This window comes from Anoplopoma fimbria, chromosome 11 (genome assembly GCF_027596085.1).
Source record: "Anoplopoma fimbria isolate UVic2021 breed Golden Eagle Sablefish chromosome 11, Afim_UVic_2022, whole genome shotgun sequence".
In the NCBI taxonomy this organism is placed as follows: Eukaryota; Metazoa; Chordata; class Actinopteri; order Perciformes; family Anoplopomatidae; genus Anoplopoma; species Anoplopoma fimbria.
In genome coordinates, this window is record NC_072459.1 from 2,768,118 (window position 1) to 2,912,296 (window position 144,179).

The 144,179-nt window shown below is 40.7% G+C and overlaps 8 protein-coding genes across 16 annotated transcripts; 3 read left to right on the forward strand and 5 right to left on the reverse strand.

The window, feature by feature from the left end:
* The first annotated feature begins 1,481 nt into the window (after positions 1–1,481).
* On the forward strand, positions 1,482–7,603 carry si:ch211-120g10.1 (butyrophilin subfamily 3 member A3). The gene is made up of 10 exons (XM_054608053.1): positions 1,482–1,626; positions 3,483–3,566; positions 3,942–4,040; positions 4,773–4,874; positions 4,986–5,120; positions 5,388–5,525; positions 5,619–5,670; positions 5,761–5,787; positions 6,587–6,613; positions 6,692–7,603. The coding sequence occupies exons 2-10, from the start codon at positions 3,504–3,506 to the stop codon at positions 7,249–7,251; spliced, it is 1,203 nt and encodes a 400-aa protein (XP_054464028.1). The 5' UTR covers positions 1,482–1,626; positions 3,483–3,503; the 3' UTR covers positions 7,252–7,603.
* A 1,639-nt stretch (positions 7,604–9,242) lies between these two features.
* recql5 (RecQ helicase-like 5) lies at positions 9,243–21,478 on the forward strand. Its single transcript, XM_054607027.1, has 19 exons — positions 9,243–9,396; positions 9,584–9,705; positions 9,782–10,303; positions 11,070–11,166; positions 11,256–11,367; positions 11,455–11,617; positions 11,697–11,779; positions 16,070–16,288; positions 16,374–16,470; positions 17,674–17,710; positions 17,793–17,851; positions 18,188–18,258; positions 18,359–18,449; positions 18,534–18,698; positions 18,779–19,407; positions 19,488–19,533; positions 19,611–19,826; positions 19,919–19,991; positions 20,076–21,478. Exons 1-19 carry the CDS (start codon positions 9,300–9,302, stop codon positions 20,198–20,200), a joined length of 3,024 nt encoding a protein of 1,007 aa, XP_054463002.1. The 5' UTR covers positions 9,243–9,299; the 3' UTR covers positions 20,201–21,478.
* Positions 21,479–25,247: 3,769 nt separating this feature from the next.
* Positions 25,248–32,861, forward strand: cdr2l (cerebellar degeneration-related protein 2-like). Of its 2 annotated transcripts, XM_054607028.1 has the most exons (6): positions 25,253–25,334; positions 28,512–28,624; positions 29,779–29,927; positions 30,952–31,116; positions 31,845–32,583; positions 32,635–32,861. In XM_054607028.1, exons 1-6 carry the CDS (start codon positions 25,256–25,258, stop codon positions 32,779–32,781), a joined length of 1,392 nt encoding a protein of 463 aa, XP_054463003.1. In that variant the 5' UTR covers positions 25,253–25,255; the 3' UTR covers positions 32,782–32,861. The 2 variants fall into 2 exon arrangements, with proteins under 2 accessions (XP_054463004.1, XP_054463003.1); XM_054607029.1 differs by having other exon boundaries at positions 25,248–25,334; positions 31,845–32,861.
* Positions 32,862–33,899: 1,038 nt separating this feature from the next.
* On the reverse strand, positions 33,900–44,951 carry arhgdia (Rho GDP dissociation inhibitor (GDI) alpha). 2 transcript variants are annotated; one of them, XM_054607095.1, is made up of 6 exons: positions 44,858–44,951; positions 38,241–38,436; positions 36,751–36,834; positions 36,202–36,275; positions 35,983–36,046; positions 33,900–35,473 (listed from the first exon to the last, which is right to left on the reverse strand). In XM_054607095.1, exons 2-6 carry the CDS (start codon positions 38,428–38,430, stop codon positions 35,271–35,273), a joined length of 615 nt encoding a protein of 204 aa, XP_054463070.1. In that variant the 5' UTR covers positions 38,431–38,436; positions 44,858–44,951; the 3' UTR covers positions 33,900–35,270. The 2 variants fall into 2 exon arrangements, with proteins under 2 accessions (XP_054463070.1, XP_054463071.1); XM_054607096.1 differs by lacking the exon at positions 44,858–44,951 and adding an exon at positions 44,117–44,141.
* A 2,414-nt stretch (positions 44,952–47,365) lies between these two features.
* Positions 47,366–50,602, reverse strand: alyref (Aly/REF export factor). The gene is given in 7 exon segments (XM_054607565.1): positions 47,366–47,680; positions 47,762–47,951; positions 48,034–48,097; positions 48,252–48,399; positions 48,506–48,664; positions 50,218–50,394; positions 50,397–50,602. Coding segments are annotated over 7 exon segments (834 nt in total). The 5' UTR covers positions 50,478–50,602; the 3' UTR covers positions 47,366–47,665.
* Positions 50,603–54,137: 3,535 nt separating this feature from the next.
* On the reverse strand, positions 54,138–58,812 carry mcrip1 (MAPK regulated corepressor interacting protein 1). The gene is made up of 5 exons (XM_054607701.1): positions 58,713–58,812; positions 58,124–58,217; positions 56,221–56,339; positions 55,003–55,107; positions 54,138–54,891 (listed from the first exon to the last, which is right to left on the reverse strand). The coding sequence occupies exons 2-5, from the start codon at positions 58,129–58,131 to the stop codon at positions 54,827–54,829; spliced, it is 297 nt and encodes a 98-aa protein (XP_054463676.1). The 5' UTR covers positions 58,132–58,217; positions 58,713–58,812; the 3' UTR covers positions 54,138–54,826.
* A 1,462-nt stretch (positions 58,813–60,274) lies between these two features.
* Positions 60,275–61,654, reverse strand: ppp1r27a (protein phosphatase 1, regulatory subunit 27a). The gene is made up of 3 exons (XM_054607223.1): positions 61,213–61,654; positions 60,927–61,077; positions 60,275–60,395 (listed from the first exon to the last, which is right to left on the reverse strand). Exons 1-3 carry the CDS (start codon positions 61,652–61,654, stop codon positions 60,275–60,277), a joined length of 714 nt encoding a protein of 237 aa, XP_054463198.1.
* Positions 61,655–71,309: 9,655 nt separating this feature from the next.
* pecam1a (platelet and endothelial cell adhesion molecule 1a) lies at positions 71,310–80,078 on the reverse strand. Of its 7 annotated transcripts, none has more exons than XM_054607267.1 (15): positions 79,993–80,078; positions 79,863–79,886; positions 77,693–77,986; positions 76,731–77,027; positions 76,378–76,638; positions 75,980–76,261; positions 75,497–75,823; positions 75,132–75,413; positions 74,530–74,665; positions 74,331–74,398; positions 74,113–74,166; positions 73,210–73,257; positions 73,032–73,079; positions 72,440–72,462; positions 71,310–71,668 (listed from the first exon to the last, which is right to left on the reverse strand). In XM_054607267.1, the coding sequence occupies exons 1-15, from the start codon at positions 80,048–80,050 to the stop codon at positions 71,522–71,524; spliced, it is 2,349 nt and encodes a 782-aa protein (XP_054463242.1). In that variant the 5' UTR covers positions 80,051–80,078; the 3' UTR covers positions 71,310–71,521. The 7 variants fall into 7 exon arrangements, with proteins under 7 accessions (XP_054463242.1, XP_054463241.1, XP_054463240.1 ...); XM_054607266.1 differs by having other exon boundaries at positions 71,310–71,671; XM_054607265.1 differs by having other exon boundaries at positions 73,165–73,257.
* Between the last annotated feature and the right edge of the window lie 64,101 nt (positions 80,079–144,179).

Below are 144,179 nucleotides of genomic sequence, written 5' to 3' on the forward strand. Positions count from 1 at the left end.
TGCTATAAAGATTAAAAAACAAACTGCAGTCATGTAAAAATGAGACTGCACATTATATGTCTTACATGATCAGAAAAAGATAAAATGCATATATATGTATGAGAAACGGTTGAGAATATTTAATACTGTTAAAATCAAGAATGTGTATTTTGTTCTCAGTAGATGAAGAAAAGCCGGTTGTGGGCTTTTTGTTTTGATGTCAATAATTGGATCACATGACCGTGTTTAATGTACAGAGTAGTCATTTCAGTGAAGAGCCCGGTCGAGGTCAACAGGTCGAGCAGCCTGCAGGCAGAATAGTGTCACCAGTCGATTCCTTTTGACTGAAAAAGACAAAGATATCTCTGTTTGTGAAACTCAAGTCACGCAAATTAAATAGGAGTCTCAAATTAGCCCATCAATTATTTTGTCTTTTTCATCTCTGGTCAAATGTTTCAAAATCTTAATACTTTTGATTGTTTCGATCACATTCAGTCACATAAGCAGCCCACATTTCAAATAAGAAAAAAGCAGCAAACCAACACTATTACCCGTGATATTGATATTTCTCATATAAAGTGATGATTAAATCAGAGGGGGGAAGCATCTAAGTTTATTTTACTGTGAGAATCATCAGGTCTAAATTTAAAATACCATCAATTCAAGTTTAGTATTCTGATCCCTTACGTTATTATAATAATAATAATAATAATAATAATAATAATAATAACTTTATTTATATAGCACCTTTTAAAAACAAGGTTTACAAAGTGCTTCGACAGACAAGCCAGCAAAACAGTCCAATAGAAAGAAACCAAATGAAATAACAAGTGACAATCAAATAAACAAACAAACTAACCAAATAAATAAAATAAAATAAAATAATTAAAAATAATTAAAATAATAAATAAAATAAATAAAATAAATAAAAAAATAAAATAAATAAAATAAATAAAATAAATAAAATAAATAAAATAAATAAAATAAAATAAAATAAAATAAATAAATAAATAAAATAAATAAAATAATGAAATAAAATAATGAAATAAATAAAATCAAGTGATATTGGTTAAATATAGTAAACAAATATAAGATAAAATACCAAGACCAAATGAAAATAAAACAATAAAACGACGACATCACATAAAAGCCAATCTGTAAAAATGTGTTTTAAGAAGTGATTTAAAAGAGATTACTGATTCTGCAAGCCTGTGAAATAATTCTACAAGCAAAAATCCTGCATTGAAATGACAATTTTGGAGTATTATCCACAAAAAGTACTCAAGGTATCAAAAGTATTTAGTATGTGTGCTGCAGAATGTTATATTATTATATATATGTAGTGGAGAAAATTACCATATATACTGAAATGTAGTGGACATTAAAAGAAGAAGGCACTAATAGAGTTATTATTTTATTTTATTATGTAAATGTAAACCTGCGTCACTAGCAGCGTCACTCGTCACCGACGGAGAAAACCGAACCTGCCCGAGCAGCCGACCGTCAGTCTGGCATGTAAACAAGGTCAGACACTGCAGCACAGACTCCACACACTCCCTCCAGACACGGACGGTGCAGCAGAAAGAAGGAAGGAGCAACAACAAGAAGAAGAAGAGAGCTTACCCACCACACCTTTGGAGAGGACAGGTAAGCTTGTGCGTCATTTGCGTTCCCAACCTTTTGTGCCATTTGGTGTTGTTGCGCCTCCGCACTGCAGGTATATGACATTACCAGCATCAATGTATTCATGATGTCATTCTGTTGCATGCACAGCTTCAGTAAATCATTTTTCAGCATGCACTTAGGTTGTTACTGCAGCTTTGGTATAGATTTTGCCGCAAAGTCATGCGGCAGGTGTGTGTTTACCTCATGCGCAGTCATCAGCTGGCCTCTAACTGGGTCGCTCTCTGCAGAAACTGCTTGGTCATGTTTTCCCACGATACTGAACACCTTATTAATGGATTATTTGCTTTTCTTTCGCCCTTTTGCTCGATTTCAGTCCCTGCAATTCCAATATTTCTCACCTATTTATGCAAAAATGTCATTAAGTAAAATAATTTCACCTTCATTTTACTACTTATTATTATTACTGCATAATTACTAAGCTGGACCCAGCTGATGTGCTGCAAAACAATCAATGTTTTATTAATTAACATGCATAACTTCATTCATAAACAAACCAGCCTCTCTGTGGATGAACACTAGTTCCAACATAAATGACTGACTGTAATGTAATAATTAAATGGGTGAAATGACATTCAAGTACAACTTTATTGATGCCAGTGCATTCACCCACATCATCCTCAGTCTGGGCATGAAATCCAGTTTAAACTGGTCATCCCAGCAGCTCCACAGACCGAGCTGGTGCATTTTCCTGCAGATGACGATGGAGAGAAAGTGAGTGAGGAGGAAAGAGAAGAGAGGGACTAACCAAGGACACTCAGAGTGGCAGCTGGGGAAGTGTCCATTCTGCTCCAGTCAATCATTCATTTATGTGTTCTGGCCTCCGACACGACCTCCAGACAGACGGACTGGACCTAATAGACCCAGCTTATTAAAAGTGAGGGATGTTGGACCTAATATGTGACTTTATTAACTGTACATGTTTAATAAAAGAGGGAAACAACAGCTGCTGTGATCACACTGGGTGTTCTGAATGGCCATGAGAACTTTCCATCACGTGTTTAATGGTTTACTTGACATACTGGTGTTTTTGAAGTAAACATGAAATCTCACAGACAAAAACTAAATAGTGCGTTTGGGCTTCAAAGTCAAGATTTGACCCTGAAATGTTTGGCTAATTATTAAATAGCAGTGAGACAATTTTACAGAACAAGTTGTGATGTTTCATTTCACCATCACCATGACATGAATGTTTTAGAGAAATCTTCAGTGGTGGAAGAAGTACTCGGATCCTTTACTTCAAGAAAAAGGAGAAAAAAAACACAGTTATACCATCACAAATAAAAGTCCAGAAATAAAATGTTACTTAAGTAAAGAAGTATTATCAGCAAAGTGGAAATTAAGTATCAAAAGTACTCATCATGCAGAAAATGGCTTTTACAAACTGTTAATTAAAATAGAACTTTATATTATTTTGTTTTTCTTAACAACTTATTCATGTAAGAGCATCTTAATGCTGTACTTCATCAATGTGGAGACAGTTTTACCGGGTAGATTAGTAGTATACAGTATACAGTACTGCATCGTATGTAATGTAAAAAGGAACATGTAACTACATGTTTCAAATAGATGTAGTGGAGTAGAAGAACATTAAGTATCATAAAGATACATTAAGTATCATAAAGTGGAAACACTCAAGTACAAGTATGTCATATTGCTGAAGAAGTACATATTCATTCCACCACTGTTAATCTTAGATATAACCATGTGACCTGTAATGTCCAGTGTCAAAGCCTTCAGGCTGCCAACAAGAACAAATGGAGTTTTTGGTGACGCATAACTTTGTATAATAACATGTATTTTGTGTTTTTTCACTGTAGGACTCTTATTTTAGAGCAGCCATGATGATGCAATGTTTCCACTTCATGGTGGAGCCGGCCAAAAACTTCACGGCCAAGATAAAGGTAAAAAATAACAAAAACATTTTGTGTTGAATGTGCAAACCTGTTGTTTTTGGGTGACCTTGATTCTAACACAGACGGTTGACATGACAACTGATTTTAATACAACGTGACTGCACGGTTCAATTCAACAAGAACGCGTCGGTGAGAGTCTGGAAGGGAGGGGTGTCTTTATTTTCTGCTGACAGGATCAGAGCCGCCGTGTGCATCCTGATGAGTGAGCCCCTCCTTTGCTCTGACTCCATTACTCTCTAAGGCTCCCATAAAGCAGCACTAATGTCCTCCAAATGTCCTCATTCTTTTTGCAGAGAACTCCTCCCTTTCCAAACACTTTAACGTCAAAAAAGAAATCCTTTCAATTTTTGATTCTTCTTGCAGGAATCGCACAAGAGAGCCAAGAATGAGAAGAGGGAGCCTCTGAATGAGGACCAGCTGTTTGTTGTGGATCTGGCTAGAGATCTAAGCCGAGTATGCCAGGTAACAAATCAATCATTAAACAATGAATGATTTCTTCAGACTTCTTCAAAATGTGTAACATGAGGGTCTGTCTTTACCTCTCTTGTCATTTTAATTCGATGTGGCTTTATTGGAATGAAAGTAAAACAAAAAAACAAAGCAAATACCAAATTCAGAAATACACACACATACACATAATATTAATATCAATATTAACACAATAAAACAATTGTTATACAATAACATATATACAGGTTGTGTCATGTTGATATATACAGTACCAGTCAAAAGTTTGGACACACCTTCTCATTCAGCTACTTTGAAGAATCTAAAATATAAAACATATTCTGGTTTGTTGAGCATTTGTTTGTTTACCACATAATTCCATATGTGTTCCTTCATAGTTTGGATGTCTTCAATATTAATCTACAATGTAGAAAAAAAAAAAAATAAAAATAAAGAAAAACCATTGAATGAGAAGGTGTGCCCAAACTTTTGACTGGTACTGTACTTGGCAGCAAGTTATGTCTTGTCTCCTTCTTTTGGGAGTATTTTTAATTTTGAGAGGTCATTAAACTCTTTGAAATCTGGGATTACAAAATTGAATTTGTCAAAATAAATGTTCCTTATTTCATTAAATGTATTACATTTTAATGAGAGAGTGAATCTAAGTCTCAGCCTCACAAGGAGAACAGTGACCACTACTTATATTTCTGTCTTCATATTTCTCATCTCTCCGTTTTGCCTCTGCAGAGGTCAGCCGTCCTGGAGCACATCTGGAACCTTGATGACACCTGGCCTTCCTCTCTCTGCAGGGTCTTCATCCTGCAGTGGGCCTCCATGTTGGAGAGCAAGGTGCTTATCTGAGAAAACAATCTATCTGAGTCCAGGGACAGACGCTGACTCTACTTACTGAAGGTGTTTGGAGGTTTTACCGCTAAAGGTTTTGTGTGTTTCTGTGTGCAGAAGAGGCCGATGCAGACAGACGGCTGGCCAGAGGTGGAAGAGGTCAAGCAGCCTGATATGATTAATGAGCAGGACCTGCTGGAGGCCAAAACTGTGATCCTCAACTGGATCAAGGACCTGAGAGCTCAGCCTGAGGTCGGATGTTCAATCAGTACATTCATATTTTTATGTTTTTTTTACATCTTTAAATTGTTTTTACCACTATCAGCTTGTTTTATCACTGGTATTATCCTATTTTGTTTCTCTATTTTTTGGATTTTATTATTTAATTGATTTCGCTTCTCGTGTCCACTGTCGTAAATGCCCGTGTTATTGATTTTCTGCTCTTGTAAAGCACTTTGAGCTGTTTGTATGAAAGGTGCAATATAAATCATTCATATTATTATCGTTGTTATCTTGCAGCAAAGTGTGTGGCCCGGGGAACCTGTGGCGAAGGTTCTGGAAGACCTGCAGTCGGCCTGGCGTTGGGGCCGCGCCCCTAATCTGCTGAGCGCTATGGAGCTGGTTTTTTGGACTTTAATTGTGCAGCGCCCAGATAAGGTAGAAGTCCATGTAACTATTCACAGATTCTGCTAAACTCCTTGTGTTTACTGTGCAAATGTAACACAAACCTCTTTTGGTGTGTTCCTGCAGGATACCATACCTCAGCAGTGGCTCATGTGGAAGCAGAAGACTCAGAGTATTGGTTTGTAAATTTAAAACTGAATCAAGTTTAATTGTGTTATAAATCTGGAGACCTTTACATCCTGACGATCCTCTTATTGTCTCCATACAGGTGCTATATCCTACATTCCTCAACCAGGTGAGTGATATACTTTATACCAGCATGCACTTAAAACCATTACATACAACGGCTTCACTGCTTTCAAGTTACATGCTGACTGCTTGGTTTTGTTGTGTATATTGCTTTAATAGAAATATATTTGATTGTAGTTTTGCACCAAAAAAATATTTAGGATTATCCACAATCACATTCGCTGCACAGGTATATAAAGGAAAAGGAGAGGTTGAAGTTTTTAATCTTCCAAATTAAATATTTTTTTCTACATCTAACAGAGCAAAATACAGATAGACGAAGAAAATGTCACCTCCACCTGCATAAAGAGATCATATGATACAAAACAACACTCTTATATATATATATATTTACGAACAGAAAAATGACATATTATGAAAGAGAAGGCTTTAGCTTATTAAAGACATATGTGATATGTATTTATAAATATATTTTTGGCAATTTAACATTTAAAAAAAGAGAAAAATACAAACAATTTAGAGATTATACATTTCCTGTATAGGCATATTAGCTGCTGTTTGGGCTGCAGTGCTTTTTTAGGACTTTTTTTAAAACTGTGCAAACAGTAATAAATAGTCTGGATATTTTTTTGTCTGTAGTTACACATTTTATTTGTCCATATAGATATAGGTCAAAATGTTGCGTCATTGAAATTTTTAGGAGTTTGGAAATCATCACAATATCCAGTGTTTGGTCCTTAAATACTGCTTTGACAGCCTATCTACTGAAAAAATCATGATGTTGTTGCATTTACACTGTGAGATAAACATCTCCTACAACTAAAGCCATCTGTTGTTTTTTACAGTGTGGGACTGGATCTCAGATGCAGCAGGTACAGCATTCATTTTATCAAAATATATGTTGAGTATAATCTCTGGAGACCCTTTCTGGTAATTACATTTCTCTGCAGTGGAGGTGAATCTGGATCTGGACACAGCCAACCCCGATCTGCTCATCTCCAACGACGAGAAGAGGATGCGCTGTGGCTTTGAGAGGAAGGAAGTTCCCAACTACCACCAACGCTTCGACGGCTGGTGGTGCGCCGTCGGGATGGAGGGCTTCGGCTCCGGCCGCCACTACTGGGAGGTGGAGGTGGGTGAGCGGGACTGGAGGCTGGGCGTGGCCAAAGAGTCGGCCCTGAGGAAAGGCTTCAGGTCCCTGAACACGGATACGGGCTACCTGAGTCTGAGGCTGGAGAGGGGCACCGAGCTGAAGGCGCTGACGGTGCCGTTCACCGCCCTGCCGCCCGGCCTCATCCCCCGCAAGGTGGGCATCTACCTCGACTACGACCGCCGCCAGCTGTCCTTCTATGACGTAGACAAACACTTCCATATTTACACCTACAACGAGAGCTTCGACGAGAAGCTGTTCCCCTTGTTCGGTACCGTGGAGATCATCAAGGATCTGGTGATCAAGTCTCCAGCAGCCAGGAGCCAGTGTCTCTGCCCTTCACCCTGCCTCTGGGGTTGAGTCCGCTCCTCTCACCTCTCCCTTTAACCTCCAGTAGATATCTTAATAAAGTACTATATATGGTTATGTAATAGTCACTGGGAGAAATCAGAGATCCTGATGTAAAAGAACCATCATTGTGCTTTTGAATAGCTCCACTACGTGACCACCTCTCTATGCTGCTGCTGCTGCTGCTGCTGCTTTAATGTGATTGTTGCAAACCACTTCCTCACTGTAGAGTTACAGCGCTCGTCTTTGCTCTCACATGTTGTATGTATTTTTGAAAAGGAACCTATATAGTAATAATGTAATCTATTGTGCAATATTAACCTAGCAGTAAGAATGCATTTCTGTGAATGATAAATAAACCAAATCAAAGTCTTACTTTCTGGTCTGTTTATTAGTATATTAGACATTGCATTATATATATATATATATATATATATATATATACATAGTCCAACCCCGTCCCTGAGGTGTGTTGGGTAAATAAACTTGTGGTGTCAGATATCAGCCTCAAAATCTTCTCTTGTTTCACTCTCTTCACCATTTATCTTCTTTTTCAGGTGTGGTTAATTTAATCCTTACTACTATATATTGCGAGCACACTGAAAGAGGACACTTACTTGCAGAGCGTGACTTTGGATTTAAACAGCACCTGAGCCCAGTTGACCCAGTAACTGACATTAGCGATGGAAATCATCTAAGTACATTGACTTAAGCGTTGTACTTAAATACAATTATTAGATGCTTCTACTTTGCTTGAGTATTCCAAAAATCTTCTCTTTTACATTTCAGAAGGAAATATTGTATTTGTCTGGCCACTACATTTATATGTTTATGTTACTTTGCAGATTAAAATTAATAATATAACATATAATCAAGAGTGTGATGTATTATTATAGGTATATCTGAGCACATAGTACCAGTATGTGCGTCTATAATGTTCACCCACGTACCAGCTCGACCAATCAGAGAGCTCTAACAAAACATAGCAAAATAAAACAACACTTTCCACAAAAATAATACATTTACAGTACCAGTCAAAGGTTTGGACACACCTTCTCATTCAGCTACTTTGAAGAATGTAAAATATAAAACATATTCTGGTTTGTTGAGCATTTGTTTGTTTAACACATAATTCCATATGTGTTCCTTCATAGTTTGGATGTCTTCAATATTAATCTACAATGTAGAAAAAAAATAATATATAAATAAAGAAAAAACATTGAATGAGAAGGTGTGTCCAAACTTTTGACTGGTACATACTTGGCAGTATGTCTTGTCTCCTTCTTTTGGGAATTTTTAATTTTGAGAGGTCATTAAACTCTTTGAAATCTGGGATTACAAAATTGAATTTGTTGTACTGTATAAAATATATATATATTTAATAATATATATTTATATATTATATATTAATATATATTTAATATATATATATAATAATATATATATAAATCATTATATAAAATATAATATAAAAAAAACAAAAAATAAATAAAATATAAATCATTATATGAATAAATAACACCTAATAACTGAATACAGAATTTCAAAACAACTAACTTAATTTTCAGGATAATATATATATATATATATTTGTTTTTGCGACTCGTCTGACGTCATCGGTGTGCGACGTCACCAGACACCACAATAACACATATATATAAAAAAACTAGTTTTTTAAAATATAAATGATTATATGAATAAATAACACCTAATAACTGAATACAGAATTTCAAAACAACAAACTTAATTTTCAGTATAATATATATATATTATTTTTTTATTTTTTTTTTGCGACTCGTCTGACGTCATCGCTGTGCGACGTCACCAGACACCACAATAACATATAAAAAAACATTATTTTTTTAAAAATATAAATGATTATATGAATAAATAACACCTAATAACTGAATACAGAATTTCAAAACAACAAACTTAATTTTCAGTATAATATATATATATTTTTATTTTTTTTTTTTTTTTTTTGCGACTCGTCTGACGTCATCGGTGCGCGACGTCACCGGAGGAAGGTTTTCCATGAGTTCTTTAAAGAGCGATAAACGATGACAACAACTTTAAAACAAGCTCTGAAAACCCACTTTGGGTTCGACAACTTCCGGTCCAAAATACAGGAGGAAGTTGTGGAAGTGATAGTTAAAGGTGAGGCAGTAAACACAAGGGTTTTTATATCTGATAATTAGCATACTTTAGCTGCTTAGTAGCACCAGCAACATAACTGGTGTTTCTGTTGTTGTTTACATTTGAGTTTGAGTTACACCTCACATGAAGGGCTGTCAGAGAGAGGCTCAGGTGTGGCATGCTGGTGACTGGTGTTGTCTCTCTGCAGGTGACAGGGATGTGTTTGTGTGCATGCCCACTGGGGCAGGGAAGTCCCTCTGCTACCAGCTGCCTGCTGTCCTGGCTGAGGGTATTACTCTGGTTATATCCCCGCTGATCGCTCTCATTCAGGTCAGTCTCAGTCTGTGGTTGGGCTAGTCCAATGCAGTCTCAATGATGTGTTAATCCTGTGTGTTTCCCCCCCCAGGACCAAGTGGACCACCTGAGGAGCCTGAACATCGCCGCCTGCTCCATCAACTCCAAACTCCCAGCCGGCGAGCGTCGGCTCATCCTGGCTGATTTAGGGAGCAGCAGCCCCAAGCTGAAGCTGCTCTATATAACACCTGAGATGGTGGCCTCTCCCTCGTTCCAGCCCTGCCTGACCGGCCTGTGCTCCCGCGGCCTGCTGTCCTACCTGGCTGTGGACGAGGCTCACTGCGTCTCCCAGTGGGGACACGACTTCAGGCCGGACTACCTCAAACTGGGAGAGCTGCGAGGTCGGTTGCCGGGGGTTCCCTGTTTGGCCCTGACGGCGACGGCGCCCAAGAATGTACAAGAGGACGTAGTTCAGTCCCTGAGGATGCGCTCGCCGCTCTCTTTTGTTACACCTGTGTTCCGCAGTAACTTGCACTATGATGTGATCTTCAGGGAGCTGCTGCCAAACCCTTACCTCCACCTCTACGCCTTCATTCAGAAGTCCCTGGCTCTGGACAGCGGCTCTAAAGGACAGGTGGGGATTGTTTATGTTGAGCTGCTCCTTTTTCTCTGAATGAAAGATCAGCAGCCACAAGCCCTCATTCATCACTTTATATAGATGTTTTATTTTATTCACGGTTTTAGTTTGGATTCTGCTGCCACAAAAGCTTGATTGGGTACAGTTAGGTAGTCGAGATGACTCCTCTAAAATCAAATCAGACAAAGAGGAGTTCATTTGAAAGAATAGAAACGTAAATATCTGAATAGAAGAGTGTTGGTTAGCCTTAAGTTTTCACAATATTTTTTCTTTCAGGGTACTTCTAAGCAAGAAAAGGTACTTTTCAAATTTGAACAAAATAACTTAATTCTTGAAGCCATAATATGCAGCAATTTTACTAAAAATCAATGTATAGACTGATAAAAGAATGAAAAACAATCCCAAGTATGACCCACTAGAAGTGTATGGTGATGTAAGTATCTGTTCTTATTATTTTGCTCAGGAAAGAGCATTTGAACCCCACATGGGGTTGTTACCGCGGCCACAAAGCCCGTTCTCATTCCCAGGTCAAACTCAGCTGCTATGTCACGACCTCTCAACGTACCGAGGCTCAGAGAAAAACAAGCTTAAAGGATCCTCGTAGAATGTTTGTTTATGTTATGTGTGCTAAACTCTCAAATATCAATGTGAGTCCTTGTCATGTAGGCTGTGATGACTCCAGTATAAGCTGTTAATTTCCACTTGAACATGAGAATAAGCATCCCGGTTACTTTAACCTACTGTGTGTAATATGTGTGAACAGGGTTGTGGGATTGTGTACTGTCGGACCAGGGAGGGCTGTGAAACGGTGGCTCACCAGCTGACCAAGCTCGGAGTCTTGTCCAAACCGTATCATGCAGGTTAGACTGTTTTTCCCTCATGTGGTTGTAGAATTAGAAAACAGAAATATTTGCTCTCAAAAGGCTCAGCTTCTGCTTTTGTGGTTCAGGTCTGAGTGCAGGAGATCGCACAGACTCCCAGAACGAGTGGATGCAGGGGAAGGTGCTGGTGATTGTAGCCACCATCAGCTTTGGTATGGGAGTCGACAAGGCCAATGTCAGGTGAGGCTACGAGATTCTGATGTTACGTTTTTGTATTTGCGACAGAATTAAAGTTTGCATGCGCTGATGTTTTCGTTAATCCCGCAGGTTTGTGGCTCACTGGAACCTCGCCAAGTCTCTGGCCAGTTACTACCAAGAGTCCGGGCGAGCTGGGAGAGACGGGCTGCCCTCCTCCTGTCGCACGTACTACTCCCCAAAAGATAAGGAGCAAATGAACTTCCTCATCCGCAAAGAAGTCGCCCGCAAACAGGTCAGCACGATAACAGAGAGCTCAAAATGGAACAGGCGCATGTGAAACGCCGGGTTTGTGAACAAAAACTTGTCTACAGGAAAAACGAGGCTCTGCAAAGGAGGCGGACAAAGCGTCCATCACAGACTTTGATGCCATGGTGTCCTTCTGCGCTCAAGAAGCGTGAGTAAAGCACTCAGTGCACACATGCATGCAAGTCACTTTTTATTTAATGCATACAAAAGTGCAGTCAAAGCATCACATGATTACATCATGTCTCCACCCTTTACTCATAATATAACATGCAGTTTTATACATTAAAGCTTAGATGTGGTTGCATGCATGCGTGTCTTTTTCAGTTTGTGTGCAGCAGAGGGCAGAACAGTCCGTGTTTAAGCTTTGTAGTGACGTATGTCAAGGAACACAGCTTCTCCCTTAGAAGAAGCAAAGAAAAAAAACTATACATTTTTGTATTTCACTTCTGTTTTGGACTTCTTTAACAAGCAAACCAAGAGGAGTAAACATGAAATTATTCAGACTGAAAGGTAGCTCATTGATTGGACTGCTTTGGTTAATCAGGACCCACTTGGGGAAATCAAATTCCAGCGACAAACGTTTATCAGCACTTTAATGCCTCTGATGTGTAGAGTCGTCATATAAAGTAATTATTTAGGGCTTATTACTGATGGATTGCTGTCAGACACTTTAATGGACTTTAAAAGTGACAAAGTACACAGAGTCGATACTATTAATAAGTGACGTGCATACGTTATACTGTTTTAACAAATTATTTTATAACAGGTTGTTATACATGGCCCTAGACTGATCAATAAAAAGATCACCTCCTTAAACATATTTCACCATCAGCAGATGGATTTATTAGCAGTTTAGCTTTTGAAATCATGCTAGAATCATGTTTCTGTGGTGAGTTCTTCTGCTTTCACACCACAAACAAACCGCACCAGAGTCCACTTTGAAGCGGTCCAGGGGTTTGATTGACAGCTTTAACATCGGCCCAAATATACTGCACCCACTGGGCAAACACACCTGAATTTGTTTGAACAGAACCAAACAGGTTAGGTGTGATTCTGACTGCCAGCTCACGTCCTTAAGTATGACACTTTAACAAACCAATATGTCTCCCCCTGTTCATATATCACTGCACAACTCATCCTACACATTTCTAAAGCTCATATTCCATTTATTAATCTGCATTACTGAAGACACTTTGGGTTTCCTCAAAGTGTTTTTGTTGCTGTGTAGAGCGCAGGGATGCTCCAAAGAATGTAGATTCATGTGTGTAGACGTCAGCTTCAGCAGGTATGTTTGGCAGCCGGTCAGGACAGCCTTCATTGTGTTTGCCAGGTGTTTTATTGTCCGAGGGTTGGGCTCCTCTAGTGCCTCTGAACGCTCTCTGAAATGTCTCGAATGTCTGTTCAGTTTTGCACCACGCCCTGTTTTTTATCTTTTGTGTGGCGAACATTTGCTCAGATGTTCGACCCCTTCGTCTTTGTCCGGCGGCAGCAGGAGCAGCAGCAGAAGCTCACACAGGTCAGCACGGTCATGAGCAGGACCACCACTGCAGGAGAGCAAATAGAAACAGCATCATGAGCAGATCGCCCTCTATAGGAAATACAGGAGGAGTGATAGAGGAGACTCACAGATGAAGGTTAGGACCACAAAGAAAGCCCCCAGCTCTACAGGGCTGGCGTCCGGCAGACCCTGCAGTTTGACCCATATGCTCCTCAGGATGCTCAGCGTCTCTTCTCTGGCATCCATCCTAATGAGGTGGAGGCATTTAGGGTAATAGAGGTCATGTTTGAATTCAGTTAGTTTACACAGTGTGCCTCATGTGATTGTCTGCGTTCAGTCTTCAGGATGTGGCTCCTGCTTGTTACAGATTGCTGGTTTGTTGACACAAGCACATAAACTTAAACACACTTTTTGTGTGCGATGATGGTGAAACGCTGTTTAACGCTTTCTCAATCTGTAGGTTCCCTTTTTAAGAGAAAGTGGGAGGATTACAGTGGCAGAGTTTAACCGCCGAGTAGTTCACTGAACTATGCATGTTGTTTTTCCAGCAAAGTGAGTCAGTTTACCGGTACAGTCACTCACAGAGGGGTGGTGCTGGAGGTTCAGGGTGTTCACCATAACTCACAGGTTAACCCCTGTTGGGCTATCTGTGAAGTGACATAACAAAGGAAGGATTCATCTGTTGAACACAAAGCTCTCCAGGCCTGTTTCATTGTGTTAAATGTGTACAGGCTTTAATGTGTTTTTAATGTGTGGCGTTTCAAAGCGTCAAGTGATTTGTGATTTACTCGACTGTGTTATTGTGCTCTAAAGTTAATTAAAGGCCACTGGGTGTGACAGTCTGTGGGCTCAGCTCGGGATTACATTACGAAACATAAAACCAACAATGACTAAATAACACAAACACTGTATGGAGGACACTGAGGAGCTTCATTAGTTGTTGTGGAGAATTAGATGAGATGATTGATATCACTGTGCATTATGTAGCTATCTACTTGCAGTAGGCTATCGTAGCTTAGCACAAAGACTGTAAACAAGTGCTAAACTAAGCTAAGCTAACAGCTAAAAAGGATTTCCAAGGTCTTATTTGGTCCCAAAAATACAACAGCTTCTGTACGCGTTGCATGACTCTAATTCAGTTTGATTTATTGTCTCCATTCTAAAAACACCCGTCAGTTAAATATTTTGCCTCATAAACAACACGACCATGAAGCTGAATCAGCACCTCAGTCAAACACCAACACACAAACTGAATATTATAACCGACATGACGGGAAGATTTATTTGCAGGACTGTTACGCTGAATACCAAATACTGTGGCAGCTGAGAGCTACTGAATGTTTTCATGCTATTTTGTGCCGTGCAGAATCCACTTGGTGCTAATTTTAGAGCAGCAGAATTTGCATGAAAGATGATTCTGAAGTGCAGTTTGAGAATTGAATAACATGCAGATATCAAACCAGAGGCTGTTATCACTTTAGGAAGTCATGTAGTTAGTTTGCCTGTGTTTTCAGACTGCACAGTCAACGCTTTGTGAGAGATCATTTTAGATCCCGTTTGCATCCATTTTTGAATATTAAATTCATTCTTGAAATCATTTAAGTCTGCAGACAAAAACGTATAAAACTTTGCCGTTCAATCCGTCATTCTCGTATCATTATCAAACACAGACTTTTCCCAGATATCTCTTTGAGTTTTCTCTTCTGCTGTTAAAATGCCTTTTCTATTGGAGTAAATTTTAAAGCGGGCTCCCTTAACATCCCAATGTTTGCACCCAACATGTCTGTAGCTCCGAAAACATTCTTCACATTCTTCTCATCATGGAGTTTTCCTCAGGTGCTTTGCTCAAACACACACAATGAAAACACTGACCTGTAAACAGTCTCTGCGGTTGTCTTCACACGCTCAGCCCGGTTTAGACCGACTTACAGAAGTAAGCAGACCAGTTGACGAGGAGGAGACAGTGATGAGCGTGACATGTCTCCTCTGAAGGAGTTACCTGACTGTTTTATTTGACAGCTTGTTTGTTGTTGAACAGACCGTACGTCAGACGGAGATAAGCAGTCAGGTTGAGATTAAGGTGTGGAGGAGTAATTCCTCAGGAACTGATGATACTCAGAGAAGTGAGATGACACACAAAGAAAATCCCTTTGCTGCTCCTCCTCTCTGGTCCTTAAGGTTTCCTGCTCTCTCTTCTTCTTCTTCTTCTTGGTTTTTGGTTGCTGTACTGTTTGACTGCACACCTCACTTTACTTTCTCTGCCTGCAAGGCTGTTTTTTCTTTGTCACTCCTCTGGGAGTGACTGTTGCCTCACAGAGTCTTTGTTTCCCCACCTCCTTTGGTGAAGCTGCTCCGCTCTCTTTCATGGCTGTGGAAGCAGAGTTCCCATTTCCAGCAATTTCAATTTGTTTTAATGTGTTTTTGTTATCAGAACATGAATACGTACTGAAGTCAACACTAGAGATAATAACTGTGTCTGTAATCCTCGTTATGTCAGACACTGGTATTTATACGGAGCCTTGTTTGACTTATAAAAGAACAGAAATATTGATCACAGTAATGTGTGACGGTTACATAAAAGCTAATAGATCAATTATGCACTAGATGCTCTGTGAATATTGGAGAGATGTTCGCTGTGAGCTCCACAAACATCATCAGGCCTGACCTTGTAAACGCAGGCTCTGATATGTGGAGTTTTATGAAGTCTTGGGAGGAGAAGTATCCCGGCATCTCTGAGCTGGACGGAAAATTAAATTACTAAAGAATGTTGTTCAGTTAATATAATAAAGCTTTTATTCTTTTATGTCACATTTTTATTATTAAGCTGACTCACATAAACCGTTCATGTGGAGCCCTGGTGTTCCTACAGGATCTCTATCATAAGCCCATCTTCACACACATCCAGATTGAACGAGCCTCGTCTCCCATCTTTTCCTACAGTTGTCGCCATGCCACCATCTCCAAGTTCTTTGGGAACACACCGCCAAACTGTGCAGGCGCCTGCGACTTCTGTCAGAACCCCAAAGCTGTTCGCGCCCAGCTGGAGCGGGCGGCCGTCCTCAGCACCAAGACCGGGGCTCAGAGCCAAGAGGCCACCGGGCCGTTCGGCTTCCAACGGGGCCTCTATGAAGGAGGGAGGAAGGGCTACGGCTTTGAGAGGCAGGACAGCTTCCACATGGATTTTTCTTTTGTAGCGTAAAGTAGAGGTGAAGCTTTAGACTGACAATGACATCACACGTTGCAGGTTTGACGAAGGTGACGCCAGTAGCGATGAAGAGGATGGCTCAAAGAGGAAGAAGGTGTTTTCAGACCTCTTCAAGAAGCAGATGAAAATGCGGAAGGTGGTGAATCATCACAAAACACTTTTTAGAAACCTACATTTGATATAACTAGACAAACAACTCCACTCTGTTTGTTTTGTGTCTTTGTGCGTCTGTTTGCCAGCTGTTGGCAGCAGGAAGCCACGGGCCGATTGAGGCGTCTGTATGTCAGGATTGTGTTAAATCGCTGCCACATGTTTAGTGGAATTTGGCGCAAACAATCAAAGTAAAACTACTTGCAAGAAGGTCTAAGTGGAGCTCGTCCAGTTTACAACACCACATCAATAAAAGCCGGAACGCCACGATCGTAGAATAAAAGAAAGAAACTGAATTAAACAACAAATAAAAGACTAGAAGTTGTTTTTACGGGACAGAGGCTTCGTCACCCCGATGCCACATCATTCAAACTTTATTTAAATCTCTTTATGTAATCGAGCTACAAGGTTTGAGAACTATTTCATCCACAAAACTTTATTTGACAATTAAATACTTATCCCATGTAAACGTAACAGATGGCTGAAGCCAAAGTTTATTATTTTGTTAAGTTATTCTATGGAAGGTCCTTTACTTTCCTTATTAAATGTTTTATTTATTTATATAATACAGGCCAAATAATACATAACAAACACAACATTATGATGACACGACAAAATAACTTAACAGAGAAAGAGAAAAAATAAAATAGGACAAAAAGAACAATGAATAAATACAATAACACAATAACTTGACAGCATTGATACATAGAATACAGGTACATAGAAACTGAAATATACATGCACCAGGTCGAGATTACATAGTGCTTTTAAAGTCCAACTTTTCACTACAGAACATTTTTCCCATTTAATTTGGGCTGCTTGTTTTTCCAAAAGAAATTAGCTTTGCAGGAAACTAAGATTCATATTAGTTCTTGATTGAGCTTTAAATATAAATATTTTACCCAACAGCCTATTTATTTTCCCTGCTGTGAAATTCACTATTGGAATCAGCTGCTGTAGTCTTTTGACATTTATTATTCATTTATTTACTTATTTGACTATTTTTGGGACATTTTTATTGGATAGTACCCATAGAAAGATGACAGGAAATAGACAAAAATAGGTATTGAATGGAATGGCAGGAGGAGAGTGGATATGAAGTGTACCAGTGAGCCACTTCTCTGAATAATATGCATTGTTTTATTGAATATCAGATAATTAACGTCTGTCTGTTCTCGTGTTTCTTTAGGCAACTGACAATCGGAGGGGAGACTTTGTTACTCCGGGTAAATATATATATTAAATAATACTGAATGTATATTGAGGCTGGTCTGTGCTGTCATGTAACCAGTGTCTGTGACTGCGTAGACGCTGACTGTCCGCTCAGAGAGGCCAGCAGCCAGAGGATCCCCAGACTCACTGTGAAGGTACTTGAACGCTGCAAACACATTCCTCATAACTGCTGCACTCATTAACACGTCGGCATGAATTCAGTGACTCATGTGTCACGAGGTGTGAAGACAGACAATGTTTCAACTGAGCAATAATACCATTACTGATGTGCAGAGAGATAACACTTAAAGAGAAGAGAATGAAGGTGAAGAAGTATATTGCAGAAAGTTGCTGTCCTGTAGAAACATATTCTGTCAAATGTGAAGATTAAAAAAAAATATATATGGCTCTGTTATTAATAATATCTGTGGATTTGATCTTTATTGACAATTCTAGTTTGAATTTTATGAATCTTATATATTCTTTTTCAGGCCAGAGAGCACTGCCTGTGCCTTCTGCAGGAGGCGCTATATGGCCACCAGGGGGCAGACGATGCATTCAGGTAACACATGCCTCAAACATCATTCATGAACATGGTGAACTTTCTAACTTTCAGTCGCTCTACATTGACTTTCATGTCTCTTTCCTCTCTCTCTCTGCAGTGACACCCTGTCCTTAGCGGCCGATATCGAACACGAGGTCTTCAAGAGCAGCAAGTCCTCCAACTTGTACAAAGCCGCTGTTCTGAAGAAGGTGTCTTCAAACTGCTCCGCCTGTCAACGCGTCGATGGTAGCGTATAATGAGATATGCTCTTAACTCGTGTCTTCGTGTTTTAGGTTTCTGAGATGAAGAAAACAGCACCTGGAGAAAAGAGAGAAGGTGTCAAAGCTGACAGCAGCAGTGAAAATGAGTCAAAACTCAAAGAGGAACCACCCTCGTCTTCTTCCACCTCCTTCTCTGAGGAGCTGCAGGGGTTCACATCTGCATCTGAGATCTACTCAGTAAGTTTTCACCTTCAACACATGTTTCACTGTGGCTGCAGAGAAGTCAAATATTAACTTTTTTTGCATGACTCCTCCAGATGAAGCGTAAGAGAGTAGGAGCAGGCCTGAGAGGATCATCCAACCCCTTCCAGACCGCTAAAGATCTGCTGAAGACCTCCACGTCGGACTCTTTGTCCAACAAGAGGACGGAGAGCGGCGGGTTTTACGACGACAGCTCAGGAGGCTCTGAGGGGACGAAGACAGATGTTTCTACAGCTGTAACCTCGTCGGTCAGAGACAGAGCGAAGGCCGTCGCCGCCCAATCCCTGAGCAGCCCGACGAAGGCCGGCAGAGCCATGAGCAAGAAGCAGCAGAAGCTAGCGGAAGCAGCAAAGAGCTCCCGAAACATTTCCCAGTTTTTTGCGAAGAAGGAAACGACAGAGAAAAGCCACGAGGAGGCGGAGACGCTGCCGGGACTTGATGCAACGATGGAGGTCGATCAAGAAAGCAACGAGGAACACTCGCCTGTCCCTGTGGAAGACGAAGAGATCAGTCCTGTGGAGACTCAGGACCTGATCCAAGAGGAAAGTAAAAGAGACGTAATAGTTATACATGATGATGATGATGATGATGGTGGCGATGAAGAGGAGGAGACACATCAAACAGAGACGTTGGAGCTGGAGCGGCTAAAAGACACATCAGAAGAGAATATGGAGTCCGTTACAGAGTAAGAAACCTTGAATGCAGCATTTTAAGAAACAGTTGATGGAAAAAGTGTCTGACTTTATTTTTTTATTGCTCACACAGACAAAACAAACCAGAAGAAGAAGCTAAACCAGCTCCAACAGAAGGAGTAAGTGTCTGTTTCCTGTCCAATCTTAACATTCATCCCCCCTCAGTGACTCATGGTACTCTTGTCTGTGTCTCCAGTTGACAGATGACATGAAAATAGAGATCAGAGGGTCGTCTCCTCCGGCGAAGCGCAGCCGCCCCGCAGAAAGACGAGTAACCTTCAACCCCAACGTTCAGGAGAGAGCCCTGCTGCCCGTCAACGAGCCCCCCAAGCCTGTGACGCTGAAGGAAGCAGCCGATATCGTGGTGCGCTACCTGGACCCCTTCTACACTCAGGGGAAGTTCGCCACCAAGGTGAGAGAGACGAACATCGATTCATGTTTGAGGAAAAAGTCGTGTGAGTTGAAATCTCAGCTCTTGTTTGTTTTTGTTTTTTTGCACTACAGGAGTTGTTTAAATCCTTCGCCCGCTATTTATCTCACCTTCTGGCGGAGGGGAGGAGTCTGGGGAAAGGCCAAGGTAAGCACGGGGGTAAATAATCTACAGTTTGTGCTCTGCTGCTTTAGATGCACTCCTCTCTAATGCTGCTCTCTGTGTCCACAGTCAAAGCAGAAGCCAAAGCTCTCATCAAGAAGTTCTTCAGCGGCGTGAAGCGCTGCGAGAGCGAGGCCGACTGGAAGCACCTGAAGAGGCCGCACAGCTGTAAAACCACAGAGAACAAGGAATGATGGGAAGCGGGAACTTTGTCGTTTTAACAGTGGAACCCTTCCCCCTGGTGTCAGTGCCTAAGCCTTTCTCTGGTCCCAGTGAACTCAGGCGCCTGCCGACCAGCCTCATGCTGGATTTACTGCTCGAGCTCAGCTGGATCACTGCTGCTGCAGAAGCTTATGTCAATAACTAAGCAATAACATGTGGGCTGTGACAGAGGTGAATCTGTGTGCATACTAATGAGACGAGTGTTGTCTGTATGTTTCAGCTATTAACTGAAAATTGTGACTTTTTTTATTTGTTTATTCGTTTCATGACAGTACGGCACTCTTGTTATACTGCACTCTCCTTCCTTTAAGTCAATGTGCACTTACATCTTTAGTGAAACATGTTTTCAAGTCTCTGCAAGGTGATTTTTTTTAATACTGAGTTGAAATGAATGGAAACCAAAGGCCTCTTGTTATAAACAGGTCTACAGCCATGCTAGCAGCTCTGTTTCTCTTTACACAGCAGTGCTTTAAAGAACACAGAGTACAGCTGAGGCTGACGGGAATGTCAGTTTTGAAGATATTTGAACATAAATAGAATTAACCCGACGCGGCTTGATGAAAAGTCAGGGGATCATCCACAGGGTTCATCCTCTGGGGACCCTCTAATATGAACTAAACTACATTCTAGTCTCTCAAATATTTGTGGAGATATTTCTGTCTGGGCCAAAGACGGACAGACAAACTGACATGTTCCTCCAGAGTTACCAGCATGGCTAGAAACACATGGTGGAAATGGTTGACAGTAATGTGAAGAACGCATCATTTGAAGTGAACGGGGGTGAGAGATGTATAAGAACACTGATTTGACATTAATCAGTCGTTTGATAGATTTGTACTTCTGCTACGTATTTTGTCTTTGGCTGCTGGACTGCTGAACAAAGAACAAAGTAAATGTACAACAATGATAGATACTGTATGCTGTATGATGTCTAACTGTCCGGTTTGAGGTTTTTCTTTTCTTAAAGATGAGTTAGATTCGTTTTTTTTTGTTTTCAGGTATTTTTCTCGGCAAAGGGATAATTTTGCAAAATGGTTCTTTTTCTTTCCAATAAGGGAAACGTTCCTCAGTCCCAGTGCCTGTCTGAGCTGTGAGGGGCCTCAGCCTCGGTCTCCACAGTCCGGAGGTATCACTAAGAGGACTGGGAGCACTGGTGGACCCAGAGGCCTGTGTGTGTGTGTGTGTGTGTGTGTGTGGTCTGAACAGTCTAGTCTATGTAATGTTTGCTCCTAAATGTTTACAATAAATACTCTACGCTGAACAGGACTCCTGCAGACTGAGAGCCTGACTGACTGACTGACTGACTGACTGACTGACTGACTGACTGTTCATTCATCAGCACAAATGGCTTCAACTGGAGCTTTGGGGGGGTGCAGGGGGAGGATGGAGACATCCGTGCCGGGGACGCTGTCAAATAGACGGTGACGTCACCTCCAGTGGTGTTGCCTTCACATGCACCTTGTAATTTAGGACTTTAACTTCCCCACATCTTGACTATGTAAAGGAAGGATTGCAAATAGTAAAAATATGATTACATTTATGAAAAAAAACATGGAAGTAGTGTCCCATTTAAAGAGACACAAATCACAAATACATATATATATATATTTCCTTCTAATGTAATTCTATTTATCAGTCCAGAGTGTTTTGCTGTAATCGGCCGTGGAGATGTCTGACCTCTCTCTGATGTAATGGGACAATGTGTCACCCTGCTTGTGGTGCTCAAAGCGCCAGAAAAGTACATTTGGAAAAACTCAACATCAATGTTTAATTCCAGAGTTAGTCAAGATAATCCACGGACCTTTTTGTGTAATAAAGCACTATAGCTAAGAGGAAAAATAATAATAATAATAATAAAAATCCCTGTAAGAGAGACATTTGAAGACTGAATAAATGTGTTGATTGTAGAAGGCTGGACCATGTTAAGCTGTGATACAGACATGCCCCTTTTAAAGCCTTAATAATGAAGATATTAATAGAATAGAACGCTCTGGTTCAGTTGGATTTTGCTGATTAAATTGCAATATGCACCACTAACAAATATTAAAAGACATGATAGGCTATACGGGCATTTAAATGGAATGGATCTGCTATTATTATTTACTGTGGGAACGTATTGTATCCCGTCTTTCTATCTTCTAATTTTTCCACACATTCGACCCACAGTGGAGACGATGGAGCATCTAGTGTTGGGAATAGTTTCAAACAGTTAAGATTAGATAAGATAATCCTTTATTAGTCTCGCAGCGGGGAAATTTACAGGATTACAGCAGCATAGACTAAAGTGCAAACAAGAGACATGGTAAAAGAAAAAAACAAGATCAAAATAAGTATTATAAATAAGCAATAAAAAAACAGTAAAGAATTCACAGTAACTGAAAAATGAAAAATATTATATATACAGAAAGAAAACTATTATAACTATTGTATTGAATGTGTTGAATGTTATATTAATATAACTTTAAATAAACATGCCAGATTTAAACTTCAAATCATTAAACCTCACCAATTACAGAGTCAAACCAGTATTCAAACGCAGTAATAAAACAACCTGTACAATGTCGTTAGTAGCATATCATAGTATCATTTGCAATAAAAATGACAAACTCACAGTATAGTCAAAGTAGAGCATGTTCAATCACATCACAGTATGTCGAATTAATAAAAAGAAGATATAGTATGCTGAAAAAAGTAAGAAATAAAGGTTTTTATGTCAAAAAAGAAATCATAATCAAAGCATGTTGAGAGAATTAAAAAAATTCATAGTATAGCATGTTGGAACAAGTAATAATATAGTCTAGAAAATTGATAAAAAAGTCATAGTATAGCATGTTGAAAAAAGTAATAATATAGTCTAGAAAATTGATAAAAAAAGTCATAGTATAGCATGTTGAAAAAAGTAATAATATAGTCTAGAAAATTGATAAAAAAGTCATAATATAGTCTAGAAAATTGATTAAAAAAAGTCATAGTATAGCATAGAAAATTGAAAAAAGTAATAATATAGTCTAGAAAAATAAAAAAAGTCATAATATAGTCTAGAAAATTGATAAAAAAGTCATAAAAAAAAAGTCATAGTATAGCATGTTGAAAAAAGTAATAATATAGTCATGTTAAAAAATAATATATATAAAAAAGTCATAATATAGTCTAGAAAATTGATAAAAAAAGTAATAATATAGTCTAGAAAATTGATAAAAAAGTCATAGTATAGCATGTTGAAAAAAGTAATAATATAGTCTAGAAAATTGATAAAAAAGTAATAATATAGTCTAGAAAATTGATAAAAAAAGTCATAATATAGTCTAGAAAATTGATTAAAAAAAGTAATAATATAGTATAGAAAATGTTGATAAAAAAGTAATAATATAGTCTAGAAAATTGATAAAAAAAGTCATAATATAGTCTAGAAAATTGATAAAAAAAGTAATAATATAGTCTAGAAAATTGATAAAAAAGTCATAATATAGTCTAGAAAATTGATAAAAAAGTCATAATATAGTCTAGAAAATTGATAAAAAAGTCATAATATAGTCTGAAAATTGAAAAAGTAATAATATAGTTGAAAATTAAAAAAGTCATAGTATAGCATGTTGAAAAAAGTAATAATATAGTCTAGAAAATTGATTAAAAAGTCATAGTATAGCATGTTGAAAAAAGTAATAATATAGTTGATTGAAAAAGTAATAATATAGTCTAGAAAATTGATAAAAAAGTAATAATATAGTCTAGAAAATTGATTAAAAAAAAGTCATAGTATAGCATGTTGAAAAAAGTAATAATATAGTCTAGAAAATTGATAAAAAAGTCATAATATAGTCTAGAAAATTGATAAAAAAGTCATAATATAGTCTAGAAAATTGATAAAAAAAAGTAATAATATAGTCTAGAAAATTGATAAAAAAGTCATAATATAGTCTAGAAAATTGATTAAAAAAAGTCATAGTATAGCATGTTGAAAAAAGTAATAATATAGTCTAGAAAATTGATAAAAAAAATAATAAGTCATAATATAGTCTAGAAAATTGATAAAAAAAGTCAAAAGCATGTTGAAAAAAGTAATAATATAGTCTAGAAAAAAAAAAGTCATAGTATAGCATGTTGAAAAAAGTAATAATATAGTCTAGAAAATTGATAAAAAAGTAATAATATAGTCTAGAAAATTGATAAAAAAAGTCATAATATAGTCTAGAAAATTGATTAAAAAAAGTCATAGTATAGCATGTTGAAAAAAGTAATAATATAGTCTAGAAAATTGATAAAAAAGTAATAATATAGTCTAGAAAATTGATTAAAAAAAGTCATAGTAATATAGTCTAGAAAATTGAAAAAAGTAATAATATAGTCTAGAAAATTGATAAAAAAGTCATAATATAGTCTAGAAAATTGATTAAAAAAAAGTCATAGTATAGCATGTTGAAAAAAGTAATAATATAGTCTAGAAAATTGATAAAAAAGTAATAATATAGTCTAGAAAATTTGTCATAGTATAGCATGTTGAAAAAAGTAATAATATAGTCTAGAAAATTGATAAAAAAGTCATAGTATAGCATGTTGAAAAAAGTAATAATATAGTCTAGAAAATTGATAAAAAAAGTAATAATATAGTCTAGAAAATTGATAAAAAAGTCATAGTATAGCATGTAGAAAAGGCAGCAGCAGGGTGCCCACATTCAATCCAGCATTTCCGACAGCACTTGAATGCATCATCAGCAGCCCTCAGCCTCTGATCTGCGTCTGCACACCCAACACTGATGAGACAACCAGAAGAACCAGGAGAACCAGAAGCAGCCTCACAGCATCTGTGCTGACTGTTTCTTCTCAGGTCTGCAGGTGTGAACAGCTGGATCACCTGGTCTGGGTCACATCTGCAGGCGGTTCAAGGAGCAGGTGTGATGATGGTCTCTGGAGTCATCCGGCTCAAAGGGTTACATTGTTGCGGAGGCTGAGCTTCTGTTGTTTGTTGTCACTTCCGCTGGAGCTGTCGGTGAATTAGCAGATCACATCCAAGCAGCAGAGCAGCCTCCATGCTGCGAGCAGGGAGGATGGAGGAGTTTGTCACAGAGGAAGAGGAGCCGTGGTACGACCAGAGGGACCTGGAGCAAGGTGAGAACCTGGTCTGAGGTCTGGGTGGATGGATGGATGGATGGATGGGTGTAACAATGTAACAATGTAACAATGGCCCACAGACAATCAGTGCTGTTCTGCCTGGGCTTTAGGATGCATGATGGATGATGTATGATGTATGATGTATGATGTATGATGTATGATGTATGATGGATGTATGATGGATGGATGGATGGGAAGCAGGGAGGAGGTTGCATTCACTGCAAAACACATTTCATGCAAGTGTGCACGCACTATAACAACTGTAAACCCATGTCTCTATATGTCTATGTATGTCTCTATATGTCTCTATATGTCTCTGTATGTCTCTATATGTCTCTATATGTCTCTGTATGTCTCTATATGTCTCTATATGTCTCTATATGTCTCTGTATGTCTCTATATGTCTCTGTATGTCTCTATATGTCTCTATATGTCTCTGTATGTCTCTGTATGTCTCTGTGTGTCTCTATATGTCTCTATATGTCTCTGTATGTCTCTGTATGTCTCTATATGTCTCTGTATGTCTCTGTATGTCTCTGTGTGTCTCTGTGTGTCTCTATATGTCTCTGTATGTCTCTGAATGTCTCTGTATGTCTCTATATGTCTCTGTATGTCTCTGTATGTCTCTGTATGTCTCTGTATGTCTCTGTATGTCTCTGTATGTCTCTATATGTCTCTGTATGTCTCTGTATGTCTCTATATGTCTCTGTATGTCTCTGTATGTCTCTATATGTCTCTGTATGTCTCTATATGTCTCTATATGTCTCTATATGTCTCTATATGTCTCTGTATGTCTCTGAATGTATCTATATGTCTCTGAATGTCTCTGTATGTCTCTATATGTCTCTATATGTCTCTGTATGTCTCTGTATGTCTCTATATGTCTCTGTATGTCTCTATATGTCTCTGTATGTCTCTGTATGTCTCTATATGTCTCTATATGTCTCTGTATGTCTCTATATGTCTCTGTATGTCTCTATATGTCTCTATATGTCTCTTTGTATCTCTGCATCTCTGCTCTCCTCCTCTGCCAATTATTTTGATCTTGTCAGTGATGTTTCCCAGAATAGTCCTGCTGTCTGCCTGTCTGTCTGTCTCTGTCTGTCTGCCTGTCTGTCTGTCTCAGTGAATGTTTCTCTTTCATCTTCCTTCTTGCAGAGTCACATCTCACATCACAGCACTCCTGTCCTCCTGGTTTAGTCTTTTTTTAATCCATCTATCTGTTTTTAATCTGTGGGGAGGTGACGTTAGTGGCATTATTAATGGTGTGTGAGGGGAAAAATGCAGAAAAAAACGACCTAAATATTGGAGTAGTTGAAGCAGTGATTGATTTTGCTTCTATTTTTCACCACAAAACCGACCAGCAGTGATGCTTGTGACCTTAAATGAACAAGGCAAAGGCAGGAAATCCATCTGAAGTGCCTTTGACTGATGCATAAAGTGATGCAGTGTGTTGTCAGCTCTCTCGCTAACGACCTAAATGGATGCACTTTCATCAACAGTGCGTTTTCAGAGGAGAGATGTGTGTCTCTCTGCAGCGCTGGTCTCATCCCACCCCGCCCCCTGATTACCTGCTGACCCACAGAACTAAAGCAGCTTTGTGTCTCATCATCTCATTGTACATAGTCAGAGAGCAGACGGCCAGGTGCTCTCTGCAGTGTGTGTGTGTGTGTGTGTGTGTGTGTGTGTGTGTGTGTGTGTCGCCATACTGCCTGTAACTCATCTCCGCATTATTCAGCAAGTCAACTCATGATCTGATTAGGGAGCCCCAGACTAGACCTCCTTAGCCGGGATCAGAGATTCCCGGCTTCGGGGTCAGTTAGAGCTCACATCATCCTGCATGGGCTCAAAGTCAGGCCTGATTTTGCCCCAGAAATGCTGCTGTTATGCAAGTTCTCGGCTGCCAGCTCTGAGATTTGGTGACCCCTGTGCTCATTATGATCTGGCAAACATATGAAGTGTGTCTGGGCAGATGGAGGTGTGGTGATGTCATCGGTGGAGCCTGCGATTGAACGTGAGGCCAGTCGTGGATGCTCTTTGTGATGTCAGTAGGCCTTTGGTGGTATTTTCTCAGCACAGCCTGCTTCTTGCTCGTCTCATCCGCGCTTACAGTTCTGAAATTACATAACTAAGACTCTGCACGTGTCGGCCCTCAGGAACAGAAACAGCGCTGTGGCTGAGCTGGACCTGGAGGGGGTCGAAGGCTCACTGTGCTCTCTCCTCACACACTCTCTCACTCATTATCACCCCCATGTTTCAGAACAGTGTTCTGCTATCAGTTCTGCATTGTTGAAACAGGAAATGATGACAGCCTGTCCTTATCTCCCTCAGCGAGCGTTGGAGGCAAATGTAACAGCGCAGGCGTGTGATGATGCTCGTTAAGCATATCAGATAGATCAGAGGGATTCCTGTTATGTACAGTACCAGTAAATCACACCCATGTTGGTGTGTGTGTGTGTGTGTGTGTTCCTGTCGTTGCTCACGCCCAACACTGTGGTGGTAAAACACTGCTTTCATGTCCAGTAATCAAGCGTCAATGGCTCTCTGTTCCTTCCCGTCTTTCCACTCCTCCAGTGCTGCGTTGTTATGAGCTCAAAGTATGCAGAACCAGCAGGATTCTCCTCCTCCAACCAGCTGGGCTTCGTTTCAGCAGAGAAGATAAATAATATAGGCTTCAAGCTGTGTTGTAAAATAACAGAAACTGTGGAGGGTGGCTTCTGTTGTGTTCTCACTGCTCAGACACCACGGTGTGCAGACGGCTGCAGGTTTATATCAATATGATCTCTGCTCAAGCGGTGGAGACAAGTATTGTAGTTACATCGGCCATGTCCATCATTCTCCTTCAGTATGTTGTGTTCTCTGCTCTGTTTCAAGGCTTGTTATGTCTTTTGTTCTCCTGATTTATTGTCAGTTCCTGCAGAAAAGCTTCTTATCTTACTTTTCCTGAATGCAACTTAATTGAGAAACAGGCCAAAAACATCAATATTTTAAGAACGGATGTTATGTTTCACCATTTAAATACATTTTTTAAATAAGGTAGCCCGATCTGGAAGGGATCAAATGTTTAATGTCTACTTCAGCTGCAGTGAGTGCTTCTCCTTAATGCGGTTGTGCAAATTGATCCTCCCCACTGTCATCTGTTTACGTCTGTTCTTTTTTCTCGGCTCCTGTCAGACCTGCACTTGGCAGCCGAGCTCGGCAAGACCCTTCTGGAACGCAACAAGGAGCTGGAGGACTCGCTACAACAGATGTACATCAACAATGAGGAGCAAGTGCAAGAGATAGAGGTATGCTCGTCCCACATATTGTAACTCTGCGAAAGCTTGAAGGCCTTGGAAGAAGAATAAAAGATTACAAGAAGGACAAAAAGTGTTTATTTTGTCAACATGAAAGGATATTTGAAATTCCTGAATCCGTCTCCTCTTCGCAGCTCAAAGACCGGACTTTTTGTTTGTCACAAGCCATCTGAGGCGTACTAAGCTGCTGTCATTAATTAATATTTCAATTATTTTACTTTCAATAACTTACATTTAATATATTACTCGGCTACTGCGTCAAACTGCTCCCTTTAACAAACGTCTGTCAGTTTATGAATACATAATACGACATTATAGCATGCCATAAAAAATGTCATGAAAGAATGTCTCAAAGTCATGATCATCAAAACATAGAATTGTCATAGTATAGCATGTCATAATTAAAATATAGTATTGTATATTATAAAAATGTAAAATAAAAAAGTAATATTATAGTACGCCATGAAATGTTGTTTGCATATCATAGTATAATTTGCAATAACAATGACAAACTCGCAGTATAGTCAAAGTAAAGCATGTCCAAAAGATTGAAATAAAATCATCACAGTATGTCAAAATAATAAAAAAGAGTCAAAGGATATTATGTCCCAAAAAAATCATAATCAAAGTATGTTGAGAGAATTTTAAAAAGTCATACTTTAGCATATAAAAAAAGTAATAGTATAGCATGTCGAAAAAAGTGATAAAAAAGGTGATAGTAGAATATGTTGAAAAAAGTCATAGTATAGTATGTTGAAAAAGTTATAAAAGGAATAGTTTAGTAAGTCAAAAGAATTATACAAAAAAGGCATGGTATAGTATGTCGAAAATTGTCACAAAAAGTTATCGTATAGCATGTTGAAAAAATTATTTAAAAAAGTCACAGTATTGCATGTAAAAACATTTTTAAAAAGAAGTGATAGTACAATATGTCGAAAAAAGTGATAAAAAAAGTCATAGTACAGTATGTCGAAAAAAGTCCCAAAACTTCATAGTATAGCGTGTCAAAATATGTCACAAAAAGTTTAGTTTGTCAAAAAAGTCATAAGAAAGTCATAATTTGTCACATTATAATTTGTTAAAACAAGTAAAAAAAAAAAAATCCTGATGTATTTCATTTTAATCTTAAATATTTTTCCTTGCAGTACCTGTCCAAGCAGTTGGAGATGTTGAGGGAGATGAACGAGCAGCATGCTAAGGTGTATGAACAGCTGGATGTCACTGCCAGAGAGCTGGAGATCACCAACGAGAAACTGGTGCTGGAGAGCAAGACCTCGCTGCAGAAAATAGACAGGTGAGGAAAATACGTCATCGCCATCACATAACGTACGTCTTTAAAGGGATGTTTAGAAACCAAACAAGCAGAAACCGATCCCCTACTCCAGAGAAACTAGAAGTATTAAACAGGCCCTATTATGCTATTTTCCGGATGCATATTTTTATCTCCAGTCACAGTTACAACATGTTTACATGCGTTAATGCCCATAATCCTCCTTGTTTTTCTCATCCTGGCTGTCCTGCAGCACCTCTTCTCACCCTCTCTTTGAAATGATCCGTTGTAGCGCTTGCTCCTCCCTCCAGAGAGCAAAGTCTGCTCTGATTGGTCAGCTAGCCCGCTCTGTTGTGACTGGTCAACGTTTCACATTTCAAACTTCAGCACCGTCGCTCTCTTTTGTTGTTGGAGGGCCGAACTTGCCGGAAGGAGTTTTACGTGACTTCCGTAACATTGTGACCTCATAAAGTTACATTATGACCTCATAAAGTTACATTATGACCTCATGAAGTTACAGTATGACCTCATAACGTTACATTAGGACCTCATAAAGTTACATTATGGCCTCATAAAGTTACATTATGGCCTCATAAAGTTACATTATGACCTCATACAGTTACATCATGACCTCATGAAGTTACATTATGACCTCATAAAGTTACGGAAGTGAAGGAGAGAATTCAATGGAGCCGCTTCAGGAGCTCAGGAGCTTCTGAGGGGTAGGGTAACTCCTTTTAGGTGTGGACTTCAGGTTTTACACTCTACGGACCTTTTACATGCACAAAAATATATTTAACACACTAAAGGAGAGGGAAAAAGTAGAAAAGCATTATATCTTTAGCGTTGCCATAATTATAATCAGGGGTTAAAGTTGTGTACAAATCCCATTAGTGGTCCTAATGCTAAAGATGTCAATGGCTGCCTCTGTTCTTTCTTAATATGCTCCTTCACATTCTTTATGTTGCGCAACAGTGGCTTTAGCTGAACGGTATGCTCAGCAATGACGTCACAAGCACTGAACAAACACTTGTGTGCGTGTGCCCAGGTTGACGGGCACCATGGAGACCTTGCAGGGTCAGGTGGACAGCCTGACAGCTCGGGTGGAGGAGCTGAAGACGCTGGAGGAGCTGAGGGTCCGCAGAGAGAAGACGGAACGGCGCAAGACTGTTCACTCCTTCCCCTGCCTCCTGGAGCTCTGCACCGCACCGAGGTCACTACCGATCAGGGGTTTCTGTTCTAGGGATCAGTACGTGTGTGTGAAAAGGAACTGGACTTTGTTCACACAGATTCAAATCTCTAATACTAGCTGAATACAACACAGATGAACTGATTATTCTGCAGGAAACCAGCTGGGTTGATTAAAGTAATTCTCCCAACGATTATCAGACTTCACTGCCGTGGAAAGCCAAAAATCAGTTTATCATATATGGTCAAAATCCAGTTACATTTGAGTAACTTTTTGACATCGTACATTACTATAGAAATTGTTAGATTAAATGTATATTGGAAATTCATAAGAGTGAGAAAACCAAGGTTAAAAACAATCCAAACTAACTAGCATAGCATAGCAGCAGTCTCTGTAGTCTCAAAGTCCAGTGGAGTTTTAACGTGCTAAATTCACCTTAACATAACACATTTAAATGTATTTATTTAGAGCTATTTCAGTTAAACTTGGCCATAAGATGAAATGAACTGAAGAAAACTGAAGATTGTGCAAACATAGAGTATTACACAAGTATCTACTCTGACCTGTAATGTTATATATCTGCTGTTACAGTTTAGTAGGAGCCTTCAAACTTCAAAACCAGGCTGCAGTCATTCATATATTCAGATTTATTTATTTTAAGCCTTTATTTGTTGGTGCTCTGATTACATGGTTGTCCAGTTGAAAAGAAGTGTTGCGTCATTAAGTACTACTTGTTGAATACTTTCCATCAGGTATGAAGATGGCTTCCTGTTGGCCAATCCGGGCAGCGTGGACCTGGCAGAGACGCGACCATTGGACGAGGAGAACGAGCGGCTGAGAGACATCGTGTCCACGCTGCGGTCGGCGGTGTCCTCGGAGCGGTCCGAGCGGGAGGGCGCGGAGCAGGAGTGTGCCGCTGTGCTGCAGGAGTTCGAGCGCCTGGAACAGCGCCTCCTAGGGGCCGAGGGCTGCCAGCTGCGGGTTCAAGAGCTGGAGGCGGAGCTCCAGGAGATGCAGCAGCTGAGGAAGTCCAGGCTGTGTCTGATTGGAGGCATGGAAGACGGCCTGGAGACGCTGCTCAGCAACGGCCCCGAGACAGACACCCCAGAGGAGGGCCTGGAGGAGGGAGGTGAAGGAGCCTCTGGAGAGCAGGGTGCCACAGGGCAGCAGGGAGGCCCGGTGAGGAAGAGCTGCAGCGACACGGCTCTGAACGCCATCTCGGCCCGCGACGCCTCCGGCAGGCGCCAGGGCAGCTACGCCATCCACGCAAACGGCGTGCGTAAACGTGGCATGTCCATCCTGCGGGAGGTGGACGAGCAGTACCACGCCCTGCTGGAGAAGTACGAGGGGCTGCTGGGGAAGTGTCGGCGGCACGAGGAGAGCTTGTGCCACGCCGGGGTGCAGACCTCGAGGCCGGTCTCCAGAGACCCCTCCATGAAGGAGTACAGCTTGGTCTGCGAGGGGCCTTCCACGTCGGGGGCCGCCGCCATCGCCGGCCCTCCCACACCCCCTCAAACTCCCTCCACCCCAGAAGCTCTGGAGGGGATCAGCAGGCAGGTGGAGCAGGTGGACAAGCGTCTGAGCCAGAACACGCCGGAGTACAAGGCCCTGTTCAAAGAGATCTTCTCCCGCTTGCAGAAGACCAAGAGAGATTTGAACTCCACCAAGAGCAAGAAGGGCAACAAATGAGCAGCGGCTACCGATTCTACACGCACTGAAAACAGATTCATTTCATTTACCTCAACTTTTTGAAGACTTCTCGTCTTACATTAAACCATATATGAGGGGTGGATGTCTGTCGTCATGGAGTTGGCTGATTCATGATATTCTTAGCAGTGAATGGCTGATTAATCTAAAATTGTCAAATGCTACATTTTTGATTTTGATGTGTATGAAATGCCTTTTACTGAGTGACCATAACTGATAAAGGAATTAGAATGGAGGGTTTAGTGTGTGATGTAGTCTTTGTTATTGGGATGTACTTAAACAATTCATTATTTAATTATTTTGTATTTATTTAAAACAATTATTAAGCCAAATAATTAATTAAAAAAAACAAGAGAAAAAAGCAGCCATCGGTTTTTAAACTACTTACAGCATTTGAAGCATGTATCCTACTTATAACACTAAGTGCTAAATACGTCTTTAAAAGCAGGTTGAAACTAAAAATCACACGAGCGACAACCAGCTCAAGGTTGCTTTAAGGTACAACAGTGATATTTGACTGCGCGTGTGTGTGTATTTAGAATTTCTTGGATGGTAAAAATCCTTAAAGACAGCTGCCAAAGTGTACCGTGCATTAGTGTTTGATGGTCGTTTGTTTACTGACATGGTTTATTCTAACGTATCAGGAGTTGGTTTCACAGCATGCATTACAAGCTGCAGCAGAACGATTCAGGGATTTGGTTTGATCGTTTCAGAGATGAAATCATAAATCAGTTCGACGACATTGTCAAAGCTTTTCTTGTAGTATGCCGTTGATAATGTTTTCTGTTGATTAAAATGAGAAATGTATCGACATTGTTCTTTTTTCTGTTAGACGCTCATGGAGGTAACCAATCAAATCCTACAGCGGGTTGGACTAGAATTGCCTCTTTTGGGTTTGTAAGTTGCCGTTTACATGTATGTCAGAATTAGCATATATTCTTGAGTTATGGTCAAAATCGTGTTTTTGTGAGGTGAAAGTGACATTTGACCCCCAGATGTGAATCAGTTCTCAGACTGAGAATGGGACGGACGACCCGAAAACATGATGCCCGCGGCCACGGCTGACCTTCAGGCATAATAAAGCATCAGCACACATGAAGGCCCAGACTGAATACTTTAATGTGAACACAGGAGATCAGTAAACTGTAGGTGATACAAGTGGCACACATTCATTCAAACCCAACCCACCAAGAAAAACATCAGTCTGTGACAGGAGAGCTGACTGAAGCTGCTGGAGCAGACTTCATTCTATACTTCTGGAGTGTATTAAAAAAAAGACAACACTTATACATGTCTATCTCTATACTGGTTTTTAGAAGTCAATTACAGACGACATTTCACCTCACTGATGTTGAGCACTAAGTGCCGCTGAGTCAGCAGGAGCAGCGTGTTGTTGTAAGAGACTGGATGGGTGACAAAAGGCCATTAGCACAACCTGGACTTTTACAAGCAGAATACTTGCTGTAAATGATCTAAAAAAAGTTAATTAAACTGATATTTAGAAAACTACAAATACTAGATGTTTGTAAATGACACCGTAACGGCTTTTACAAATCATCAAACCCGATATAAAAAGGTGATTAAAGTCCTTAGTCCTGATTCCCGGTAATGTTAAAAAACAGGCTCACATGATGGTCTGGCAAATATAATCTGAAGGCAAACGGCTCAATTAGGTATTCAATTATCCATTTCTTACTATGAGTTTTTTTGTTAAGGCCACATGGCTGCTATAAAAAAAAACCCTGCTCAGGAGAGGAACAGCCACACCTACAGTGACGGGTCACAGCGGGGTCAGAGGTCATTTACTTTACCCCGTTCTCTCAGCAGACTTTGCTAGGGTGCTAAATCATTTGAAAATAATTTACCCAGAGCCTGGTACAAATAATCTGCTCAAAGGCTTTAGGAGGCCTGTTTCCAAGAGTTGTGTGTCCAGCAATGAGCGTACAGTGGCCACGCACTTACAGCACTACTGCTCCCTGAACAATGCTTTCCAAGGCAGATCACGGTAATTGTACAAAACAATCTGAAAAATAAAGAATGAAAAAGGGGGAAGAAAAGAAAAGAAAGGGTTGAAGAGCAGAGTGAATCACAGTTTATCACTTTTCGAAAAGCAGTTAAAAGACTATATATTCTTTTTTTCTTTTTTTTTCTTCTTTTATAAACAAACAACCGCAAAATCTGGATTGTTCACATTGTTGCTTTCTCCATTTTTTTTAAAAGATTTGATTCTTAACAAAAAAAAGGGCGGCTGCAAACAAACGAAAGCGCTACGATGGGAGGAATGATGAAGTGATTGGAATTTAGAAAAAGTGAAAAATGAAACCGTAAGAAAGGGCTGTCAATGGACGGAGAGAGCAGAAGCTTAAATCAATTCAGAATCCAGACAGAAATGATGGAATGATAGCAAGAAATAAAAAAAGAAAGGAGGGACAAAGCAGAGGAAGACGCTGATGGACGACATTGAGGGGAAATCAATTTGTCCAATCCTTCTTGATGGTGATGCTCCAATCCCAGGACAGGTGATCGTGTTTGTCGTCGTCGGTGAACTTGGACTTGATGGTGTAGGTGCCGCGGGCCAGCATCCCTTTGGGTGACTCCTCCATGGGGGTTAAGAACTCGTATTCCTCGGCCGGTCTGGGCCCGTAGCTGCCGACCATGTAGTCCGTCTTGTCAACTGAACAGTAGAGATTTAGAAATTAAATCGTGATAGCAACCCGTTCACTGAGAATAAGCAAACAAACTTTTACTGTGTTGTGGATTCAGATCGGTGGTCCTGCCCAAACATGATTGGAACTGCAATTAATGACTTGTGTCTGCTATCAGGATTTTCTCTGTGGTAATTTAAAGAAACACCACAAAACCAAAACATCAGCTTAGAAATATAAGTTGCATTAGTTTTTTTTTTACAATATTAAGACACAATCTTTTTCTTTTTGTACCAACAAAGTCACCATTCGGTAATGGGAATAGGCTTCCTGTCTGTTCTCAATCTTCATTTATTTGTTTTTGGTCTCCTGTGACCTTTGTAACTTCTCCTGTGACTTTTGTAACAAACATTTACTGTGCAGACATGAATGGATATGAATCTCATCATCCAAGTCATAGAGAGAAAGTTAGTCAGCGTATTTACCAAAATGTCAAATTATTGATTATGATTAAGTGAAATAATTGAGGCAGCCTTACGTTTGACTCCTTTCCTGGACGTCTGCTGGGTGTACTTCAGGCCCGACACGATGTCCTTGTTGACCTGCGAATGGCAACATGCATCACATCCTGTTAAACAGACTCCAAACAGACAAAGATAGCTCGCTGCAGCTGCAGCAACAGCACCGCGACTCCAACAGGCTGAGACAACAAACAGAGAGGACTCCTGGGTTTGACAAAGACCAGACTCTCTCTCACCTTGAAGTTGATCTTTATTCTGTATTCGATTCCCTCCTTCAGCACAAATGGGTTCTTCCTTAAGTTGTCCAAGTCTACCCGAAAAAAGAGAACGCAACACAGCATTAAAAGAAGAGTCGAGGAAGAGGAAGATACGCAACGTAAGGTCAGTTTGGAACAACATGCAACATTTGTTTTTACACCCTGTAATAATCATTCTGACCACCATGTGGCACAGTGAGCCCGTCTCTGCTGTGGCTCAGTGAGACCATCAGGAAATGGCTCATTAACCCATTTACACGGGAATCAAGTCAATACTACTTAGCAGACTAATGACCCAGCAGGCCATTTAGTCCATATTGGTACACAGGGATGGGAGTTATTACTGTTCATAATTAATGTTACTATGAGCTAATTCTTCCAGTGTGCCTGCTGTGAGGAAGACAGCTGGGCAATTTGGGCATCTGTGCATTCATGTGGAAAAATCTTTCCTCATTAATCATCAGTTTATAGTCCAAAAATCTCCAAAAATCCCCCCCGATCCCAGACTGCCGTGTCTGCTGTACTCACCCTGCAGGTCGAGGACCAGAGGCTGCGGAGCCGTCTCACAAACCAGAGTCATACGAGTCACCTGGACGTTTGGGGCGCTGGGATCTGAGAGAGAGACAGAGAGAGAGAGAGAGAGAGAGACAGAGAGAGAGAGAGAGAGAGAGAGTCAGTGTCCAAAATGATGACCATAATACCAATCGTCAATTCAAGGCACCTGAGAGAAATACTGAGAATACAACAGTGCAAAAAAAGGTAAGCATCTCATCATCCATGCTTTTTCATTTCAAATCGTTTTTGCTTAAAAAGATTTAATCTGCAGGCTGACAGCGATAAACGTTTACATTTCACTTTTAATGGTTAGTTTCAATTTCATTTTCATTTATTAATAAACAACTTTGAGTTTGATGTCAGTTTAAGCTTTACATATTTATTTGATGCTATATATTGAGGCATTTATTTATTTAGTTGATTTATTGGCTTCCGTCTTTTTCCCTCTTTGGAACTATAATTATTATATCGGCATTTAAAAATAGACTACTGGTCGACCTCTGCTGGAATGATAACCCTCCAAACTGCTGCTGTTTTTTTTGGGTTTTTTTTACTTTTGAAACAACCTGGACCTCCAAATGCATCTGGTAGAATTAATGTTATTCAAAAGATTATGATATCAATATATAAAGATACCAAAAAAAAAAAAAAAAAAAAGGATGTCTGCAAGTGTATGAATCTGTTTAATCATTTGGTGTCAACCGACTGAACAGCTTTCAAAGCTTCAATGAGCGACTGGACTGTTTTCACAACAAATAACAGGTTTGATCCCAAACTATTGGTACTGGAAACACAGAAGAAACTTGACCAGCTCATGGAGAGAATGTTATGGACACACACACATGTACGAGTGGTGTAATTACACAGCTTAACCATCACATTGTGAAATAAAGTTTTACTTGTTATCGTTATCCTCCAACATTCAGTAATAGAGATGAGGTCATCAGCATTTATGCTTCTCTAGAAGCCGATCTCTGACATTGTAAACAACCGACCCGTAGTTACATGGACCGGAGGAGAATGAAGGTTCAGTTCAGTTACATTATGATGTGTTCAGGCTCTGTACAGTGAAAATGAGTATTGGGTAAATTATACTGTAAAAAAAAGTCTGGAGCCTTGTGAACCAGCTGCTGTAATCAAACAACAAAGGGATCTGTATCTGACAATATAGATCATAAATGAGTCGCAGTCAAGGATTTCTAAAAGTTATATTTGCTCCTTTTATGCTGATCCGATCCGTGACTCTGATCCAGACACTTTATGATCCGCTGGACCACTAACATGTACATTTTATACTTATTCTATGTTTTTGCATCAGATGGCTATCTATCTATCTATCTATCTATCTATCTATCTATCTATCTATCTATCTCTCTATATATCTATCTTAATGTATGCTTATTGAGGAGTGTGATAAGTGAATGGATGAAGATCCTGAGAGTTACTTAGCAGGGATCACTCACCGGCGACTGCAGCAACGTTGCCCAGCAGCGCCGCCTTGTACTTGCGCAGGCTTTCATCATCCTCGTCCAGCTGCTGGATCTCCTGTAAGCTCTTCTGGGCCGGAGGTTTGTAGTTGACTGAGGCTTCGCTTTCTTTGTTGGCTGCTGCAAGCTCTTCCAGCTGCTCTGCTGTAGGTTCCTGTTCTGCCATGGTGTTCTAACCACCGCAAGAAAAGGGACAGTAGAGAGGTTAGAACACGGAGAAATGAAGTAATAAGGACAGATCACTTCCTGTTTTACTCTACATGTGGAGCAAGGCAGCAAATGGTTAGACATCCGGCTGCTGAATGATTATCACAGATTACTTATCCAGAGGAAAACCTCAGTGAACTTTGACCTGGGGGGGGGTTCAGCAATGTAAAGCAGCATTTCCTGTAGAAACGAACACCCACATCATATTGTTCCATTGTGCACATTGGTATAGCCCGTTTGTTTGCCATCTATACGTCATCCTGATATGTTTTTCAGTGTGATGTGCAGTTTTGAGATACTGTCAATAGCTATAAACTATAGAATGCAGCACAATGGAATTTGCTTGGCAGCACTCAAAGTATGAAAACATTTGAAACTCTCGACAGCAACAACTTTATCCATGCAGAGGGAGACGGTACAAAAAGGATGACAATTGAGTTCCTTTTTTTAACGCACAGACCGACCACAGATAGCAACAGAGAGGGAGTTTAACGATCTGATCCCAACGCGCTCTGTGTGGATCATCACGAGGACCGGTATCATTTTTTGGTGGAATGAAAAGAGGAAGTTTTATTGCATTTTGTCCCCAAGTGTATGCTGGGACATGAGCGCACAAACCCTGAGAATAGCACAGACAACCTCTCAGGGTACTTGGCTGTGGAGCCGGTTTTATCTGGGGCCACAGCGGTGACATAAAGCTGATGATTATCTGAGCTCTCAGTGAGACAGCAGAGCCAACGTGGACATCTACACCCAGCTGCACCCAGCTACACCCAGCTACACCCAGCTGCACCGTCACCACACCAGTCACTCCTGATTAGAAGACAGGATGCTGATCTATGTTTTTGCGCAAACATACAGGTGCTACAAAACTCAAAAGGTTGGTCATAAAAAAAATAAAAAAAAGAGTTATGCACCGATGACATCTGGTGCACATATGCTGGAGGCAGCTACACAGCGCTGATCAACACTTGCAAAAGCCAAGAGGCAGCTGGATGACACACACACACACACACACACACACGCACTGTTTTCATAGCAGCTCGCAAAATGCAAAAATACGTGCTTGTCAATAAAGTTGACAGAGTTTGTATTTCCTGATTTAGGCAGCCATGTTCTTTCAACATTTGCGTGTTGAAAGAACACAACTTCCTGTATTTGAGTGAGTGATTCAGCCAAGCAGGAAACGGAGCAGACGAACTGTAGAAGAGGATTTATTGCTCTGAACAAAAATGTATCCGTAAAAACAATGCCAGATAGGAGAGTCGGAACATTTCAATTGCTTCTCAACGGTTCTCAACATGGCATAACAAAACAGGAAGAGTTCATTCTCTGTCAGGTAGACATTACTCAAATATACATTTACATAAATAGTTGTTTGCTTCTATATTAACGCTCTAAATTACATATATTGCTCCTTTAAGTTATGTTAAAGGACTAAAAAAAAATAAAAACATGAAGATCGATTATCAATTTTGATCAAATCTATGAGCAGAACAACCATAAAACTGAAAGAGGAAGGGATAGGGTGATAAAAAACTGCTTCTCCATTTAAGTCTAATTAAACTCAACTTCTTCTGAGTGTAAACAATCCCTTAATATTTGCAGGCTTGGTTTTGTTTATTGTTGCATACCAGAGCTAACACGCGGGTTATAGGTCATCATAAATCAACATAGTCAGGCTAACAAATCCAACCAAAGCAAACACAGTCTTCACTTGCTGAGGAGAAGCGGTACTTTATGAAAAGTAATCGACCAGAACATTATTCACAACCTGAACCTCGATGAATCACGCAGCTACAGACAGACACCTGAGAACTGATCGTATCTGTTCTCGTGTCTGCCGTGTACCGTTGGGTACGAGCCAAGCAGGAACTGAGTTTACCAAATAGGGCCTCTGGGTTACCATAAAAAGAACAAATTCCTCTTCTGCCAATACGAGTGTTTCTGTCAGTGAGAGGGAATAAGTGAGTGAGTTAGTGAGAGACGGAGAGAATTAAAGAGCAGGTAACACAGCGACGGTGTCATGTCATTCTTGAAGTTTCGAACAGGTGATTTTTCTCACTTGCTCTACTCTCCTGCAGCGAGTTGCACTGTGACTGCAGCGTTCACAACTGCCACAGAGGAGGAAGTGAAGGCTCCTTTAAAGACACACCTCGGGTGGAGAGCGCCAACTAAACGCACTAAAGGTTCCTTTAAGACAGGAAGGAGACTTCTGCTACTTGTTTAAGTCATGGAGGACAAAGATGAAGGACTTAAAAGGGAGCTACACTACAACAATACATTAGTTTGCAACTGATTTGATAACCGATAGTTATTTCCAAACCAAAACATAGTTAACATAAATACGAGCAAATTTAGAAGGAATTGTTCAGAAGGGCACAATGTAACGTCTGCACACGGCCACATCACTCAGAGACGCCATCTTGACGGGAGTATGAAATAGTTGAACCAGCAAATTAAAGACCCACGCACTGAGTAAAAGGATCGGTTTAGACAATGTTGACATCACCACCCTCATGGTGATGCACGTTCTTCCTGGCTAACAATACGGGCGGTGGATAACTGGCTATACGAGATATGAGAGGGTGATTGTTCGGCCTGCTGGGAAATCAACACACCGGTCATGAGATCATGCAAACAAACACCGGAGACGCCATTGAACCTCTCCACCTCGCCCTCACGGCTCCCTCCTACGGGACGGTAATCGGTTTGCTTGGCGGGAGTAAGCGGCACAGTTTGACAAACACAGCGGGGGTTGGCAGCAGCTGAGGCTTCAGATTAGACGTCGTTCCTTAGCAACACCGCTGAGCTGTGGGATTATAGAAAGTGGGATTACGGCTAATGAGGCATTCAGGGACAGGAGAGGAAAGGGTGTGGAGGTGTGACACATCAAGAGGATTTTCTTTGACAGGAGTCATTAGTGTCATCAAACGTCTCTAAAGATCAACGAGCTCAATGAGGAGTGTGTGTGTGTGTGTGTGTGTGTGTGTGTGTGTGTGTGTGTGTGTGTGTGTGTGTGTTGTCATAAGCGCAGTTACTGTAAGAATTGTAGAAGCTACGAAATCTGTGGTTTCCTCATCCCCTCCCTCCTCTTGTTGCCCTGCCTCTCAACTGAAGAAGAGCCGTCAGAGGGAACTGACATTTCAACTTTATACACGACAAAAAAAAAAAAGCACCTTAAATTGGCATGGTGGGTGCATTCTGGATATCTACACATTGTTGTTCAAGATGGATATCCATGTTGCAACACATGCCATTGGAAAAAGACTGCAAAGCACTTAGTAATATATCCAACATAATCATCCACCCCATAAAGAAAACCTAACTAGCTCACATGCTAAGCTAAACCAAAAGAGCTTAAAATTGTCCGTGAGTCATAGCGTGTTGCTGTTTACTTTTGGAAAGTCGGGGGGGGGGGGGGGGGGGTCTCTCTACCTCTCTGTGCATCCATAGCTTATTCCCCAATTACCATAATAAATCATTTTTGAGAATACAAAAATGATTAAGTTTGTTTGTTGAATAATAAATGATCTTAACCGTAAAACCGCGATATTTATGCTGACAATGATCGTGATATCAAAATATCATATTGTGACAAGCCATTTTTCCATGTATGACTGTTTGGTGTGATCTTGTGGGCTCTCTCTGGTGCAATGGATCACACATGGTGGTTCTGGTCACTCCTCACAGAGAGAACAACAATGGCAGCCAGACAGAAAAACATGCTGGAAGACTTTCAGAAGATGATCAATCCTCTAATGTCATGTAGCGAGGAACACATCGTCTACATCAGAGGCAACAAAAGGATATGAATGATGCTTCCATAAAGGTAACTGAGAAGTGGCAACCTTTGTGAAGTGACCTTTATCTTTGACTTCACATCCCTATTGAAGATGTCCCTCACAGATCTCTGGCTGCTTTCATCTCGTTTAGTCTCTTTCATGCAACTCTAAAGTCTGCTAGCGACCTTTGCGTTTGTCCCTTTTGTTCCCCACATGAGTTCTCCACACATGAATGTATCCTTATCATTAATAAAAGCTCATCAATTATAGGTGAAAAATGTATTTTTTTTAAAAACATCTAAATTCTGGTCGCATTCACCCTCCACGGGTTGTCGTGAATAACTGATTCTGCAACAGTTCTTATGCAACTGGAGCTTTTGAAATGAGAACATACTTCAGCAACTACTAGTAGTTTTGAACACCCACTCAAAGCACTCCCCACTGACCATGTTTATGTCTTTAGATCAACTTTTTTGATGTATATCAGCCGATATGATCGTGTAATCAAACTCTTACACAAACAGCAGCACTAGACTTTTTTCCCCCAGCACCACCACCACCACCTTTTTGTTGATTTAGATTTTAAGAGACGGTTAACTGGGTGGGTGACGGAGATGTGATAGAAGCATCTGCATACTTGCTGAGGGGAGTTACTAAGTAGCAGCAGCAGCTTTTTAGTTCAAGCAGTGTGTGCCTTGCATGTCTGTAAAGAAATTACTGTAAACTTCCTTTTTCAGGCGAGATGACTGATTCACATCCTTTTGCATGCCTAACCACAGAGTTTCAATCCGAAGCACAATTCATCTCACTAACGTTCACCCTGTGTGGCTAACCCACCGTAATATGTTTTCAAAAGATGCTTTAATAATAATAATATTAGTATAAAACAGGAGCACTGGCTACATGTTATGTCAGTAGATAAATTCATGCTGCTTGCTAACAAGTTGAGGCTGCCGTGCAACGCATACCAAAGCTTTGAGGAAGTGTTACACCAAGAGCTTCAGGCAGAGCTGCTGCAATGCAGAGGAAATCTACCTCAACAGAAACCAAGGAGGGGGGGTTGAGGATCAACCAAATGGAACTAAAGATAAAGAACGGTGTAGAAAAAGTGTCATGAGCTTGTGATTATTGATAAAGTGAGACCCCTTTAACAACCAAGATCACATTTAGCAGGATGGCTTAATCAGAAAAAGAATCTGAGAGACAGATCTGACCACAAAGAAAGGAGCCACAGAGAGAAGTGGCCGTGAGACAAAACTTCACTCTGTCCCAGGAAGAAGCAGAACAAATAGGAAGCTTTAAAAATAGCCGCTGAGAAATCCCTGCATGCAGCAGCAGGAAGCTGCCAGTGAATGGGACAGCCAAGGTGCCAACTGAAAGGTCAGAGCTTATTCACAGATTGGGGGTCTGCTTCCCCGGGCAACAGCCTCGGGAGAGACTACGGCCTCAAGAACTACAGCTGGATGACGAAATCCCTCAAGGCTGGCAATAACCTGATATTACAGGTCATATAAAACGGCAATAAAAGTCCATCGTTAAGAGGATGTGCTTCTGAAAGTAGCTGTTAAGTTTAAGGGGAAGCGCTGTAATACTTCAGAATGAGATCAAATGACAAAACAAGCATACCAGTGGCATTAGTGAAGCTTTTAAAAGCAGCAGATAGGGAGGATTTGGTCGCTTCAGCAGCAGAGAAAGGACGATCGCACGATCTGCTTTCTAAATGCAAGCTGAAAATAAAGCGTTTAAAAGTTCAGGCCTGTGGCTTTGACCTTTGCACTCCTTCCTGTGAGCCGTCTGAACGCGTTTCAGGGAACACCTAGAATGAAAAAGCCACCCTGGCTCTTCAGAGGTTGATTATACCTCTGAAGAGCCCACTCGAGATCAGCCAGGGAAAACAGTTCTGCAAAAGTTAGACATCCGGCCCGTCGCTGCACAGTCACAGGTAGAGAAATGAAATGTGTTATCTGAGAGAGAGAGAGAGAGAGAGAGAGAGAGAGAGAGAGAGAGAGAGAGAGAGAAGATCACCCACACAGGAAGAAAAAGGGAGGACTCAAGGTTAAAGAAATCACTTATCATCCATTCAGCTGAGCACACAGCTTAACACCAAAGTACACACAGGGGGCTGTCACTGGGAGCACTGGGAGCACTGGTGCACTTCACTTTGAAAGCCTCAAAAAAAAAAAAAAAAAAAAAAAAAGATGTCTGGTTGAAGGTGCGAGCCCTGCAGGCCAGTTCAAATGAAAAAGAGAGAGCATTTGTTCCAGGAAGTGGCAGGAAAACGTCCCTCATGGTCCACATGAGGACCCAGACACTGGTCTGAAGGCAGCTGTGTGTGCATCAGACGGTGCCTGCTCTCAGTGTGGGGTCAGAGAGCAGCTTAAAGGAGGTGGATCTCTGTTACCTAACCAACTATCCGGGCTCCACACCCGGAAACAACTACTGCCCCAACCCAGAGCAACTCATAAAGACACAATCATGAAGGAAATGAGGATTGATTTTGGTGCAAAGTGCAGATTAATGCAGGTTAAAGCAGATTAAAGCAGATTAAAGCTGCACATGGAGTTCTGAGAGGAGTTCTGCAGGTGTTGGATCAACTCTTACCGTTATGTACCGGGACCTGGGTCTCCTGTCGATGGTGGCGAGGGAGTGAAGTGAAGAAGAGGAAGAGGATCTGCAACAATGTAGCGCTGAGAGGGAGGCCACGTCCGCCGAGCCGCCTTCACAATAAGAGCACGTTTTAAACAGTGAAAACACAATGAAACTTTGAATTAACTTGATATGAAAATACTTTTAACTGTAGTATTTTACATTGGTGTATTCCTACTGTCGTTAAAGTTATGATCGGAATAGTTTACAACTACATGACAATAATAACATGACAATACATTACACATTACACTGTGCAATAATAGTTAAAAAAAAGTTAAAATAGTTAAAATAGTTTTTTTATTGTTGTTTTTCTACTGTTTTTTTTATTGCTTATTTATAATACTTGTTTTTTTTATTTTTTTTTTATTCTTTTATCTTGTCTTCTTCTACTATGTCTCTTGTGTGTACTTTACTCTATGCTGCTGTAAGCCTGCAAATTTCCCCGATGCGGGACTAATAAAGGATTATCTTATCTTATCTTATCTTATCTTATCTTATCTACATCTCTTTGTGTACATTTTTATTTTATTTTATTTATTTTATTTTAATTTTTTTATTTAATTTTAATTTTAATTTTAATTTAATTTTAAATTTTAAATTTATTTTATTTTAATTTTGTTTTAATTTGTATTGTATAATATGTTTTTTGTATAATCTGTTTCTCTGTCGTTGAGCTGCTGCAACACCCGAATTTCCCCCAAAGGAATATACAGTAGCAGTCAAAAGTTTATACACATACACACCTTCTCATTCAACTACTGTGAAGAATCTAAAATATAAAACATATTCTGGTTTGTTGAGCATTTGTTTGTTTACAGGTGTGTCCAAACTTTTGACTGGTACTGTATGTGTATAAATATGCAAAGAATTTGACTATGATTTTTAAGTTGCTTATGCACAGTTTAAAGGACAATTTACAAGAATATACAAGCATCTTAAAACCATGTAAACAAAGCTGGAAAAAGGTTGTTAAAAATATAACTACTGTGTAAGAAGGTGGGAAATATGTGTATATATACAGTTCCAGTCAAAAGTTTATACACACCTTCTCATTCAACTACTTTGAAGAATCTAAAATATAAAACATATTCTGGTTTGTTGAGCATTTGTTTGTTTACCACATAATTCCATATGTGTTCCTTCATAGTTTGGATGTCTTCAATATTAATCTACAATGTAGAAAAAAAAATAAAGAAAAACCATTGAATGAGAAGGTGTGTCCAAACTTTTGACTGGTACTGTAATCTAATCTAATATTTTGCCAAAATTGGTGTTTCTTTGGACGAATTAAACATTAAGAATAAAAAGATACTGTATATACTTCATACTGTTGTTAAACTTACAGTACCAGTCAAAAGTTTATCATCCAACTACTTTGAAGAATCTAAAATATAAAACATATTCTGGTTTGTTGAGCATTTGTTTGTTTACCACATAATTCCATATGTGTTCCTTCATAGTTTGGATGTCTTCAATATTAATCTACAATGTAGAAAAAAATAAAATAAAGAGAAACAAACTTTTGACTGGTACTGTGTCTCTATCTATAAACAGGGCTAATGTCAGATGTATCTGTGGATAACACCATTATGTCTTTATTATTAAAATAATAGATACAAACTGATTTTTTTTTTTAAACAAAAAAGAAAAAAGCTTTATGTTTTACTCATGAAAACTTAACCGGAAGTAGTATTGTTTGATTTAAACTTTGGTGTCTTGATGTCTTCAGATATTTCCCCTCAGGAGAAGTAGAGTTTAAGACACGTTGGGGCACGAGGAGCTGTGGTGGACTCTCTCTCTCTCTCTCACTCTTTTATTTCACTCCCACCTCACTCTTTGCTCTCTCTCCTAAACCACTCACTCCACAGCTCCACAGCTGGAGCCTTTGATCCTCTGAGGTAGTCCATAGTCCATATAAGGGTCAGTTCCCGTCATAGGCGTGGCCCGCGGGCACAGTGCATTTCAAAAACCCTTTAGTCAGAAACGTGACGTCACGCTGACTGATTGGTTAGGAGAGCATGACGACATCTTGTGGTCGGGATGTGGTAGAGCTCTGAAGCATGAAAATAGCAGATTAATCTTGACATTACTCACATATGAGACGTTTCCTACAACCAGCAGTTTCCTTATCACGGTAATAGTACTTCATGTGGTAGAAAGCTGACCCTGCACTGGTTTCAAAGTATCTTTTGAGGAATTGTGGGTTCTAAAATTAGTTGCAAAAACATTCAAATGTTTATTCCAAACAGTAGAAAACACATCAGGCAAATGTTACTCGTCCTTCACATTGAGGCATTTCTTAAGATCAAATGGAAAGATGACTGATTGCAATCACACATAATATACATCAGGCTGAATATTGTGAAAGATCAGGTATTAGGACAAATAAAACCTTTTATGTTTAGCAAAATATAACTGAAGGCTCTTTGAATTTAAGAATGAATGGAAACAGAGACAGTATTTGGTTCATATGCACTGTAGGTTTTATTACAAGTGTCATTAACTACAGGGTAGAAGAAAGAACTGGGATAACCCCAACTCACATTAACCTACAGCCAAAAACCAATTTAGTCAAGAAAAAAAGGGGAGAAAAAAAAAAAATACTGGTAAAAAACACTTTGGGCATTTAAAAAGAAGATGTTGGAACAATAATATCAATCACATCAGAAGACAACCATGTGTAAAATATTCTGCACATTTGTAACAACGACCCTTCTGTGCAGACAGGAAGGGATAACAAAACCAGAGGAGCCTCGTTTCTTAGCTGGTGTCCATCTGAAAAAAGATAGAAACAAATATTAAAGACAGCTGCAATGTTGTTTAATTGACAGGTATGTCATTGCCTGCTGAACCTACCCTGGCATTGTAGGCGTCTAACTGGGCGTCGAGTTCCTCTGCTGACAGCTGCTGTTTGGCGGTACCGCCGCGGCCTCCCCGACCTCTTCCTCCGGCGCCGCCTGCACCACGCCCCCCGCGGCCTCTCTGCACACCTCTGAAGCCGCCCCCACGGGTTCTGTTCATGCCTCCTCCACCACCTCTGTTCAGACTGAAGACAACAGCGCCCATCACACAAGGTGTCCTCGATGTTTTACAGTCAAGTTGCTTGAACGAAAGATGAGTGCACTCACCCCTGCATAGGCCGCCTCTGTTGGTCAATCTGTGATGTGACGAGCTGTATGTTCATAGGCCGCCCTGGAGGGACAAAGAACACCATGAACCTCACAATTAAAGGGCAGGCATTAATATACCAAAACAAAAAAATGTGGTCAACAGTAGTGAAAATGTGTGTGCAGCCGTAATACAAAGCAAGAGGACATGATGCATGTGATTTGAGTTTGAGGCATACCATCAAGCGGGATGCCGTTGTACTGTTTCATGGCCTTGAGGGCATCTGCTCTCCTTTCAAAGTGGACATCTGCCGTTCCCAAGCTTCTTCCTGATCTGTCGTAATGAACTGCAGCCTTTTTCAGAGTCCCAAATTCAGCAAAAAGTTCCTGAAAAAAAAAAAAAAGATGTCCTGAGGAGCCATTCCTTTGTCCCACATGTGGCAAACATTCTCCACTCACAAAAAGAAACGGGGAAAGGCAAAAATCCAAGTACCTGAATGTCTGCATCCGAAACGCCAAAATCCAGATTGGAGACAAGGAGCTTCCCTCCAGTTTCCACACCAGCGCCTCCGCCGCCTCCAGCAGGGCCACTGAAGCCGCTGAAGCCGTTGTCATACATGTCATGCTGCCACTTATCTGGAAGCTGTTTCGGCTGCAACAGATTAAAGAGAACGCACCTGCTGACTTCAGGATCCCCTTGTCTCTGTCAATCACAGAGTCCACACGGCTGGGTGTTGGGGCAAGCAGGGGGCTCCACTTCCAACAAGGCCAGGGTGCTCAGTTTCCCCCCAAGAGGATCCCCACATATTCCCTGCCCACCCCATCATTCCAATCAAGTGAATCAGCTCAGACAGAGGAGGACATACACGACAAACATCTTAACAGCAAGGAAATATATAATGATACAAATACAAGTCTAGCAGCATTCTTTTTTTTTTTTTTTTTTTAACTCAATGACCCCACCCACAATACCTATACTAATCCCTGAACAACCCGGCTAGCTACCAGCATCGCCCATTGTTCTCTTGCCATCTGCGCCTCCACCTCCACCAAAATGGCTCTCCAGATGTGATCCCCTGGTACACATGGAGGAGGAGGGGGTCGCCATCACCATCACCATCTGAAGCAGTGTTGCCTCCAGCGTTGCACCTTGTTTCCTGGCACGACCAAAAGTTCTTTATCAAGCCAAGAAAAGGGCTATCATGTAGGGGGGGTGTGTGGTGGGGGGGGGTCCATAAAATGAGAGAGGAGGGGTAGACTAGATTTAAAAAAAAAAAAAAAAAAAATTGGATTATCTGTGCATCCATTTTGAGTGGGGCTTTGTTGTGGGGTGGTGTAAACTCTTAAGGAGTGAAGGTGGGGCTAAGTTTGGGGTGGGGGTAAATAGAGGGGGTAGAAGTCCACATCTGTTGTGAAACCCACCTGGACCAAAAAATAAAAACATGGAGGGGGGTCGCCATCACCATCTGAAGCAGTGTTGCCTCCAGCGTTGCACCTTGTTTCCTGGCACGACCAAAAGTTCTTTATCAAGCCAAGAAAAGGGCTATCATGTAGGGGGGTGGTGGTGTGGGGGGGTCCATAAAATGAGAGAGGAGGGGGGGGTAGACTAGATTTTTTTTTTTTTTTTTTTTTTTAAAAAGGGGGTAACTGGATTATCTGTGCATCCATTTTGAGACCACGCCATTTTGAGTGGGGCTTTGTTGTGGGGTGGTGTAAACTCTTAAGGAGTGGAGGTGGAGCCTATGTGAACACTACAGGGAGGGGGGTAAGTTTGGGGTGTGGGGGGTAAATAGAGGGGGTAGAAGTCCACATCTGTTGTGAAACCCAAAAAAAACATGGTGGGGGGGTAAAAAACCATGTGTTTGAAGTGGCTTCCGGTCACTGGTCAGCTGGTGCACACCCCACGCTAACCTAGCAGCTGCAGGATTCAAAATGGCGCCGCCCTAGGCCTCCACGGATCCGCCGTTAGCATCGTTAGCATGTTAGCACACAGCTAACCACGCCTTCCTCTCCGACTCCTCTTTGTCTCGGACACACACGGGTCGGTGGGAGAAGGGAAACACTACGCACAACCATTAAAGCTTAACTGGAGAAGGGAAAACCACCAGCGAACCTTTTGTTTGCCACGCTAGCTAGCTAGCATGCTAACAGGTAAGCTAGCAGGCCTACTGGACGTTCCCCGGTGTTTTCTCGGTGTTTTCATACCCTGCTGTACGGAGTCGGTCTGCCTCTTGCTCGGCTGAGGTTCTGCCGGCCTCTCATGGGTCCGGACCCGCCGCCACGGCCTCCGAAGCCGCCTCCTGCTCCTCCTGCTCCTCCTCCGCCGCCTCCCAGCCGCCCGAGGCCTCCTCTCCCTCCGCCGGAGCCTCCGCGGCCTCGGCCTCCTCTCCCCCGCGGCCTCCGCCTCTCTGCTGCCTGTTCTGCTTGATGATGTCGTCTAAAGACATATCCATCTTATCGGCCATCACGACGCTAGACTGAGTGGAGTATAAAGAGGAGAACGGGTTCTAGTCTGGCGGTGCTGCTCGTCCCTTCGGCGTCAACTAGAAGACACAGCGCGCCTGTGTCGACGGTATATAGACGGGCTGCGTCGGCACGTAACGAGCGTGATGACGTCATCGCGTACGTTACGTTATCGCGTAGGCGTACGTAACGCCATCTGGACACCCATGCGTTTTTTTTTGTTGTTCATTGATTAATCATGTTGTTTTGTTTTGTTTTGAGGCAAATTTGTGATTCTGGGCTCTACAAAATAAACTAAAATAAACTAAACTGAATTAAACTAAACTAAACTAAACTAAAACTGAATTAAACTAAACTAAACTGAATTAAACTAAACTGAATTAAACTAAACTAAACTGAATCATGTTTTTTTTATTTTGTTCATTGATTAATTATGTTTTGTTTTTTTTGTTCATTGATTAATTATGTTTTGTTTTTTTTGTTCATTGATTAATCATGTTTTTTTTTGTTCATTGATTAATCATGTTTTTTGTTCATTGATTTTTGTTTTTTTTGTTCATTGATTAATCATGTTTTTTAGGCAAATTTGTGATTTTGGACTCTACAAAATAAACTGAACTAAACTACTAAACTAAACTACTAAACTGAACTAAACTACTAAACTAAACTGAACTAAACTAATAAACTAAACTGAACTAAACTACTAAACTAAACTACTAAACTGAATTAAACTGAACTGAACTACTAAACTACTAAACTAAACTAAACTGAATTAAACTAAACTGAACTAAACTAAACTGAACTAAACTAAACTGAACTAAACTACTAAACTGAACTAAACTACTAAACTAAACTACTAAACTAAACTGAACTAAACTACTAAACTAAACTGAACTAAACTAAACTGAACTAAAACTAAACTAAAAACTAAACTAAACTGAACTAAACTAAACTGAACTGAACTAAAACTAAACTACTAAACTAAACTACTAAACTGAACTAAACTACTAAACTAAACTGAACTAAACTAAACTAAACTGAACTAAACTAAACTAAACTAAACTACTAAACTGAACTGAAACTAAACTAAACTAAACTAAACTAAACTAAACTGAACTAAACTAACTAAACTAAACTAAACTAAACTAAACTAAACTAAACTAAACTAAACTAAACTAAACTAAACTAAACTAAACTACTAAACTAAACTGAACTAAACTAAACTAAACTAAACTAAACTAAAGACATATCCTTATCGGCCATCACGACGCTAGACTGAGTGGAATATATAGACAGGCTGCGTCGGCACGTAGTGAGCGTGATGACGTCATCGCGCGCATTACGTGCCGACGTCATCGCGTACGTAACGCCATCTGGACACCCATGCGTGTCCGTGAAAACAGAGCAAATCAGAGATAATCCGATTAGTGAATAATCAATCTGGAATTTTGTTTTGTTTTGTTTTGAGGCAGATTTGTGATTCTGGGCTATACAAACTGAACTAAACTAACCTAAACTGAACTAAACTAAACTAAACTAAACTAAACTGAATTAAACTAAACTAATCTAAACTAAACTGAATTAAACTAAACTAAACTGAACTGAATTAAACTAAACTAAACTGAATCATGTTTTTTTTATTATTGATTAATTATGTTTTTTTGTTCATTGATTAATTATGTTAAACTTTTTTGTTCATTGATTAATCATGTTTTTTTGTTCATTGATTAATTATGTTTTTTGTTTATTGATTAATCATGTTTTTTGTTCATTGATTAATCATGTTTTTTGTTTTTTTTGAGGGAAATTTGTGATTTTGGACTCTACAAAATAAACTGAACTAAACTGAACTAAACTAAACTAAACTAAACTGAACTAAACTAAACTGAACTAAACTAAACTAAACTGAACTAAACTAAAACTAAACTAAACTGAATTAAACTAAACTAAACTGAACTAAACTACTAAACTAAACTGAACTAAACTAAACTAATAAACTAAACTGAACTAAACTGAACTAAACTACTAAACTAAACTGAACTAAACTAAACTAAACTGAACTAAACTAAACTAAACTAAACTACTAAACTAAACTGAACTGAACTAAACTAAACTAAACTACTAAACTAAACTAAACTAAACTACTAAACTAAACTGAACTAAACTAAACTAAACTAAAAACTGAACTAAACTAAACTAAACTAAACTAAACTGAATTTAATTTAATTTATTAGGAGATGTATTGCAGGTCCTTTCTTCTGGCTGTCAACTTTTTTGTTCATTGATTAATCACTTAAGATAAGATAAGATAAAATAAATACTTAAACTAAACAGAATTGAACTAAACTACTAAACTGAACTGAAACTACTAAACTAAACTAAACTAAACTAAACTAAACTAAACTAAACTAAACTAAACTAAACTAAACTAAACTAAACTAAACTAAACTAAACTAAACTGAACTGAACTGAACTGAACTGAACTGAACTGAATTGAACTGAATTGAATTGAACTGAATTGAATTGATTAGGAGAGGTACTGCAGGTCCTTTCTTCTGGCTGCTGTAAACTCTGCTCCCAGTAAACAACATGACACTAAAAACCTGTGCAATACAAATACACTGTGCAATTATAGTTATAATAGTTATTATGTCTGTATATACAGTACCAGTCAAAGGTTTGGACACACCTTCTCATTCAATGGTTTTTCTTTATTTATAATACTTATTTTTGATCTTGTTTTTTTTACTATGTCTTTTGTTTGCACTATTTCTCTATGCTGCTGTAATCCTGTAAATGTCCCCACTGCGGGACTAATAAAGGATTATTTTATCTTATCTTATTCTTTGCAATACAATAGTTATAATAGTTTATGTCTGTATTTACAGTACCAGTCAAAAGTTTGGACACACCTTCTCATTCAATGGTTTTTCTTTATTTTTATCTACATTGTCGATTAATATTGAAGACATCCAAACTATGAAGGAACACATATGGAATTATGTGGTAAACAAACAAATGCTCAACAAACCAGAATATGTTTTATATTTTAGATTCTTCAAAGTAGTTGAATGAGAAGGTGTGTCCAAACCTTTGACTGGTACTGTATAATATTTCAGTTATTGTGGATTCTTTATTGTTTTTATTGCTTATTTATAATACTTGTTTTTTTACTATGTCTCTTGTTTGCACTATACTCTATGATGCTGTAATCCTGTAAATTTCCCCGCTGCGGGACTAATAAAGGATTATTTTATCTTATTTTATTAGTCCTGCAGCGGGGTCATTTACAGGATTACAGCAGCATAGATATAGTGCAAACAAGAGACATAGTAAAAAAAACAAGATAAAAAAGTATTATAAATAAGCAAATAAGCAATAAAAACAGTAAATCTAATTCTTGACTTTAAATTAAATACTTGTCAAACAAAACAAGCAACTCTAACGTTAAATGTGGTTTGAAGAATTTTTTTATTTTCTGATAAGTTATGATTAATCAATGAATTTAAATAATTTATATCAAAATAATCATTGGCAGCAGCTCTAAACTCAAAATAACCATGATGTAGCATAACCGCTTCTCCTTATTATGTGGCATAACAAATAACCTTAGTTTCCCTTTTCCATGGTCAATATTTATGTAGGATGAATACAAGCACGAGTACTGTAAAAGTCTTTTATTCAACATTTTGTTTCAAGGCGTAGGGGGGGGTTAACTAAGGGCAGCATACTCGGGGAGGTCTCTACTTGGTAAAGTCCATTTGAGGGCAAGAAAATATATAATAAAAATGTTGGCCTTCTACATTGCATTTGGCTTTCAAAACTTGCCCATAAAGTTTATACCCAATGTGACGATTCCTTTACTTCTACAATTTACTGATCATATTATCTTCCAAAAAAACAAAAAAAAAAGAAGAGGTCAGCCCTTTCATATTTTCCTCCAAAGTCATATAAGTAGCAGTAGTAAAGAAAAGGGTTTTATTTAAGACTGCAGTCTTTTGTGTCCTGTGGAGAGTGTTGACAGTTTGTACCTCAGCATCAGATGTCGGCAAATTTTGATGAAAGTCTGCATCAGTCCCATTCACATAAAGAATGTACATGAACATTTATTGACTTAAAAAAACATGAACCAAGAGACGAGAGGATTTGTGCTCCCTGGATTCCTGGTTCTTCTCTTCGTCGTCAGTTGTAGAGGGCAAAGAAAGAGACACGCATTGCTATGGTCCAGAGTTGATAAATGAGATTGGCATTCTGTGCTAGACTGGCCAACAGGGCTGACTTTCTGGCTGATGGAGGAAAAGTTCTCGAGGATAATGGGTGGAAAGAAGCGACAGGATCATCATGAGAAAGACTAGGACTTCTTGGAGTCCTGTGTGTTGCGTTTCTTGAGGTCGCTTAGGTCCACTGGTGTGAAAGCTGTGAGAGCAGACAGAAACAAGCTGTTAACTCTCCTATGCTTCATTCATTTGATCCTTTAGTGTGATACGAAATAAAATCCACTTCACTACAAAGTTACAATATACGTACAATGTAGGTTAGGGTTTGGGTTCTTCTCCACGTACTCCTGTGGTCCACGGTCATTACGTTCACTATTTTGTGTTGATCTGATGTCTCGGAGAACACACTGCCAGGCTGGGAAAGAGTAAAGACAACAATGCTTTTTACATTAAGAAAATCCTATCCTACCATGCAGACATGATAAGACTGACTGAAGGTAAATAAGAACTTGACGCAGGTTTGCCATTTTCAAAATGTCAGACTAATTCTTTAGCACTTTTCACAGAACATAAGTGCTTCAATGCCAGTACTTGTACTCAGAGTGGGTTATTAAGTTGCATGGTTCAGATAATGTGGCATTATTTATACTTTTAATGAGGATGACTGAAGAGATCATTAAAATTCTAAGAAATGGTCTGTAGTCATAAGCACGACAAAATCAATGTCCAAACTGTCCAACCTACCTCATGGACATACGGTTCTCACGACCTCAAGGTTCCCTATGGAGTTTTTAAACTATATGATCACTATGAAGGGTTTTCCTCTGAGTAGGTTCCCGTTTTGTTTATCTTGTGCATGCAAGTGTGCACAAACAGGTGACACAATACATAGTTAGGCTAATGGTTTTACATTATTTGACGGATCTACAGGTGGCAGTAACACACCCAGATACAAATGTTTTTTGAGGCAGGGAATGCATTTGACACGTCTGTAAGACCTCAACGATACAACCATTGAGATCTGAAATCTCATTGTAACGACACAATGAGCAGAGTGATGAGATTTGGTGAACACAAGAAAACTCTGCAGGGCACCTTTGAAATTCAAACTGTAAACAAGGTGTGGTTCCCTCTTCTTCACAATCAATACTAATAGATTAATCAGTGAGTATCAGTGTTGAGAAAGAGATACTGTTTAGTGTGGCCACTTGAATTTTTAGGAGAGAGATGTCTGACTGCAAAAATGTTGTTATTACATTGCCATTTACAAATAGCATTTTAGCATTGAACTGGGCACATATCATGTTTTTTTGGCTCTATACGCTGTTAAATATAAAAAAGCTAACAGTTTACTTCTAGATTCAAGCAATATGAACTGAAGTTACACGTTCCAGTTTAACTAGCAGTGCCCATGCTAGATAAACAAAAGTGTAAACATCGTGCTTACATGCTCCGCAAGTGATCAGAATAAAGAGATCTGCCCTGAACAATATATTGAATCCAGATCAATGTTAGAAGGTGAACTTACTATCATGAATAAAGCGCACGTTTTCCTCATGTGCTGGGGTGAAAAGCTCCCCACTGTTTGTTGGGGATCGGGGGCTAGAAGTCCGCTTGTAACTATTCACCATCCTGGGAGCAGATGAGCTTCAGAAACATAAAAACAAAATTAGCATAATAAACAAACATTCATTTCCTTAAAGTCTTTAAACTAAACTTCAACATAATATTCTTCAGTTGCTCAAGCCCAAAGCACTACATACTTAAAGTCACATTTTATTAAAGTTTAATAAAACACTAGTAACTCTGTTCTAATTGTAATTGTTCGGCTGCACGGTGGTGTAGTGGCTAGCACTGTCGCCGGGTTCAATTCCTGGGCTGGACGGCCTTCTGTGTGGAGTTTGCATGTTCTCCCTGTGTTAGCGTGGGTTCTCTCCGGGTTCTCCGGCTTCCTCCCACAGTCCAAACACATGCAGCTAAGGTTCATTGAAGACTCTAAATTGCCCGTAGGTGTGGATGTGAGCGTGAATGGTTCTCTGTCTATACATGTCTGCCCTGCGACAGACTGGCGACCTGTCCAGAGTGAACCTGGGTGAACAATCGCCCCAAGTTCTCCCACACAACTTCCCTTCTCCGTTCTCTACACTGGCTCCCTGTAAGAGCTCGCATCCAGTTACAGACTCTGGTGCTAGCCTACAGGGCAGTGAAAGGAACAGCTCCTTCCTATCTCCAGGCCTTGGTCAAGCCCTACACCCCCCCCGACCACTTCGCTCTGCTGCCTCGGGGCGACTGGTTGCCCCGTCGCTCAGAGGTCCCTGCGGCCGATCCACCCGGTCACAGCTTTTTTCTGTCCTGGCCCCTCAGTGGTGGAATGAACTCCCCACTGACCTCAGGACAGCAGAGTCGCTGCCCATCTTTCGGCGCAATGCTGAAAATTCGTATTAATTTGCTTCTGCACTGTACTTTTACTCTGGTTTATGCTCTTAGATGTTTGTTGTATTAGTTTGTTGCACTTATTGTATTCGTATTAATCTGTTGCACTTATTGTATTCGTATTAATCTGTTGCACTTTTACTCTGGTTTATGCTCTTAGATGTTTGTTGTATTATTTTATTACACTTATTGTATTTGTATTAATCTGTTGCATTTATTGTATTCGTATTAGTTTGTTGCACTTATTGTATTCATATTAATCTGTTGCACTTATTGTATTGGTATTAGTTTGTTGCACTTGTTGTATTCGTATTAGTTTGTTGCACTTATTGTATTCGTATTAATTTGCTTCTGCACTATACTTTTACTCTGGTTTATGCTCTTAGATGCTTGTTGTATTAGTTTGTTACACTTATTGTATTTGTATTAATCTGTTGCACTTATTGTATTCGTATTAATCTGTTGCACTTATTTATTGTATTCGTATTAATCTGTTGCACTTATTGGATTCGTATTAGTTTGTTTCTGTACTTTTACTCTGGTTTATGCTCTTAGATGCTTGTTGTATTAGTTTATTACACTTATTGTATTTGTATTAATCTGTTGCATTTATTGTATTCATATTAATCTGTTGCACTTATTGTATTCGTATTAGTTTGTTGCACTTATTGTATTCGTATTAGTTTGTTTCTGTACTTTTGCTCTGGTTTATGCTCTTAGATGATTGTTTAAGAAAGGAGATGCACTTATGACTTCTGGTGACTAGTAGTTCTCTTGAATACCTATGTTGAATACACTTCCTGTAAGTCTCTTTGGATAAAAGCGTCTGCTAAATGACTGGAATGGAATGGAATGTAGTGAACCCTGCCTTCGGCTATTGACAGCTGAGATCTCCAGCCCTTCTGTGCTATCCTTAACTGGATAAGCAGGTTAAAAGGAATGAATTAATAATTGTGCATTTGCATTTGCTCTTCGGTGCCATGGCTTTTGTTACAAACCTGGTCATTCTGTTTGCAGTCTGTACTCGCTCCTGGCTCCTCTATGGTGAGTGGATGTGAAGAATAAAAAGGTTCAGAAGTCCTCAGCTGAGTTCTGACAACAAACAACAACAAGAACAACAACAAATCCACATGATTAAATACCTGTTTCTTAATGCAACAAACTCACAACACAGTCACATAGACACCACTATGAGAAGCTGCTCCTGAGACACCAGAGGAGCTTTTGTTTACGTTCTTCCTGCAGTAGCTTCAGAGGTGTTAGCATCAGGCTAACTAGCCTAGCTCAGTCTGTAAAGCACAGCTCAAATCACCACGAACACATCTATGTATTGTCTCTTTATACTCATTGGGATCCGTCCCACCCTTTAGCTGTGCCTATAAATGTGCTGACACAATAATTCCAGCTAACTTCAGCTAGCTAGCTAGCTCACAAGCTAACTAGCTAGCTCGTCCGGTTTACATTGTCTTAACGTTAGCTTGAATATGCTAATCTTCTGCGGGGGCTTCCGGTCCCAAATATGTCTCATAAGTGCACTTATTATATTCTCAACATGTAAAGTAAAGAGTGTTAAGATATTCAACAAACCTTTCTTTTTGAACAACCCTTCCTTTCGGTTTCTTTATTTAGAGACGCTGTACGCCGTTAGCTAAAACGTTGCCAATGCCAACCAATCATTTCCGGGAAACCAAACCGGAAGTGAAAGGGCTGGCTACGTCACAGATGATATGACGGTTAATAATAATAATAATAATAAAAATAATATATTAATGATAATAGCAAAATAAGGTGATTTTTTTTTGCTGTTATGAGATTAGGATATCTGTGGGGGAAAAAAAAAATTATAATATGTTGTAAATGATGTGTAATTAAAAATTTCTATTTTTCCACTTATTTTTTTCCATTTCTTTAATAAAAATATAACATTGCAGTTATTTTCTCATTGTTGCTCAAGTATTTCCATTTTCCAAGCCATACTATGAATATCGGTATATATTTTGTAATAATTTTCACAATCTGACATATTTTAGGCCAACAGTGCACACTTTATCGTTGTACTCTGGTCAAAATCGCACCATAACAACAACCAATATATTGCTAAAAAGGATGGGAGTGTTGCCTCCCTGAGCTACTGATCACAAATATATGGTCTCGTTAAAGCGTTTAATAAAGCAAACATCATTTAAATCCTGACTTGGGACCTTGTTGACGAACTAAAAAGTCACATTGAATTTTAACGTGCCAGAAAAACCTGACAAAAGCTGGTGTGTGTTCTCCCTAGTTCTTGTATTATACGGACTACAAAACAGTAACTCAACCATATTTACAAAAGGTTTCTTTATTTATGAAAACGTACAAAAATAGTCATTGAGGAGACTTTCCTTGCTCACATTCGTATTTCTATGCAAGAAAACAACAGCAATACACCATGGGGAAACACTGCAGCAGTAAAAGTGCTTTAACAACATTAACTTAATCTTTAAAAAAAAAAAAAATCAATGAAGTTTAATTTACTAATTTGGCTGATCCTCGTTCTGCCCAGCAGTGAGGACACATAACTCAGTCTATAAAACACAAACATCTCGGCCAAAATTCTGTTTTGTAAATTCAATGCGCATTATAAGAATTGTTTGGAAACATACAGTCTGCAGGGCGCTACCAGCTACTTACAATGCTTTAACCAAAATGCTCATTAATTAATCTTATTTCCTTCAGAAATAAATAGATATTTAGTCCTGGACCACAGTGACACATTGTTATTATTGTGTTACATGAACTGAGAGTCAAGACAGGGAGACAGCAGATTAACATTTGCTGAATAGACACTTGTAATAAATGACAAATACACAAACTCGCAAAAAAAGTAAAATAAAATAACCACCAGAAACAGAAATGCAGCCTAATAGTGGATTGCTCTAAGGCTGCATCTTAAAAAAATAACTTATGACACTTACACACAGAACCACCATCTTGCATGACAAGGTCACTGACATGGCACTAAACCCGGACTATGTTCTTCCACCTTGTCACAAGTTTTGTTCGGTATTGCACGGTTTAATACTGTTAAATATGTTTTTCTTTGTATTCCAAATGGCTTCTTAGCCTTCTGTCTTTGTTGCTGCTCTGTCTTGGGTCCATTTGGTGCCTAATCACACACAGCCCGTCTCGAACAGTTTGACCAGCTCTTTGCAGTCCGGGTCGATGAGGTCTGCAGGCTTCTCTCCGTTTTCGTTCTCGGCCTCTGTGCTTGCGCCCATCAACAGCAGATAACTGAGTGGAGAATGAAGCACAGTGTTGTTAACCAGAGGTTCTCAGATATATATTTTTTAAAAATGGTGTAGTTTTTTATTACTGCAACTGATCTTCTGTCAAAATTCAGTGGTATTAATACTGAAGTTTCATGTTTTGAGGACCAAAATTTCTACTTATGGATATAATTCAACACAAAACATCCTCTCTTTTGATCCCTGGGCTTGCTTAATGCTGAAAACCAATGTTTGGTATATTGTAAAGAATTATGTCACTGTTTCATATGTGTTTTTTACTCCCTGGTGTCAATGTTCAAACCTACAAGCGTCATATCAAGATAAAGACTTCTTCTTAATCTTTGAGGGATATTTGAAGCATTCTCATTTCATAAAAAAATGTGCAAAATTTCACTGTGGTTCCAAATGCCGTTACCCGTTCAATATAATAGTTAAAGACAATTAATTTTGCTTTTGTGAAATCAACAGAAGATGATGAGCTCTGTCATGTTGCATTCTGTCCGATCAGGTCAAGACTAAAGGGTTAAAAGGTCACCTGGCAATTTCCGGGTAGCCGTCGCTGCAGGCCATGTGAAGTGGCGTCCAGCCGTCTTCGTCTCTCTGGTGAACGTCAGCGCCGTATTTCACTAGCAACTTCACCACCTCCAGGTTTCCTGTTAGCACGGCTTCATGAAGCGCTGCCATACCTGCACATAAGACTGTGTCAGTCCTCTGCAGCAGCAATGCAGTCAGTTCCTCATTGGTTATCATTTCTAATGTAAAATCTAATAAAAAAAATTGCTGGACAATGTAACAAGAAAGGAAAAGCTGCGTAGACAAACCTGAGTGGAAGAGTGTATCCACACGAACCTTCCTTGCTCTCATGAACCGACCGATTTGCTCCAAGTCTCCTCGTCTCACAATATCCTGGAAGATGATGTCATTGGGGAAGTGCACAGTTCTCTTTGGGGGTGCAACGGGTATCACAGGTGCAGGCTTTTCCTTTGCTTGTGTGCGATGTGTTGAACTGTACCGTGACCCTTTGCTGTACGAGGGGATGTATGTCGATGCAGGCTTGTAAGTGGACGTGTATTGTGACGGGGTGTAATGCGTCGAGCTGTACTGTGTCGGGGTGTACTTTGTTGGAGAGGTGTATGCGGAGGTGTAGTGCTGTGTACTTGGGGTGTAGTTTGAGGCTGTGTAATAGGAAGGCGTGTGGTATGTCGGCGTGTACTGTGAGCTGCGTGTGTACGTTGACGCAGGAACATGGTAGTTGTACTTCATCCCTGCGGCGGTTTGCGTCTCGGCCTCCCCCCTCTGCTGTCAGCCCCGGAGGAGGGCAGTGAGAAACCCAAGAGAACACACCAATCCAAATAAAAGAGCGGTATCCTTCGCTCCGTGTCCTCTTTGTCCTCTCCTCGCTTGCGTCTTATCCCTTTAGTTCCCTGCTGGAGTATCTCCTGCTGTTTCTGCAGAATAGAAACACTTCTCAAATCCTTTGCTTCACTACGATCCAATCCCCTTCTTCAGCTTGTACGGTCCTCTTTTTTATCGCCTGCTGTGAAGTTCTCCCATCTGGATTCTAATTGATCTTTTACACAGTGTGTTTGCTGTTGCACAGAGCTGTCGTCTGATGGGGAAAGTGGGAGAGGACACCTTTATACCCTCTGCAGGGCTATTTTAGGGCCTAATATCCAGTGACTTCAGCTTAGAAACGAGTGGCCACTGTTGGGCTCCACCCTCTGAACAGTCCCATGCCCACTGACACGGCACCCACCCCTCATAAAAAATGTTGACAACCAAAATGTTCCCTTTGAGTCTTGCTTTAGTCCTACATCTTCCAACATAAACAACAATAATTTATATCAGAGCTGCATTGACAGAATAGGGAGCCTATAACTCAAATGCTTGGAGGCTTGGAGCCCAGTTATTTACTTTTTTGGGTCATTAGAAGCAGATATACAAGACAATATTCAGTGGACCACATTGTTTTGCTTGTATTAATGAGAGAGATGTTTTGCAGAACATATAAACAACAGCAATAGCACGTGGTTTAATTTAGCATGTGTTGTTGATTTGTCTGCTTACGTCATACCTGATGGTGCAATACAACCTGAGGAGACCAGAGTCATGACAAATTGATTTGAAAAACACATTTCTTTAACTTTTGGAATAAAGTGGAGCTCTTTTCATAATGTTTCTCCATGTTTTTTCTCGTGGCCTCCATTGACTCGCAGGTCCGCCATGTGACACTTCATGGCTGCCCTTCTCATCAAAACCAGATACACCAATAAACCTCCTGTGCTGAGGAGGTTATGTATGGGAGAGAAGTCATAAAGCCCCTAAATGTAACCTCTCCCTTCAGATGGTGCTGAGAAATCACATGGGTGCCAGAAACGCAGCTATTTACATCACTGCAGTACTGACTGCCTAATTAACATTGATGCATGTAGAGCAAAATGTTGCATTTCCTTTAGACAGAGATTGTTTTGCTCTTCTGATTTTGTAAATGTAATATTCAAAATGTACACAGGTTTTTGTCCCGCGGTACGTGTTAGTGGCGCAGTATAACGTTGTGCTGCTGGCACCAGCTGTCCCTCCCCAGACAGACTTCTACGACGGGCCGGGCTGGATTTAACTGGCTCACTAAACCTTTGAAAGCGGTCTTGGGCATTTCACAGATTCTGCCAAAGTCACAGAGGAAATAGCTTAGCTGCCATCCTCAGGTTTGTGTTTCAGACCACAACTTAAGATGTGACCTTGAGCTCTACTGCTGTAAGTAGCAGCTATTCTAATGCATTGCATGATACTCCACATTTTGTTCATGTGAATAATTTGTTATCTGCTTATCGTCATGAAACAGTTGTGTGACAGCAGGAAACCTTCAGATAACGTGGTTTAAGAATAAAGAAAACAAAAGACTTTCACAAAACCATTCACTGTTCATATTTACAATAATGTAAACACAACCAGAGGAAGGAGATCACATGATCCAGATTATCCCAGCAGGAACTGTTCAATTCATTTCTGCTTTGGTAAGAGTTGACCCCAGTTCTAAATGGCAACAGAAATAATTATTCTTCACCTCCCTGCACTACGGCTCTCTAAACAAGAAGACAAATTGACGAGAGAGTATTTGAATGTCTACAGCTCGAGGAGACTTTTAGTAACAGCTATCAAGTTTCAAAGTCTCTTATATGGTATTGTGGAGGTGCAGATGTGATACTCCCTCCAGCTTACCCTCACTCCTCTCCACAGAGACTTTCTCACCAGGAGAACCTCAGCATGTGGTAGATGTTTGTTTGCTACAGCCCGGTGTCATGCCCTCTCTTGGACAAATGCCAGAGAGAGGTCTTCAGCGTTATAGCTTCTTGCTAAACATAGTCCCGGGCTGGTCTGTGTGTTATGATCTGTCAAATTACCAAGAAGTGCAGTGAAGAACACCTCCAGGTGTGTGGAGCATCGCCAAAGACAATGTTAGCAACAACAATTATTGACGGAACGAAGATGAAGTCACAGGTCTATGACACGTGGTGTCATCAGCTTTCTCAATGTGACTTTTTAGTTCGTCAACAAGGTCCCAAGTCAGGATTTAAATGATGTTTGCTTTATTAAAAGCTTTAACGAGACCATATATTTGTGATCAGTAGCTCAGGGAGGCAACACGCCCATCCTTTTTAGCAATATATTGGTTGTTGTTATGGTGCGATTTTGACCAGAGTACAACGATAAAGTGTGCACTGTTGGCCTAAAATATGTCAGATTTAAGTACACTGAGACCAGAAAGTGCCTGAATCAGCTCATTAAAAAAATCCACTAAGTGTTAATTTTTATTGGCAGAATATAAACTCCTCACAGGCTTTTTAAAAACTTCACTTTCCCTGAGCATAAAGTGAAACATACAGAGAACATGAACTCATCGTCCTCTGATAATAGTTGCAGCCCTGTGTGGTAAAAAAAAACAAGTTGGATCACATTTAAGACACATGAACACTGGATGCATGCACTCTTTGCCTCTCTGCTGCCTATTTATATGCTGCTTTAAAGGTCTCCTTAATCTACCTCTACTTATAAATCTCTTCTTAAAACTTTCTTTTAAAAAAAGCTTTTATCACAGTATGGTTTAAAAATGTTTTGCAATTAATTTACTGTATTGTATTTCCTTATTATTGTTATATATATTTTAGTTATTTATCTATTTTTTCTCTGTTCCTCTTCCTCATAGGATGTGTATAGTATACATTTTTTCTCTGGTTATTAACATATTTTGCCATTTATTTTATCAAATGACTAAACTTGATGGGACAGATGTTTTGACAATGAATGTTTCAATAAAACAAATGCATAATGACCTGTTGGTAATGTGTTACTTTGCACCAACAGAAACTTATTATATTCAAACCATCTCAGATTGTCTGTGCTGGTCGAGCTGCTGGAGAAAACAAGCTCACATCACAAGAAGCCAATCATTAATGATGCATTTGCCCTACATTGTACATTATCTGCGATTCATCACAAAGAGAATCACTGTTGATATCTGACATTCTAGTCCTGATTTTTTATTTTATTTAATGGCACTAGCTTCTTGATGTTTTGGATTTGGACACCAACATTTAACATTCAATCACAAAGAGGGTTTTTGTGTATTTGAATTTTTTAGGTCAAAGACAACTGTGATCACTTATGAGATTTTCTGACTTATTATCAACAAAATTGTGTAAACAGTCTGTCAAGTGATCCATTGGCATCACTTTACTACAGTTTCTCTGCCCCACGCGGCCAAGTATTCAGGGACAAACAGGCCAGGGCACATGAAGCTGAAGCCAAAAGAATGACAGTTTTATGGCGACCTGTCACAGAGGCTTACAACATGTTACAAAAAAGCCATCTATGCATTCCTCAACACCCAACTGACTCGCACGTGGCAGGTAGGAGGCAGGTTGGTGACTACATTGCCTAAAAATAAGAACTGTGAAGCATCCTGTCGGTGTATAGCATGTAATGAATGCAGGCTGCGATCTCAGAAACATTGTTGTCTAAAACGGTCGGTGTAACACAAGTCATACATTTGAATAATACAAATTGTGGCTTCACAGCTTTGTAACGACTCTTAGCAGGAATTTTAAATAGAAGTAAGGCGCAGGGTGTGTAGAAAAAGGCAGAGCTTCTACAAAAACCTGGACAAAAACATCACCTGTTCTTGTCCCCTTTTCTCAGATCTGGTTACAATACGACCAGTGCGAAGAGAAAAAGAGGCTGGAATCTAAATTAAGAGCGGGTCGGTCGTTCAGCCAGAAAGAGGGACATCGTGATGCCCACAACTTTGGAGAAAAATAGACAAGACTTATAAAAGAAGTGGACATAGTCACTGTCACGTCACCCACCAGTTTGTGGATCGTTTGAGCTTGAGTTTGGCCTTCTGGCCGTCCCCATTTGTAATTTTTTCCATCACCATCTTAATAAAGAAAGGCTGGAGCTGGTGAAGAGCGAGGCCTGACAGGGCAATGTTAACATAGCAAATGCTAAGTTACCAGCTAATGCTAGCACTAGCTATCTCTGTTAGCAAGACTATGCCGAATCCTGACTGTCCAAAAGGATAGCCAAACAAATAAGGCATTTTTCTACCCTAATTGAAAATACAGGTTGCCATGGTAGCGATTTGTCAATCACAAGGTCACAACGCCCTAAATCATACCCTGCTTTATGGTCTATTTGACTCTAAATGGACCATAATTTACTAAAACAACATCATGCTGTATTGAAGAAGACTTGAAACTAGAGATTGAGACCATAAACTCATGTTTACAATGTTTACTGAGGTGATAAATAAAGTTAGAAGTAGAGTTATTTTCTTATTGACTTCTATATAATCAGACTTATATTTGTAACCAGAAGACTCGCCACCTGAATGCCAGTTGAAAGAACGCGTAGTTTAAGGCCCTTCAGCATTGGATTCACATTTCAGAACTAAAGGTCACCCATTGGTCTCAACATTTAAAACTAGAATAGCTATTAGAAATCATAGTAATTACATTTTGTAACAGATCTTTAGAAGAAGATTTTGTATTGTATCTACTATTAATTCAACTTCCCACAATCATTGCAGAAATAGAAATCAATACTACAAGTAATCAATGCAGCCGGAGTTCATCATAATCTTAATGGCCTTTTATTTAGTACCAATTGCGTTATCAGCATACTGAAGTTACACCAGGTGACTTATATAGTTTTACTGCCACAGCAACAAAATGAAACTATTACGGTTATAGTCGATAATGTTTGAGCACAAATATGGCTACATAAATAATGCATCGTATATAAGAAGCATTTCTTTTTTGATATCATCTTGGAGGAAAACAAATAACACAACAGACACCAGGGAAAAGCAAATAGATTCTTCCTCTAATAGTTGCGTTGTCATGTAAATGAAAGAGCAGCTAACACAGCAAACGCATTTTTATCGAGTAATAGGCTCTCAGTGGATCCTCGTGCGCATGTAGACTGCAAGATCAGTTGGCATGAGGTGAATTCATAAAAGGATGAGTCCACACACGGAGCAGAGCGAGCACGACAGACCAGCCAACCAAAACTAAATTGAGCCGTTTGCTGTTGGAACAGTCCAACGGCCTCCTGGTCCTAAAATACACGGCCCCGCCCTCGTGGTTCCCAATGCCGCTAGACTCTTAACCTGTTGAACCCCCCCCCCATGAGCTCATAGTTTCCATGGGAATTGCTCCATATTAATTACCAAACTGAATGATAGGATATTTTTTAACGCCATGGTATTCAAATAATATTCTATAATATTCAAACCTGTTCTGGCCTTTGCTCCCAGATTCATATTTAGTTGAAGTGGTGAAGACTTTATGGACCCATTAAAGCTTGAAGCGTTTTTTTTGGCTTTACAGACTTGTTTCTATTCCTGTGGAGAGCTGTGGTTACAGTGGTTACACCAGACAGCAGCTGGATATGATTGTATTCAATTATAAGTACATGATCTTGAATAAAACATAAACCTTTGTGCAATTCATCTGGGTGTCAGGTCAAATGAAGGTATGTAAAATGTTTAAAATCATAATATCATATCATGTATATTACAGGTGCAGACGGGTGGGGGTGAATGACCTTTGTTGTCTGCCTGCTGGGTGAGTGTAAATTTGTCTTTTGTTCCAAGAGAAATATAACTGCTCAGGCTGTGTCTAAATGTCGGCATAAGAGAGGGCAGAGCGCTTGAACCCACGCACCTCCCGACCACATATCTCCTCATAAACACTTTACGCTCTAATATTTCCCAGTGACCCATGTAACCCAGAATAAATAAAAAAAGACTTCCAGTACAGCTTTGGATAAACAGTCCCATGAGAAGTACCAAAGCTTTTATAGACTGCTTAGAATATGTATAAGCCATCCAGTTGACATGGGGAGAAAAAAAGAAAAAAAGCTGCCCCGCTGGGAGACACTGCTGCTGCCCTGCAAAGTAAACAGGCGCAGCAGCTGTCCGGTACTCAGAGAGAGCAACCGGACTCAGACTTAGCACAAGGCTGACTGTTTGTGTGAGGATTGGGTTACCTTAGCATTTGTGGAAAAGGAGGTCAGAGGTCAAAAGCGGTGCATACGTTTGCCTAATGTGTTGATGCCCGATTGCACAATGAGGGCGTGTGTTTCAGCCAGTGGTCAAAGAAAAGAAAGGACGTGAACCCTCTCTGCTGCCGTGCGCTCTGAGCAGGTTGCACAAGGTTATGACGAATTAATGTCCTGGATCTGTGAGAGCTTAAGCAATTAAAAACGGAGGACATCGAGCAGGTGGACTTACTAAATCTAACCTTTACTCAGTATATCAAGGACAAAGTAGTATTTGACATAATGGCTGAGGTGCCTTTGCAGTCTACAGCACAGTGATATATAAAAAAATGTGACAAAGTTTCGGGAAAACCTGAAGTGACACCAGCTTCAAAGCTTTACGTATTTGATCTTTACTTGCACCATTTCCTCACCAGAAAACTGTTTATTATACAAACACCTGACTCATATAACTTGCATGAATAATTACTGTTCTTCAGTTCTATCAATGTCCTATTTAATAGGTTTGCACTACTGCAGGCACTCATCTCTAACATCCCAGCACGACTCTTTAATGAGCCTCCTACCAGTGAGTGTATATGTAGGAGGACAAATGAGCCTTGAAATACCAGCCTTTTGATAAATATCTCTGTGGATTCACAATTAATGTTATTGAAGTTATTTGGAAGGCTTGACATTGAATTAAGGTCCTACTTTGCATAATGCATCAACCAATTCGTAGTTTAAAGGAAATATTCTCCAATAAATGGTGAAGGTTAGAAACAATGATTACACGTTTGACTTATAATCGTTCCTCAAATATATCCATTGTACTAATACGGAATATGAATAAAAATGGCTGTAATAAAACACTGAATTGAGCACGTCTCAACTCATTTGTTCTTTTACTTTCTTTAAAGTTATTAGGGAATTTGGAAATAATGCTGCACAACCTGACTTCACTTAAATCAGATGGTGATTTTATTTCTATGTCTTTGCTTTGAGTCTGTGTGGTCTCATCACAAACTGTCCTGCAAGGTTGGTTATACATGATATGGCGTTTCTTCATGAATACAGCCCATAAATACAGTAATGTGTGATATACTGCTGCCTTTACTGCTATTACAACTACTGTTACTGCACCTTGATTACAAGAATGTGTTGATGGAAGAGAAAAATGCATGGAAGAAAAACTATTTTGGGACTTAAATCAGCTCATGTAAATGATGATAATGTGAAATATATAACCAGAATCATTTCTGATAATTAAATGGGGCTTAGAACACCTCTGTAACATAAACGTTCCTCTGCAGGAGCAGGAGAGATGAGGTCTACGCGATGACCTCATTGCTTCATCTGCAGACCACCAACAGCCCCGGCCCCATAAGGCCAAGTCAAAGGCAGGATATTCCCAGAATGCATTTCACAGGGGTCAATATGCTAATTTTAGCACGCCGGCCAATGGCAGTTGAGGAGTTGTGCTCTGGATAGAGGAGGAGCTGGATCGGGTTACGTGGCCGAGACACGGAGAGAGTTCGTGCAGTAATAAAGAGGAGACGCTGGACTCTGCCGGACCTCCAAGACCCCTCTATCACTCCTACCATATGTACCAAAACCAAGACCCTTTCCTTAGTTACCACACCACTGGCACCCTAAGCATTGATCATGTGACTGAGTTACTCTGGTGGTGCGTGCTTGCTTGTAACAGGAACCCTAAAGGTGTGTCGGGTCACATGACCTCACTCATCATAGCTTCGGGAACAGCAGTAAATCCACCGTCTTCGCTCCTGACACTTATGATCTGAAGGCGGAACAGTACCATCCTTGGGCAGAGTGTTCGGTGTCAAAGCGTTCTCTACATTACTGGCCGTCTCACACACAGTGTTGGTTAAAACAGGTGTTTTATGGCTTTGTGGTTTGGTCTTTTGGTCGAATGCATCCAAAAATGAAACCAAAGCACATTCAGGCTACACTTTTCTCTGCCGTTCTGTGTAATTATACTCCTTTTCTAACAGCGTTGATACTGTATAAGTTACTCTCCTGTCACATGGTATCAGCCTCAGAATGTGCTGTTCCCTCCTGTCAAGGCCGACTGGTTAAGTAATGTGATTAATTAACCATGAGCCGACTGAGACGAGGTCCTTTCCTCCTAGAGCAGCAGCAGCCTAGTTTTCATTTTGGCACAGATCTGAAGTCTAAAGTCGTATCCATTCATAGATGCCTCTGAGGACACCACGGAGGCCAAGAGGCACACACATCGTTCTGCGTGTGAGCGCTCTGGGAGGCCTGAGGGAATGGTGCAAACCCTGTAAATACTGTACCACACCCTGCCGTCACACACACACGAAGCACAACCGCAGCGGTGAACAAAGCTCAGAGGTGGGTGAGGAGGAGAGATCAGATGGTTCTGTGAACTGGCACAACACACAGACACAAAGAGAAGCATGTAGAAACAGGATGTAGATAATGAAGACGAACAGTCTATAGGTTCGTCGGTGCTAAGAATGGAGATGAAAGCGTGAGAGCCGGTGGCAGGCTGTCTGTGTTAGCTGTGGTGTCGGGTGTTACAGATTCCCACATGGATTTTTATCTGCTGTTCAGTGTTCCTAAGAGCTTCCTGTCAAAACTCAGATCCTCATAATCCAGACTGTCGACAGCAGTTGCCGTGAACTGAGTGAACCTGATGTAAGCCCTCGAATTCAGGTCCAGCAGCTTTGTAACGGGCTCCGTCTGCCCCAGTTCACCTGCCGACAGGTGCAGAATGTCAATATGACACTCTTGACACCAACAGGTCTTTGAAAAGGTCAGATACGTTTCTAAAGCCACATCATTTTAAATAATTCTAAAATAGGACATGAAGAAAGATTATTTATTTATTACATTATGTTCCGAGAGCTCAAAGTTTCACGTTAAATCTGAATTCATGCCAATTATTACCGTACATCATCCTCCTCTGCTTTGTCGAGTTTAGCGAGAGATTTACCTGCTTAACATATCTGGTGTATAGAGACCTTGAACCAGTTCTAACATTCAATTAAAGCTTAGATAATGGAACATGAGACTGATATCTGGAAAAGCTCTCCTTGCAGTGAGACGGATCACAGCCAGATGGCACTAAGTATCCATGCAACAAATGAAGTCTGTCCTCTAGTGGCTCAAACACAGATTCTCACATTCAGTCCCAACCTCGCAGCTAAAGCTGCAGTATCACTGCTCTGCTCACTTCAAAGACCTCTCTTTCTATTTGGATTCTGTCGCCGCTGACACCAGTGGAAGGATATAGACTTGAATGTCTCTCTTCCTTTGTGGCTTCAACACACATCCTCTCTGTGCGTCTGGGCAAGAAAACCACCAGAGAAGGAAAAGAGAAACACTTCACTTAACAAAAACATTTTATTTGCCCTTCAAAAGGCAAAGCGAGTGAATCTACAGTGTGGGGATGTTCCTTGCAAAGCATTACAAAAATACCAAAAAAGTACATAAAAGCTTGGAGCTGTTTAAGGACTTTCCGGACAAACGACTCCGGCTGCATCAACGAGCCGGATAAATAAAGGAATAAATATTCTTGTCGGTCGGTTAACGGTCGTGTTTTCATTCCCCGTGGTCAGCGGTGTCGATGTGAACGCTGTCGATGTCAATCTCATCTATGTAGTCATCCTGGACACTGTAGTCACCATGGTTACCGTGGTCACTGTGGTGATCCGTGTCATGATTCAGCTGTGCATTCTCCACTGACCCCTGCTGAGAAGGAACAAAACAGGGAAAGAAAGGGACAATGATACTGGATGAAATATTACTGCATTACAGTCATGCCTGTATCAATGTAACGTTTGTATGTGTGTTTTGTATGTCAAGTCATTTGCATGAACAGAAATGAACAAAGTATTGAGAATATGCAGATTAACAACAACAGCTACAGTTTCTGAGCTCTTAAAAATCTGTCTTGCACTTTGTGAGAAACAAAGCAAATCTGTTATTTTCTAAATATGTCCTTATTTCTATAAGTTGAGTACAAAAAAATGTAATAGAAACAAATAATAGGAATAAATAAATGAGACTGTACGTAGGCGCAGTGGCATTATGAGCTAAATATTAACATCAACATGCTAACATGGTCACAACATTGTGGCAGGAAACACGAGTACAATAGTACAGAAGACTAGTTTCTGTAGAAACATCTTTGAATGTGGAGTTCACCTACTGTGAACTGACTCTAATCTAGTTCATTTGAGTTTTTAATTATGAATTGAAGTGTAACAATTGAACATAATTGCGACTTATGTTATCATAAATTTAGAAAGCAGGTCAGTTACCTGTCTACAAACACTAACAACTGACTCCACTGGGTTTCCGTTTATTGCGTCGTGTCTTTCCGTGAGACGTCTCTCTGAGCAAAGACACAACAGATTCGTGAGTGTGTTTCTGCCTTTTTGTAGTGTGTGCATGCACTGTGTGTGTGCATGCACTGTGTGTGTGTGTGTGTGTTTGTGTGTGTGTGCTTCTACTTACAGCATCGGCCTGCTCTGGAACACCTGCAAAAACATAGCCAGAGGACAAGCTCAGGAAACAAAAGGAGTCTGAGGATTAAAGCTTGCATTGTCATCAGCGCTCGCATGAACAACTCCATCATCCCAGGAAACATGGAGCTTATCAGGTCGCACACATTCATGCTAATGTGTTTGTGCTAATAGAGACTTTATCTACAACCAAGTCACATCTTAGGGGTAACAAACAGGCCGACTGTTTCATATTGTGTTTTCCTTTAAATCTGCTGCATCATTGTTTGTATCACCACAGCTGACATTTAAACCGTTGGGAGTTATTAGGAGCCAATGACTGAACAATGGCAGAGAGTTTCCCCCTCTAGTATGAAACAATGGAGTGTTGCTCACTTAGTTTTAGCGGATGTTCACACTGTTTGGTTCTAATTGTTAAAACAGGAAGCTCCCGTTGACGACAGCAGGAAGTGGACACCTGGCGACAGGGCCTTCTGTTCTAATGGGGCATTCTTTCGCTAACAATGCAGATGTTTACAGTTGGAGCTGATCATGTTTCCTGAACGCATAACGTAAGAGGGATTTGAGCAGGATGTGAGTCATACCTAGTTTGGAGTTCCGCACTTCGCTGTCCGTGGCCTTTTTCACCGGAGCTGTCAACAACAAAAACACAGAGATTTAAGACCGCGTTTTTTCTGTTCAAAATACTGAACCTAATAAATTCAGAGACAGTCTCACCTCTGTGGGGATCTGCCTGTCTGGTCTCCACCTCACTGTATTTACCTTCTAGTGGCTTTTCTGGAGCGGTCACACTATTCTGGTCCTCAGACTCTGCAGAACAATACAGTAGAAAGCTGAAGTTAAACGTCATAGCATTTCATATTATTTAAAATCAAACAGTGCAGCAGTTAAAGTAGGTTATATTTATATATTGGTTATATTCTGTATTTTTACCACATGTATCGTCTGTTCGGGAAAATCCTAATAAAACTTAAATGTTGTCCAAAACCATAAAAACACACACCAATGAGCCACACTGTTGCTACGGCTGACATGTTCCTTTATTATAATGAACACTGACACCTTGAGTTAATCCCAAACACATCGCCCTGCAGTCAAAATACTCACTAGTGCACCAAATGTGTATTAATACGTAACTGAAAATAGTCCCACGCTGACACATTATTTACTCCTCTTTAAGTAAAGTTTGCTTAAAGAGTACAGCGACAACCTGCTGCAGGACATTACTTATCCTTTAAAAAAAAGAAGGGTGTACTTGTGACTTCTTTTTTTAAGATTAACATCTTTAGTGGCAGAAATGATTAATAAGATAAGATAAGATAAGATAAGATAATCCTTTATTAGTCCCGCATTTACAGGATTTACAGCAGCATAGAGATAGTGCAAACAAGAGACATAGTAAAAAAACAAGTATTATGAATAAGTAAATAAGTAATAAAAGTAATAAAACAGGAAAGAATATTAAATAAGTAAAAAAAGTAAAAGAAATCCACAATAACTAAAAATAACAAGAAATTATATATATACAGACAGAATAATTATAGTATTGCACAGTGTATTTATATTGCACAGATTTTTTAGTGCTTTGTGTTTTCTGTGACTAACTTCTTTTTTTCTTTTCATGGGATTTGTTGGCGAGTTGAAACCTGTCTACACACTACTCACCCGAGCCTGATACATGTTCACTCCAAACACTCTTTCCAATCATGCCTGGAGTGACTACACAGAGAGGACAAAAAAAAAAAGCATCAGACTCGTTGTTTAATCAGTAAAATCTCCACCACTGCTTTCATTAAAAAACAGCAAAGAAAAGGAGTTTGCCGATTCACATTTTGCTCCTACAAACTGCAGCTCAGTATTTGAACCTCCAGGAGAGACTTTACCGTTAGCAGCCTGGTTGACCTCGGCCTGGGTGAGGCTCAGCCGCTCCACCTTGGTGCTGGCTGACTTCCTGAAAAGAGGTGGACACAAAACACAATCAGCTTTAAAAACAGGAAACTGACCGGGCGTCACCACGCTACCTACTCTTGCTACTGAAATTCGCTTCAGATTTTTGACAAGAACATGAGCAAAGTTACGTACACCGTCAGCTCGGTTCTTTTCCTCTTGAATAGAAGGAGGCGTCTTTTTAAGGCCATAATGAGGATCAGTGCCAGTATGAGCAGGATGAGGCACACCATAACAGCAATGAGACCTTTCTTCCAGCCGGCCATTTTCACTGCAGATACATTAAAATACATTAAAATGAAATATATGGATGGGTATGAATTATATTATAATTTGATTAAAAAACACAGTTTACCTCTCACTTCTGGGTATACATATATCCATCATTTAATCAAGTATTTATTTATAATTTTATCCAATAACTTATACTGTATGTAATAATTTCCACAAACTCATTATGGCTCAAATATTTATAGTTTGTCTGAAAGTATTCTTATATAAATGCAGAGTCAAAAGACAACCTTTATGGTGTATCACTTTTACAACAAGATTCTTATTTTTCTTTTTGTTTGTTGTTGTGTCAAAATGTATTTATGAAACTCATTATATTTCATGTTTAAAAAAGGAATTAGAAACTTTATCACACAAATGTCCTCACTTCCTTAAACTCTACTTGGTCCTGACAGAGACAGACATACATGACCATCATCTCTGCTGTTAACTGACGATAAACACACCTCCGATCATGACGGTGAGGCTTTGTTTGGTGATGTTGGCCTGGTTGTTGCCCACACAGTAGTACCCCCCTCCATGCTCTCCTCTGACGTTGCTGATGCTGTAGGACCCCTTCAGTTTCTTGGAGCCCTGGGAGAAGATAGGGCCCTCCCTGTCGGTGTGGAACCAGGTGAAGCTGATGGGAAGAGTTCCTCTCTCAACGGAGCAGATGAGGGTCATGCCCTGACCCTCGGAGACGTCCCACTGGCCGGGCAGCACGGTCAACCTTGGCTTAGAGACCGGCTCTGCATGGAGTTAAAAAGCACGTTAGACCGGCTGTTCAGCATGTGAGCATCGATGTGTGTGAACGAGTCGTCACCCAACACACCTATGATGGTGGGACCTCTGATGCTGGGACTTTTGATGCTGGGACTTAGCAGCTGTATCCCTGTTACTTCCACAGGAGAGCTGTTTTCACGGTTTCTCGCGTGGCACATAAAGTTATTTAAGTCTGAAGTCTTGTAGATGGCTGAGCAGTTAAAGATGGCCTCCTCCCCGGGCTTGCTCACCACGCTGGTCTTAGTCTGCTGGTCAGGGCTGAAAAGGGTGTAGTGGATGGGCAGCGTGCCATTGTCGCTGTGACAGAGCAGCTGGAAGGGCTTTTCCAACACCAGCGTTCCTCCCACCACACTCAGCGTGGGGTTGGAAACAGGAACTGGGGATGAGACAATTAGCCAGTTAGTCAGTGCATCAGAAAAGAACAAGACAAAGATGAACAAGAGTCTACGGCCATGCTAGCAGCTCCGAGAGGCCGCAGTTGTAACTAAATGCTAACGCCAGCATGCTCAAATTCATGCACATGATGACTCGCCTTTTGCTTTAACAACAACCTCTTGGCTTTCCTTTACAAAGCTGTGTATGAGGGACACAGCCCGAGCTTTACAGGAGTAGTTGCCATTCTGAGAAGGGTGTGCCTTGGTGTTGTACGTCTCTGCACCGGTGAGTTGGACGTTATCTTTGTAGATGGAGAACCGCATGCTTTCATTGCTCATCTTCTCGGGAACAAAGATGGAGACGGAGCAGGTCAGTTGGAAGCTGTCTCCCTCAAATATGTCTGTGGGCGTCACGGTTAGTCGTGGCTTTGAGAACAGTTCTGTCGAATCAAGTATGAATCAATGAATATTTGTTGTACTTTTTCATTTTGAAAGTAGAAGAGGCTTTAAACTTATGATTATTAGACACTTTATGACAAAGTTATCCAGCTCTTGCCTTTGACTGTGATTATTTGATGCTTCTCTTTCTGCACGTTGCCCCACTCTGCCTTGCACGTGAGCTTCCCAGAGTCGCCTTCTTGTGTAATGAGCCGATGGATGAGGCTGAGTGGGGCTCTCTTGAGGATCCTACTGCCCATCGTCAGGAATACTTCAATGTCCTTCAGGGGACTCACCACTTTGCAGACCACCTCTATTACCTCACCCTCATAGACATCTGGCGAGGGCAGCACATTCATGATCGGGGAAATGAAGAGTGCTGCAAGACACAACTCAGGAGAGTAAATCCCAGAAGCCTCTTTAAACAATCGGATCTTTTCTTGTAGACATATCGGCTCTTGAACTAATCACCTTTGACGATTATATGAATCTCGTTGCTGTGGTTGGAGTGTCTGGCCCCAGAGACCAGATTGACATCGTAGTCACAGTACAGGAAGCTGTCTCCAATCCCCCTCAGGACCAGTGTGGTCTCTGATGAGTTCCCAGTGGGCGGCGGCTGCTTTATCCTCTGAATGCTTCCATTCCTAAATCTCTGGTAAAACCTGAAGATGAGGGATCCTTTCTCCTCCGGAGCGCTGCAGCTGGCTGTGAACTCCTCGCTCTCATAGGGTGAGGTCTTATTCAAAGACAGAATGGGGGTCTGCAGGCCTGAGGAGAGGACAAACCCATTACTGTTTGTTCAGATATAAAAGCACACACATATATGAGCTGCCTGAGAACGAGGTGTGAATAGTCTGTAATGCCAGAACTTTCTCGAATTAATGAATTGAATTAATGAAGTGCCATTCCCATGTTTTTTATGTTTAAGCCATTAACTAAAAAAGTGTGTATATAGTTACATTTGTTATGCTGCAGGAATATATAAAACAGGTTTCTAACATTCAACATTTTAATACCAGCACCTGTATTGCATAACACAACACCAAGGACATGTTTTAAGAGCTGTGGCAGAACTTTTACAAAACAACAACGCAGCCAGAATGTTCACTGTGATTGATATTTAACTCAAGAAAGTTAGAAATTTTTTTTTTTATACTGCAGAATGCGGAACATCAGTCTTAAGTCTTCTGTCATACAGCAGAAAATGGCTGACAGTATTGTGAATTATTCAATATTCAAATGGTAAAAAAAAAATACCAGTGGGTATTTCATCCACAAACATGCTGATGTATGGAAGAATTTCAGCTTTATTATCACATTTTTTCATGTTATACTATCTTGTCAGACAAAAGCAATAACAACGAACAAATGTAATCAAATAAAAACAAATAAACCTGGTTTAAAAAATCTATAGTACCAATATGTAGCTCTACCTGTGACGTCGAGTTTAATGCTGTGGCTTTGTTTGCTCTTTTCCTTGACTTTGACTCGACACTCATAACTGCCAGAGTCAGCTGCCCGGGCCGGGTCCAGTACATATACGATTGAGTCTTCTTTGGTGGTAGAGGAGTAGACGGTAATGTAGTCCTGGCTGAGCTGGAAGGTGTGCATCAGGTCTGTGATGTTGTCATGACTGACTCTGACCTGGCAGTGTAGGGTCACCGCTGTCCCGCTCCGAACCGTGCTGCTGGGTAGGATGGTAAGGCCAACGGGGCCTATAGTGTAATCTGTAGGTCCAAATGACACACACACACACACACACACACACACACACACACACACACACACACACACACACACACACACATGCAGACACACAAACATGCATGAGAAAGAAATAATTGTCTTGTTTATGTAAAACCAACATCAGGCACTGAGCCGGTAACACAATCCAGCAGTCAGGCTCTATTATTCTCTGCACAATAAAGGTGAAGTCTGAAGGAAGGCGCTCCGTGGCCTCCAGTCTGCTGCTCAGACAGCCGGAGATGCTGAAGGAAGGAAAAGGCTTCAACAAACAGCGTCTGACCCTCTCCCCCCCCGGGAGGGCTGTGTTGATTTATCCCAGGTTCTGCAGCCGCAGCATCACGATGTAAGCGGCCTCAACGGCAGCGAAACAATCACTTAGTCCACATCCTCAAAGTACTGCGGGTAGTTTGGGCTGATGGAGAGTGACTGAGGCAGTGAATGACTAAAGTACACATGTATACATATGTAGAGTGAGAAAGCTCATTCAAAGCTCTGTAGACCTTGAATTAAAACATTTTTTGTCAAAGGATACATGCAGGTATTGCAATATTAAACGAAAAGTTCCACATTTTTGAAAAAATACATACTGGGATTTTGTTTTCTTGCAGAGAGTTAGATGAGAAGATTGATACCATTCTACGCCAAATATGAGGCTAGAGATTTGAGATTATTAGTGAGATTTAGAGGTGCTAGTAGGCTGACGCACTGGTTAGCCTAGCGTAGGGTTGCAGTAAACACGATTAAAGTTTTAAATTCAAACAATAACAGGTGAGGGTTAGGCTGCGAAACCACTAAGTACAATTTAGGAAAAACATGATGATTGGTTTTAAAATAACTATGGAAAATAAGTTAGATGTCAACAACGTAACATCACAAACACTTTGGGACATGAACACTGGTCTCCTATTTGTAAGTCTTGTGTTTGCTTGACGTCTCAGCCTCTACGTCCACCCACCATGTGTGGGTTTTTTGGGTCTTTATACATAAATCATCACACTCCTGGAACATTTTAAGTGTCTCATACTGAAATGGATGTGAGTTCATTGTAGTCACTTGTTAGGCCGGTTTAATCCATATTGACGCCCTAGAAATGAGAACGGGCTGAGCTAGCTGTTTCAGGCACTTTTTAAGGCTTCATGCTAAGCTAAGCTAATGGCCTGCCGGCTGTTGTCGTTTAAAAGTGCATCATTGCACTTTTATCTCCATTTAATTGTCATTGTTTTTTGATTTTTATGTTCATATATATACTTTTGCATTTTATATTACATGTGTACATAATAGTTTAATGTTTATTCTTTGTTCTTCTTTGATCTCCTGTTTCTGTGTACGCCAGTGAGCGAAAGAAACCGGGGTCAAATTCCTTTTATGCATATACATGCATGGCCAATAAAGCTGATTCTGATTCTGATTATTGATGGGACAAACGTGAGAGTGGTCTCAATCTGTTCAAATAACTCTCAGCAAGAAGTGTGTTTCCAAAAATGTGAAATTTTCACAAGAAAAAAACCCAAACATATACGCATTTTGGTTCAAACACATGTTGTTTGAAAGCTATTCAAAATGTGGAAGGATCATTCAAACTGATTTGAAAGATTTACCAGCTTCACCTGTGCAACTAAAAATATCTTCAGTGAATCTCACTAAAGACTTTGAAATATTAGGGAGGCCAGGAGAGCATGATACGATGCCCATCATGCAAAAAATAGCTGTGCAAGGTATAAATAGCGTTCTTGTCTAATACAGCGAGGACTTGATAACCTGAAACTGTCTCCACACTGGAGAAACTACAATCCACTGGACTGGGAGGATTGTAGACAGATAGGAAGAGTGAAATATACATAACGCAGTTCTACTTACATGAGTTTCCTCTGGCACTCGGCCCTGTGATTGGAGAAAAAGAGAGAGAAACAGAAGTGAGAGTCTGGAGATTTGGATTAACTGAAGGAACATCCTTTATCCAGGAAGCAGCACAACAGAGGGTCCTTACAGAAGAGTAGGAGGCAGCTGAGCAGCAGCAGCGGCAGGTTGGGGGGTCCGGAGTCCATCCTGAGTGACGCTAGTTCACTGCTGGAAGATTCAAATACAGCTGCAGGGCCGAAGAGACGGAGGCCAGAAGGGCAGTCAGAAGGACGAGGGAGGGGCGTAGGAAGGGAGAGGTGGAGTGTGTGGAGGAAAGACTTGTGGTGAGGGGGTTCCTCGTCTTATCATACAGAACCTTGTGCTGCTTGACTGACCAGGAAGAGGCTGTTACTTCCTCAGGAATCTATCATTTACATAAGAATTCACAAGAGCCTCCCAAACTTCTCCCCTCTCTCCCTCTCTAGTTAGGGTGTTTCTCCCATAATTCAGCAGTTTGATATGGATGACAACCATTTTAAACTATCACTATTCTCATTTGGTAACATCAGAGACCGGACTGCTGCTCTCCGGATAAATAAAACAACAAACACATGAGGAATTATGCAAGAATCTAAAGGCTCTACTCTCACCTCTTGAATTCTTAATGTCGTCCACTGTATCTTTGCTGAATGTCTGATTAGATATATCAAAACATTCACCTACTACCTTACTCCCGATACATATTCGTGTCCTCCAATGAGGAGTGAATCATCTAGAGGATACAAACTAAGATCTTAGTAGCTGCAGAGCGTGTAGAGAATATTTATACAAGAGTTTGGTCAATTTGGCGAAAAATACACAACGTTTGGGAATATCAGATTAATCCTGCTCTGGATCTACCATCCAGTCGACGAGAAAATTAGATTTGAGAAGCCAGACACCTTTGTTGGACATGTGTAGATTAATCTAATAACAAGTATTGTAGTTGTATAAGTGTTTCATCGTCAAATTAAAAGCCTTAAGCTGTGTGGTTCCTCTGGGGAATCAGTCATGCACTCATCACAGGATATTTACCCCAATATCACAGACTGCAATGGGAATTTCAGTTTTTGTTGTCACAAATGCACACATATTCTAATACTGGGAATGTGGATGCATTTGTTAATATATTGCAGATGTATGTATGAAACTCTGTGCAGCATCCTGCAGTCCTTAACTGTGACCACTAAGAGCTGCTGAAGACCAACAGGAGGACGGTCTGCTCATTTCTGCATACTGCTCCCAGTCACTTACAGTTGAGCCACATTTTACAAACAAAATATGTCCACAGGCTTTGCAGAAGTGCATTTTCATCGTGAACAGATCTGCCGCAGAGGTGACCTTGATGGGAGACCGCCATGTTATTCCAACACAAACTGTCCTATCTGACTCATGCTGTTATCACTGCATGAATGATAGCAGTCAGCATCAGCGAAGAGTCTGCTCAGGCTCGTGTTTTTTTTACACAGACTAGTTCATCCTGCTGATGATGGAAGTCTGCTGTCCATCAGAGTTCACTCAGCTCTCTATTAAGCATTTTAAAAACACAAAGGTTCCAAAATGTGAAGCATTTGAAGAACTGCGTATTTCAGGATGGATGTTCATTCAAAGTAAGCTAACATAGCTTCACATCATTATCCAACAAGAAAAAGTTGCCATTCAGACAGTTATTAGGTTTTCATGATTCCTTTCAAAGATCTGTATTAATATACACAGTATTACTTTGCTAAACTCTCCCCATGCAATTGCTTAATGTTATTCATAAATAAATAAATAAATAAATAAACCCATCTACAAGTTTCACTTTAAAAGTTGTGTGTGCTCAGTTTTGCAGGAAATAGCCAAACTTTTGCATCCCCTCAAACTGAGCTCACTGTTTAGCCATATTTCCACTGAATAGGCATTTATTATAGATCTGAAACTGAGTCATTCTGCTGGATGGTATTACCTGCATGCATTTACTGTATTTCCAAGACTGGAAAGAGTGTGTTGCATTGAAGGGAAGGGAGATTGATGGTGGTCACGGTGGTGCCATTGACACCGTCAGTTCTCGGTGGGTCCAGGGCGGCGGTGTGATGGATGTCTTTGCCCCGGGCTCCATCCTGCCAGCACTTCTATCAGACTGCCAAACAGGTTCTGGCTCTGCTGCACACTGTAATATGGATCCCAGCGTGTTGAGATTCAACCATCGCAATGATGCGTATCAACACAAACAATACCGCCTCTGCCAGAGACAACACGGGAAACAGCTTCCTGAATCAAGGAGTGTGTTTTTTGGGGATGATAAAACATAAGATGAGAAATGTTTCTGCTCAGAGGAAAAAGAAATTCAGGTCTGAGTCAGTTCACGCTTTGTAGAACATGTAGCCGAAACAGTCATGCTGCCATGGGTTTAGCTGACACATATTGGAACAAATGGTTAATATGACGAACAAAAGGAGAGGAACTGGAAGTGGGACAGAAGCACAAGTCACTGTTTGTAAAATACATTTGTTTGACAATTCTATGTTTAGGTTAAGGTACAGAAATCAAGGTTTTGGTTATAATGACTCCACCCTTAAGCTAAGGGAAGCTTCGTCATCATGGTGATGATAATAAAAAAAACACTTTGTTATGATTACTTCATTTTTAATTACTATGTCACTTAAAGGGCTTCCTCACTTGTTTCTACACAAATTTCGTTTTGATGCAGACTTAATGGCGCTCTTATGTATGTAAGACTTTCACCTTCAGAGTGTTTGATGTCTGCGGATCTGTCCGACGGACTACTGTTGACTTTACAAAGCCACTCTCCATCCTCTCCTCTCTGGCTCGGTGTGTTTTGACAGAGTGCAGCCGGTCGCGTCCCTGGAGAGTTTTCTCCGCCTCACATCTGTGTGACTGGAAACACTGCATGAAGGACAACATGGAGATGTTTCTGCCTCTGGCACAACAGCCTGCAGGAAGCAGGGAGCGTGTCGCTGCGAGGCAAAGCTTTGAGGCTAAGCTTTTGAGGCTACGAGTCCCGCACAACCTCACGCCCAACCCCAACTCCATCATTCATTCACTAACTGCCTGTTCAACATCACTGTTCTGTTTTACTAATGAAGCTGAGGGACTTTACATTCCTGGCATCTTCTTCACACTTTCTCGCTAATTTATATATTTTTCCTAAATAGGTCTTATGACTGACTTTCTCTTCCTCTCTGTCTCCTTCTGTCCTCCCCGCTCCACCCACCTCATATCTGCTGAATCAATAATAAATGATCTCTGAGGCTGGGTGGTGACAGGCTCGTTGCATCCGCTCTCTCAGGGTTACTGTGGAGAAGCAGACAATGCTCCAGCTCCTCGGCCCGCAGCAGCTTTACAGTAGGACGATGAAGCAGAGCGGACATGAGGGGAAAGTCATGCTCACAGTTCCGCGTTCCTCGGGTCATTAACGGCGAGCTCTCACGCGTGTGTGCTTCAAACCTCCTAGATGCAGCGCATGTATCCATGGCGTGCAGTGTGTGGACGGCTCCATCTGAAACTCCACAGGGGGGGGGCTATTGATCTGAGAAGCCTGCTGTGTGCTCACTCCACACAAAAACCTGGATCCAAGGCCTCAACTGTTCACATGTTGGTTTGAACATGAGCCTAATTCTTTTTCTCGCACCACCCCTTTTTGTTTCTGTTAGAGCCACCCTGCTGAAGTGTCAAAACAAGATCCTGGTGAGACAGAGCGAGGCAGAGAGAGGATCACGTCTGTGGGACTCGCAAAATCTATTATGCAGGCATCAAAGAACAGAAATACTAATTGCCCTGTAACTCAATCAGCTCTTCTCAAACAGCTTATCTTTTCTCTCATTAGTGGAGCGACGAGAGAGGTCCTCAGAGGCTGAGATCTCGAAAAACTATAGACATGTTTCCATACAAATGCAAATACAAGTTTCTAGAAAATCTGCGAAAGAAAAAAGCCAATTAATGTTCATTTCCATACACAGCTGTTCTACGAATATTATGAGCTTTGTGCATCAAGATAAATAACTCATGGTGCTTCTTCTTCAGTATGGTACCATTAAATCATTGCTGAAGAAGAAGGTACCAAAAGATGATTTAATTAAAAGATCGTGCTCAAACCTCAAAGAGCAATGTGTAATATGATGGAAATATGACATTTCGGTTTTCTTCATGTGTTCATTTGAAGAATGTTACGGTCTCGTTTCTGAATACAGCCTTGAGAAAGTAGGGCCGTGGGTTTCATACAAATCAATAAACCAACTCACAACCACTGGCCCTTTGGGACTGAAAGTACCACAATCAGAACCGAAACTTTTGTAGTTTTTGTTTGCTTCCAAACATCTGGAGAGCAGTGTAGCATCAGCCGATGAGGAAAAAGCTCTAAATAGCCTCCTCAGAACAGAGGCTCTCCAGAGAGGCAAGTCTTTCTTTGGGGTCTCATACATCATGGGATGGATGCTGGTTCGTCTTCATAGTAAAGTGCTGACACATTAAAAACATCAAGATTCTGCACAGCGATGAGGGGAGGCGGAGAGGAGCCTCATGATCCGTCATGGAGGCCTGTGTTTCAAAAACCGGTTTTGGATTCTAGCTTTTCCCAACAAACACTGATCTTATGTGCTACTCCCACCGCTCACAGCAGTGTGACGTCTTCAACTCCCACCAGAGAGCAGGGCTCAGTTAATAGGGATGGATCTGATTAAAGCGTGCATTTAACCTAAGGGTTGAGCTCCGTTAAAATCCTGTGGTCTCCTCTCAGTGCGAGGGCATCAGGAGGAACCCACTCACAATCAATACGAGCTTTATTCGCTCAGGACTCATTTAGAGTTATAAAAAATGGTAACCTGTGTGTGTGTGTGTGTGTGTGTGTGTGTGTGTGTGTGTGTGTGTGTGTGTGTGTGTGTGTGTGTGTGTGTGTGTGTGTGTGTGTGTGTGTGTGTGTGTCTGCTGCCTGCACCAGGAATAATGAAATGTTTTAGGTTGCAAATGTGAAAAAAATTCTGAAACTTTTAAAAGGAGCACATATACATATATATGTATATACATATATATGTACATATATATACATATATATATATATATATACATATATATATATGTATGTATATATATGTATATACACATATATACATATATATCAACCGGTATGTATATATATATGTACACATATATATACATACACATATACATATATATACATATATATGTAACTATAATATATATATATATATATATATATATATATAATACATACCGGTTGAAATAACATTACTATTTTATAATCTATTTTATAATCTATATAGTGTGTCTATAGTTTACTTTAGCAATCTTTGTGTTTACTGACCATAAACTTGCATTAAATCCAAATCTATTCAATTAAGAAAAATACTTCCCAACAGATCGGAAAACTTGCCACAGCACGCAGAGTTGTGTTGTTTGCTGATGGCAGCGAGCATGAATAGGAATATATGAGGAGTGTTTCTTGTTTCTACCACTTAAGTTTTAATCTGTACCTTTAACGTGACTGACAAGCCACATTTTTTAAACACTTTAAACTAAAATTCTTGCCATATCTTACACATTGCACCTTTAAGTATTTTTTTCCAAGGTTGAAACATAAAACCACTCTGCAAATACAGACAGGATTACAGCTGGAGGTACATGACTTGACATTTTTTAGCTTATTTTCTGAGTAAATGTCAATAACAGCCCATTTTAAAAGAAGTATAATACCAGCACACAGGAGAACAGCAGTTGGAGAAAAGTGCCCAAGTAAAAGGGAAGTGGGTGGTAAGTCATTTATTACAGTGAGTTAGCACAGAGCATTGCATAACTCCCAGGCTTGGCTGCTGTTGGCCTTTATAGCAGAACAATGTGTCTCATTTGGGAGGAACACTAATTAGCTGGAAAAATCGTGGGACGAAATGAAGTTAGAATGGATGTTCTATAGGCTCTGAGTTGCCCTCTGCCACCTCTTGCAAACTAAATGCTGGAAAAATTACACCGAGATTTTTCAGCTTGTGTTTGTTTCAGTGGAGCATAAATAATAGTTTTTTAGTCTCATCAGAAAAACAACTCAAAGAACTGGAGATGGAGGAAAGGGAGTGGCAACAGGAAGACACAAAAAGTTTGATTTACAATTCAACAATTAGTCACTGCAGCACTATTGATGATCAAACGATTGAATTGATGATTAAGAATAGATGTAAAAATGTGTTTTGTGTAATGTTTTTCTTCCAATGTAACTGTTTGCAAAGAAAAAGAAAAGTTCATAGATCCCTCTAAACATCCTAGAGTTGGTGGAGTTGTTGTATTCGTGAAAACCAATGAAACATTTTGTCTGGTGTTTGAGTTGCTGAGGTGCTGTATTTTAAAAAAGAAGCAATTTCTTCAAGTAATACACAACTCAAAACCTCTTAGCATGAAAAGTGATTGTAAGACTGTTGTTTTTTATTTTCTTGGCAGAAGCCCTTTGCAGCAAAAGTGTCGCTGGGGAGAAACGTTGCATGAATGAAATTTGATTTTGAACAGTCATCTTTTTATCTGGATACCTGTGTGGAGAATTTTTTTTCCATTTCATAATCTTTGCTTTTTATTTCATCATCTGTTTCAAAAAAGCTTTTATGGTGGAGGTGCTCGACTCAAAATCCAGGCTCAGGATGAGGAACAAAGGCTCATTAAGATACCGCACTCACAAAAACACATGTCTTCAGTTATTAATGAATACAAATACAATTCAAAATCCAATTAATGTGGCTGCAGAGCTTAGTTATATACAACCTCTACTGGCATTTTCCCTTGGGGATTTCATTTCGGACCCTTTTTTTTTTTTTTACATACATTTCTACATATTGCATCTCTTTAATAATTCAATGCATCAAACTCGAATGTGGAAATTATTCAAATTGCCCCTCCCTATTATAAAAACTGAAATGTCTCACTAACTAGGGCCACGTCCACACTAACCCGTTTTCAAATGAATCCGCATATCTTTTTCTGCGTTTGCACCGAGCGTCCACACTACACGGCGTTTTCGGGCACCGAAAACGGATAAGTTTGAAAACGCTCCCGATGACGTAGGCACCGGCGTCCGCTATTTGATTGGTTCTTAGCAGTCATGACGTGTCATTCCCTGATTTGTCACCCCCTTACCACGTGACCCTTTTCCGGAAGAGAACAACAACAACAACAGCCTTGATACCGATCGACTAGCAGGTTAATTCAAGATGGATAATGTGGTATTTGTTACACATGTTTGTACATAGATGTTCAAACGTGTAGGGACTTAGGACCCAAGGGAGCACAGGTCACCCATGGCAACCCGGAGGAGGTTAGCGGTCTTTGGCTTCAGCTGGAATCAGCTGATATGGAGCGATTAGAGGGGCGTGTCCCGCGGCCTTATCAGCCCTACAGAACGGACTAATGACGCACTTGTGTTGACCAAATGTATGGACCCATAATCTAGTAAACTTCGTTTAATGACTGTTCATTTAAAGTACATGTGCTGTCTGTGTGGGAGAGATAGAGTTAGACCTGCAGTGTTGTAACTAAGCTTGAAAAATAAAACTTCCACGAAATGTGTCTGTTTGAGTTTAAGGAGGAAGATTTTAGAGGAAGTTCTTAAGTATCAAGCACGACGAGTATCAAGAGTAGTGTAATCGTATTATCTGTAACCAAGCAACCAATGTACTTCCTGTTTACACCGGCATGCGCATGCCCAGTGTGCGTGAATAGTCACGTGATATTCGTAATTTCGAAAACGATGCTGAAACGCATGTGTGGACGGAGATCTTAAAACCCCGTTTTCATTTGAAAACGAGTGAAAACGGGTTAATGTGGACATGGCCTAGGAGTAAGGAATACATGGAAGAAGGAGGTGAGGCAGAGGGAGAACACATGAACGGCAGCACTCGACTGCCTGCTCAGCCCGAGGAGACTGATTACTGTGTTAAGTGGAGGTGAATGTCTCTCAGCCCTGACATGGAAATGAGACCCAGCAGGGGATGCAGACGGATCGGACAGATGAGGAACAAAAAGACGCTGGAAGAAGAGGTGAAAAAGGTCAAACATGGCTTAACAAAAGACATTTCTATTTCACCTGAGTACCGACGTCCCAAAGTAATAATGAAAACATCGTAAAAACAGGAATGCTTGGTACCAGCGTTGGTATTCAGGCATAAAACATGTTATGTAATCTGTTGGTTATGAAAATGTATTCCAGCCATTCAGATGGGACTACAATGAGACATTCCCTCTATTCATTTCCTCTCTGCAGGAACATCTGGAACAGGAAAAATGAAGCACTGCAGAGTGACCTTGGTGCTGCCTCGTGGCGTATCCAAGTGCAGAAAGTATTCGGTGAATGACGGGGATTTTTGTTTAAGAATTGATTAGAGAAACATTTTTGACCGGAATATAATGAAACGGTAACCATAGCAACGACTCTGCTAATAGTGAAGAAGCTGTCAGGAGGTCTTTTCTACCTTTGTGTGTGAACAACGGCAGGATGAAAAGATGGTGAGTGAAATTCCTTTTTTGATTTCGCTGGTTTAAATGGGACCGACCACTGGAGAAGGATGAACCTTATAAAGGGAAGCTGTTCGCTGTATCCATGGAGACAGTGTTTGTTTTCAGTCAAAGTGACGACTCTCAGTTTGAGAGAGGAAGATCTCCAGCAGCCAGTCAGTGCAGAGTTCATGCTATTAAGCCCACCTGTCCCATCAGCTCAGTCTTCAGAGCTACTTTGAACATGAAAACAAGCTTTCTAAAAAATCTCTCTGTATTCATCCCGCGTTCAGTGGAAAGTCATCACCCTGGTGGATGGACACTACAAACAGTACGATTCCAAACATATGTTCTGATCACCAGTGGCAGCAATGAGTGCAGCTGAGACGTCAGTGGATGAGAGGAAGAAACCTTATTTAACTTTTTTTAGTTTTTTCACAAATTCCAAACACAAGTGTGCAACTAATGAGCAAAGCAAAGCAGTTTAGGAGGAAACGTTTTATCATATTTGTTATTGTCTGGTATCAATCATAGCCAATGACATCTGATCTACAAACGTGCACCGATTGATTGATTGGTTGATCAAAATGGGAGCAGCTTCTCCAGAAACAAGTGTTCTCTAAAGCAATGTGTAAAAATAAAGATATGCAGCAGCTCCTTTTTAAACTGAGATCAGCTCTCTGGACATAACTGAAACTCATCATGTCGTCTTCTCATAGTGTAAGCAGAGACCCTGTTGAACCACAAAGATCCACACAATAACCACATTTGTAGTTACAAACACACTAATGAGTTGTCATGAATGTCCCATTAGTGCATTTTGAAGTTCGCAGCCCTGGAGGGTTCACAATGAAAGCTAAAAGGAGAAATGTGAAAAGGAATTCTCTCCGTGGAAACCCCATGCTGACCTCTCTCGGGGGTTTCGGGGAAAAGCCTCCACTCGGGGTCTTTTTAACTGCAGCAAAGCACAGAAACCTTCACACGCTGACGCAGGAGACTGAGAGCGAGGGAGGCAGAACGAGGCAGGGACACGCTGCGTCGGCTTCCAATTAACTTGAAAACTTCTCATTGTTTTAAAATCACTGACACTCCCCCCCCACGCCGAACTAAAGCACCCCCTACACACATTATGGTTTCATCTTACCCTTTTATATCAGAGACGTGAGTGTGTGTGTGTGTGTGTGTGTGTGTGAGTGTCTCTACTCTCTACGGATGATTTGAAAATGATCATTAAATGACAATATAACGATGAGGCATATCTCACTTATCCGATCTGTTCCTGGTCACACTTTAAAAATCGTTACACAAAAATGGAGTATTTATTAGCCCTTATTAAGGACAGTGGAGCCTGTAAATAGAGGTTTTGTTTTTTTACCAACATTGGTAACACCTGTAGGCACTGAGAGAATTGTTTGATATATAGATTCCATTGTTTTTCCAATTTCTGCAAAATAAATTATTCAGGAAATTCAACGTGTGTTTTTTTCTTTTTGTTATTTATTGCGTGGTCACTGTGTAATACTGCACAAAATACAGTTCTCCCCCTGATTGTGCACATGGAGGTAAAGGATTTATATATTACAGTGAAAAACAAGGCTGCAGGGAGTAAAATGTGACAGGAGCAAAAAAACGCCCCAAAACTGCTTTGGTTTCAGAGGGATGAGGAACAGAAATCAGGAATAAGACGGGATGAGGAACGAAAGAAAGTATGTTCTTACACATATTTAGCAAGTAACAAGAGATAAATGTTTTAAATACATTCACAGGGGGTCACAATTTCTAGAATTTGTGGAGCAAGCAGGATTTCAGTTTGGATCTCAGGTTTTTACTTTAGAGACACCAAAAGTTAAGAGACAACTGCAGGCCAGGCAATGCAAATGTATAAGAACAATGTTAGAAAGCACCTCTAAAGCACCTAACATCCATCAAAGAGATGTTAAAATAGGAGAGCTATGACTCTTCTCCTTAGTTTCACCTCTTTTTTTGATAAAGGCATGTAAACAACACTCTGCAGCAGCTGAGGTGAGAAGAGACCAAAGTGTCTATAATCCTCTCTGTGCTGCTCTTCAGGATGGATCTAAATTTAGCTTTCAGAGACAAAAGCCTGACTGCTTTTTAGTATGCAAGAAACCAATTTCCAGTGTTGCAATGCACCAGTCCTGTCATTCATGCTAATCATCGCCAGCGACTACGAGACACAGAGAGTGTTTCCTGTGGAGTGGAGGAGCACAGAAACGCCTTTCAGCTCAAACCTAACTCATCCTGGTCGGCACTGCTGGTCCTCCCAGGCTCCCCAACAGTAAACAAACTCTGCCTGTTGGGATGCTCGAGCAGCTGGTGGTGTGTGTGTGCGTGTGTGTGTGTGTGTGTGTGTGTGTGTGTGTGTGTGTGTGTGAGAAGCCAGTAGAAAGCTCTGTTGATGCGTTAGGGACTTTCAGGAATGGACTTCCTGCACCTGCTTTAAACTCCTCTGTTTGACGGGAAGGATGCTCCTGAAAACATTCACTTATAGCAAAGATGACATTCACTGCTTCTAATTAATCCGGTGTGAGTGCTCTTTAACATGCATGGGTGTGAGACACACACACACACACACACATATGGAAAGGAATAATGGGCGGAGAGTTATGGGCCATAAAGAAGGTCGCCATCAACGTGAGGAAGAGGAAGCATGCGGGTGCAAACGGTGGCTGTTTCCCATCACATTATGATTGTTAATGCTCGATGGAAAACAATCAGTATGCAGAGCTGAGAAACACACAACTTACTTTTATTTACCTGCCCTCCACCTGACCTGACAGGAACAATACACAGCTGCATGTAGGCGTGTGTTTGTGTGTGTGTGTGTGTGTGTGTGTGTGTGTGTGTGATCAGAGGGCACATCTGCCACAGACAGTAGCAGAGCTGCTTTGAAGGCTGAAAAGGCTCTTTGGGTGTCGGGTGGAGAAAGTGCCCTCCTGACGGATGCACGAACATAATAACCCGGATAAAAACTGCCACGCACTCATCCGCACTCAATATCTGAAATGGACTTCAGAGGCCGTTTTCCCACACAGAGCCTGATTATCTTTAAGACTGCAGTGCTTCGTAAAAAGTAGATGAAAAACAGAAAAGGAGATTGAGCTGAAAGTGTGAGGCAGATTCATCCAGCTGAGAGGAGACATGCTGACACGGGTATTTTCTACGATGTGTCTGCTGATTACAGCATGAGCCACTGTACGGGCGGCCAGGCTGCAGCAGAGGGACGAGGCGAGGCTTTGGCATTTACCCACGGGTCTGTTGCTGTGACATTACAGCTCTGCATTCAGCACAATGAAAAGAGCAAGACATGGGTGACGTATAGCGGCGCATGGTGATTAGAGCAGAGAACAAAAACATATAATCCCTCAGGTTTCAATTATGGGATTTAATTATGGCAACAGCTAAGCGCGCTGTGTTCATGTCTGCGGTACTCTGGTTTAAAGCCCAATGCATGTATATAGAATGACTCAAGGGAACCAATATGCAAAGTAATGCAGAGGAAGCAACAATAGGCCAGTGTTGGCTGTGTGCTCTGCAGTGAAACACAGGAGGAGACAGAGTTGGATCATGATCATGTGCAGGTTTCTGTGTCCTGCATTCTGATGTGTGTCCTCTGCGTTAGCTTATCTTTCTCTCTCCGTTTCATCTTCTAGTAACGGCAGGATTTATTTGGGGGTTTTACAGGTTATTTCCTCAGTGTTTGACGCTCTGGATTTCCGTGTCCTTTGATCAGAATTTTATCAAAGTGATCTCACAGAAAGAAAAAGTGAAATGACAACGAACTCCTTACAGCGTATTGCGTAATGATGGCACGATATGTGTTAAAATGACATCCTACCACCACAGAAATAATGTTAGCTTTAGGCAAAACATCATGCATGGTTATTAAACACAGTAAAATATGTAAATACATCCAACCAGGCCTCCTAACTCTGATACCCAATGCACCGCATTTTCAACCAACTTGTTATGTACATAGTGTCTTTTCAAAATAAACTTCCATCTTCACAGGAAGTTAGGTTCAGGCGACAAAACCTTTTCAGTTGTTATATATAACTACATAACTAAGTAAATCCGTTGAATGGATATTAAAGTTTATCAGGCTTCACATTCAGAACAGAGGACCAGATTATGTGGAAACGAGTGGTGCTCTAGAGAGGGCATTAATGAACTGAACGACACCTTCTAAAGTTTTGCCTCCACCTCCTAATGGCATTCTCCGTCTGTGTGGTTCTGACTGACTGAGAGGAAAAAGCCCTGTGTCTGATAATAAAGTGGCTCCGGTGCTGAATTATTAATAATAAGTGCTGTTCTTCCAACGAACAGGGATCAGGGCCCAGCAGGAGTTCTTCTGAGCTTTCCAGGGCCCCGGAAAATCATAACTGCACTACTTTGTTCATCTGAAACTCTGATATCCCAGTGTGGCTTTGTAATGCACCGTTACAGTCAGACAGTGGGAACGGATCCATTCTAATAGTTCTTCAAAAGGTTCTTCTATATATCACCATGCAGAAAAGTGGTTATATGATGCTTTGGGACAGAAATGCACATGTGAGGCTTCTCGTCTGACTCTCGTGCACTACTAACAGAGCAGAGCTGCTTTTGATTTGATTCATTTCAGTAGCAACAGGTTTTGATGGTGTTCCTTCAACCCTGTGGCCAGACACCAATGCCAATATTGAAAAAATGAAGCAAAAACTACAGATTATTTTGATTTCAGGTGCATATGGCTTACATTTCTTATTCAGATTCTACAATAAATATGCGTCATAACTACTGCATGGTTTAAAAATAGGGAAATATTGTGGTTATGGCAAATAAACTATGCTTAAAATATAATTATGGTTATGACTTTGGTACGTAACCTCCTCACTACCTCATCAGAACTTCTTCTCCGATGGTAGAACAGCTTTGTTAACCTCCTACAGCTATCCAACGTTATTAGTAAATCTGTTTCAAACCATTTCTGTAATTTTACAAAACTGAGGATTGGACTTTTACACCCACTTCATGATGTGTTTTTTTTGTGGCTCATCTAAATTACGATCACTTTTTTACCCTGACGTCAAGTGTGGCCGTTCGTTACAGCCATAAACACTTAAACACATTCTACAACTAATTCTAAGCAAAATCCTGCCATTCTTTTCCATCTCGCTACATAAAGTACTTTTTACTCCCTTTTTTTGCCGCTAATATTATATGGACTTAAATCACAAGGTGCAGAACTGTTCAATATGGTTTCAATTTCTGGTGAAACTGGAATGATCAGTTTGTGAGGGTGAAGGTTTGGAACGGTCCTAAATGTGTCACCCTTATGATTACTGTGTTTTTACAAAAGACAAATCGTTCAACATGATTTATGAAAACAGTTTGCTGTTTTTGCAGCTTTACAGAATGAACAACATGAAGAAGTTCACATCAGTCGCACACAATCCTCAGTGAAAGAAGAAAGTGCAACCCTTGAAAGCAGCATCTTCAGTCCCAGCTGTGCTTCACGCCGTCTCTTGACGATTTATCTCTTATCAAGTATCAGGTGTAATATACTGTATAATGTACTTTTTCTGCCAGGTATTCATATAATCTTTGGTACCTCTCTAAGGGAATTGAGTTGACTGTGTTTCAACATGGATAATGCATTTGTTTCTTTTTAAGCTGCAGGGAGTTGAGGGAGTGTTGAGAAGTAATAAAAATGGAATAACTCTGATATCATCATCATCTCCTTGGAAAGTCTTCCAAACTCTGAAGTCCTTTGGTAGCTGCACTGACATTAGCACTCTCTTTCCTCTGTGCTCCTTAAAGGTTTTATGTGCTGCTGTGAGCTGTCAGCGATAATTCCCTTTGCTTTGAAGAGGAGGATTTACTTAAGTATGTGAGAGAATTCAGTAAACAGCCTCCTGTGTTTTTCCCTCTCTGATCTAAAAGTCAGTCGATGTGAAACAAGGATGGAGGTGGATTCTTCACTTCTTATTCCCCCCCCACTGCAGCTGGAGTGCCGCGACTCCAGACAGGAAGAGTTACTCGTTACACGTTACTCATACGACAGAAGGCTCAGGTGTGATTTCAAAAGGCAACAGAGTGTATTGTCACGTAGTCGGGAGGCTTTGAGAGGCGCAGACCCTCCCTTTGTCCGTCCAGTGCAGGCAGGCATGGAGCAGCTGGAGGAAGAGTGGCAAACAATCCTCCTCGTCCTGACGTGGACCTTCCTCTGGGAGACCCTGACAGGACGCCCATCAAACAATACGCACAGAGTTTGCAAACTTTGTTGTTCTTGTCTTTGTTCCTTTTATTTTGCCTTTTTAAAGGCTGTCTGGAACAAAACAACAACCACTTCTAGGGAAGAAGGAGAGCTTCCCTTCTTCACTAGGTTTAGATAAAAACAGTCAGTAACTGGTGATGGGAATAAACGGAATAAACATATTTTTTCATGAAGGAATTAAAAAGACAAAGACAAATCAACAGATCAACTTGGCCAGAATCCCACATGTCTGAGCAGGTGTGAGGGCCAGATTCACCTCAACACACCTGTTTGCATAATCACAACGATACCTTTAGCATCCCATAGAGTGAACAGTTTAAGCTTCCATTGCAGTGACAGATCTTCAGATAAACTGAACTCTTCCCTTCCTTTTTTTGCCATTTCAACTTGAAAGCTGCAGAGACGTCCCTATCGGTGCGATGCATCATGGGATTTTTGTGTCTCTTGAGTGCAAACTCTAGGGAAAGATCCACTCCTCCCCTCCCTCTGCTCATCTCACATTCTCTCTAGACCTGAAGTCATGTGGGAGGGAAATGACAGACACTTTTTGAATATCCTGAAATAAGCACTAATGAGGGGAATTACAAACACTGGATACTGTATTTAATGACTCTCCACAATCCTTTGGTCATGCAGGACAAAAAAACATCATAGGAGAAAAGTGAGCTTCTCCCAAATCTTGTGAATCTGGAAGGCTGTGAAGTTTACAACGTCCCACTCAGTGTAGCACAGGAACACTGGCATGCTTTTGGAAGTCCATGCAGCTCTTTGCCTTAGGATAGGTAGGTTGTGTGTGTGTGTGTGTGTGTGTGTGTGTGTGTGTGTGTGTGTGTGTGTGTGTGTGTGTGTGTGTGTGTGTGTGTGTGTGTGTGTGTGTGTGTGTGTGTGTGTGTGTAACAGTGAGGGCTTGTCAGAGGTTACATAAGGTCTGCAGGGGTTTGGTGTAAAGAGACAAAGAATGAGGAAACAAAAGAAACTTCAGGAACTCAAACTGTCACTCAAAGCAAGTGAACACATAACATCTAGGCAGTTGGTTTGAGTGGGAATGTTTGTACAGCAATATCTTTATTTAGCCAGGGAAGATGCATTTTGGCAGAGGTCTCATTTGCCCTGATTACATCATACATGCGTAGATAATCCATCCATAATCTGTGACCACTGGGACACGACAGGCACATAGAGACATGTACTTCTGTCTTTGTTCTCCTTTTTCATTTCTTCTCATCAGTTAAACAAACAGAATGAATGCAAGCCTATCCACAGTCATATACATAAACCACTACATACAATACCATTCATCTTCCGTATGGTACAAATCCATGTGCAATAACCCGGTAACTTTAAATTCAAATCGTTTACATATTTATTCAAGCAGCCTTGCACTCTGCATATTTGCACTTTTATCTACACCTCATTGTCGTTATTTTTTGTGTTTTTATGTTCATATATATACTTTTGCATTTTTATATTTCTGTTTAGAAAATAGTTAATGTTTATCCTTTTTTTCTTCTTGGACCTCCTTGATTTTTTTGTTTATTGGTCTGTTTCTGTATTATTGAGCGTAAGTAACCGGAGTCAAATTCCATGTATGTAATACACACAATACAATACAAAAACACCAACCATCAATAATTATATGTAACGTTTTAGTTATAACACATTCAAAGAAAACAACATTATGGTAAAGCATTCTCAACCAACCCAATGCCTGATGACGATTACAACGATGAACATACGCATGAAGCCAAACTGCAGCTGATTAACATTATGTGGTGACACTCTAGCCAGAAACATGATGAGTCATCCTCAGTAGCTGTTGTAAACCCACATTATGAAGATGAAAGATAAACGTTGATGGATTATCTTAAAGTGACGTAAAAGGTGATAAACAAAACTAAGAAATTATCAATGGATCCTCAACGATGACTCACTTTTTTCCATCAACATTACATTACTCTGAGCTGACGTGGACAGCTGGTGTGTTTGTGTGTTGTTGGAGAATATCTCGACTCTTCATCACTCTGGAGAGGAACTCTTCTGCGGCTGCATGTCATCCAACACTGCAGGCGTGGTTAAACAAGTCGGTGCTTTGAGGTTCAGGTGTCTGTAACTGTGGATGTTTGTGGCAGCTCTGCCATTCCTCCAGGAATGTATACGTTACATAACAAGGAAGGTTGTGTTGCCTGCACGGTCAGCTCCATGAAGGATCAATAACACAGGAACCCCTTCCACTCTCTCTTTCCTGTTCTCAAGGCCAAAAGATGCAAATGCCAGTTTCTCGCTGCGGGGTTCTTTGTGCTGCACAGATAAACGACACAGCAAAACAACAAGCAGCTCATGAATGTAGTCTGGATGCAGTACATGAGCCCGTGGGAGTGCAGTCAGGGTTTCTGAACATAAACATGTCCTTGGGAAAGGAGATGAGTCTGACCTATCATGACTCTCCACATCCAATAATGCCGCGGCAGCTCTCTTCTTCTTCACAACAGAATACAGGGAAACCTCCGATGGCTCAATGAACCCAACCAGGGATCCTCAGTTTGTATCTTTAGGGCTGAATCCCATTAAGAATGAATTAAAAGTTGCCTTCCAGAACTATTCATCTCTAGTTCAACATGATTATGATTGTGAATAGAGGAAACTGTTTAGCCGTGGAAGGCTTGTGGTGGGACAGTGGAGGATGAGCCGCAGTGTTTGTGCTCAGAACTGAACCGTTTTTCAACTTGGGTGCTACAGGCATTTCTCCAGAAATTGCAAGGCATGCTGGGTGGATAAAAGCGAGGCGCCTGGAGCTCAAAACAGCTATCAAATGGTCCAAAAGATACAAAACAATTACAAAAAAAGTCTTCAAACTGCTAAAAATGCACCTTGTGTAAAAACAGCAGTCACATTTTTGTGGGAGTCAGGAGTAACATCACTGGTAAACGGGCGAGCCAGAGGCCAAACAAGAACCTTCTGGAAGGGGTTGGAAAGTGCATGGTTCAGTGTGAATACTTTATTTCAGTTTTAGTTTGTGAAAGAAGGCAGAGTTAAAATAAAGAGTAAAATGTGCTTTCACATATTTTCATCATACAAATTAAGACTTTAGATTGAAACTGCTGCACCGTGCCAACCTAATATGTAATTATTACTCAGAACACAAGATTTCCATTTAGTCAACGACGATGCTAACATGATGACGCTGAGCAGATGTAATGTTCACTGTGTTAACCATCTTCATTTAGAAGCTAGCATGCTAACATTTGCTGATTAGCACGAAACACAAAGTACATCTGAGGCTGATGGGAATGGCATTAGTTTTGGAAGAATTTGGTCATTAACCAAAGTATTGAACAAATTAAAATTTTGATCTGATGATTCTAGATGAAAGTCAGAGAATCATAAAAAACACTACAGTTCATCCTGAGGGGAACATGAATCTATAAACCAGATTTCAAGTCAGTCCTATGAGAAAACATTCACTTGTAACCGTTACCACTATGACAAAAAAATTGGAAGTTGTGTTCAAATATGTAAAACACCATTTACTCTACCGTATTCTGTGTGATAACCAGTGTTGGGCAGTAGTTACATGTAACAGAGTTACGTAATTACATCACAAAATAGTAATCAGTAAAATCAGATCTGAGTAAAACTTATTTCTTCCAAGATTTATGTGGCCTCCATTTCTACATTTGACTGATAAATAATGGATTTGTGGTGGAATAATTACAAAGACTGGTGTGCTTTTGTGTTTTAAAACAACCCGAAACAGAATGAGCAGCTAGTCTGAACAATTGACACTAAATTTGCACAAAAAAATCTAATTTGTTCATTCTTATTTATTCCAGTGTCACCTTTTTGATGAAGAGCTTATTTGTTTTCCCCTCAGTCTGTTGTGAGGTTTACACTGACTGGTTTAAATGTATGTTCTTAGGATTTTTCAGCTTTATTGCCCAGTTTAAAACATCTGTTATAAATGTAACCAAATAGATTACTAATTAAAATAACTACATTACTTATAACACTTTCAACAGAGAATCAATACAGAAGAAACAGCAGCATCGGGGCTGAAGCAGCGCCTGACGCTACATCTATGTGAGTTCATGAGAAACTGCCCGGTAGCTTGACGGAGTCATTAATGGTAATTGCGAGCAGAGGGCTGCAGGGAGCCGTACTGGAAACACATCCTGTGATGTCGAGGCCACGGGCCTGAGTTACTGTGTGACGGCGTGGTTAACTGGCTCAGAGACCGAAGGGAAAAAACCCTTCAATCCACAACAAGGGCAACCTCTCCAACAATCCACTACAGAGTGCAGTAATATCCCCCACATGCATAATGCAGAAGCTAAATTTAATAACAAGAGAAACAGAATGGAGAGTAAAGAGCCAGCTTCATAACGGTATCGGTCCACTGCTTCAAAAGCAAGAGGTCGCAACTGGAAAGAATGTCGTCTCTTCTCTGCTGACTGACCCCATCACCTTCACATAATCCCTACATCACTGTGACATAATCTGTGAAACAAAATAAAACGACCTAGAAAAAACCATGTCCACCCATCCAGAACTAAACACATAGATACCGGTCACCTGTAAATAAACTTAACTTCAAAATCAGTGTAGAAAACACAGCAACAGCAACGTGAACTTGTTTCTGTTGGTTGCATTATTATCACATATTTTTGCTTGATCTGAATTCAATCTCACCCTGTTTCAACACCACTGAAGTCTGACAAAACTATACTAAATATTAAAAAATATACACTTGGGTACCACAGACCACATTTCAGTCAAGCCCTCTCAGTTTAGGGCTTTGGGGCCGTCGATACTCCGACCCGATACTGGGAAAAGAAGATCAATACCACTCTCATGTCTAAGAGAGGTATCAATCCTCTCATCTGACTCTCAGGAAAAAAACCAAACAAGGGTATTTCCCAAAATGTCAAACTATGTCTTTAATGTTCCCACCAGGCATACTGTATATTTATGTGATGTTTTTATGTGGTCTGACATATTCTGCAGCTGTAAAGAGGCTGCAAAAGGAACTCAAGCAGATGAAACTGTGGTATAAGTAATGGCTGCCTGTTAGTGCCGTTAGAAGTGAAGCCATGGTTAAATGGTGTGCAGCAGAGGGAACACTCTCTTACAGGATGTTACTGCAGGTATTACGGTCTGACAGCTGCTAAGAAAAATCTGAATGTGAGAATATATTCAAGTGAGAAGACCAGAGAAAAACAGAACTGAATGCAATTGACCTCAAAGTTATCTTCCACAAATGACTCCCTAAATCATCTCATTTGCTGACTGAGGCGATTACTGGATCCAATTTACACGCTGGGAAAAACAGGAAAGATGAGACTCTCAGCAGCCAGAATGCCATTACTCTGTATCCTCTGGACATTATGTTTGCATCCAACGCAACATCACGTGTCGGGTTGAGGGAAAACAACAAGCCTGCCATCGTGTCCTTATGCAAAGAATACAGAACAATTACATTTAATATGAATCTTGCCATGGAATATCTGATTACACAATCTAATGTAATCTAATGTGATATATTGTATGGTGATTATGTTGAAGATAATGGATAAACCTGTTTCTGGGGTTTAGTTCGTTCAATCATTAGCATAAAACACATACAGATGTGCAATGCTTAGAAGAAGATTACACACGAAGCCTCATCATTCTACAGTATGAGCAGATTAATAACCACAGCTTTCATCAGCATTGGTTCACATACCCAGATAGAACTTTTCATGTTTGATTTTTTATAAAGAAAGAGAGAGATCTGCCGTTTCAAAGCTTCTAGTTTGTCATTTTGGCTGAAAAGAACTGAAAACATATTATGAAAATGTTTAAGTTTTAACGTTTTCTAAATGAACATCATGCTGTATTGAAGAAGAATTGAAACTAGAGATTGAGACCATAAACTCATGTTTACAATGTTTACTGAGGGAATAAATCAAGAGAGAAGTAGAGTCATTTTCTCATAGACTTCTATACAACCAGACTTCTCGGAGGAGAAGCTTCCACATCGCCTCAAGGTTGCCGTCTGGTCATAAACCAAAGTACTGGACAAATTAAAATGTGGACCTGATGAAGAACATTTCAGAGGATCACCAATACAAGTAGAATGTTTCTTGTATTAAACATGAATTTCTCTCTCGGCTACAGAAAGGAGAGAAATGTGTTTGATAAGTAAACACCAGGATGTCTTTACACATAATTAATTTTACTGGATGAAGAAAAAACTTAAACTGAATCAAAAGACGTTCTCACAGGAGTTTTCTTACTTTTCTCTGGTGGCGAGGATAAGCTTCTGCATTAGATGAGTACATGTTTGTAATCATATGCAGCCTCAGATCTTTAGCTACACTAATAATACTCACACCAACAACACTGTTTTCATTGCATTTCTTGACGCCTAAAGGTGCGTTCATAAACAGGGATACAGGAGACTGCAAATCAGATACACAGTTTTAAAGTCACATTCTTTTTTAACTTTGCAGGGAGCTCTAATTTCCAATTAATTCTCTCTCTCCTGTTCAGACGAAAAAGAAGTCAAATCCATCTGGTACTTGACCCCCCGAGGCAATTAAACAAACATGACCTCAATCTCTCTCCTGCTCGCTTCTTTGACATCTGCTGACAATCCACCTGTTTAGCTTTCTGCTAATTTGACACTCTCAGGGGAGATGATGGATGCGGGTTTGAGAGCCAGCTGACAAGAGACTCTTCAGAGTGTAACCCTGTGCTATTGCTATGCAAAACCCCCTCATGGCCTCTGGCTATGTTCAGAAATATATTCACACTGAGACGCATGTGGAGGCATTTGAATACAGTGAGGGAACGGAAGAGAGTTTATTCCGCACTGGAGGAACATACTGATATAATGTGCCTGATGTGATAACACGAGGGAAGTAACAACGTGGCAGCATCCTGAATCTAACACAATATGCGATATGTAATATACTCTGAGCTCCACGTGCATCAGGGGAAAATCCCAGAGGAGACGAGTTCAAAGCCATCAGGTTCAGGCCGGGAACGAGAGGTTTCTAAACTGCTTTCCAGGGAAACTGAAGAGCACATTTGTGTCTGTGTGTGTACAGTGCAGTATATCAGACATGTTTCTGAGGATAAAGAGGTGATGCTCTATGCAACTTTGCTTTGAAATAAAGGTGCTTTCAGATGGTTTATGAAACAGTGAGCTCTGGCCACATGTTGGAAAGGTTGAACCATCATTTGTGTGACCATGACAACCACAGAAACTACAGCGAAGGAAACGATTCATGAGCTGATTTTAAATTATCACATTTCTCACCAGCAGAGAACAGACAGGTGAAGGGAAATGGTACTGGATCAACGTCAGCTTCAACGTCTGATTACCCGTTCTGAGACAATGAACAACTTTTGGGGATTCCAGTTCCCAAAAACTTTCATTGCCGCCATTTTGACCCCAAACCTGCTCTGCATGATTATAGGTGACCAGCATCAGCCCGGGATGTACAGTCTGGTACGATCGCAGGTAACCAAGAGCCGTCCTGGCAGAGTTACAGCAACTGCACGCTGTCTGAAAAGTCCTTTTCCAAAAGGTCAAACTATTCCTTTAAGGTTTTGTTCGGTCCGTCTTGACTTCTGACAGAAAAACAATCAGAATTTTCTCGTCCACAGGAGCTCCTTGTCAGGTCGGTGGTTTTAGGTGTTTTTTTTTGGAGATAAAGTGATGCAGGAGGTGAAATCAGAGCTACAGCCAGAAACATACAGGGCTCTTTTACTGGAGAAAAGATATCTGTGCTGATGCTATCTGACTCCTTTGCCGTTACCTCCCACTACAGTAGAGGAACATCTAATTTGGTGAAGTACATTTTCACACATTTATTGCACTTTGTGAGCAGTTAATTGAAATAAAAAAAAGTACACTTTGTGTAGAGAGAGCAGTCATGACTGAGGTCTTCACTGTTCCCTCCTCCATGCAGAGTAGGAGACAGAGAACCAGAGGCAGCTCAGTGAGGAGCCGGGTTTTTTAAAGTCATTACTCAGATATTACAGTAACTGCTTCTTTGATGATCATCCACCAGTTCAGACTGCTGCCTTTTGTCCGGCCTCCATGCAGGCCCTGATGTGATATATATACTATTCCTCTTTAATTAAAGCCTATGTGGGAGATAATGAGCACCTTGGTTGGGAGCCCTATCAGCACTTCTCCCAGAGGGTTTGACATTTACTGAAGTCCCTCGTTGTGGAGGTGAGTGACACCCGACCTGTCCCAGTCTGTTTCAGCCAATACTGTGGGGGGTGGGGGGGGGGTGAGAAACAAGTAGAAAATGAGTGGAGGCTGGGGCAGAGGTGGTGGAGATTACAGATGACAGATGTCGATGAGCGGGGAGGGGATTAGAGCGGCAGGTTGAATGAAGGCAGCGGGTTGAGAAATTCAAGTTAATCCCTCCAGTTTCTCCACCTCTTAAACCTACATCATAAATATATTACATTCTATTCTATTCTATTGGAAACACACCCTTGAGTTTATCTGAAAACGCTTCACATCCATTTTGGGGCTCAAAATGTTACCTGGTTTCTGAAGTTCAGTCGGAGGATGATGACATTCTCTGAAATGTTACTAAAAAGGCTCGACACAGCTCAGCTTCGATAATATTCAACATCGAGATTCACGTTGATGCCAGCAAGAGTCAGACTGCTACGTGATGTGTTTTTAAACTTGCCTGCATGTCATTTTGGCAGGACATTTTTTTTTTTTTTTTTTCGTATGTGATTAACGGAGAGTTGGAGCCTATTGGGGGATTCAGTTTGTCCAAGAAGAGGCTTCCTCCAAACAAAGCTGCCAGTCTTTAATTTGATGGGAAAAATACTCCAATATCTCACTTGAAACACAGTCAATGTGAGTTTTTAGCCAATTATTAAAGAGATATTCAGCCTTAAAGAAGATGTTTTGAGCATTTGCTTTAATGACAGAAGAGAGGGAACTCTCAGAGGTGGTTGTCACAGCTTGTTTTCAGAATTGTTTGTTTTTTTGGGGGGAAAATCCAACTAGACTCCTCCTGCAGAGCATCTTGCAGAAACCAGCATGTGGAATCACGGCTGCAACACGCTTGTCTTCAGTGTAAGGCTGTTAACTCTACCTGTGTGCTCTGAAACAGCCCTTCAGTGTGTCACAGCTCATTTCATTCACGTGTACAAACCAATACACGTGTGCTTTATTATTTTCCAATCCGTGCTCGCGGCAGAAACGGGCCACATTTCATGCTGATGTGTTTCTACTGTATACATTGCTGATGTACTGTACACTCGGCTCCACTCTGTCTTTGGTTGCAGTAACTCACTCTTAACACAGCCGTGATTGCTCCGTCCACCTGCGTCTCCCTTTCCTCCAGATGTCGTGATGGAGTGTCACAGCTCCTCCTCCTCCTCCTCCTCCTCCTCCTCCTCCGTCACCACTGTGATTTGTTCTTTTTCACAATCCCCATCTCTGACTCTCAGTGGATTACAGATCCTCTACTTGCTGCTCACGTGCCGCTCTTACAAGGTCTTAATCCCTCTGGGTTATATTCACAGTGTTTCCTCTCTGCTGAGGAGGCCTTCTGAGTCTCTCACCGGCCCGTCAGAGCTCCTCCACTGTTAGTGAAGGTAATGAAAATCACTGATGACTGAAATATTCAACAGGTAATGATGGCATTGACAATGAAAGACCACGGAAAATGACGATTATGTGATAAAATACATCAGGATTTCTGTCAACCTGTTGGACAGTTGCAACTTGTAGTCATGCACTCAGGGATATTTGTTTTGCCCTTTTAGCAAAATTAGCACATTTGGGTTTGTTTAGTACTTTTATTGGATAGTTGACAGCAAAGAATGTATATAAGAAGTGGACGTAGTCACAGTGACATCACCCATTGGTTTGTGGTGTGTCATTGTGAAGCCTCAAGTTCACCATCTTGTTTTTTGTGGAGTGAGTGGAGCTAAATACAACTAAATGCTGAATAAGACATTACTAGGTGACTGGAAATGTTACAATCAACTTTCATGAAATGAAAACACGCTGTGAAAGGGTTAAAGTTGGACAACTCTTCTCAAAATCAAAAAATGGCTCATAAACTCAGCACAACTACCTAAACTCAGAACTGTTTCTATATTTTAGTACAAAATGGCACAATTATTTCCAGGAAACATCCAAGGAAATAATTGGGGATTAACAGATGTCATCTTTCAGCCAAAACTACAAGACAAAATGTTAAATATTACAGACTATGACTAAAATAAATGTCAGAGTGGAGTTAAATCCAACTAGATTTTTACAGTCATTTGAATAAATTAACAGGACTTTAAGTTTAACTAAGGCAAAAGTCATGAGCGTCAACCAAATGGGGTCTGAATGAACTCTGCTCCTCGGGGTCAACAGACACAGAATATGACACAGAGTGACAGAAAGTGAGACACACACACACACACACACACACACACACACACACACACACACACACACACACACACACACACACACACACACACACACACACACACACACACAAAAGATGAGAGGAGATAAATGGCAGACCTCCCACATCTCGGAGCACATATCCGCCTCCTCCACCACTGGGATTATCATCTTGAATGATATTTGATGAGAGCCACCGAAGCAGAAATCGTTGCAGCCGCATCACACCGACCCGAGCTGCTCCTGTGCTCAGTGTGACGGGCCGTCATGTGTGATTTATGACTTGGTTATGAGAGAACACAGTGGTCAGCTGGACAAAGGTTACGGCTCAAAATGAGTTTGCCGTGAGTCCTATAGACACGGGAACACAAGGCTTTAGATATTGCATCTGGTGACATCGGCTGACATGTGAAGAGAATTCAAAAGAAGAATATTGTTTTTTCTCTCCGCTCTGGTCGGAAGAAGAGCGTCAGAGCGAAACGTCCAGCGTGGATGTGCTGATAAATTGCACTTAAAGGAGCTTCAGTGTGCTGACCTGTATTTAGATATAATGTTGTCTTCTTTGGGTCCAGTAGCTGCCTTCAACGTTATGTTTTAGGGATATGTGCGACCACTTTACATTGTTTTTCTCTCCAGTCTGTCAGAAATACACTCTAAAATGTTGTTAAAAAGGTGGAAATCACGTAAATAAATAAACAACAAAGAATCTCTGGTGCACAATAAGCAGCTTACTGTATTTATATTGACTTTATATTAATGCAAAGCATATTCTAAACTTGCCACGAGAAGACACAAGAGTCTAAAATGCAGTTAAATGTATCTTTTCGCACCAGAAAACACACCTTTTGGACCGAGACAGAAAAATCAATTCCAAAGTATTGCATCTAAAAAAATTGGGGGATATTTTGATGGAAATCAGTAAACCTTAAGTATGTGATAAGGCAGTATAATTGGATGTTTTTGGCCACATGGGGGGAAGCTGGAACAAGCTGTAAAGACAACGCACTATCTCCTCATATCATATATGATGGAGCAACGTTTGTTGTGAGTCGTGTTTCCAGCCATCTGAAGACTGTAAGTGCAGCGTTCACTCCCCTTCTATCTCTAATCCCGTTTAACCCCTGAGGGAAATATCTGTCTCTTTAGCTGCTAAAAGCTCCCATCTCCACCAGATAGCTGCTCACTTTGTCTCTGGGCTGTTTTGTACTGAGCAGGACTGACAGGTACAGTTGGGTTATTGTGGATTCTTTTCTTTTAAAACAGCTGTCTGCTGATGCTGATGAGAGCAGGGAGAGTGATTCAACATATTGAGCATTTATGCATTTAAAAAATAACATGCTCATTATTTTTTATGCTTTCCTCTAACGGGACATTCTGCTCACGTTGGAGCTTCACTCTCGCTGGACCAGGGTTCCTCTTTATAGACTCGACGGCTCTTTTTCAAACACGTTGTCCCTTAAAGACACACGGACCCAGTGAGCGGAGGGTTTTATGAACCAACATCCACTCCAGTAACCTCAGTCCCAGCTAAATACTCACTCTGGGTGTCACAAGAACCACATTCTGAAGATGTGGTGCACACAGCAAAACAGCGATGGATTGGTGCTATCGAAGACTCAGCACTGCAACAGGTTTCTTTTTAAAAAGCCTTAACAAAGCAGTCTGATACTGCAGAGTCTCAAATCAATGTCAATACAGCAAAACAGTGAAAACAGCACACATTTCCCTCCGGACTGATGCTGATTTATTTCTCTGCATAAGTCGAGCATCTCCCTGATGTAATGCATGTGAATGGTGGAGCCGAGTAGCGCGGCGTAGCCTACAGGTTGGGGATCAACATTACCGAGGCGGTGCGTGATGACTGGAGGTGTGGCATCATTCATAGTGACAGTAAAGACCCCGTTAGCATCGGCTACTGCACCGTCAGCAACGCTACAACTCACCACGGGCAACTCTGGGCGATGGGGTTGCCAATGGATAATTAATCTCGCCTTAATGAACAATATCAATAATGTAGAAGATAGCTAAGTAGTTAGACAACAATGTGCCTCATGCAGCAACATTTCTCTTTAAAGGACAAATAAGAGAAGTCAACTCAAAATGCACGAAATGTTCTTAATTGTCTAAATATGCAAATTGAAAGCATGTGGATAATTGTTTATTGTTAGCATAGGTAACTCCACCTAAAGGGCAGTAAAACTATGTCTAAATGAAACGTAAACAGGATTATGATGATGATGTGTGTGTACATGAGGATACAAGTCATATTTTTAATGTCAGTGAAAAGCCACAGCAGCAGCAGCAGCGTCCTAATTTCTGCTGATCCCATAATCTCCCAAAAATCAGACTGTGGGAACATGAACTCGCAGCGTTTTGGCACAGTAGCTGAAAAAAACAAAAAGCATCGGGTCCCGAAAGGAAAAAGAAAACCTCAATAATTTTAGCTGCTGCTGCAACTACACTCAGTCGAGCTGGAATTAGACCAAGATCAGAGACAAAATAATTCATCAGACTGCACAGTATCTGGGTCAGACTGCCTGCATCCCCGGCCAAGAGGAAAAAAAAAACTCTCACTGTGAAATTCAGGATAAATGGAATTTGAGAGGCATTTAGTTTTGGTGAGCCAAACATGGCACTAAATCATTAAACCCTCCAGTTCCCTCTAACCTCTAACGCACAGTGTCGGCCTCTAATCACTGTCGGATCATTATTATACGTCGTTATATATGTGCACAGGCCTGAATGTCTCAAAGTAATGTCCTCTCAGTTTGCTCTCGCTGCTGATCTTGTTAGTGAAGCATCAGTCGATGCCGTAGTTTCCATGTTATCCCGTTGCCCACCTCATCATTCCCTCTCTATCAGGGGACACGTATTTCATGAGCAGAGAGGTCTGTGATTGTCCCGGTGCCTTCACAACAGCCGGTAGTCGAAAATTTACATCTCAGCCCCCCCCCCCCCCCGACCTCCCCTGTCTTGTATGTGGGAGCAGATCTCATAAAACACCGGTGAGGGAGGTGTGGCAGGTCATAAAAGTCTGAGGCCAGCTGATGATAATGTGCTCACCAACGATCCGGAGCCCTAACAGGTTTGCTTTATGAGACATCATGTGCAGCACACACACACACACACACACACACACACACACACACACACACACACACACACACACACACACACACACACACACACACACACACACACACACACACACACATGCTTATGTACAGCCATAGATACACAGAAGATGCTCACAGGTGCTACAGATTGCAGAACTAAAGAAATGTGTATATTTTACAAATGGTAAATGGTGCTGCAGGAAGTGTTATGGATCAATGGCTGTCGACAGGCCGTGCATCATGCATTTACGCCTGCACACACAAACACAAGAAAAGCATCCATATGATATAGTGTACACACACACACACACACACACACACACACACACACACACACACACACACACACACACACACACACACACACACACACACACACTGTTAATCTTTTGTGGTAATTATTTACAGTAGGTAAACATCCGATCATTTGTTTCGCCCTCAAGAGGACGCAGGATTTGTTCTAAAATCAGAACTGTCATGCTATAAACAACAGAAAAAATATCTTTTTGATTAAAGATTTCATGAGGGTGCTCAGGATTATAATAACAAATTATAACAATAGACAAAGCCACAAGTGGTGTGACAAAATCTAATGGATGTGAAGAAAAAAGAACTCTGGTTTGAGTCACAAAGATGTCACACTTAAATGCTGCAGTCTTGTTATTCAGCACAGTAAATCATAACTCAAACGCCATCCTGATAAGTAATGAAGATATAAATGTTCCACAGTGTTTAATCACAGTTATATTTCTCTCGCATTGCAGACTGGATCTGAATTGATTGAACACTGATTCTTTACAGTGTCTTCTTACTGTATCACCTCTTAAAGCACTGCAGCATCATGGGACTGAACAGTTCAGAAGATGAAGCTCACACGCCTGCATTTGCATGTGTGATAAACATGTGAGCATGTCAGCATCGCCCCTGATTAGGACCCAAATGGCTTTACAGTGACTAATTATTGATGCAGCCGACATGTGACAGCTGCTTATAAATACTCATGCAGGATGGATCCTGCGGACAAGGTCTGCATTAACGATCCACTAGAGGAGAGAAAGGTGAAAAAGAGAAGAGGAAGATGATATGTTAGCAGCCAAAGTATGTAGCTGAATACAGCATGACGTCTTTGTGGCTGGTAGATGACAGTGATAAATTGTTTCAATAATACGGACTCGTCTCAGGTAAAGGACGCCGGGAGAAGAGAGATATTTATTTCAGGTGTCTTCATACTGTAAATCGAAAAAAGTATCAGGTTAAACTGTAACCATCGGCTGTTTAAAAAGGACATTTCTTACTGCTCTAAAAAGATTTTGTTCTGCCGTCTCCTGTTGCCTCGGTGATCTAATGCTCCATTGAGAGTAAGAAGTAAAAAAAAATGGGACTCGGCTGCAGGGCTGGTTCAATAAATGCAACAACATAAAGCTCCTTTGATGCAAAAGCTAAAACAATTGCAAATTGTTATTAGTATTTTGCTCATATTGGCTTTTAGGTACATTAAATTATAATGTTGACTGTGAATCTGCATTTGAAGTGCGGCTTGAGGAATAATATTAGAAGGAGATTTTAAAGGCTTTATCTCCTTACAGCTCATTTATGGGCCGGTACCTGTAGATTAAAAAACATCTCATGCTGCAGAGCTTTAGAACAGTGCATCATCTTCATACTCATGACAGAGAGGCTGTTTTATTTATTATGTTGCACTAATGGCTGTGATGAAGGAAGGAAGAGGGAGCGGCAATTTGGGATTGTATTGCAGCAAAAAAAAAAGAATCTGTATGTAATGAAGATGAATAATTAATAATCACACGTCAGAGTGGCTTCAGTGTAACTAAAGCAGCCCTGATGTATGAGCCAGCAGCACCACCGCTCTCCTCCATATTCAGAGCTCTATTCCTACAGCTCACTTTTAATGTTTGGTCACTTTTCTTATCTTTCTATTTCCCTTGTTAAAACTTTTTTTTTCCTCATCGTCCAGCTTTTCCATCATAAACTTAATGTATTGTATCACAGCCCCTCGGAGAGCTGGAGCTTCATCAGTGGAACATTTTCTGAATTGTTATAGATTCACATAAAATGCAATGCCAGATTCAATGAAACTGAAATTACAGATAAAAGCAGAATTGGCTGTTTTTTTTATGTCCCCAGTGGAAGCCATATTCTAGTGTTTATGCATTATTACACAATGAATATTAGCTAACATGCATCTATTTTTTATGAAAAGCAAACAGGAAGATGCTTGTTCTCCTTGACCTTGACCTTAGCTCATGCAAATGTTGTGGCATATATATAAATATTCAATAAAAAACTAGAACATTTATAAAAAGAGGATGAAAATGAACACATGCTTGGGTCACTGCACTTTGCGCTCCATTGTGGGAATATTTAAAGGTAGGAATAATTGAATAAATGTTACACAGTGAGAATTCAGACAACCTAAAATGTAGCGTAACATTTGCACAACAATATCTATTTAAAGTTTGCAAACATAAGCCAACAAAAAGAGCTGTTCATATCAGAGTAAGTAAGGTTGTAGCAGCAAAACAAATGAGCGTGTTGGATTGAGAAAAACGTAACTTTACATTTGTGATTTCAAACACAAGGCTGCATTAATGCAAAGGGTAGAAGCTCCTATTTTTTATAGAAAGCGCATGTGACACATGCACTTCAGGAAAAAGGTTTGAGAGATGATTCTGTTTGATGTCGTTGTCACGTCAACAGTGTCTCTGTGTGTTCCCCAAAGGAGACGAGCATGAAGTCTGTTACATGAGGGGATCTGCTCACCCCCACGTTTCAGAACACGGAGTGAATCATACCTTCAATGATGGAGGTATGGGACTGTTAAACACATCATGACCTCTGAGCTTCTCAGACACCCGAAGGTGTTCCTCAGAAGTGGCACAGTGACTTCTTAACTTCGTCCACTCACAAGACCCACCAGATGAAATTTCCCAACATCCCAGAAAACAATATATCCCTCAATAACACTGTCAAGACTTATTTATCACTGCGAGCCCTGGTAGGCGACAATCCTCCGATCTTTACTTATAGATCCGTTTGTTATTAAAAAAAAAAAAACCCGCGATGGAGAAAACGGCAGCTCAGAGACGTCCTGAAGTATGAGAGAGGAAGCAATTAGTCGCGCTAAATTGGTCTGGAGTTTCTAAAGGCAGAATAAACAAATGAGAATCCTGATGGCTGCTTGAGTTGAGATGCTGGAAGCATTAAATATTTAGTGGAAATAAATTGAACTGGGCTTTGAAAGCTGACACACAAGTAGATTTTTTAATTTTAGGCCAAAAATCAATAAATTACAAACACACAGCTTTTGCCCCCAGAACTGTAATGTCATAGTCTATTTGTGACACTAATGCTCTCCACTGACACTGATGGAAGTGTTTGAGGGTAAACAGCTCCTGGTGGGGAAAACTGTTGAATGCATTTGTAAGAAAAACAAATTAAATGAATAAAAAATAACTATTTATAAACAAATTATGGCTGCACACATAAAGCCAATAATATAATGGTGTACCTCAATAACAGCAACATTTAAAAGGTCTGTTTCTGGATCTGTCAAAAGATATGCGAGTTCCTTGAGTGACATTAATGGATTGAGCTCTCAGGCTGCTTTATTCAGGAGGTCCAGTGAGGAGAAGGACTGCTATAAAATGTAATCACGTGGAGGAAAGCCGTCCGGACTTCAGCTGAGAACATGTCACTGCCGGGAACAGAACCATGTTAAGTGCAGTATCGTCTCTCAGCGATGCGCGCAGAACCCAGACAGCCCCAACTTCCCAAATGGTTTAGGCAACCATGGCTGACACATAAATGTGTTTTATGAGACAAGGATTAATCTCTAAAGAGGTTATCCCTCTTGTATGTTGGAATCCGGTTTGACAGCAGAGTTCAGCAGACGGGAGCAGATTTGAAAGCCGTCAGTCTGAGACGAGTCGAACATGCTGGATCTTCACACACAGAGCGGGTAGCTTTGATCTAGAGCGTGTCTGGATCATCTGTATGCCTTCTGTGGAGGTGGTAAATAGTCAGGGTGATCTAGATGTCAACATTCCTGAAATGCACATTAGCAACCCTTATGGTAATTTTGTCATGCAGTCGGGTTGGAATATTTTAATGGTGCCCAAGCTATTCTACAAATGTGAGAATATATCAATAAAAGCAACGATAATAAATGGAAATTAACACAAAATGCTTGTTTTAAAAGGCACACCCTTTAGGAACCCCTTGCATAGAAACTCCTTGGTTTTTTAGGTTAAAAGGAAACGTTTATCATTTTTGGAAATATGCATGTTTTTCCCAAGAGACATGTATGATGAACAATACAGCTCTCAACATCTGTATGCTAAATATACAGTGACTTGTCTTAGCTTAGCATAAACACTGGAAACAAGGGGGAAGTGGCTATCTTGACTGTCCAGATGTAACACAACTGCCCTGCTGCTGACTCTGCACTCAGAACTCCTTCACATATAGCAGACAATGTTCACATAAATTATTGTTACTCACTGTGAAGGGATAATGGACTTTTAGAGCACTACCATTATGGCAAGCCTTTGTATTTCGCCATATACCCTATTTAAGTGTTGGCCTCGATAGCACTGCGATCATCACATTGAAAAAGCAAGTGGTGAAGCTTTACAGTGCAGCAGTGTGCAACACTTACTGCAGTGCTTTGCAGAGGGCCAGCAGTTCCTCAATTGACCTTTTCGCTAAATCCCAACCCTCAAACTCAGATTGGCCAATCATAGCGTTGCATCGGAAAGCTCTGATCAGGGTCCGACAACTAAACCGGCTCTGATCGTTAGACTCTCATGCAGTCGTTTCAGGTTTTCTTCATTTTCAGGCTGGCTTTCTGGATTTGAAACTAACGGTTAGACGTTGTGTAATAGTGAAGAGGTTGAGAGGAGATGTAGGTTTCTAAAAAAGTTACGTTTCCACGTAAAAACCTGTGGAGCTAATATTAGCCGAGTACGTTACATTACATTACAGTCATTTAGCAGATGCTTTTATCCAAAGCGACTTACAATCAGTAGTATATTACATATCATTACATATCATTCACCCATTCACACACTGATGACAGGCTACCATCAAGGTGCCACCATCAGACTCTAACTAACATTCATACAACATCCAGTCCACACCGATGGCCTTCGGGAGCAACTTGGGGTTAAGCGTCTTGCCCAAGGACACATCGACTGCCGAAGCCGGGTATCGAACCGCCGGTCCTCTGAATGGAGAACGTTAGCATATCATTGACTAGCGTTAGCTCTTCTATGCTACGCTATAGCAAATGAATGAGAACCAAACCAGCTTTACAAGAACAGCGTGGTTAATTTGAGTGTCTTCTGTTTCCATCTCCAGATGATGAGGTGTTTGACATTTACACTGTGATCTGTAGGCTTTAGCGTCTATCTTTATCTTTTCACTGCTGAATTAGTTTGAAATCATGGATATTTACTTTAAACACATACTGTAGACCTTTCTGTCTGCTAGTTTTCAATCTTTTCTAGAAAGTAGATAATATTACTGCAGCAAGGTAAAGACACAGGTGTTACTGTGAGGTTCTATATCTCACTGTTTGGGGCAAATGATGTATCAACAACCATTAAGAAGAATCTAAGACTCCAGACATTTCTTTTTAATTTGAAACCACTGAAATTACTGTACTGTGTGTCTCTTCAAACATAATGACTACAACTTGCTCTGGGCAAATACAATTGTACTATTTTTTATGCTTTAATTATATAGATCTACTTGAACATTGAAAACAATATTGTTTTGGATTCAGTCACATGTTGTTGAGACAAATTTTCATTCATTTCCTTTTTCATGTAGGGGATTTATTTCTAAATAATGTAATCCATACCACGAGTATAAAGTTTTCCTAGTGACCTTGAATGCTGCCTTCAATCAACCACAGATATGCCGTGTATGACTAAAGATGTGTTTCTGTCTGAACAACCTGTATACAGAATATTGTTTTTAATTGTTTGAATCTGCAGGCAGCATCCTTTATTGTCCAAACAGCCAGGATTCAAAGTGATAATTAAACCTGGGGTGTTTCTATGATTACAATCACAACATAGCTGCCTCTTCTTTTTACTGTTCTGTAATATACAAGCCTTCTTGGGAAAAAAAACCTAATTATGCTTTGATGAAGATAGTTCATGTGATTTATATCAGAGGGGTCTCTGCCTCAGAGTCATTTGTTATCTTTGATTTATGTGAGGTAACAAAACAGATAAAATAAGAAACATGAAGGGGAAGAAATGTTTAATCAACTCAGTAATGTATTTAACAACGGTTCAATGTTGGGAGATTCATTATTCCAGGGACATGATCATGTTGTTCAAGAAAAAGTGATGAAACGAATTTACTTCAGTAAAAGTTTTAATAATACCATTCCGTTATTAGAATAAACAAAGATCAAGATGTTCCTGCTTTCTGATCATTTGAAAAATTATATAATCTTCAGAAATGATCAAAAAGTGCTTATATGATGTTGAATAAGTGTTGTGTCATTGCGTTGAAAGTAGGACGTCTCGGATATAAACCATATAACCCTATAACAACTATTTTATGATCTTAAAATATAGAATCAGAAGCTGCTAGATAATTAGTAAGAAATTGTTTAATGTAGAGGAGAAACAAAAAAAACAATATTTCACTTTAATAATGTTGTAGAAATAAAGTCTCAGAAGTGTCCTGAAACAGAAAATCGTAAGTAAAGTAAAAGTAGAATAGATTTGTTACTCATCACCTTTGTTAATATGTAGATTTTGACAATAAAAATTCTGTTTGAAACAAAGGATGAGAAGGTGAACTTAGCAGCTGTTAAGCTGTGGGGCCTCTAGAGGGGCCCCAAAGGAGAAAATGACAAATTGGTTGCTTCAAATTGAAAAATAAACTGGTTTCTCTAAATTGTCAACTTTCTGTTTTGAAGAACAGCATTATTGTTCAGCTGGATGATGGTGCAGTTTTAGGATTAGAGTTTATTTAGAGAAGGCTGTATCTGCTAAAAAGGGTTGAAAATGGCCTCAATGCACGAGGGAGCATTTAATCCTAAAACACCATTTTAAAGGATTTAAAAAGGATCACTCACCTGAGATTTTGTGCTCAAGTGATATCCTATAGTTTCTTTTGTTTAAACTAATATTCTGAGCCTTTCTAATAGAGAGCACCTGCAGTGTTTGGATGGCAGCCTGTGGTGATAATGATCACAACATTGAAAATGATGCGAGATAATAACAATATGCAATTTACCTCAACCCTCATAAAAGATTAGAAACAGAACCAAATCAATTCATGCAGTCCCCATTCATCACCAGATAACAGATGTGAGGAGAAAAAAAACGTGCAATGAATCATATTTACATAAACTTGTGCAGCATGACACGTTAACACGTTGATCTCATGTGGAAGGCTTTCACGGCAGCGTCTCTGAGTGTTTCCCTCAGGCAGCGAGGAGGAGGAGGAGGATGAAGAGACGAAGGCTGAGAGGAGGATGCAGCGGTTACAGCGGCTGACTTAGGAGGACAAACATCCCTGACCTGAGCAGCTAGCGGCAGCTTTAGGAGAGACCAGAAGAACCGGATCGGACCGGAGATAAAAACATGGAAATAACAGGGTGAATAACAAAGTTCACTGAGGGTGTAAACAGATGCAGAGCAGAGGAGATGGTGGGTGGTGGAGCCCCAGAGGTTGCAGTTTATTTATATTTCCATATTTATGCCTATCCATTTCTCCACCTCCCTCCTCTCTTCTCTCTTCTCCTCTCTCTCTCTCTCTCTCTCTCTCTCTCTCGAAGAAATAAAACCTGAGGCTTTCATGTGCAGCATCAGCAGCCGGGTGAGCAGAGGTGCTTTTTGTCACTTTGACAGGAGTTACTATCCAGTAGGAACATAGGGGGGCTATTATTCTGATACACAGCACACACAAAAACTACTGTACAAGCAATTTCATACATGAACATATACAGTAACCCTGGTACATTTATTTCCATATGTGGAGGCGATAGTGGAACATCGCCTCTACATATTGGAAGAAATATGAAGAGGATAAATCTGCCCGCCTCCCTTAACGGAACATGCCGTGAGCTGAGGAACACGTTCGCATGCTCCTCCTTCCTCATGGTTGTTAACGCTCTCTCAGCAGGAGGCTGCTGGGCCGAGGAGTAACTTCTGTTATGTAAAAGGACTTTAATAGGGGGGGGTTTGATATACACTTATACATGCTCATCTCCTCATCTGCATGGACAGTACACGTGCCAGAGGCATGAAGAGGGCATGCAGTATAGTGATACGTGTGAGCAGACTCACACACGTCTGAAAGTAGAAAAGTCGCTCACAGCTTCCTCCCCTTCACCTCAGGAGGTTTCTGCAGGCGTCTCTTTGCTTTTAAACTCTCTCCTCGTGATTAAGCATCAAGTTAATCTCTGGTTTAAGTTTAGTTTAAGTTCTTCTCCATAGTCGCTAAAGCTGATATTCTAGATTATCTCAAATATAAGTCCATTCTTTAACAGCTAACAGAACAAACTACTGCAAACTAGCTGACGGAGCTATGAGTGTTTAGCTGAGAGGTCGGGAAGGTCGTTATCAAGCTGTAACCGCCGTATGAGAGCAGTTCAGATCGGCGGCTGTGAGATGCCAACCTGTTGTGCACGCTCACATGCACTAAAAGCATCCGCAGCCGGACCGGCTATGGAAACAAAGAGCGGAGAAGCTCGGATAACAACACACACAGAAGGAGAGGGACTTCATTCTCGATTGTATACGTGTAAAGCAAATATCTGCTTGCTGCTATATTAATGCTCGGAAAGTTGTGTAATGCTCCTTTAACATTTAATCTGTACAAAAAAAGGTAAAAAAATGTATTAATACAAAATACAATTCACCGTTTACAGCGAGTTATGAGGTAAATGTTAAGCTAGCCGGATGCTGACTGTAACCTTACAGAGTCCTAAAACCCAGTCACTTCTGCTTAAAGGAAAACATTTTTTGTATGGGTTTTTGGTTAGAATTTTGATGCTTTAAAGTGTCTTAAAAAATACACTTTTTTGACTAAATGAGACTACATAAGTTGTTTTAACTCACACTAATGTTGGCTTTTTCCTTCTGTTGATTGTTCTTACCCTTCAGAAACATAAAAGTGGTCTTATTATCTTGCTGAAAAAACCTGTATCATAAACTTGTTTTTTGCCAGAGAGCTTGTTTTCTGCAATAATCAAATCATGGGGGGAGATCATCCCTACAGCTCTATATTTAACAGATATATGCATTTATATATATATATATGATACTGGTATTGCTGTCCACAACTAACTCTCCACAAAAAACACCAACAGCTCAGACCATTGCAAAAGTTGTCGGCTGGTGGGTTGAAATGCCAAAGTTGTATCACTGTATCATAAATCACATTTGTATATTTCGAGATAAAAGTATGAGAGACAGTGATCATGAGGTAAACTTTCATTTTCTATCTCTGGACCTTTTCAAAACGTTGTTCCCTCTTACTACCATTGAAGTGTGAATGATCAATACCACTTTAGCACTTTCATGGTGATGTGCAACTGAACCATTTAAGCCAATGTCATTTTTTAAATAACTTTACACAAAGGTCCTCTTGGTTGTGTGGGAGCTAGTAGATGGTTCAGAGACTAACCTTTATCTTTCAGAATGCTTGAACAAACTCCTGTCCTTGTCCACACTGACGTCTTTCATAGCTTCAAACAGAACTCTAACACAAAAACAAGCTCTCTGTCTTTAAGCACATCATTTATCACAGCCGCTGAGAGATGGAGGGAAAGGACATTTCTTACTTGGTAATACAGGCTCTGCTTACAGTGCACTCACACAGGTTTCACAAGAAGGATGGGTTGAAATTGATAGGAGCCGAAAGATCTCCGTCTCGTGGTCCCGAGCACTTTCTGCCGTTACAGCATCCTTATCCTGAACTGATAGGTTTCATTTGCACAGTGAAAATAATTCATTTTTGCCTCACCGGCCCTTTGCAGAATCAATATGTGCGTGTTTGTGCTCACACCGTGGCCGTATTTGCCCTTTTTTTTTTACAGTCGGGGTTATGTTTCCTGATGTGAGGGATCGTCAGGAAAAAGAAAAAGAAAACATGGAAAACTTTTACTATTTCCTTGGCTCCTCGCAGGCTGAAAGATCATCTACTGCTCTTTAAAACTTTCATGTGAATTATTGAAGCAGTCTGCAGCAATGAAGGGGCGATTTTCAAAAATACATACAGGAGGCGGAGGCACCCGGAGAAAAGAGGTGGTGTATGGGAGGAGACAGAAAAACAAACCTTATGCTATTAAAAATTCATCCGATTCTTACTGCCCAAAGATTTAAAAGGAACATGGAATGAAAACCGCTCCGGCCGTTTTTTCCTCATACCAAGTTCACTTATTTATTCATCCCTCTCTCTCTCTCTCTCTCTCTCTCATTTTTGCTCTCTCTCCGACGTAATGCATTCAGTGCACGTATCGACAGCGAGGAAATACAGCAACTCACGGATCTCTGCACAGTTCAACATAGCACCCAGCAGGCTTTGATGTTTTAATGCGTGTGGGCTTTGGATCCTTGAATAGGCAGGCAGCCTTGTCAAGGTCTTCACAGAACAAGAGACAGAACCAGACCGGTCTTTGAAAGGACCTCACAGCTTAACCACCGTTTTTTCAAGGACTGCTAATGTGTCATTCCTTTTTTTCAGCATTTCAGTGCTTATAGAAACCCGTTCTGCCTCGTGTACGCGCCCACAACACAGTCAGATATGATAACTGTTCATCTCATTACTAAACATCACTAGTGGCTCCATGATGGTCAAGGGAAAGAGGGCTATTCATTTATAAAAACCCAGAAATGTTTTACTGTAACAAGGAAACCACTAGTATAAATGTAAATGATATCATTTACTACAGTAATCTGCATCACAGTTGAACATTTGTATACATTTTCACTTGAAATGTAAACAAATATGATGAAATAAGGGACAGGAAAAGTAAAAACACAAGGCAGAACTCAGTTTTCGTTTTCAAAATAGAATGTGAATTATTCTAAAAAAGATCGACCCAAGCAGACAAAGATTTATTGCGTGTTTTTCCATCACACTGTATCACACTCCTCTGAACAATATCTTCTTTATTGTATTGTATTCCATCTGTAAGTCTCAGCCTTCAGAGACCAGGCTTCTCATCGGTGCTCAGCTGGGACCACCAGCTATCCAACCAATCACATCTTAGAGACCAGGATTGTGGTAAATGAATGAAGGTTGAGTCAAACCGATGAATACGTGACACTGACATGTATCCACATGGATGTAACCGTGGTGACGTGGTGACATGTGTCAGGTTGAATGTCTCGTTGATGATCTGGGTTTCATACGGGACTTCTGACTGTTGCACCAAAACGAAGCAAAAACTAATATAAAAATAAGGGAAAAAAGCAATAAATTACGCAATACTCATTCTTTTTCATTCAGACCCAAAAAATATAAATACCTTATTTCTCAAGGACATGTTCTTTCAATTCTACAGCACAAGACAAGTTGAATAAGAGATTTACTTTAGCAATAAGACAGAAATGTGTGTTTTCCGTCCATCCAAGCAAATTCTATACCTGACAATTCACTTTCTCACATTCACACAAACAAATCATTAAAATCCAATATCGCCTCATAGAGCAGCGCTGCTTGTTAATTTGCAACATTGACCACAACGTTAGAAACATTATGGCAAAGTCTCCGGTGGTTACCAGGCCGTCTCACATGATCTATGTATCCGGATATTTCCCAAGAAGACGAACGACCTTTTCCAAAGACCTCTTAATGTGCTGTGTATTCACGTGTGTGTAGTAATCTATGAAGAAATCCATGGTGTGAGTAATCATTAGGGGAACTGACGATGAACATTTCTGTGTTTCATTGCATCAGGGTGGGACTGAATATTGAAACTCCAGTGAGAATAGAGAAATAAACTGTGGTGAGCCCTGATGAGGCTCCTCTGTGAGCTCCATAATGGTAAAACACACGGAGCAGGCGGTATATTAAAACGTTCGCTCCCTTGCATGCCTTCATGTGAATGGCCCGCTGGATCAATACAATCTCAGTAGAGCACACGCTACCTGTCACTTGACTGATAATTTGCCTGAGCTGAAGGAATCCCTGGAGGCAGAGAGAAGGTAGATGAACCCCAAGATGATGTATACAGTGAAGAAGATGAATCCTAGCCGTTAGCATTGAGACCTTATGCTGAGCGGTCTGACTAAAATAAACAGTATTACTTTAAAATAGCACATTTTAAGACAGTTAAAGGTTCTGAGAGTCTAAATAGGAACATAGCAAAGTGTGTCATGATATAAATAACTCACCCTGACGTCAATATGTGGAACAAAAAGTGACCTCTGAGCTGGAAGTCTGCCAGGGCGGCTCGGTTAAGTAGTGTTAATGGATGATTAAAATTGTGAGTCCAGGCTAGGGGAGGATTTTCTGAAAATCAGGACAAGGAGAGCAGACTGAAAGTGCAGTGGATTATGGGTGCAGGTGGGAGCGTGCAGAGTGAGGACACAGAAAAAAGGTGGAGGGGGGGGGCGGTCTGTGACACAAAACAGGAGCAGGTGCTGAAAAGACAGAAACAATTAAATAACGAATTACTGCCTGGTTGTTGTTTACCTCCGACAACCAGTCAAGTTGCAGTTTACATCAAATGTCATCACTTCATAATGTTATCCTAATAATTAATAAATATAAAGATGTTTCTGCCAATTTGAAGAAATTCCCTCCAGGTCTTCCTGAGATATCACGTTCCAGAGAACAGACCGTACTAATCAGCACCTGACTCCTTCACTAATGTTGTCTATCACTTAGTGTGGTGCTTATTTGTAGTTTTCAAAGCCGGATAAATAGGTTTAGCATCTTGCCAAACAGATGCCCGGAGTCGGCAGAAGAGCCAAAGTTATCCAGTTGGTCAGAGACGTCCATATGGTTCAGACTAATAACTGGCTCGTGCATGGTCCAGTCTAAACCCTCTCCTGGCCTAAACTTCCCTGATTGACGGAGGGCCAGAGCCAGATGGACCTCAAACTCCTGAGAGAGACTTGTTGATTATTCCAACTAACTAAACCAACAAACTGAGTACACAAAAGTCAGCGCCAGGCATGAGTGAGCGCTGGAGTGTGTCTGCGTTAGCTCTGCTGTCATGTGTCTCCTGACAACGGTAACCATGACATCTCTCGACTTGTTGGAAATCATCTGGTTAAAGGAGAGCATGAGATGAATATGTTTAAACGGGCCCTGTTTGTATTTTACAAAATTAAAGTCGCAGTTTGACCTTCTGGGTAATCACTTCCTTGCAGAGGGTTAGAGGAAAGGATCGATACCTCTTTCATGCTTGTGCGGCTGTGGCGTAGTGGAGAGCAAGGTAGTTCTCCAATCAGAGGGTCGGTGCTTCGATACCCGCCTTCGGCAGTCGATGTGTCCTTGGGCAAGACGCTTAACCCCAAGTTGCTCCCTAAGGCTTGCCATCGGTTGCATGAATGTTAGTTAGAGTCTGATGGTGGCACCTTGCATGGTAGCCTGTCATCAGTGTGTGAATGGGTGAATGATATGTAATATACTACTGATTGTAAGTCGCTTTGGATAAAAGCGTCTGCTAAATGACTGTAATGTAATGTAATGCTTGTGCTGTAAATGTGTGGACAGGTTGCTAGGTAGCAGCTGGTGTGCTTAGCTTAGCATTATGACTAGAAACAGGTGGAAACAACTAGCCTGGCTCTGTCCAAAGGGAAGAGAATCCAGCCAACCACAACTCATTAAATGCTCATTAAAAACATCTTCATACAGACTCAGGCTAGCTGTTTCCTCTTGTTCTCATGCTAAGCTAAGCTAACCAGCTGCTTGCTCACTTCATATTTACCAAACAGACATTCGATTCAAATCAATTTATTTATATAGCATCAAATGATAACAGAAGTTTTCTCGGGACAATTTTCATATAGAGCAGGTCCAGATTTCTACGACATGAGTCTTTCTATATAACCCTTTCCAAGAGAGCAAAATTGTATTTCCCAAAATGTCAAACTATTCCTTTAAGAAAGATGAATATTGCGTTATGTGTGCTTAAGTGTCGGCTGTAGTTGGTATGCTTCTAAAAACCTCCATCACACATTGTTTGAAAACCTCTACCCGACAGATTTGTAGAGTCGAGGATCTGATAGTGCTGGATAATCCAGTTGTTCCTGACATGATGTTTTCAACAAACACTCTTCTAACAACACCAGATTTACTTTAAAAAAACAAAGAGATTTACTGTTATGCATATTTGAAAACATAAAAATCAGAAAACTCTATAGAAAAAAGATGTCAAAAAGCTGTGAGGCAGAGAGGCGGCGTGGGCGTCGAGATGGAGGAACCGAGGTTGAGCGCCGCTCAGGAATTCCCTTTGACTGGAGTGGAGAGCTGGAGGAGGAGACGCTCGCTCACGTAGCTTAGCATTAAAAAAAAGAAAAACTGCTGCGTGACTGCTTAGTAACAACGGGGTCAGGAGGAAGGAGACAGGGAGGGGGAAGTGTCTCAAAGATACATAACAGTCTGGTATAGCACTCAAATAAAAATAGTTACATTAAATTTATATTACCACATCTACATATTATTAATTCACACTCATTTATTTTATAATGTTTAAGTCATGCACGCCCACTCAAACATTGCAAACAAATCTTATCTTCATGACTCACTTCTTCTCTGCTTCATCCTTTCCTTCCTCATTCTCAAGTCACTTTCTTTACACCTTTGTCTCCCATGTAGAGAGCTTGAAAACAGGAAGCAAACCACCTGAAGAGGAATCTTTATCTCATCCTCAATGAGAGATTTTCTTTCCCACTAAGCCAAATATCTTCATACTGAGAGGAGCTAGAGGTCAAGATCCGACCATGATGGCCAGGATAACCACAAACTAGTAACTACAAGTGTCTAAAAGCAGCTGCAGCAGAAGAGCCATGAGAAGAAAGTGCTGTTGTTACCACGTTCAGCCTGTAGGGGGAGGTCCTCCTGCACATCCTGATGCAGTGGGGCTTAAAGATGGCACTGCTGTAAAGGAATCAGCTCATTCAGGCAGCAAAGAAGAGAGCAGAGCTGGTTGATTAAATTTGTATGCGCATGCAGCTGTACATAAAGGTACATCCAAATATAACCTCACATTTAGTTCTGCCTGTGTTCTCCTAAGGGAACGCAGAAGAACTTTTCTTCTAAGGTCAGGTAGGTTTCACCTTGATAAGAAAATAGAATATGTGTGGCACCAAATTCCAAACTGCAGGAATATTAAAATCAGGAATGTTCAGTCATGAACACACGCAGAAATCTGCTCCTCTCGGTCAGCATGTCTCTGTGTTACATAACCGTCTGTCCCCTCCATCACAGACATTTTGGTGCTGTTTAAATCCATTGGCTTATCTCTGCTTAGTCTCAACCAGTGCTGCATGTATGTGTGTGTGTGTGTGTGTGTGTGTGTGTGTGTGTGTGTGTGTGTGTGTGTGTGTGTGTGTGTGTGTGTCTGCATGTGTGTCACGTTCATTATGCATGCATTTGTAGACCCCCTACAGCTGCTAATATATTCTAACTCTATTCTTAAAGAGCTGATAGCAAAGTTACACATGTAAGAGAGCATGCAAACACACTCAGACAGGGAAAAAATGCTCATACACACACATACACACTCACACAAACACACGCACACACACGCCTAATCAAATGGATGATGTGTCTGCACACTAATGGGGGTTAACATCTTTTGCTCATGGGAATAAGAGCTAGAAAAAGGAGTACAATAAACAACAAACAATATGAGGGTTGTTGACTTTCCTTTCAATAAAAAACACCATTACACAGCGTTATGTCTCAACAAACTCAAGGAGAATTATGAAATCAATGCCATTGATTTTATTTAACCAAGTAGAGCAACTTTCCACCACAAATGAAGACAAACCTCTTAAAGTATCCATCATGAATCCATTCTTCAATAATTCAAATTGGTGATTTTCGTCCATGCTTTATAACTGAAATTATTCATTTTTTTCTACAAAATTGACAGTGATCTGAATATAAAGTTTTACCAAAATAGTTAAGATTCAATTTCTGGAAACCATGAACACCCACAATAAATTGGAAATAGAAAAAATGGTTTTCTAGACACCTTCTCATGCATCAAAGTTTATGAGATTTCTTGTTCTGGATCAAAGACATATGAATGAATTGACAAACGAATTAACTAACCAAAGTAACTACGAGTGCAAAACAAAGAAAAAAACTGTGTTTTAATACTGATTGCCGATATCATTTTATTATAATATTTCTCCAGTTCTCCAGTGAGACAATCTTTAAAGGTCACATGTTTCTGCTCATTTCCAGGTTCCTACTTGTATTATGGGTTTCTACTAATACGTGTTTTTGTTGTTTTGTTCAGTCTGTAACTCTCGGATATGCTTCGTTTTAGTTCCTTTGTTGGGTCAGCTTGGGTCCATGTTGACTTCCTGTCAGCTGATGTCAATCACAACACTGCAAAGATACTTTCAACATACTTTTGTTTGAATAAACAGTAGTATGAATCTTTTCAAACACACTGTACTGTAATTACATGTAACTTCCTGAGAGCCTCCTTTCCGGTTGGAGACATGTAACCGTGGTAACCTAAGCTAACCACATGCGACCAAACGATGATTTGTAAAAATCAAAGTCTGAAAAGATTTACAAAATATATAAAATGCCTAGCAAAGTGGAATCTTGCACTTAAACTAACGCATTGCATTGTGGGATATTTATGCCGGCTTAGTGTAAAGTGTTTGCATACTGTAATAGTTCACCTGAAATATTGTTTAATTCATGTTTTATTGGTTTCATACTAAGGTTTCAGACATACTAAATAATCTAACGTACTGTTTTATGCATGTTTGCAAGAAAATCTCACTTTCTAAAATATGGTTCATTTAAATCCACTCCTAAACTCTTCTGGAAACAGCAATCTTATAAATGGTTAAATAGTACTCTGTCCAATGACCTTCATTAAAGTGTGAACCAGTCGGTGGATTTGGTGATTCATGCTGAATGTAAAGCTTTAAATCATCATGAATCAGTTGGTTCTTTTTGTAATTCAAACATCTTAGTCATTTCAAAGCAGTTTGTTTTGTTAGCTGGAAATGTACTCATGATGACCTTCAACTTTAATCTGCCAGAGGTCACGTGTTCCTCTGTCTCAGTGCAAAGGGGCTCCTACCCTCTTATCTGACGGAGAGGGCCTAAACCCCTCGATCCTCTCATCTCTCCCTGATGATGGCGGAGCCCTCAGAGACGCAGAGCATCAAAGGCTCTGGAGAAGAAGGCCGAGGAAAGAGAGAGAACACAGCTTGGCAGCCTAATATGGTTTGCCTAGGCTCCTTTTAAATGTGTGTGTGTGTGTGTGTGTGTGTGTGGGGCAAATGCTAAGAGCCCTTCATAATCCCTTCATTCCCATTCCCCACCACGCCTGACTGCACCAGCCTCCAAACAGTCCCTGGGAGCTCCAGCTAAACCTGCTCCCAGTACAGGATGTAAGATGATGACGATGCCTGCTCCAGGAAGCCCGATCGCTTTGTAAGTGGTTTGCTACAGTGGGGTCTGTCGGAGAGGACAGTATGGAAGAGCAGCATGAACAGTAAATAAGATGCTCTAATGGGGTCCATGGGGGGTCAGGGGATGCTGGTGCATCAGCTGCAGGGATAAACAAAAGCATCTGAAAGTATTCAGTGGATTGTGTGGCACACAGCACAGACAGTATGGTGTTTATAGCAGCCTTCTGTGAGTGTTGGCTTAACAAAGCTCACTCATTCTGGTGAGTGACAGCAAGTTATGATACTGTTAAAGAAATAGCTCCATATCTGGGGGAATCCCACATTCATCACATCACAGTGGATCTTTAAAGGCCGTGTCAGTGCAAGTGTGTCAAGCAAACTAATCCAGCAAACACACTGTTGTTTCTTTTGGAGACATGCCAAATAGATAATGAACCTCAGTAAGGGATGTACTAATGTGGCTTCAATACTTATCTTCTTTGTGTTTCACCAAAATAAACATATTTACATAAAGGCTAGTGAAATGATAATTATCTATTGAGAGGAAGGAAAAAGAAAAGTTAATGAGGAAGGAAGGCCTAAAGAGAAGAGAGAAGTTAAGGACAATGAGCAGACCTCTACAGAAGGGTAGAAGAAGAACAGAGTTCAGGTGGAGAGAAGCCGGCTTTTTGATGACGTTCCCCCGGAGACGAGACGAGGAAGAGGAAGAGAGATGAGGTGTAGGAGAGGAAGCAGGTGGAGAAGTAGACGTGAACTCTGGAGCTGAGGAGGTGAAGTGGTTCGGATTCTACCCGGTAACCACCTGAACATATTTCTCATGGAGACTCTTAAGGATGCTGAGGAGAGTTACTGATTGACAGTTTTTCTACAATAACTGTGTTATTGCTCGCACTTCTCTCACGCTCTAACAATCCTTGTGAAATGATTAATCCATGTGCTCTGTATACCAACCCGCCCTGTTGTTCATGACCTCTCCAGGATGTTATTGGTGGAGGTCACCAGTTAGAGAAGTCCAAGATAGGTCTATGAAACAGATCACGTCCAGTACTGCAATGACCCAAAGACCCCGAGAAGAAGGCAAACTCCCTGGACGTACGATCACGGCGCGAATCAGGTTTTTATGGTAGTTCTGAACTATAACAGTTCTGACTAACATTTCCAGACAGTCCCTGCTGGAAGTAAATCATAGTGTTGCACTGGGTTATTCACATGAAAAATAACAGAAATAGTTGTTTCAGGGATGAAAAAAGAGGGCAGCACAGCTGACCAGTAACGGCATGAATTGGGCGTGATTGTTTCAGAAAGTTAACCTGAGAAATCCAATTTAATCAATGTGTGGGGGAAACATCTGACAAGCACTTCTGATGGAGCATTCCAGACCTCTACTTGTGTTAATTGACCCTTAATGAGCAAAGGTTTGGAGGAAACAAAGAGGAAGAAAAGAGGAAACACAAGAGACCTTAACAGTCAACAAGGGAGACTGAGAAGCCCAGTTACTCCACCAGTTAATAAAGGCTAGTGGAGGAAATGGGGGGGCGTCTTGTGGGCGGAGACTCTCCCCAAAGGAGCAGGTAGGAAGCTTGGATTGCAGGTCTGGATTGAACTGAAAGGTTCATATGCACAACAGAGAGATCAGTCAGAGGAACTGGAGCAACGGATCTAAGAGAGGAGGACTTGCAGCCGTCTCCATGACAGCAGAGGTTTTATTAGCAGGCGTTCAGCTCATTGCTCGTCATTGGAGTTTAAGCATTGTCCATTCTGTGGGGAGTCGGAATGTAATCACAACAATCTCAAACATGTAAGGTAACTGGGAAATGGAGTCCCTGTGTAGACGAACGTGTGCAGCAGCAGATCCAGGGAGATTTAAACTTTAAACCAAATACATCTAGGATAGTCTCCTGTCCCTCTGCGAGCCAGAAGAGGCCAAAAAATGCAGAATTTATATATTTTGTTTCTTTACTTGACAGCTCTGAGGCGCTCACATCCCCCTCTTTGTTCTGCTTTCACATTCTGTCCACATTTGACAGCAGATTCCCCTCGTAGTGCACAGCCTCTTTATCACCCAGCCTTCATCTAGCTCCATCTCTTCTTCCAGAGAGTTGAGATGGAGGCCGCGTGCCGGCCCAGCGGGTGTCGGTCAGTCAGGCTGCTGTGGCAGTCGTCACGACTACAACACGGTTCAGCAGCTAAGGCACCAAAGGTTACGTAAACCTCAAGCTGACTGCCAGAAAACTGCAAACAAGGGAGTAATGCTGACAAAGGCCTGCTTCATCAAAACAGATTACACCTACATAATGCATGTGTCTGCGTGTGAAAGCAGAGAGAGAGATGAGAAATGTTTGCTTTCAGAAAATGTCATTATAAACCCCCTTTAATCTAGTTCAGTCAGTGACGGTGATTTATCAAAAATCCTTGAATATCCACTTTTCAAAAATGAGCTTTAGTCAAATAAGTGTGTGTACTTTGTGTACAGGATGAAACAAAGCAGACAGATGCACCGTGCGGTCGTATGAATGTTGCGATTGTGAGCATTTTTTTGCAGTTTGTTTCTGAATAGACTGCAGCATTGGCTACAGAATGAACAGATTGCAAATCAAAAATACAAGTGCAAACTTTTTAGTCACTCAGTTTGAATCACACCTTCCTGAGTCACTGTGTATTTCTAACACACCATAAGAAACGAGTCCTGTCAAATCAAAAAGCTTTTGTTTGTCCCTAACATGATCCGTTATGAAAAGCAAAATATTCATGAAACAATAAATGAAAACAACACAACACACACCTAGATCCTCAAGGAAAATAGTGCACGTGTTTGAGGAGGGCAGACCATAGAATATAAATAATATATTGTATAAACACAGTAAATAAACCATAAATATAATATCACTATAATCTCAGTCTGTGTCGATACAACGAGCAGCAAGAAGGGGGGGTGACACCAACACTGACCATGTCCTGTCACAGTTTATTAATGCAGTTAAACTTGCACATCTTCTTGTACTTCTACCATTAAAGATTAATTTATCTAGTATCTTTTTCATACTTGTGCAATGTTTACTCATAAATGGTAATATTACCCCCATAAACTTGTTACAGATAAATCAAAGGTTAATTTAGGTTAAGAAGTAGGATCATTCTTTCTACCCATATAGTGACATTTTAATCCTTCCATAAAAATAGCCCATTGAGCTTCTTACCCGCTTTTTGCAGAATGTGTTCACGACACAGTTTTCTATAACGTTTTATCCATCGATGGCAGCAGCAGTGTTTTTACATCCATGATTGATAAAAACAGAATCACCAGAATTAAGGTCACACTGGAGCAGAAAATCCAGACCAGAGGTCAGACAGCATTAAAGGAAAGGAAAGAGGAGGCCACCTACGCTACCGCAAAAGAAGGAGATGGAAAATATCACCAATGTGTCGTCAACGATTTTTGGAAATATGGGTAAAAACAGGTACATGGTTCACCTCAAATCCATCCAGACCACGAAGATGGAATATTCAAAAACCTGTGAACCAATCAGACACGGAACAACACGCTCCTGTGTTGAGTTTGCACATAGAAAAGATAATTATATAGTAACTGAATGAGAGTTGTACTTATCATGTGACTACATAATCAGCAGGAGCGTTTTTTTCAAAGCAAAAACTTCATGAACAAAGTTTGACAGAGAAGAAGTTGATTGCCGCCAGCGTTCTCTTTACATAATGAACAGTTGGTCGCTCTTTGTTTTGAAAAAATTTGGCAAAATCTCTGCCGAGAGTCTCCGGCGTGCTGCTGACTACAACTGAGTGCAGAAAACCTCCCTCAGTGACAAACTTATAAATGCTGGATTGACTTTTTCTTGCTGTAATGAGTTATAGATACGCAGAGTTTGCACTTAAAGAATGATTCTCTTTTCCAAAGTGCAATAAATTGACTCTGTTGCTGAAAGTAAGAAACTACAGACGACTGTTTGTTTGATTCCAACAGATAATCAGGTTTCTTTTAGCCTTGACCATGTGTTTCTTACTGTTACCATGGCAACAACCGTCCCCCATAATCCTAACCAAACCAAATTGGAGCCTGTACGTGAACATGATATATCCCCTTTAAAATAATTACTTTCACAATTCCAGTAAATTATAAGAATGAGGTTTTACAGTGTAGGTTTGAATTATAGTGGTGCAGTACTTTATAACAGAGAAAAATGTAATTAAAAGGTTGCAAATTAATTTTTCTCTCTCTCTCTCTCTCTGTGTGTGTGTCTCTCTCTCTCACACACACATCTGGAATTCACTGTACAATTTACAGCGAGTCAGACAGAAATGATTATCGTGCAACAGATGTGGGTCAATTCGTTTGTGTGTGTGTGTGATGGTTCATTACGTTTCTGATGATGCGGCGGCTGTGACAGACAGTTGTTTGACAAGTACACACACAGTAACTGTGAGCATCTGGGATTCTCAGAGTCAATGTTAAAAGAAGCAGGATGCTAAGACTGATTCCCGTTCTCAGTGTTCTGATATATGTATTCATATATATATTCGTATGAGCCAGCTCGCAGCCTTAGATCCTCAGGTGGGGCCCTTCTGGTTGTTCCAAAGTCGAAACTGAAAACCAAAGGCGACCGTGCTTTTGCCATAAGGGCCCCTCGGCTTTGGAACGACCTGCCGGAGGAGATAAGGCTTCAGAATCAGTAATCTCTTTTAAATCACTTCTTAAAACACATTTTTATAGATTGGCTTTTATGTGATGTCGTCGTTTTATTGGTTCATTTTCATTTGGTCTTGGTATTTTATCTTATATTTGTTTACTATATTTTACCATTATCACTTGATTTTATTTATTTCATTATTTTATTTATTTTATTTATTTTATTTATTTTATTTATTTTATTTATTTTATTTATTTTATTTATTTTATTTATTTTATTTATTTTATTTTATTTGTTTATTTGATTGTCACTTGTTATTTCATTTTGTTTCTTATGCACTGTCTTGCAGGCTGGTCTGTCAAAGCACTTTGTAAACCTTGTTTTTAAAAGGTGCTATATAAATAAAGTTATTATTATTATTATTATTATTATTATTATTATTATATATGAAGTCTAAACCAGCGTCATCACAGGCTGTTCCCGTTAAAGAACTTTCTATACTGTATAGCTCTGACAGATGTGATTCACTTCCTGATTTTGATGATATTCAGCACAATTTCACTGCACTCCTTTATTAAAAAACAACTCATTTTACACTAATCCAAAGCTTTCTAAAGCCACACACACACACACACACACACACACACACACACACACACACACACACACACACACACACACACACACACACACACACACACACACACACACTAATGGACACACTAATGGAGGCTCTATCATTATCAGGAGCAATGTGGAGTTCAATGTCATGTTTAAGGACGCGTCGACAGGAGAAGCCGGGCATCAAACCACCAACTCTGTGATTAATGGACAACCTAAACCCGACCTCTTAATCCACAGTCACCTCCTATAGGATGAGTCCAGGTACAACAGTGTTTATGCAACAGAAAATCCTCTGCTCCGGGAAACACGTTCCACATAAAATATGGAAATATTGTACAGAAGTGTTTTAAAGGGCACAATGAAAAGTCAGAAGTGGCAGGAGGTGATTTGTTTAATATGTTGCAGAGCTTATGATCCTATGCATGCATCAAGCTCTGTGAGTCCTTCCATTGACCCCGATGTCATCCACTTCCACAGATCAAATCTGATTAAAACCTCATCCTCCCACTCACTCTAATTATTTTTTTTCCTTTATACAGCGAAGGCTCTTTTTTCTTAATCATGTTTGCATTATAAGCCCAGTGAATCTCTGTTACCTGTCACCGACATCCCCAGCCTCTCTCAACTCTTAAAATGTTCTTACCCATATTGTAATTTGCTTCAATGAGTAGACCCCTCACTTTCAATGCAACTGTCGCTAAGACATGATGGAAGTGAAGTCGGGGGATTATGTTGTCAACTGTCTCGCTCCTCAATGCCGGAGGAAAGCGATGCGTGCGAGGTTAAGCAGAGGACAGACGTCTGCTGGGAGACTGAGGGTCTCTGTGATCAGGAATGAGCTGCAAACACACAACCTCCCTGAAGAGAAAGAGAGAGAGAGCGAGAGAGGTCTTCCTAGAGAAGGCAGATAAGAAAGGATGAAAGGATAAAGAGAAATAATAATGAAAGTGATTACTGTAGTTATGATTTACATAATGCAGCAGCATATTCTATTAAACTGTTAGATATCACAAAATCATACGCCAATAGCTACATTTTTTCACTGCTTTTTAAGGAGGTTTTTCATTAAGGGTTACAATAAAAGCCACTTTAAGAAGGAACAACAACAACAACAACAACAAAAACCACAGCAGCAGCAGCAGCTGGGTGGAGTTTCCCTCCAAATCACCCGCTAGGTGATCCTGCAGAGGGCCGTCAATGCTGATTACAGCCTCATCTCCTCTCTCCCACTGTGGACACTCCAGATAGATTCCTGCAGTACACAGCCAGCTAATCCTGGCTGCAAGGAGACCCCCTTATTAACACACTGACACACACACACACACACACACAAATACACACACACACACACACACACACACACACACATTGGCTGAGAAGGCAAGCAGTCATGCATGATGTACTTGGACAACCGAGGAGGCTGAACCACCAGAGGAGGATCCCGGTTTAACTCCCATACAGAATGGAGAGAGAGGAAATTACAGCTTCACCGACAATTAATTATGCATATATATAAAATATAGATATTATATAGATGCATCTTCAAGTGAGGGTGAGAAGTGATGATTGGTAGATCGTAACCTTTGCACGTGCATTTACAGATCAAGCGTAAGAGTTGAATAGTACGACTGTATTTCATCTCTTGATGATTATGAACAACCGTTTTCACTCCCAGTGACGCCAATGAGGTTGGTCAGTGCTCCTTATACAATACTCTACCATAGTACTATAGTTTGAAGCTTGGTAGAACAGAAATCAATCCCACTAGACGTCATCCTGCTCGACTGTGCCTCTTCTTCAGTCATATCTGCAGCGGCGTGTCCAGCGGAATGTTCATCATTAGAGGAATCGAGCGCGTCGCTCTCTGAGGCGCCGTCCACAGCACTTCTACCATTGAACCTGGGACCACACTGTCAGCACTCTGCACTGTGTGTGTGTGTGTGTGTGTGTGTGTGTGTGTGTGTGTGTGTGTGTGTGTGTGTGTGTGTGTGTGTTCTTGTTTCATTTAAGCATGTGCAAACACATAAACAAACCTGTAGGTCAGGATGGAAGAGGCATCTACTGCATCAGGAGAGTAGAGAGAGGAACAGGAAGGATTCAGGCAAAATAGAAAGAGGAGTAAAGCACAGTCTGAACTCTGCGTTTGGACCCCTGCTGTCCTGGTTCTTCAGATGAAGACCTCTTTCACTTACACAGGTTCTTTTTATCCCCTTTTAGTGGGCCATGCAGAAACAGTGTAGGGCTGCACGTAGAACCTTTTTTGGTTTCTGATTAATTTGTTAATTATCTTCTGGATTAAAAGGTGCCCTGTGGAGTTTTCTTTATAGCAAGTAAGAGTTACGTTTATTGTAACTGCTACTCCAACAAATATGTTTAATGCATTTCCTTCCTCATAAAACATTTAAAAAGGAAGGGTTTTTTTTACATCTTGAAATGTGTATTGTTTACAGAATGATTACTAGCTAGTGTTCTTCTTCCTCTCTGCCTTTCTTGACATATTGTTGCGGGTTTTCTTGGTGCATTACCTCCGGTTATGTGAAACCAATTGCCGGACTGTGCGTCCTCATACGTACACATAAATAAATGCTCCATTGCACTAGGGGTCATAAACTCCTCAGGGTACCTCTAATTCAGGAGTTGTTCTGTCCGTCACAGTGATATTAAACAATAAAACAATTCAAGAATTTAAACTGTTATCATGATCTCTCATGAAATATCTTTTGAGACTGTGATTCAGTGTTTTCATAGAGATCAGGCCCGACTATGTGGCGGCTGGCAGTGGACACAGTAACGATCTTCAAACTGTGTTTTCCCTAAAAACATTACCGTCCACCTCGGGGCCCTGGCAGTGTTTCATCATTATAGTTGCTCAATATATACGTGACTCCTCGCTGGGAGCCACAGAGGCCCGGCCTAGTTAAACACACCTGGCCTTCATCCAGTATAAGCTAATAAACTCGACTATGAGACTGCGAGAAATTGCAGCAATATGCAGCGGAGAGGCACAAAACACACACACATCAATACATAGAATCACACACACACACACACAGGTGACAACGCTTCCCACGGGACACATGCAGTTAGAAAATAAGAGATAAAAGAAAAGCCCTGCTGCCATCTCTGAAGCACAGAAACACTCACAGAAACACTCTTTGATCGCTCTCTGAAGCACAGAAACACTCACACCACTGTTGCTAAATAAAAAACATGCAGTATTACTGACATACATCTTGGCCAACATGCTGTATTTTATTCATAATTAGACCTTTTTTATTTCCAGTAGTATAAAGGCCTGTATCACCATTTTCCATATACAGTACAATACAGTATCCCCCAATTAGTGTACAGGAAGCAACCTGTGAGATCGCTGGTGGCTCAGTCCATTAGTGTGTAAATTATGGGTGGGAGAGGGAGGGCCGCATCATTATGCTTTCAAAGAGCGAAGCGTGTGTTCACTCCACACTAATGAAGGAGCTGTGATTGATGAGAGTCCTGAGCGCCGACTGAATCAAAGGCAACACGCTCTGCACTGTACGGGTCGGGATGAAAACAGGGAGCATCACTGCAGAGAGGAGGAATAACCCACACAGCTGGTCGGATTCAAGCAGAAGAACTTAATCTGATGCATTATGGGACTGCAGTGTAGACCTCACGTCAGTATTTTGCGCATCTGATATTCTGACAGTAACAGATTCCTTATAATCTTATAAACAGGAAGTGAAAAGCAGCCACTACAGAGATGACAACTAAAGGGAGCTTTCAAGTATTAAAAAAAAACAACGACGTGATGTTGGGTTTCTTGGCAAGCTGCTGTTGATATGTTCCAATGCAGGGAATGCAGGGCCCCAAACACAGCACTGAAGAGAGACTCCAGGGGCCGTAAATGAACACATAAACTGCTGTTTGAACATTCTTATGCATGGTTTTCAGGAGACAGATAGAATGCAATGAGATTTATGTAATGTAATATAATTGAAAAATAAGATGAAAGACATAATCTAAAGTTTTGGTTAAACTTTTTTTTAACCAAAACTTTTTTGTGCTTGAGACAAAATTATTTTTATTTTCATTAAAGCGAAACTTATTTTTTGTGAGCAGAGAGTCATAAATACCAGGGAATAACCTCTCGTTGTCACGCTGCAATATCTATATAAAAAAAAATCTTTAGCTAAAGTTAGTGTTTCAATTCTTATAAATTTAACTAAGGTGCTGTTTCTTTATGGTTTTCTTTCCCTGTTCATAATAATTTCATTTCATCCTTTTATTAAGAAGCACTTTGTAAAGTCTGTTTCCAGATGAGCCTTATAAACTATATCAGTGGTACACAAGCCTTTTTAAACCACGAAACTCCTTGACAGTTTTATTTTTCCCCATGCCAACCTTCTAGCAAACTACCTTTTCATCGAGAAACTTGCAAGTCAGAGAGGATGCTGCGTAACTATGGCAACTGTTAGCTTTTGTCGCTTGTCTTAGCTGCAGCATTACTGCATATTAATTTAGAGTTTTATTCTTCTTTAGTATTTTTATGTGATGGGAACCACTGATCAACATCATTTACTACTTTTTGTTTTTTACATTTGATAACTGACAATAACGGCTGGTTAGGTTTGTGTGACTCTGCACAGAGCTGAACGCCTCTGGCCTCAGGTTGGACCTTGAGCTCACTCTACAAATAGCATCACTTCTCTCTCTGGGTTTTTTGTTCAGTCAGACTGTCTGGAGCGATAATCTCTCCATTAGATGACCTCTGTAGCTCATCCCTTCTGTGGCCACTAACAGTATTAGTGTCAAAGACACTCACACACTCACACACATCCACATGAACACAACCACAGACGGCCTCAGTCTGAGCACCGCGGAGAGACTGACCCCCGTTCAGCTCTGGATCCTTGTATTGTTAAACGCATCTGTGGTCTCCAAAGATATAAATGCACCGAGCGCTATAGGATAATGAAAACTCAGTGGGTACTCATGACTGATGGCTGCAATCAACTCAGCACAATGAAAAATGGATCGCGCTGCGAAACAGAGCGGAGTGATGAAAATATCACACTGTGAAACGGACGGAAATGTGTCATCCTGTCAGCCAAAAGTGGCGCATGGATGCCGTCCCCGCGGAGAGACGAGTCAATCAGCGCCTGTTAAGCAATGACAGGCAGGGAGACAAAACAAACGATGTAGATGGAGACATGTGGCTGACAGGATGCAGAGAGTAGAGCAGACTGACGGATACATGGGAACAGGAGGGAAAACAAATCACACAGATCACCATGTTGTTGGATGAGAAAGTGATTTGCAGGTAAACAGACAGCGGAGGAGCAGACAGGTGAGTGGGCGGCTTGATGGCCAAACCAGACCAGGAGGACAGACAGGACACGACCAGACAGTGAAACCCAGTCAATGCATCACTGTTGCGTCAGACAGAGAGCTGCTGTGACATCTGGGGAGAAAGTTGCTGTTGGTTGGTCACATGTGCAGCCCTGGGTTAACTACTAGCAGTAATAACCGGCATGGACAGACAGGCTTAATGAAGGGTAAGCCATGCTTACAGCTTCTACCAGAGGTCAGAGGTCAGAGGTCAGCGGATTAACAATGGGACACTGAAACAAACAAAGTAGAGGACACGCATGTCGTAAAATGTTGGGTTATTAGTATATTTATTGCTCTGAAATGGCTTTAAAAAAGTAAAGCTGCATGCTTAATTTCTCTTGTCCCCTAGTTTCATTCAAAAACAAAGGTGGCATCATAGAGTGAATGTGGAGATGAAAAGGAAGAGAAAGGCAAAAAAGGGAAAATGATTGGAGGAGAGATTTGTTGTCTCATCCAAGGGCATGGCAGTGTTCATGTTCTCCGTCGGCACCATCTGCTCCAGGAGCACGTCAGCCTGCCAGCCAAGAGAACTGTACAAGCCTCCGCCAAAACACACATTGATTCTGCTCCAGCGAGTGTCGTCAGCAGAGTTCCAGCTATTAAAAAATCCTGCCATCACCCTGGCTCTGCAGATTTCTGTGAGACGGCAGAACGAATTTTCCAGGGGAGAGTAACACGTTGATGGGAAATAATTACATTTCTCCAGGAGAAATAAATGAAGATGATACGGTCCTGTGAGCTGCATCCAGCTGCGGCGAGTGGAGCGTTCGGGGCCCCGTCGGCTGGATGAGTCAGGGCCTCCGTGGTGTGACGGTGCACAAGAGCACCCATGAGGGACCACCGGGGGGTAATGAAGCGAGGTGCACCGACGACAAAGCTGATTTGATTTGTTTGTTTTTTAAAGTAACCCTAGGTAAGCTGCCATGACGGATAACGGAGGAGTGACGTTGAATACATATCTCGTCATTCATACAGAGAGACACACAATATGACATAAATATATGTCATATAAATATATGTCATATGTAAATGTAAACGCACACACATCACTTTGACCCACTTCCACTATTCCACACCTCAGTCGGCCCAGATATCAGCTGACATTCATCTCTGTGTTGAGGACCGGAGGCATCTATCCATTACCCTACAAACGCCAAGAAAGCAGCGGAATGAATTGCTTGTCAACACGTTGAATAGATCGGAGCAGGTGGACACTCCATCACTCTCTGGACCTCGTCGCTGAGTGCCGGTGAAAGGCTGACCTACAGCGATGCCCTCCCAGAGCTCAGCGATTGTTACAAGCGTCCCGACGAGCAAAGACAATGGGGAAGGACACGTGAAGGAACTTTGGAGAACAAACACATCACGACCTATTAGAAGCTAAAGTTATACCAAAATTACAAAATTCTCCTGCTGAATTTTTCTTTCCAAGTGTAATTTTTCAACACTGCTTGCAGCAGAAATGAGATTCCATTAACCTCTGTTGTATTGTGTGTGGAGGCAGAAATGTCAGAGGCAAATATCTGGAAACCGGGACAAATAAAACTAAAGGGCGAGCGGATGGCTTCGTGGTAACTTGTTCTTATGACGTGTCAGCAAAAGTGTTCATAGTTGTTTTCCAAACAGCCACACTCTGAGGCGGAGAGGAAAGCCAGCTGTCGTAGAGAGAGGAGACGTGGTATCATTTACATAATGGGATAACGGAGCACACTTTCACACTCACATTCATAGTGTGTTCAGAAATATTTGCATAAAAGAGAATTTCCTAAACCTGCTTACTTTCTCACTTTTTCTACAGTTTGCCAATCGGGGCGTGAAATGGGCGTGAATGTCAGACAGTCGGTTTCACGAAGTTGCAAAAATTGTCTGCCTTTTCAATTCCGACGGTGGAAAGGTGTGATGGGACGATGTTTCAGAAGCTGCTCCACCATCCGACAAGCAAATCAATGAAAGGATATTAAAACCTTGAACTATCAAAATGGCAAATTTAAAAAAGTTGCTTTAAGGAACCCTTTCTATCATGATCTGCTTACTGTGTGTCTACCTGTGAGGCTGCTAACTACAGCAGCATGCCTCACCTCTCTCCCACTCCTCACCCTTCTATAAGTGGACATGCAGCTACACTGTGTCTGTGAAGATTTATTCCAGAGGAAAGCATGATGCTCACCAGAGCCGAACATGATTCACAGCACCAAAAAGAGATGCTGCTGCTGTACAGAGGTTAGATACAATGTGCCTCTCTGGCAATACCCAGAAGTCTCTGCAGACCCAGATGTTGATTCAAATCAGTGACTGGTGTTGCTGTTGAGGAGAGTGTTGTCAGCGTTTCCCACAATGTGTGGGATGTCCAGATGTTCAGAGTTTGCAACAGGACGACAGACCACGAAGCCAACGTCAGACAGAGAGGCTTTCTAATGAAACAATAAAAAAACACATCTCTGTATTGCTGCATTCCTGGAAGTGAGAGACACAGACAGCGTGAGACATAAAGGTTACCATGACTACAGAGACACTGTCGGAACGGCAAGGAACCACGACTTTGTGATATGAAAAAAACCCGATAGAAATAGAGACACCACCCATTACAAGTAATGTAAAATATATGTAATTTAACTGAGATAAATCACTATCTAGGCACAAACGATGTCTCTGAGTGTAAAAGAAAAAAATACTCTTATTTTATTTATTTCCGTAAACCATTCATGCCGATCCAGCAACCAACATGCTGCCATGTATTCAGAGCTCTGCGAGCGTTTGAGATGGACGACCATCTCAAAGTCTCCCTCTCCCATGAGTACTCTCTTTATAGATCTGCCTCTGAAACCCAGAGAAAAGTCCATAGCAATACACGTAGTATCTCCCCTCATATCTATCCACTACAATCACTACCGATCTCCTTCTCCCCTCTGGGCTGCAAATTATCGGGAAACGCCAACGACTAGCTGAGCTGTAATTTGTGGAGCAGCGGACCATCGTCCCCTTGACCTTCCCCCCCTCTCTGCATCCGAGACAGCCAGCCTCTCTCCCATCAATTCTCCTATTTCATTTTTTTTTTCTCACACTAGTGAATGTCACCCCCTTTCTCTCTTATTTCTATCTCATTTTCCCCTTCAACCTGTCTTTTTCCTCTCTCTGCTTGCTCACTCTCCTGTAATGATTTACACACAATAAGGAGGGAGGAGAAAGAAGAAAAAAAAAAAGCCGACCTTAAATAACGAAATAAATATTTTATCAGCAGTGAATTGATTGATTATTCGGAGGAAAAAGGCAGACAGCTGTTGGGCTGCAGAAATAAAAAGATATACATGAGGTGTGTCCCTCTGTCCAGTCATGCAGCTGTCAAAGTGCTGAATTATCAGTCGGCATGCCAGCTCTCCTGCACAATCAGGTTGAAAAGGTGCACTGCAGCACAGGTTGACATGACTCATGAGAGTGTAACACTACGATGGAGGTAAACTGCCTCGTAGCATTGATATGCTAAACACACGTGCACATACGGCTTTGTAAGCAGAGGAGGAGCGTGATAATGAGTGCAGATTCCGATGAATACATTCGAGAAGACACAACTCGAGCTCTTCTTGTGAGTCAGTTGCAGGGCAGCAAGTTTTTTCTCAGCTATGTGGCTCCGATGCAGATAGAAGGAGGAGAGTGGTGTTATAAGAATGAGTCAAGATTATACATGCGTTAGTGGGTGAGAGTGAGCATTTCGCTGTGACAACCATCATCCTCCACATGAAGACCTGCAGTGGGCTCGCTGGCAGACAGCATTGATTGATCCGTCTCTTTAGAAACTCAGAATAGGCTACAGGATGAGAATAACTTCTAGAGCAGCACATCAGAACTGAACTACGGACCTGCTCCACCACAGCTCCACAGGTTGTGTTGCCCCAGTTTGAATCTTAGATAACATTGTTCCACAGGGGTGTAAACAGACTGTTTTACACACACACACACACACACACACACACACACACACAGGACACGGCTAGTTAAGACACGGCTTTCTGCTGATTTGACGTTATCTGTTAGCCATAGCTATTTCTTCCTTTAGCCCATCTGAAGTCCTACATTACAAGACTAATGTACGGCCATGGACCAAACATCCTATTCTGCAGCTTAATTTGAAGGACAACCAACAGGATGTGAATGAAACATCCCTTCTGGTAGATACAATCACTAGAGTCACCTCTGGTTTCCGCTACATTTGCAGGTTAATTGCGGACCGTGTTAAGCCTTCCATCTGACCAGCTGTTATGTAGGCCATTGATCCCTCCAGCTGGCCGCTGCCTCGTGACCCCAGCATCTGGTATCTGGGCTGAGGCAAAAGGTCGTCGGTCTCCTGTCCTCCACCTCACGCCATCACCAACATCCGGCACACTAACACAGACCTGGTGAAGACCGAAAGCAGGGTTTCTGATGACCTCTTCAACGATCACACCGGAGGTATATGAAAGAAAAACACACCTAATAACATTAATTAATCATTAAACATGACATTGGCTTGAAAATGGATGGACTGATGGTTTAACCGGGAGAAAAACAGACTAATGAAGGTCCACATATGAATTTGACATAAAGTCAGTCAGAAGTCTAGAACAACAGTACCGAAGATTTTCTAGACAGTTTTTGATAACAAATGCTTCTTCTTCCCTTTCTCCATGGAAATGCAGAGCCAGCAGAGAGCTTTGACTGTTAAAACAAACAGTAATGCTTAAAAGAGAAAATAGTATTACAATTTTTTTATATACACATAAACAATAAATGAAGAGTTTGGAGTATCAGAAAGCAGCTAACAGGTGGTAACCTCCTAATGGTCCCCTAAACTTGCATTCTTCCTAATGGCCACCAGGGGGCGACTCCTCTGGTTACAAATTGAAGTCTGATTGTATAGAAGTCTATGAGAAAATGACCCTACTTCTCACTTGATTTATTACCTCAGTAAACATTGTAAACATGAGTTTATGTTCTCAATTGCTAGTGTTTTACAGCATGGTTTTCATTTAGTAAATGATGTTCCATTTAGAGTATGATAGACAGAAGCAGAGTATTCTTTAGGGTGTCAATACTTTGCAATTGATTGACAGGTTGTTACCACGGTGATGTCCGGTCTGGGAGTTGTCTGTTTTCCATTTTGGTCGCCTAAAAATGTCTTATTTAGTGTTTGATTGTACTTAGCTCCACCCTCTCTCGTATCACTTCTGGTTGCAAAAAAACAAAATGGCGACGGCCGAAAAGCCAAACCTGATGCTTCAAAACGGCAGTCCACAAACCAATGGGTAATTTCATAGTGACTACGTCCAATTCTTAAATACAGTCTATGGTTGCTAAATATTTTAATTCTAAAGAAAGTTTTTAGAAACAACGACTCTCTCAAGAAGCTGTATGCTAGTGCAGGAAAAACAAAAAAACACAAAACACGACCTGTGCATCATTACACTGTTAAAACTACATGGGTGACTTGAGCTGTGGGTGGATTCAGATCGTGGTGCAGAATTTGTCATCCTGCAACTGCACCATCAAGACATGGTGAGTCAAATGCCACATCGGGCTTTTCCAAGTAATGATGTCACAGACTAGAAGTTCTGCCTCCAGCTGCGAGTGAAGCGCAGATAAAAGGTGACGGAGAGGCGTTTTCTCGACTGCATCTCAGAGGATCAATAGCACAACCCACACACAGCTGATGAGGAGAGCCCTCTACTAACAATACAGCTCTGTCCTCCACATCGGGATGGACACGACCTGAGGGTGAAAGAGAGAGAAAGAGAGGGGGGGGTTCTCGTTATAAACTAGATTTTCCTTTTTGTGTGCGTAACTCTTCCCGCCTCTTCTGGGAAAACTCTCTTTTTTTTCCTTCTCTGGATGGAAACATAAACTCATTAATAAACAGGAGGATCATGCATTTTAATGTGAAAACACATGGCTCAAGCTTGTATAAACGTAGATGACTCCACCACAGAATGTTTTACTTGATTTAGAAGATGCTCTGAATATTAAAGTCAGGACGGAGACGGCTGAAAACCTCAGCAGTGGTTTTACTCTGGCCCGTGGTGGATGTTGGCTGGGAGACATTGTGGTTCTGTTCTTGTTACAAGGACTGCAGTGGGGCTCTACAGGTTGTATTGATGACATTTAGTCAATTTTTAATGGATTTGCTTGTATCAAATTTTGCTCACCGTGCACATGGCATCATGTTGGATCAGCTCTGTGGTTGGTATCGATGTGTTCAGACTACAAGGCCATTCCTTTATACCTCTGAGGGGTTAGACAAGTGGATTCTTGGAAGCTCTGTAAATCTGCCGTTGATCCGGAAAAATATTCTCTTTCACATTTCACATTTCACATTTCTGAACAGCACTGGTGAGATAATGTGAAGCAGCTGATGGGAACTGCTGGAAAAACTGATGAATGGGAGCTTTTTGTATGGACACACAAGCGTATACCAGTAAAGATGAAGCATCAAAGCCCTCCAACCAAAGTCTCCCACTGAACATCTCTGCTCCTCAGCTCTCTGAAATCAGTCGGGGGGGAATAGTAGCTACAGCAGGCCGGCAACAGAGATGAAACATGGTGTCGGAGTTAAGGGTCCAAAGCTTGTTTCCAGATGAACAGATCATAATGGAACACATCTGGAAAACGTTGTACAGTAGTTAGTGAAAGTCGCTCCTTTTCAGCAACAGATCCTTTTGCTTTATTGGCAATGATTCCTCCAAAGCATCATTTGACTTACAATTACAATTCTAGGATATATTCAGTGTACTTTCTCTCACAGAAAGAGTTATGTTTCAATCTTTGGGCTGAATAAAATATGTTTTACCACAGATATTAATAAGAAGCTAGTCGAAATACATAACGCATTTTGCAATCATCAATCAATCAAACTTTACCTGTATAGCACCTTTCATACATATTAGTGCAGTTCAAAGTTATATCTAACATTCTGAGAAATAAAAAAATAGAAGAAAACCATACTTTGGTGTTTCATATTTACTTCTTTACTTAAGACTTCATTAAACTGCTAGCAAACCACCGCTTACGAAAAACCCGGCACGTAAACGACACCTTAGGGTGTTATATGAAACAGGTGATTTACCACTTCTCTTTAATATCATTTATCAATAAAAATGGCCTCCTCATCCTCAAACTACGATCCCCAGAAAGACACTTGCCACGATGTGGAGCTATTATGACAATGATGTGCAGAAGACTAATGCACATATGTTATTTAATTACTATCGAGCAAAAAGTTTCTTTACAATTGTTTTTAGTTTTCATTTGTTATTTATTATATAAGATATTTTTTACAAATCAGAGGGTGCACTACTTGTTTTTGTACCCTTGTCGAGCCGGGCCTGGCTGCACAACAACAGCAGGTCTGTTTCAGTGTAATTAATGCCTTTGTGTTATCAGATGCAGCCCAAGTATAAGATTCCCTAATGGAGAGAAACAGCCGTGTGGGGCCCAGGTAGCCTGTCAGTGTGAAAGAGGAGGCGTGTGAAGTCCAACCCCCGGTATTGATTTAGTGAGGATCTGGGTTAACATCATGGATCTAGGCTGCCTCTCTTTGTGCCAAAGTTCCTCGTGTTCCAATCAGAGACGCCACACTGTTTTTCTGTAATTCCAAGAGAACTTTCCACAGATGCCCTCGAAAACAATCACAGGAAAACACTGGAGCAGCAGAAGTTACTTTACAGAACAACGAACTGTAAGCAACCTCTGAATGATTCCTGAC

Coding starts and splice junctions, on each gene's coding strand:
- si:ch211-120g10.1 (XM_054608053.1), top strand. CDS start 3,504: ATGATGATGCAATGTTTCCACTTCATGGTGGAGCCGGCCAAAAACTTC. Junction 3,567..3,941: donor ACTTCACGGCCAAGATAAAG/GTAAAAAATAAC, acceptor TTCTTCTTGCAG/GAATCGCACAAGAGAGCCAA. Junction 5,788..6,586: donor ATCCTACATTCCTCAACCAG/GTGAGTGATATA, acceptor TGTTTTTTACAG/TGTGGGACTGGATCTCAGAT.
- recql5 (XM_054607027.1), top strand. CDS start 9,300: ATGACAACAACTTTAAAACAAGCTCTGAAAACCCACTTTGGGTTCGAC. Junction 11,618..11,696: donor AAGAAGTCGCCCGCAAACAG/GTCAGCACGATA, acceptor ACTTGTCTACAG/GAAAAACGAGGCTCTGCAAA. Junction 16,471..17,673: donor AGCAGATGAAAATGCGGAAG/GTGGTGAATCAT, acceptor GTGTTTCTTTAG/GCAACTGACAATCGGAGGGG.
- cdr2l (XM_054607029.1), top strand. CDS start 25,256: ATGCTGCGAGCAGGGAGGATGGAGGAGTTTGTCACAGAGGAAGAGGAG. Junction 28,625..29,778: donor AGCAAGTGCAAGAGATAGAG/GTATGCTCGTCC, acceptor TTTTCCTTGCAG/TACCTGTCCAAGCAGTTGGA. Junction 29,928..30,951: donor TCGCTGCAGAAAATAGACAG/GTGAGGAAAATA, acceptor GCGTGTGCCCAG/GTTGACGGGCACCATGGAGA.
- arhgdia (XM_054607095.1), bottom strand. CDS start 38,430: ATGGCAGAACAGGAACCTACAGCAGAGCAGCTGGAAGAGCTTGCAGCA. Junction 36,835..38,240: donor CAACGTTGCTGCAGTCGCCG/GTGAGTGATCCC, acceptor TCTCTCTCTCAG/ATCCCAGCGCCCCAAACGTC. Junction 35,474..35,982: donor GTCCAGGAAAGGAGTCAAAC/GTAAGGCTGCCT, acceptor TCTACTGTTCAG/TTGACAAGACGGACTACATG.
- mcrip1 (XM_054607701.1), bottom strand. Junction 55,108..56,220: donor CGTGCGCTTTATTCATGATA/GTAAGTTCACCT, acceptor ACTCTTTCCCAG/CCTGGCAGTGTGTTCTCCGA. Junction 54,892..55,002: donor CCCAAACCCTAACCTACATT/GTACGTATATTG, acceptor CTGCTCTCACAG/CTTTCACACCAGTGGACCTA.
- ppp1r27a (XM_054607223.1), bottom strand. CDS start 61,654: ATGAAGTACAACTACCATGTTCCTGCGTCAACGTACACACGCAGCTCA. Junction 61,078..61,212: donor GGATACACTCTTCCACTCAG/GTTTGTCTACGC, acceptor TCTTATGTGCAG/GTATGGCAGCGCTTCATGAA. Junction 60,396..60,926: donor GGCTACCCGGAAATTGCCAG/GTGACCTTTTAA, acceptor TTCTCCACTCAG/TTATCTGCTGTTGATGGGCG.
- pecam1a (XM_054607264.1), bottom strand. CDS start 80,050: ATGGACTCCGGACCCCCCAACCTGCCGCTGCTGCTGCTCAGCTGCCTC. Junction 77,028..77,692: donor CATTAAACTCGACGTCACAG/GTAGAGCTACAT, acceptor TCCTCTCCTCAG/GCCTGCAGACCCCCATTCTG. Junction 71,672..72,439: donor TTCCAGAGCAGGCCGATGCT/GTAAGTAGAAGC, acceptor GTTCCTTCTCAG/CAGGGGTCAGTGGAGAATGC.